At 39.4% G+C, this 133,205-nt stretch overlaps 3 protein-coding genes across 3 annotated transcripts; 1 reads left to right on the forward strand and 2 right to left on the reverse strand.

Moving 5' to 3' along the window:
• Nucleotides 1-34,339: 34,339 nt before the first annotated feature.
• CUNH1orf141 (chromosome unknown C1orf141 homolog) lies at nt 34,340-76,124 on the reverse strand. Its single transcript, XM_008065023.1, has 6 exons — nt 76,050-76,124; nt 71,733-71,887; nt 62,778-62,887; nt 39,047-39,119; nt 37,325-37,511; nt 34,340-34,912 (listed from the first exon to the last, which is right to left on the reverse strand). The coding sequence occupies exons 1-6, from the start codon at nt 76,122-76,124 to the stop codon at nt 34,340-34,342; spliced, it is 1,173 nt and encodes a 390-aa protein (XP_008063214.1).
• LOC103267427 (dnaJ homolog subfamily C member 9) lies at nt 50,303-51,636 on the reverse strand. Its single transcript, XM_008065021.2, has one exon. The coding sequence runs from the start codon at nt 51,634-51,636 to the stop codon at nt 50,854-50,856; it is 783 nt and encodes a 260-aa protein (XP_008063212.1). The 3' UTR covers nt 50,303-50,853.
• Nucleotides 76,125-78,296: 2,172 nt separating the features above from the next.
• On the forward strand, nt 78,297-103,840 carry ANXA10 (annexin A10). Its single transcript, XM_008065024.1, has 10 exons — nt 78,297-78,335; nt 80,737-80,850; nt 82,362-82,452; nt 83,551-83,630; nt 92,708-92,761; nt 92,857-92,950; nt 95,392-95,487; nt 98,361-98,419; nt 100,900-101,022; nt 103,551-103,840. Exons 1-10 carry the CDS (start codon nt 78,297-78,299, stop codon nt 103,617-103,619), a joined length of 819 nt encoding a protein of 272 aa, XP_008063215.1. The 3' UTR covers nt 103,620-103,840.
• Nucleotides 103,841-133,205: the final 29,365 nt, after the last annotated feature.

Below are 133,205 nucleotides of genomic sequence, written 5' to 3' on the forward strand. Positions count from 1 at the left end.
ACGCCGCGTTCTGCGGGGCCGCGGGCCGCTTCCTCCTGCTGGCCCAGCGAGCCCGAAAGCACGTTCCTTGCAGACCAAGAAGGGATCTTTCCGTTTGGGGAACACGTGGACGCGTCCAGAAAAGTAGCGAGATAGCGAAGCAGCTTGCGGGTGGGTGGACGTGCGTCTGGAGCCCCGAGGACGAGTTCCGTTCCTAGGATTCCTTGAAGTGCCCCCTCCCCCCCGGCCCCTCCAGCTGTGTGCTTGGGGCCAAGGGATGACCTGTCTGAACCTGGATCCCTCCATCTCTGTGAATGTGCAGCGGACGCAGAGCCAGTTTTCTTAAATGGGAGCCATGCTCCAACAGAAGCAAATCATTATTATTAGTTTAAGCAAAGAAGTTATGTATCTGATTTTAATAGATTTGAATTGTTTGTCTGAGAACTTGGTCTGTATCTTTTTAATTTGTTTCCTTTTAAATTGTGGTGAAATGGGCGTAGCATCCATTTTATCGTGTTAACCTTCTTTGGGTGGGCAGTTGAGCGGCATTAAGCACACGCACATCGCCGTGCAACCGTCACCACTGACCCATCTTCGGAAAATGTTCACCATCCCGAACTACAACTCTTTGCCCAGTAAGCGGTCACTCCCCATTTCGGTCTGTTCTGTCGTGTCTCGCTTTTTTCACATGGCATCATGTCTTCTTTTCTCTCTCTCTCCCCCCGTCTACCATGCTGTCCCTGGTTTGGGGTGATGTGCCGCATCATATTTTCAAAGTTCACTTGTGTTGTAGCGCGTGTCCGCATTTCCTTCCTTTTAAAGGCTAAATAATATTCCATTGCATATATGTGATTGTTACCTTTGAAGCTTCTTTGAGAACCCCTGTGCTCTTCAAATGTTCCTTAGGAGAAGCTGGCACGCGGGATGAGGGTCTTACCAAACAAGGCCTGCAAGGTCCCAGGTGCTGTGTCTCCAGACACACTGTTGGCATTTTCCTCCCTAAGCTGCAGATTAGCCAACAACGTGGGCTCATAGTTCTGTGTATTTACTCTCGTGACTGCGTTCCCTCCCCTGTCTCCTGAAGAGCTCTTGGTTGCCCTTCGGTGTTGAGGCAGATGTCCCCTGCTTTCTGGGCAGCCCCTCCTTCGCACTGCCCTTCCCCGCCCTCCGCAGAAATGACACCTCTCCTCTGTGCCCCTCCCACCCCATCTTTGTATGGACCTCCTTTATAGAGCTTCTTAGTCTGTTCGGGCTACTCTAACAAAATACCTGAGACTGGCTGATTTATAATTTATTTTCTCACAGTTCTGGAGGCAAGGTCCAAGATCAGGGCATCAGCAGGTTCAGTGTCTGTCGAGGGCTGATCTCTCTGCCTCCAAGGTGGCGCCTTGACCACTGTGTCCTCTGAAGAAGAACCCTATGTCCTCACACGGCAGAAAGTCAAAAAGGGAAAATGCTGTGTGAAGCCTCTTTTATAAGGCACTAAAGCCATTCATAAGGGCAGAGCCTTTATGACTTGATCGCCTCCCAAAAACCCTACCTCTTAATGTCACATTGGCAATTACGTGTCAACATACAGCTTTTGGGGGACACAGACAGACCGTAGCATAGAGGCTCTGGATTGTGGGTGTACATGTCATTCTCTTCCAACAGACAGTGGTCTTCTTGAGGGTGAGGACAGGCAGGGATGCCTAGCACAGTCTAGATGTTTTAGTTGAGTGAATCAACAAATCATATAACCAGTAACAAGAAGAATGACCAAGTTGCTTCCTTAACGGCTAGGAGCAGAAGGGAAAATAACTAGAACTTTGTATTTTGAGATCTATCCTTACGGAAAAAATTACTGTTATAAAAGTAACAATACCCCTCATAACAAAAACAAAAACACATGTACACATATACACATATGGTTTTATGCATTTAAAAAATACATCTGGGATAGAACTAGAAAAGAACACCGATCCTCAAGCCAGACCCTATCTCTGACACCAGTTGTGTGATGTTGGCAAATTACTGGATGTCACTGTGTTTCAGTTTCCTCATCTGTAAAATGGAGATAATAATAATACGCCCACCTTGTAGGATCGTGGTGAGAGTGAATGAGTTAATAAATGAAAAGTGCTTAAAAATAGTAGACACTTCATCAGTGTTCATTATCATAATCGCTGTTGTCATTGTTGTCACGCAGCCTTTGTCTTTTCACTTACAATTCCTTGAAGGTCTTTCTGTGGCAGCACATGAAGCCCACCTCCTTCTTTCCAAAGGCTGCGGGATAGCCCATTAGCTGGGTGCGTCCTAATTCACGTAATGTTTCCTGCAGACATTTAGGTTAGTGCCAGTTTTTCCACTTATAAACAATCCTTGGCCATTCAACTTTGTACAGTTGTAACTTTCTAAAAGTGGATTTGCTTAAAGGCTACTTTCTTGAACTAATAGAATTAAAAAATTGATCTCGAAAGAGGGTGTACCCATTCTGTATTCCCACTAACACAGTATGAAAATGAAACCTTCTTGGCTGGGCTCGGTGTTTCAGCCTGTAATCTCAGCACTCTGGGAGGCCTAGGCGAATGGATTGCCTGAGCCCGCGGGTTTGAGACCAGCATGGGCAACTTGGCGAGACCTCGTCTCCACAATAACTCAAAAATTAGCCGGGTGTGGTAGCATGCGCCTGTAGTTCTGGCTTCTTGGAAGGTTGGGGCAGCATTGCTGGAGCCCAGCAGGTCGACGCTGGGGTGGTCATGAGCATGCCACTGCACTCCAGCATGGGCGACAAGAGTGAGACACCAACTCAAAAAAAAAAAAAAAAAAAAAGAAAATGAAATGAAATGAAACCTTTTTTTATAAAGTCAAAGGGCAGGCTGAGTGCAGTGACTGATGCCTGTAATCCCAGAACTTTGGGAGGCCGAGGCAGAAGGATAGCTTGAACCCAGGAGTTCAAGATCAGCTTGGGCAACATAGTGAAACCTGGACTCTACAAAAAAAATTTTTGAGAAAATTAGCTGGGCATGTTGGTGTGTGCCTGTAGTCCCAGCTACTTGGCATGCTGAGGTGGGAGGATCACCTGAGCCCAGGAGGTCGAGGCCATGGTGAGCTGTGATTGTGCCACTGCACAACAGCCTGGGCAAGTAAGATCCTGACTCAAAAAAAAAAAAAAAAAAGTCAAAGGGCAGCAATGGAGAATGCTGAAAGAGGTCAGATAGCAGTTCAAGTTCTATCCTGTGGTGGTATGAAATGCCAGGGACAAATTTCTGCAATAAGTCAATTGTAATTACACAAAATGAAAATAAATCTAAGATTACCAATCCAGGCAACCACTATTGTTTTTCTCAGCATTATTATGTTATTCATTAACAGGTATTTGAGACCTTGCACCGGGCATGAACTGGGTTGGATTTTCTCAACCCCCGTGATGATTTGTTTGCTATGAGCCTTCAGTAACGTGGTATGGAGTTCAGTGGAGTCAGGCATTCCCATTCGGTGCCCATGAAGATAGAATAGGTGGTCGTATCCTAGTGGGATTTTATCTCTTTCTCATATTATAGGTACTTAGACTTTTAGGTAATTGTTAATACTTTAGGTATTCAGATGTATTTCCTAACTGTGGTAATATTAATCACAAAATTATACATGGGATATTTATGGGGGGGCAAAAAACCCAGAATTTATTTATTAAAAACTGTGTATTTATTCTTACATGTTTAAACTTCAGTCACCTTCAAAGTACTCTCTGTTTGATGTGATACATCTATCGAGATGCTTTTCCCACTGTTCAAAGCAGTTTTTGAACTCCTGCCATTTTTTGTTTCACCTGTGGACTTTTTTCATCTGAGGAAACAAAAAAGTCATGTCTTTTTTGGTCAAAAACTGTTGAACACCCAGGGCAGTGTGACCAGGTGTACTCATAAATCACCCATCATGAAATGGGCAAACATTGAAAGGATCTCCAAAAATAAATTGACTGAAGCTGAACACAACCTCTCACAAGAACACCACCTGACACACTGATGCACGTGGGTTCCTAGGACACACCTAGTGAGAGAAGCCTGTACTACAAAAGGCCTGCCCTCCAAGAGATAATTCTGGGGGTTTTTGGGTCCCCCTTGTATACATTATTTGGGAAAGTTGAATAAATATTGAGTCTTTTATTTTAAAGATGTAGGGTATAATTCAGGATTAGGTATACAAGTGGTCATCCTACAGGTAAAGTGTGGGTCTCCCTTTGGTCCTAACTTTGCCTGGTTTGAGATCAGGCCCCCTTATTGATGTTGTGCCCCCCCCCCACCTCCACCCTGGCAGTATCCCACTCGTGCCAATCCCTTTCTTATAGTATTATGGTAAATGTTTAGGGTCCACCTATGAGTAAGAACATGTGGTACACAGTTCTTTGTTTCTGTGAGAGATCACTAAGTATGATAGACTCTAAATCCATCCAAGTTGCTGTGAAGTCCATATGTTTGTCCTTCTTTGTGGCTGCATAATACTCCATTGTGTATACGTACCACTTTTTTTTTATCCTGTCCAGTTTCCATGGGCAGCACAGTTGGTTCCATGTTTTTGCTATTGTGAATAGAGCTGCAACAAACATGCGTAGGCAGGTATCTTTTTTGTAGAATGATTTGAGTTCCTCCAGGTATATTCCCAGGAGTAGGATTGCTGGGTCATATGGAAGGTCAATGTCCACTTCTTTCAGAAATCATCACACTGTTTTCCAAAGAGGTTGCACTAGTTTGCATTCCCACCAGCCATGTAGAAGCAATCCTTTTTCTCCACATCCTCGCCAGCATCCGTCGTTGTTTGTTTTATTAATGATGGCCGTTCCTACTGGGGTTAGGTGGTACCTCAGTGTGGTTTTGATTTGCATTTCTCTGATGATTAGTGAAGCTGAACACTTTTTCATGTGCCTGTTGGCTGCCCACATGTCTTCTTTTGAGAAGTGTCTATTCATGTCTTTTGCTGGCTTTTCAATGGGGATGATTGTTTTTTTCCTTTTGGCACATTTGAGTTCCTTGTAGATCCTGGATGTTAGGCCTTTGTCAGATATACAGTTGACAAATATTTTTCCTCTTCTGTGGGCTGTTTCCCCTTCTCCTGATGGTTTCTTTGGCTTTGCAGAAGATTTTCAGTTTGATGAGGTCCCACTTGTCTATCTTATCTCTTATGGCATGGGCACTTGGGGTTTTGACTGGGAATTGGTTGCCCAGTTCTAATTTCCATAAGTGCATCTTCTGCATTTTCTATGGTTCTTATAGTTTGAGGTTTTATGTTTAGGTCTTTGATCCATTTAGAGTTGATTTTTTGAGGTAGGGGTCCTGTTTCAATCTTCTGTATGTGGTCAACCAGTTTTCCCAGCACTATTTACTGAATAGGTTCTCCTCTCCTCAGTGATGGTTGGTGGAGGCTTTGTCAAAGATGAGTTGGTTGAGAAATTGATGTTTTGCTTCTGGAATCTCTGTCCTGTTCCATTGTTCTATTTGCCTGTTCTTGTACCAATACCCGGCTGTTTTGATTATTGTAGCTGTATAATAAATTTTAAAGTCTGGGAGTGCGATTCCTCCAGCTTTGTTTCTTTTACTAAGAATTGTTTTGGCTATTCATGGTCATTTATGTTTCTATATGAATTTCTGTATTGTCATTTCCTCGTCTGAGATGAATGATGTTGGTATTTAATGGGTATTGCTTTGAATTTGTAGGTTGCTTTTGGTAGGATAGATATATTGAATCAGTTCTTAAAAAGTTGTTCAAGCCGGGCTCGGTGGCTCAGCCTGTAATCCCGCACTTTGGGAGGTTGAGGTGAGTGAATTGCCTGAGCCTGCGGGTTCGAGACCCACCTGGGCAACTTGACGAAACCTCATCTCTACAATAAATCAAAAAATTAGCTGGTTGTGGTAGCGCACGCCTGTAGTCCCAGCTACTTGGAAGGCTGAGACGGAAGGATCGCCGGAGCCCAGCAGGTCAAGGCTGCAGTGGCCGGGAGCGGCCACTGCACTCCAGTCTGGACAACAGAGTGAAACTCCAACTCAAAAAAAAAAAAAAAAGGTTGTTCAATATTGGAAAGATTGCATTAAATGTTCTAATTGAGGTACAAGTCTACTCTATCTGGAAAAGTCAACTGTGTGGGTTGATAAATTTTATATCTTGTTGAGTAGAATTACTAGCAGAACAATCATCATTGTAATTAAATCATGTCTTTTTTTTTTTTGAGTTGGAATCTCACTCCACTGCTCAGGCTGGAGTACAGTGGCACACTCATAGCCACCACAGCATTGACCTGTTGGGCTCTGGTGATCCCTCTGCCACAGCCTTCCAAGTAGCCAGAACTACAGGCACATGCTACCACACCTGGCTAATTTTTTGATTTATTGTAGAGACATGGTGTCACCAAGTTGCCTGGGCTGGTGTCGAACTCCTGGGCTCAGACAGTCCTCTCGCCTTGGCCTCCCAGAGTGCTGGGATTACAGGTTTGAGCCACCACACCCAGTCAGTTGTGTGTTCTCATCAAAGCATTGCCTTTGACGGAAAGCTGATTGTGTACACTATCTTTTAACATAACTCATATTATTCCTTTCCTTACACTTGTCCCTTGTTATCAGTTCACTTGCTTTTCTTTTACTGGAATCTGTGTGGCCTCTTTTGTTCACCACCTCCATTCACCAATTTCTTGTTTCACTGCTAGCCTAGATCACACCCAGTGCCCTGCTGTGTTGCACCATTGGTGACTTTGTTGTCAGGGAGCAAAGGTCATACCTGTTTCCTATTTGAAAAATACTTTTGAAACTCTGAGAACCAGAGCATGGAGCTTCTCTGCAGTGCCTCATGCTTTTCCATGTCGGGCTGGAAGGAATGAACCTGCTGACCACTGATGGTGAGCCTGGCAACACGCTACTGTTAATAATCCATTATCTCATTTTGTCCCTACCAATCTAGGAAGCAGGTACAGCGAAACAGCCTACAAACAGGGAAACAAAGGCTGAAAGGGAGTACTAGGCATTCACTGTGCCCACAGCTCTCAGTGACTGTGGACAGATCTGGCCCTAGGTCTGTTCAGCACTTAATCTGGACTCCTCCACTAGATAATCCCACCTCATTTAGGGCAGGTGGATGTACCTGCTTTTATGCAAAGTTCTGCGCAAACCCTTCGGGTCCCCTCCCATGGTGGGAGCTTTTCTGTCCTCTCAACAAATCCTGCTTTCAAAAAAAAAAGTTTTGGCAATGTCAACACTTCCTTCAATGACCAAGTTTAGTGTATATCAATGTTTTGAAGAATAAGCAGGATAAAGGAATAGCAGTCTATTAAAGTCATAGTCATTTGTGGCCCATTCACAAACACCACACCAGACACCAAGTCAGGCATTGGGAATGCAAAGACATTTCAAACTCAATATGTGTACATCTGAACTGGACACAAATCTCTCCTAAATCAGCTGCTTCTTTGACTCTCCAGTTTTGGTGAATTGGCCTCACTATCCATTTATTGACCGTGGCTCTGCCCTCTCTGCAATCACCCCACAAGCACCCTTCAACTCCCACCAAACCAGTTTTAACCCCCTCACTACACCGAAGGTGCTCACCACTGAATCACCCGTGACCTCCATGAAACTCAACCCAGTGGGCCCTCTCAGTCCTCCCGCTCGGTCGCTCTCCGGCATTTGCACTGCTAACATTCCCCCTGATTCTGCTCCACTTTCTTCCCTTGACTTCCGAACCCCTCCAGCTCATCTAGCTGCTCCTTCTCGTTCTGCTTTGCTGCCTCTTCTTCTTCTACTGATCATCTCTAAAGTTTTACCTTCCTCGGGGGCTCAGTCTTGAGTCTCTTTTTTTCATTCTATATATTTCCACTAAATAATCTCTTTCCATTCTATGGCTTCCATTATGTTTTATCATTTTGGCCAGTGCTTCCCAAATGTACATCATGTGTGTTCTCTCTCTCTCTCTCTCTTTTTTTTTTTTTTTTTGAGTCAGAGTCTCACTCTGTCACCTAGGCTGTAGTGCAGTGGCACGCTCACGGCCACCTCAGCGTCGACTTGCTGGGCTCTGGCGATCCTTCTGCCTTAGCCTTCCAAGTAGCCAGAACTACAGGTGCACACTACGATGCCTGGCTAATTTTTTCATTTATTGTAGAGACGAGGTCTCACCAAGTTGCCCAGGCTGGTCTCGAACCCGCGGGCTCAGGTAATCCACTCGCCTCGCCTCCCAAAGTTCTGGGATTACAGGCTGAGCCCCCAAAGCCCGGTCACATGTGTTCTCTCAAACGCCAAGTTAATATATCCAACTACCTCCTCAATATCTTCGTTGGATAACTCTCTCAGATGCTGCTCAACATGTCTAAAAACAACTTACCATCATCCTCCTACTTCTCCTCCATTGCTCGATCAAGTCATGAGTCCTGACAGTTGCGATCCTGGCTGAGTACTTAGCCACCCAAAATACTTGCTGCTTATCAGACCTACGCAGCATAATTTAATCAATGTATTGAGCCAGTTTATGTTGCATGGTGCATTAAGATGGTCATGATCTCTATGGACTATGCTCTTATGGAAAAGAGTAGAATATTCGTTGTGACCTTGAGGTAAAACTGTGATGCTGGCCTTTACATATAAGAAGTAAATTGCTTTTAGTTAGTCCTTATAAAGATAATATAGGGAAAAACGCGTATGCCACATCAATCACCACACACTAAGTGTTAGGAGATGTCACGTGGATCTGTTTTAGTAAAAATGCTACATCTGGAACATCAACTATACTTGGAGGCATGCCCTTATTCAATTTATTAGCATACTCAGTTATTTGCTAAGACCTGCCTTCTGCATTGGACAAACAGACGACTTAAATGGGGATGTGCTAGGATTCTTGTGTCTTTTGAGTCTTGATGAAGGCACTAATCTCTGCCGTTCCCTTAAGATGTCATATTTCTTTTTGTTTGTTGTCCTGGTGGGGTATAGAAGAGATAACTTAGGGCGGGGCCTCCAGACAGTGTCAAGGTGACCCTACTCACCAGAAAGGCCACATGACTGGATTTGAAGGTTGGAATTTTCAGTTCTACCCACCCCCCATCTCAGGAGAAGGTGGGGGCGGTGGAGAGTAAGCAACATAAAAGCTCTTGAACAAGAGATTGGATGACTTTCCGGGTTGGTGAGTGCATCTGTGTGGTGTACCCAACCCCATGGGCACAGAAGCTCCTGTGCTCTAGATCCTTCCTGGCCTCACCCTGTGCACCTGTTCATCTACCCAACTGTACCTTTATATTAAACCAGTAAACTCTCTTAGAATCTGAAATCTATCACCATTCTTCAAAATGCTATGGAATGTTCCATGGGCTGTATTTCAACTGGCACACAGGACATGCTTGGACCCACATAAAGCTGGTCTCTTTGGACACTCGTCAAAGCATAAAAGGGTCCTTACTTTTGTATAATGCTGGATCCAAAGTGATTTGGGTACCAGGCCCTCAAAAACAACGGTTGCACTTACCTGCTGCCCAGTGTGTTAAAAAGGAAAGGAAACCATCAGATGCTCATCCACATGGCCAGGGTCCTTTGCTATAAGAGACAGAAGAAAGATGTTTTACCCAAAAAGGTTTTTTTCATTTGATGCCACAGCTAGGGAACTCGGTGGGGGGCGGGGAGGGAAAGCCTGATCCTTTACAAGACACATCGATTAGTCTTTACCACAGTTTAAGAAAACATTTAGACAATATGGGAATTTTTTATTCCAGTGCATCTAATAACTTCTGGTGTTTGGTTTGAAACATTTTATTATGCAGCCTTAGGAGGAGTGAATGTTGTTGCTTTTCTAGAACTCATTAGGCTACCTGGTAGCATGGTAAACACCTTGAAAAATTCCCAGAGCAGAAATGCACTAACAGCATATGTCACATTTAAGATTGTATAGGCTAGGCCCAGTGACTCAGTCTGTCATCCCAGCACTTTGGGAGGCCAAGGCGAGTGGATTGCCTGAGCCTGCGGGTTTGAGACCAGCCCAGGCAACTTGGTGAGACCCTATCTCTACCATAAATCAAAAAGAATTAGCTGGACGTGGTAGCATGTGCCTATATTTCTGGCTAAGATAGAGGGATCACCTGGAGCCCAGCAGGGTGACACTGGGGTGGCCGTGAGTGTGCCACTGCACTCCAGCCTGGGCGATGGAGTGAGACTCCAACTCAAAAACAAAATTTAAAAAAAGGATTATATCACCTGCCTGAAGTACTGTGACTCTGGGAAGAATGTCTTTTACTGTGAATCATCTACACGGTCATGCTACATGTGCACACCACCACCTGCCAAGGATGGGATGGACAAGACAAAGGAGCTTACCACAGAGAAAACAGAAGAAACAAGGGATGGACTCACTGAAGAGGTACAAGAAACCAAAGAAAAGTTCATTTTAAGAAAAAAGTGTAATGGGGTGCTTTATGTCGCAAGGTATGGAAAATTCCTGGCCAAGCGCGGTGGCTCAGCGTGTCATCCCAGCACTTTGGGAGGTTGAGACGAGAGAATTGCCTGAGCCCAGGGGTTCGAGACCAGCCTGGGCAACTTGGTGAGAGCTCTTCTCTACAATAAATCAAAAATTAGCCAGGCGTGGTATGTGCGCCTGTAGTTCTGGCTACTTAAAAGTCTGAGGCAGAAGGATCACCTGAACCCAGCAGGTCGACACTGGGGTGGCTGTGAGCGTGCCACTGCACTCCAGACTGGGTGACACAGTGAGACTCCAACTCAAAAAAAGAAAGAAAGGAAAAAAAACCCCAAAATTCCTGCACTTGGAAACCATGGGCAAAAGTATATGTATCTTTTTTTTTTTTTGGTTGGTTGCCTAAACATGCTAGTTCTCTGAGGGTTAAAGAACGAAGATACCTTTTCAAACTTAATTATCGCTAGAAAAATCAATGTTTTTTGAAAGGAAGAAATGAACCCATGTCAGAATTTCACATCAATCACCACATGAAGCAACGTGAATGTCTTGTAAGTTGGACTTCATTTTCAAAGTCTCCAGAATTATATTTGCTTTATGTTTTGTAGCCAACTGTAATTTATGCAGACTAGACAGCTGACTCCTTGAATAACTGATGTGACCCATAGACAGCTGTTATTAATGGATTTTAATCTTTACATTATTCATTAAGGTTTTACTTACATTCAGTTCTTAATGTGGAGACAAACTAGCATCTTCAAAACTGCCTGCAAATAAAAGGGTATTTAGTTTTTCTATAAAAAGTGTGTAACATTTACTTATCAGTTAAAATATGCACCTTATATCAAGAAAGTTGAATAAAATTCAATCATATATGTTTTAAAAAATTTCCAGAAGCTTCCTCTTTCTATCATGATGGTCCATGTCCGTGGGTCAAAGAGCCAATGTGAGGATTTCACCAGTTTCCAAGTACATCTATTATGCCTCAACATATGTCTCTACCAATTGTACATTCAAGAACTTGAGACATAACCATGCAGTGCGTCTGCAGACCTCCTGAATACATTGTGCTTCAAATTTTGGCTAGGACTCCAAAGATCACCTGAATCACTGCTATGGTCTGAATATTTGTGCCCCTCCTTCGAAATTTATATATTGGAACTGCCAACATGAAAAATATAGAGGGATGAATCTGTAAGTAAAAAGGGGTTTCGAGGGAATATTATACAAGAAGTAGGACTGCAATCCAGGGCATACAATACAGACCACGGTGACCTCCAATATATAGGAAAACAAAGTAAAAGGTTAGGGTTTTATTGGGGAAAGAGGAGTTTTATGCAAGTTGTGTTTTTTTTTTGGTTTTTGCTTTTGTTTTTTGAGCTGGAGTCTCATTCTGTCACCCAGGCTGGAGACCAGTGGCACGATCTCTGCCATGGCAGCCTTGACCTGCTGTGCTCAGGTGATCCTTCCACCTCAGCTTTCCAAGTGGCTGGAAGTACAGATAGTTGTGTTCAGTTGATCCTTCCGCCTCAGCTTTCCAAGTAGCTGGCACTACAGACAGTTGTACACCACCACGCCCGGCTAATTTCATTTTATTTTTTATCATAGAGACGAGGGCTGGTCTCGAACTCCTGAGCTCAGGAAATCCTCTCACCTCAGCCTCTCGAAATGCTGGGATTACAGGAGTGAGTCACTATGCCCAGCCTGCAACTTGTTTTAAAATAAAGTTTTTGCAGGTGTGAGTCACTATGCCCAGCCTGCAACTTGTTTTAAAATAAAGTTTATTGGTACTGGCAGTAACGAAAAGAGCTGGCAAGTTCTGATTGGTAAGTGTCAGTAGTTGCTAGGTGGGATTTGTAATCTTGGAATTACACGTAGGCCTTTGCACTTGAGGCTTGGGCTTGGGCGAGAGTGAGTCAAGTAACTGTTCTTGTGTAAGTAGCTAGATGTCCTGCTGCTGCCAACTGTCCTTGTGTGACTCATGTACTAAGCTGCGGTTTGGAAAAATTTCTTGTGACAGTTTGTGTGACCAGGCAAATTGTGGGTTGGAGCGCTTCCTGCATGGCCTGCCCTGGCTCCATTCTGCCAGGGTTTGACAGAAGTGACTCCATTTTGAAACTGACAACTTTCACAAAATCCCAACCCTCAAGGTAATAGTTTTATTTTTTTATTTTTTATTTTTTTTAGAGTTGGAGTCTCATTCTGTCGCCCAGACTAGAGTACAGTGGCTGCTCCTGGCCACCGCAGCCTCGACCTGCTGGGCTCTGGCGATCCTTCCGCCTCAGCCTTCCAAGTAGCCGGAATGACAGGCGTGCGCTACCGTGCCCTGCTAATTTTTTGATTTATTGTAGAGATGAGGTCTCGCCTATCCAGGCGGGTCTCGAACCCACGGGCTCAGGCAATCCACTCACCTTAGCCTCCCAAAGGTGCGGGATTACAGACTGAGCCACCGAGCCTGGCCAAGGTAATAGTTTTAGAAGGTGAGAACTTTGGGAGGGGATTAGGCCATGGGGGTGGAGCCCTGATGAATGAGATTTGTACCCTTATGAAAGAGGCCTAAGAGAGACCCCTCACCTCACCTTTTCTACCTTGTGTCGATACAGCTAGAAGGCACCATCTGTAAACCAGAAAGCAAGCCCTCATCAGATGCCCAATCTACTGACACCGTGATCTTGGATTTCCCAGCCTCCAGAACTGCGAGAAAGAAATGTCTGCTGTTTATAAGCTACCCAGTGAATGGTATTTCATTTTAAGAGCTTGAACAGACAAGACACCTACATAATCCCCCAGTTTCACCAGCAGATTTCGGTGGTGCGGGTGTCCAGGAGTTAGTATCAATTAGCCAGTGACTGTTAATCCCCAAGAGATCTGGGCATTTCCTTTCCCCACTACACAGTCACCCTAGAAAATGGCTGCAGGTCCCTTTGGGAAGACTTAGAGGAAAATATGTAAGTATGTACTTGTGGTTTTGATACAGGGGATTTTTCCTCAAAAAGACCTGACCTTCCCTTTAATCCAAGGGGTTCTGGTCCTGTAAACTGGCTTGGGTCTAGAAACTGGGTGAAAGACTGTGACTCTATTTCAGAGACGCAAATCAGGTTTCTTACTGTCCCACTGGGTTTTTCCTGTTCTGTAGATTAAGCACCCTTTTAGTCTGCATATCTATTCCATTCTTAGGGATCTTATCATCCATTAGCCACTGTCAAAACATTCTGATCACCACTATGTTACCATTTTCCTTTTGTGGTCAATATGCCCCACCTTGTCTTCAGGGGTTCAGTACTGCTACTTGCCTCTGATGCTGCAGAACTTTCATCATCTCTGTTACATTGGAGAGCCCATCTCAAGAAGGACATTTTATTTATTTAGAGACAGGGTCTCACTCTGTTCTTCAGGCTGCAGTTCAGTGGCACAACCACGGCTCACCGCAGGCTCCACTTCCTGGACTCAAGCGATCCACCCACCTCAGCCTCTCGAGTAGCTGGGATTATAGACGTGTGCCACTATGCCCAACCCATTTTTTAATTTTTTGTAGCGATGAGGTCTCACTGTATTGCCCAACCTGGTCTCAAACTCTTGGGCTCAAGCGATTCTCTTGTGTTGGCCTCTCAAAGTGCTGAGATTATAGGCATGAGCCACCAAGCCTGGACTGAAATTTCTTATCATACCAAAGCTTACAGAGGGCAACCATGACAGAACTTCTCAAGGATGTACATAGTCTATATACAAATGTGTTTCTTCACATGTCGGTAATGGGATTTCCTCTGGATCCTATCAAGGTTGTAACTGAGGGATGGGTGTGTAGATTACTTATGATAAATGCACTCCAACATTCCTCTCTTCCTAAGCCTTGGGACTTCTTTCACATTCTAATGGGGAGAGTTCTGGTATCTCGATCTCATTAAACAAAAGCCACTGTTGAGCCCAATTCTCGGTCAACCAACATTAGTTTGTTAGAATACTTCAACCTGCATGAGCTAACACAGTAAACTCAGAGCCTCTAGTAAGTACATCCATGTGGATATATTCAGCCCAACCCAGTGTTATATTTCATCTGTATTAAACTCCATTCCTTTACATATTCTTCAGGTTTATGGTGATATAAATTAGGAAAATCTTGCAGTTATTTTGGTTTATAAACTGCTTCCTTCTGGATCAGACTTTGCACTTGTTCCCTGGAGTACGCTGATATCTGACCCTAGTTATGGGCATAGTGGATAGAATTTTCAAGCAAGGGAAGGTCAGTCTCCCAGATACAGTAGGACAGGCTGCTCCCACTGTCAGAAGAGGCTCAAAGTGGCATGTCATTTCAAAATTCTCCACTCTATCTAAATCCAAACAGATATATCTCCACTCCAAGTCTTAAGGTCCCCCATTTTCCCCTGCAATCATTTTTCTAAATACTACATGAGAGATCTGGAAGGTTGTGAACTCAACTAATGTTATAAATTCTGTAAACTGGTCAATTAAATCTTTGTTTATTTTTAGCAATATTGGTCCTACACCTACAAGAAATGAGAGATTCTTGTAGGGCTCCCATAGAGCCTCTCTGGTTTTCTGATGAGACTTTACAGAGTGTAAGGACCTGAACTTGTTATTTTCTTTCTCTACGTGTTATTGAACTAAAGAATCTATCCTACACCACAGTCTTCATAGTCATTATTACTGCTAATAGTATAATGCAGTAGGTACATGCTCTCAAGGGACTTGGTTCAGTAGGAACTTCATCACAATCGACTATAGGTGATCATTTAGCATGACATGAATCACCGGCATTCACTTTGTGTTAGCAAGGAGCTCAGCACTACATTTAAACTCAAGGACAAAAACCAAAGGAATCCCAAATTCCATCTTCTAAGGTCTGTTTTCTGGGACCAGTTTTCCGTATTAATGAGTCCAGTCAAGAGACAGAAACCACATAGATTACTTGATTACAGATAATTGTACGTAGAGAATTGTTAACCAGGTAAATGAAAGGGCAAAAAGAAACGCCCAGAAAACCCTAAGCTATGATGAAGGCTGCATCTTCAGGAAGGGCAGAGGGAACAAAGGGAAGAGGCTGGAATTATTAAAACGTAGGAACTTAGAGGAGGGACCCCAAGAGCTAAAACTCAGGCTTCTGAGGAAAGGATGCTCAACTGATCCTGGAGTCTTTGGGTTCAGAGAAGAATCTCCACAGGCCTGGGATCCAGACTCTGAAGAGAGAGCATCACCTGGCTGATACTGTCGGCTTGGTGTAGGGGCGGGGAATGGCAGTAGGGGGAGGTGCCGCGATGGGGCTGGTGCTGCAAATGTGGTAAAACCTGCAAACTGCATTCAGCTGCAAGGCCTTGCTGCTGGGGTGAAGAACCCTTGCCGGAATGATGTTACTGGGAAGCAGACAGCCTTGTGGTATCCCTCTACTGCCACCCGTGGCAGAGTTTGCATGGCACCAGGCAGCGAGGCAGAGGTGTGGTTTCCAGAACACAAGTATTGGCTTCACAAAGTAGAGGATGGAAAGTTCGTTTGGAGCTGAGAGACAATAACTTAATACCCGGCACACCCGTTTCAGTAAAAGTACCATCATCTACCAAGTTGCTGTGCTGGAAGTCTAGTAATCATCCTCGTGGGCTCTGCCTTCTCACCTGCCATACGTAGGCTCCTAAACTCTCTCGGGGCTGACCCCACTGCCATCACCACCATCCCTTGTCAAGGCGAATGTAGTGGCATCCTAAGTCTCCAGGCTGGATGACTCGTCTCCTGCAATTCATTCTCAACAGCCACGGTGACTTTGTAAAAATGCAGAGTTGGTCGTTAGATTTAACCGATCTCCTGCGTTGTTTCATAACACTCTCGTTTTGGCTTTCCCTTCTCTACTCATGGTTGTCACTCTTCAGTTCCCCAAACACATCATTTCCTCATTTCCGGGCCTTTGCATCTGCTCATGACTTGACTTATGGATTAATCTTTCATTCTTACAAACCCCATCTTCCTCCTCTGGCCAATTCCTTCCTGTCTCAAGTGAAATAGACACTTTTCAGCGAGGTCTTCTCTGACTCCAGGCACCATTGCTATCTGCTCAAAAGGCATAGTAACCTGAGTTACTAACTGAAATATTCTTTCCTCCCCCTCTGCCTGTCGCTTTACCCTGCCATTCCCGTTCAGGCCGTGATCCACAGGCTATTGTTTGTCCAGAGCAGTTGCTATGAAAATGTACTCAGAAGGTGTGCTGCAGATTCTGATGGGGCATAAAGATTTGAGAAAGAATCCTGTCCCCCTGCCTACTCATTCTAAACCAGATAAACAACTTCCAAACCTCTGTTCTCACAGTCTTGTCCAACTCAACTGATGGAAGCGATATCCATCCAGTTGCTTACCCCATATCTAACCTTCAGCAGTTCTCACCAACTCTATCTATAAAATATACTCATATTCCAACATTTATGACTTCCTCTACTGGTGCCCTAGTCCAAGCCATCACCTGCTCTTGCTAAAATATTGTCATAGACTCTTCACTGGTTTCCCTGCTTCTATCTTGGACCCATCCTTCCCCACCAGTAGTTTCTCCACACAGCACCCAGATCATCTTTTTAAAAATGAGTCAGATTTCATTCCTCTGCTCCAAACCATTCAACCATTTCCTGTCTTACTCTGAATAAAATTCAATGCCTTACAGTGGCCTACAAGGCCTTAAGTGATCTGGTCTCTTGCTAGTGTTGTGACTTCATCCTCTGGCACTCTCCACTTCACTCCACTGTTGGCTGTTCTTAGAATACTCTAAGAACAGCAAACAGTGTTCTTAGAGTACTCTAGCATACAGTACTTTAGGGACCTGGCACTTATATTTTCTACCTGTAACACTGTGCCTTCAGCTATCCCCATGATTCACCTTCTCATTTAATTCGGGTCTTAACTGTTACCTTATCAAAATGATCTTCTCAAAACTGAAGAAAGAAATGAAAGAACTAAACACATGGAGAGCTATACTATGTTCATAGATGGAAAAGCCCAATATTATTAAGTGTTAATTCTTTCCAAATGTATCTGTAGTTTTAATGCAATTCCTATTAAAATTCTAGCAAGAATTGTTTATAGATAATGACAAGTTAATTCTAAAATGTATATGGAAAGGCAAAGCAACTGGAATGGTCAAAAAATTATTAGAAAAACAAACAAACTTGGAGAATCCACAGTACCCAATTTCATGACTTGCTATAAAGCTACAGCAATTAAGACTGTGGTACTGGCATATCAACATACATATAAATCAATGGAATAGAATAGAGAGCCCAGATATAGACACAAAAATATAATCAACTGAATTTTGACAAAGGTGCACAATTTCAACAAAAAATAATAGCCGTTGCCATTTCCACAAATAGTGATGTTCATATGCCAAAAAAGGAACTTTAACACATACTTCATGCCTTATAAAAAATTAACAAAAAGTGAATCATATGTCTAAAGGTAAAACCCAAGCTATAAAACATGGGATAAAACTCTGTGTGAACTTCAGTTTGGTGATGCTTTTTGTGTTGACTTTGCTTAAATTAAAAACACATAAAATCTACCTTCTTAACAAAATATATGCCTGTTGTTGTACAGCAGAGTTTTAAAACTTTTGTATATTGGATGACTGAGACTCTGTATCCATTACATAGCAACTCTCCATTTTTTTCTTCTCCCAGACTCTGGCAACCCCCATTCTACTTTATGCTCCCATAAGTTTGTCTACTTTAGATGCCTTTAAATAAGTGGAATTATGCAGTAATTGCCCTTCTGTGACTGGCTTTTTTCACTTAGCATACTGTCTTCAAGTTTCATCCATGTTGTAGTGTATGATACTCCTCTTTCTCCTCCTCTTCCTTCTTCTCCTTCTTTTTTTTTTAAAGAGACAAGGTCTCCCTCTTTTGCTCAGACTGGAGTACAGTGGTGTGATCATAGCCCACTGCAGCCTCAACCTCCTGAGTTCAAGTGATACTCCTGCCACAGCCTCCCAAGAAGCTAAGACTGCAAGTACATGCCACCACTCCCAGGTAATTTTAAAAATATTTTGCAGAGACCAGGTTTTACTATGTTGCCCAAGCTAGTGTTGCACTCCTGTCCTCAAGCAATCCTTCTGTCTTGGCCTCCCAAAGCGCTGGGATTACAGGCATGAGTCACCACACCCAGCCATGGACTTCCTTCTTTCTTAAGGTTGAATAATATTCCATTGTAAATATATACCTCATTCTCTTCATCCATTCATACACTGATGGGCGTGTGGGTTGTTTCTATCTCTTGACTATTGTGAGTATTCTTCCAGTGAACACTGAAGTGCAAATATCTTTACAAGATCTTATGTTTAATTCTTTTCAATAAATGAGTAGGATTGCTGGATTATATGTAGTTCCATTTTTACCTTTTTGAGGAACTTCTATACTGTTTTCTATAGTGGCTGCAGCATTTTACTTTCCCATCAACAATGCACAAGGATTCCAGTTTTTCCACATCCTTGCCAACAGTTATAATTTTCTGTTTCATTGATAATGGCCATTCTAACAGGTAAGAGGTAATATCGCCAGGAGGTTTCAATTTATATTTACCTGGTGATTTTTGATATTGAGCACCTTGTCATATACTTGTTGACTATTTGTATGTTTTCTTTGGAGGAATGTCTATTCAAGTTCATTGGCTATTTCTGAATTGGATTAGCTGGGGTTTTTTGTTTTTATTTTGCTGTTAAGTTGTAGGATGTTAACCTCTACCAGATATATGGCTTGTAAATGTTTTCTCCCATTCTGTAGTTTGTCTTTTCATTATGTTGATTGTTTTATTAGCTACACAGCTTTTTAGTTTGAATAGTCCCATTGGTCTATTTTATTGTTGTTGCCTATGCTTTTGGTGTCAGATTCAAGAAATCATTGCCAAGATCAATATCATGGAGATTTTCTCCTATGCTTTCTTTTAGGACTTTTGGCTTTTTTTTTTTTTTAGAAATTTATGACTTTAAAACTTTTGAGTTAATTTTTGTGTATGGTGTAAGATAAGAGACCACTTTATTCTTCTTCATGTGAATATCCAGTTTTCTTAGCAGCATTTGTTGAAGAGACTATCCTTTACTCATTTACAGTCTTGAGTCCTTGTCACAGATCATTTGACCATATATGTATGGGCTTATTTCTGGGTTCTTTATTTGTTCCCCTGGTCTGTATGCCTGTATTAATGCCAGTATCATATTGTTTTGATTACTATAGTTTTATGTTTTGGAGTATAGAAGTATGAAGCCTTCAGCTTTGTTCTTCTCTCTCAAGATTGTTCAGCTATTCAGGATCCTTTGTGGCTCCATGTGAATTTTATGATTGTTTTTTCAATTTCTGGGGGAAAATGACATTGACATTTTCATAAGGATTGCATTGAACCTGTAGATTGCATTAAAGGAAAGGACATTTTCATAATATTAAATCTTCTAATCCATGCACACAAGATGTTTTTCATTTATTTGTGTCTTTCATTTCTCTTCAGTCAAGTTTTTTAGTTTTCACTGTACAAGTCTTTTATCTCCTTGGTTAAGTTTTTGATGTTAATATGAGTGGGATTTAAACAAATTTTCTAACAATCTATTTCAATTGTTCATTGTACAGAATGTTGTATACAGAAACATAACTTAATTTTTGTATGTTCACTTTTGTGTCATGAAACTTTGCTAATTTGTTTAATAGTTCTAACAGGCTTTTTTGTGAAATTGTATTTTTTTTTACATATAAGATTATGTCATCTGCAAACAGATAATTTTGCTTCTTTCTTCTTGGTTTTGATGCCTTTTATTTGTTTTTCTTGCCTAGTTGCTCTTGCTAGGACTTGCAGGACTTCATTGTTGAGAGTGGACATCCTCATTTTGTTCCTGATCTTAGAAGAAAAGCTTGGTGCTTTTCACAATTGAATTTGATGTTAGGTCTGGCTTTTCATTTATGGATTTTATTATTTTGAGGTAATTTCCTTCTATTCTTAGTTTGTTGAGTGTTTTTCTCATGAAAGGATATTACATTTTGTTGAGTACTTTTTCTGCATCTATTGAGACAATAATGGAATTCTAGTGTTTTGTTCTGCTAATATGTTGCATGGCATTGGTTGATTCTCATATGTTGAACCATCCCTACATCCTAGGGATAAATCCCACTCACTTATAGGATAAATCCCACTAGTTCATGATGTATGATCCTTTATCACACTGCTGAATTCACTTTCCTATTATTATTATTATCATGATTATCATTATTATTATTATTATTATTATTAGAGTCAAGGCCTCAATCTGTTGACCAGGCTAGAGTGCAGTGGCATGATCATGGCTCACTGCAGCCTTGAATTCCTGGATTCAGGCAATTCTTCTGTCTCAGCCTCCCAAGTAGCTGGGACTACAGGTGCATGCCACTATGTCCAGCTAATTTTTTCATTTTTATTTAATTTAATTCAATTTTTTAGAGACAAGGTCTTGCTATGTTGCCCAGGCTGGTCTTGAACACACAGGCTCAAGCAATCCCTTTACTTCAACCTCACAAAATGCTGGGATTACAGGCATGAACCATCACACCTGGCCCAGTTTGCTAGTATTTTGTTGGGGACTTTTGCATCTATATTTATCAGAGATAGTGATCTGTATTTTTCTTTTCTTGTAATGTCCTTGTCTGACTTTGGTATCTGGGTAATGGTGGCCTCATAAAATGAGTTTGGAAGTTTTAACTCCAATTCAATTTTTTGGAAGAGTTTTAGAAATACATGTGTTAATTCTTCTTTAAATGTTTGGTAGCATTCTCCATTAAAGCCATCTGGCTTTAGATTCAGTACTTGCAGTTTGTACGTTTCTAGAAATTTATACATTTTCTCTAGGTTACCCAATTTGTGGGCATATAATGGCTCATAGTGGTCTTTTATGAGCATTGATATTTCTGTGGCATCAGTTGTAATGTCTCCTCCTTCATTTCTGACTTTATTTATTTGAGTTCTCGCTTTTTTCTTAGTCTAGCTAAAAGGTTGTCAACTTTGTTAATCTTTTTAAAAAAAATTCAGTTTCACTGATATTTTTTCTTTCATTTTCCTATTCTCTATTTCACTTATTTTTGCTCTAACTTTTACTTCCTTCCTTCTGCGAACTTTAGTCTGAGTTTGTTCTTCCTTGAGGTGTAATACTTATTAGAGCTTTCTGTTTTTTAATGTAGGGATTTGGGAGGCTGAAGAGGAGATTACTTGAGCCTAGGAGTTCAACTTTACAGTGAGCTATGATTGCACCTCTGCACTCTAGCCTGGGTGACAGAGCAAGACCTTGTCTCAAAAAAAATTAAAAATAAATAAAAGAATGAATGTAGGTATTTACCATTGCAAACTTCTTCCTACCTATTTCTGCATCTTATGCATTTGGTATGTTGTATTTTTATTTTCATTTGTCTCAAGATATTTTCTAATTTCCCCTTTGAGTTCTTCTTTGATCCATTGGTTGTTCAAAAGTGTATTATCTAATTTTACATATTTGTAGATTTTCTACTTTTCTCTCTTCTGTTGATTTCTGATTTCATTCCATTTTGGTTAGAAAAATACTTGGCATGATTTTAATTTTCTTAAATTTGCCTAGACTTGCTTTTTGATCTAACATGTGATCTATATTGGAGAATGTTCCATATGTACTTGAGAAGAATGTGTATTCTTCTGTTTTTCAGCAAAATGATCTGTACATGTGTATGTTCTGTTAGGTCCATGTGGTGTGTAGTATTGTTTGAGTCCTGTTTCCTTATTGATCTTTCGTCTGGATGTTCCATCTGTTAAAGTAAGGTATTGAAATATTCTACTATTGTTGTGTTGCTATTTCTCCCTTCAGTCTTATCATTGTTTGATTCATATATTTGGATGCTCTGATGTTTGGTGCATATTTGTTTATTTTTATTTTTATTTTTGAGTTGGAGTCTCACTGTGTCACCCAGGTTGCAGTGCAGTAGCATGTTCATGGCTACCCCAGTGTCGACCTACTGGGCTCTGGCGATCCTTCCACCTCAGCCTTCCAAGTCCCCGGAACTACAGGCATGCACTACCATGCCCGGCTAATTTTTTGATTTATTGTAGAGACGAGGTCTCTCCAAGTTGCTCAGGCAGGTCTCGAACCCTCAGGCGCAGGCAATCCTCTCACCTCGGCCTCCCAAAATGCTGGATTTACAGGCTTGAGCCACTGTGCCTGGCCTGTTTGGTACATATTTAATTTTTATATCTTCCTGATGAAATGACCCTTTGTATTATTATATAATATTCTTTATCGCCTGTGATAATTAGAAAATGTAGTGTCTCTTTTCCAAAATAAGTGTGGTCGCCCCTGCTCATTTTTGGCTACCATTTTTATGAAATATCTTTTTTCATCTTTTTACTTTCAGTTTATGTGTGTACTTAAATCTAAAGTGAGTCCCTTGCAGGTAGCACATAGTTGGGTCTTATGTTTTAAATTTATTCAGCACCATTCTATGCCTTTTTACTTACATTAAAAGTTAACTTACAAAGTAATTACTGATATTAAAGAACCTCTAGTATTGCTATTTTGTTAATGATCTTCTGCCTGTCCTGTACCTTTTTTGTCTTGTCCCTCTTTCCTTCTACTGCTGTCTTTCTTTATGTTTCATGAATTTTTGTTGTTGTGACATGCTGTGATTCCTTTCCCATTTTCTTCTGTTTTCTCTAGGTATTTTCTTTGTGACTACAATGGAGTGTACATAAAACATCTTATAGCAATCGGTTTTAGGCTGCTTAAACTTGACTTCAATTGCAAACAAACACTCCTCTTTTACTCCTCCCACTTTTTATTATTAATGTCACAAATTGCAGCTTTTTCTATCACATATCCATGAAATATTTTATAGTCATAGTTACTTTTATACTTTTATCTGTTAACTTCTATACCAAAATCAAGTGTTTTATGTACCGTCATTATAGTATTGCAGTATTCTATATTTGTATATATATTTACCTTTACCAGTGAGTCTTATACTTTCATATATTTTCATGCTGCTGTTTAGGGTCCTTCATTTCAGCTTAAAGTATTCACTTTAACACTTTTTGTAAAGCAGATCTAGTGATTCTGCTTTTTGCAAAGCACGTCTACCTCAGCTCCTGTCTACCTGGGAAATTCCCTATTTCTCCTTAATTTTTTTTTAAGAGACAGAGCTATCACTCAAGCTTGAGTGATAGTTGTGATCGCAGCACACTGCACCCTGGAACTCCTGGGCTCAAGCAATCCTTCCACCTTAGGCTTGGAACTATAGGCACAGGCCAACATACCAAGCTTCCTTTAATTTTCGAAGGCTAGTTTTGTCAGATGTAATATTCTTGGATGAGAGTTTTTTCTTTCAGTACTCTGAATATATCACACGACCTCCTTCTGGCCTTCAAGTTTGTACAGAGAAATTCACTGATAGTCTCAGGTAGGTTCCATTGTACATGACAAGTAGCAGTAGCTTTTCTCATTAGCAGCAAAATTCTAACTTTGTTTTGTGAATAGTACTGTAATAAACACGTGTGTGCAGTTATCTTTTGTGTAAAATGATTTTAGTTCCTCTAGGTATCTTCCCAGTAGAGGGATTGCTGGGTCATTGGAAGGTCAATGTCTAGTTCTTTTAGAAATTGCCACACTGTTTTCCAAAGAGGTTGCACTAGGTGGATAATTTTTGAGATGTGTTGTTGCATCTGATTTGCTAGGATCTTGTGGAGAATGTTTGCAGCTGTGTTCCTTAGTGATATTGGCCTGTAGTTCTCTTTTTTTGTTGAATCTTTACCCAGTTTGGGTCAATGTGATGTTAGCTCCGTAAAAGAATTTGAGGAGAATTCCATCTTTCTCAATTGCCTGGAATACTTTTGATAGGATTGGTATCAGCTCCTCCTTGTACACTGTGTAGAATTCCACGGGAAAGCTGTCTGGTCCAGGGCTTTTTGTGTGTGTGTAGCTTTCTCATGATGGAGTCAGTTTCCTGGGTTGTTATTGGTCTATTTAGTGTCTCAATGTCTTCTTGTTTCAACCTTGGGAGGCGGCATGATGTCAGAAAGTCCTCCGTTTCATTTAGGCTGGTAAGCTTGTTTCCATACAGGTGTGCATAGTAGTCTCTGGTAATCTTTTGTATTTTGGGGGGATCAGTTGTGATTTGACCTTTTGTATTTCTGATGGTGTTTATTTGGACTTTTTCTATCTCTCTCTCTCTCTTTTTTTTGGTCATTCTAGCTAGGGATTCATCAATTTTGCTTATTCTTTCAAAGAATCAGTTTTTTGTTTTGTTGATTTTTTTTTCTATGATATTTTTGTCTTCTATGCCCTGTGTTTGGGCTTTTGCTTTGGTGATCTGAATTCTTCTGCTAAAGCTAGGGTTTTGATGGTGTTATCTTTCCAGCTTCCTTAGGTGATTTTTTAGGCTGTTAACTTGTCATTTTTCCATTTTCTTGATGTGTGTTCATAGAGATATAAATTCCCCTCTTAGAACTGTTTTTGTGGCATCCCAGAGGTTTTGGTAAGATATTTCTTCATTTTCATTTGTTTCCAGAAATCTATTAATTTCTGTTTTGATTTCTGTGTTGATCCAGTAGTTGTTCAGCATCATGCTGTTTAGTGTCCATGTCTTTGTGGATTTTGGGGAATTTTGTTGGTGTTGATATTTATTTTTTCTTCCACTGTGGTCTGAGATGGTGTATGGTAGTATTTTGATCTTATGAAATTTGTTTATGCTTGATTTATGGCCAATAATGTGATCAATCTTGGAGAATGTTCCATGTGGTGATGAGCAGAATGTATATTCTGTGGTTATTTGGTGGAGTGTTGTGTAGGTATCTATAAAGTCCATTTGGTCGAGCGTCAAGTTGAGATTCCAGAACTCTTTGTTGATTTTTTTGCCTTGATGATCTATCTAGGGTTGTTAGTGGGGTATTTAAGTCCCCAGCTATAATAGTGTTAGAGTCAATATCTTTTTTTAGTTTACTTAGTAGTTGCTTTATAAACACTGGGTCTTCTGTGTTGGGTGCATATATATGTATGATGGATATTTCTTGTTGATCGATTGAAGCTTTTATCATTACTTAGTGTCCTTCCATATCTTTTAAATTTTTTGATAGCTTATAGGTTGTTTTGTCTGATATTAAGATCACAACTCCTGCCTTCTTTTGTGATCTATTCACCTGGGAACCCGTTTTCTGTCCTTTAACTTTTAGTCTGTGTGCATCCCTTGTGGTGAGATGGGTTTTCTGGATGCAACAAATTATTGGGTCATTGTTTTTAAATCCATTTTCATTCTGTGTCTTTTCAGTGGTGCATTTAGTCCATTCACATACAGGCTCATTATTGAAATGTGATTGTGTATCCCTGTCATGAGGTTCTTATAAAGCTTTTCTTTGTTTTCTTTTAGCTCTTGGATCGATGTATGTGTGTATTTTCAAGTTTGCGGTTGTGATATATTCTCTGTTGGTTCTGTGTTCTGCTGTTCTCTTGAGAAGTGTGTGGTCATTCTTTTTTTTTCTTCTGTGCTTAATACCTTTTTAAGCATCTCCTGTAGAGCTGGTCTGGAAGCTGCATAATCTCTTAGAAATTGGATGCCTGGCAAGGATTTTAATTCTACAGCACTGATGAAGCTGATCTTGGCTGGGTAGGAAATTCTTGGTTGAAATTGTTTATCTTTGAGGACTTTGAATATTGGACTCCAGTCCCTTCTAGCTTGTAGTGCTTCTATTGATAAATCTGCTGCTATTCTGATTGATTTTCCCTGGTAGGTAGTTTGACCTTTCTCTCTTGTTGCCTTTCAGATTTTTTCTTTTGAATCTACTTTGTATAGGCAAATTACTATGTGTCTAGGGGTTGGTCTTCTCATTTGATGTTTTGTGGGGGTTCCTGTAGCTCTTGTGTTTGGGTTGTCACATCTCTTATGAGATGGCGAAAGTTTTCTTGGATAACCTCTTAGAATACCTGCTCCAAGGTGTTCTCCATTTCCCTTTCTTCTTCTGGAATACCAATCAGATATAGCTTCAACCTCTTGATACAAGTTCACATCTCTTGTAAGTTTTGTTCTTTCTTTATGAGTTTTCTTTCTATTATTTTACAGATTGGGTTAATTCCATGTTTTGGGCTTCAAGTTCTGAGATTCTCTCTTCTGCTTGATTAATTTTGCTTTCCATGCTTGTCATCTAGTTATTTATTTCCTGGATGAAATTTTATAGCCAAAATCTCTGTTACAAGTTCTTCATTGTTTCATCTTGTATTTCTTGAGTCTTATTCACTGTTTCCATTCATTCCTTAATCCCTATTGTATGTGATAGTAACTTTGTAAAGTATTTCTGACAGAGATAACAGAAAAATAATTCAGTCTTCTAATACTTGACCAGTTTGTTATTATTAATAAATGAGATTTTAAAAACATGCATCTTCACACTAGACAAATCTACTGAAGTACTGCTAGAAATCTGTGCCCTACAAATACAGGAATTCTAATGAATTTTCCTTTATACAACTCTCATTATACATTATAATGTATAGTGCATTTATATCTGTATGAATTATTGAGCGAGAACTTGTTTTGATTAAGTATCAATGAAACTCAAATTCTCTGCTAATGATTATGTTTGTCTGATGATTGGAAGAATGTTTCACAGCTAGCTTTTGACTCATATCTTACCCTTCCTCTCGCCACAAACTTTTGGAATCAGGCACTGTGAGATAATTTTGTTTCATGGTATGTCCTCTGAGCCTATACCATGTGTTACACAGTTAATACAGTAACACAATAGGCAGTGGTAGTATTCTTGGAAGTCATTTCTACTTTAGAACAACTAAATAACTCTACACAGAAGTGACTATGTACCACCTATGCACATCTTACTAGACCCAGATTAGGTATATTCCTAACTCAACATCTCCTTAGAAGGATTCCCAAAATATTTCCTGCTGCTCAAATATTGTCTGATATGAAGGGAAGTATAATGGAGGAAAAATCGGAGAGGAAAGAGACAGTATTTTTAATCAATTTCAATTAAAATACCTTCTGCAGATCTTACATAATTTAAAAAAAACTATATAAACCAGGTGAGCATATTGGTAGGGCCCCCTTGAGGCCTAAGACAAAGCTCATGCAAGTAAAGAGTTCTGAACTTAAGCCTCATCAGTTTTTGGTCCATGTCCCTAAGAGTTGAAGGACTTTGCTTTTGCTCATAGCTGTATCCTCGGTACCGAGAACAGTGCCTCACACAAAGCAACGATACAACACGTATATGTTGAATGAATAAATGAACAACTAGCACAAGAGAGGAAGAAGGCAGAAAAGAAGAGAAGGAGGGGGAAGGCAAGTGGAATAATATTTTGTATAGTTTGGATTATAGAAGCATAATATGATTTCACTACCGTTGGCAGAAAATAATTATCATTAGACTTAGTTCCAAGGAAGAACGGTGCATTGGAACAAATGAGGTAATCTAGGACTCTCCGCCACTTTACCTATTAAGATAACATGTCATGTTCTCACTTATAAGTGGACCTTGAACAATTATCTTAATATTGTAAGAAAAGGACTGGCAGTAGTGGGAAACTGCCGGGAGGGGAACGGGGAAGCGGGATTGGCAGTAGTGGGAGTCTGCCTGGGGAAGGGGGGCACACTCATCGACAAGAGTGCTTGCATCATGAAGATTTGTTTACCTAACCCTGAATTGTACCCCACATCTTCAAAACAAAAAAATTAAAAGTTAAAAAAAGGTAACATGTCATTATAAGGAGGCGTTGAGTGAGCCTGCTTTGAACTCAGAAGTAGGAAGAAACATGATATGGCCCAGAAGAGGTAAGTCCTATATAGAAATTTGGATAGTGCCAAAAGAGGAGCCTATAGTTAAGATGAAAGGTTTACACACACATGTAAGAAAGGTTGAAGGCACCGAAGTCTTCTTCTGGTGGCTCTGGAAAGGCAAGTCTTGTTGATAAATCACATGGCTGTGTGTCTATATTGGCTCATCAATTCTACTTAGAGTTGATATTCAACAGCAACATGTCAGTATATGGCTACCCTGTAGTTAGAATATTGAAATAGTTCTATAACTTCCCCAGGTCTTCCAAGACTTGACCTACTGCCATCGTCACCTTCTCGCCTAATCTTGAACTTCCTAGACGCCCTCAGGAACTAAAAGAGTAAGCCGAGAGTCATATCCTGCTTCAGCCATAAGTTTGTTCTGATAGGCTGGTGCCTACCCTGTGCTCATGGTTGAATCACTTGGATATAATCTCTGGTTCTACTAACCAGTCAACATAGCTGTGTGGAAGGAATCATGAGTGGAGGGCAGGCCCCAGTCTCATACTTTAGGTACCCTGTGGGTTAGCCTAGAAATAGAGCAACACAACCTTTTGCTCTTACTGATTGCTCTCTTAGAGTTAAGCTTTCCCAGGATGGAGCACTGGACATGTAGTCACCCTCTCTATGAAGCTACATTAGGGAAAAGGCAAGTCTTTCCAGCCACTGTTATATGTCCAGGAGCTAGCCCAGTGATGGCACCCAGTAAGCACATGACAAACATTTTTGGTTAAAAATTGAGCAGTAATTACAGAAGAAGAATGAGGTAAAGCATTAAAGGTCTAGACCTGGTAGGATCATCTAAACTCACAGAAAAATATCACTGAAAGTCTTCCCTGTTATTCAGATGGGGAATCTGAGCCTGGAGAGGTTGTGGGTCTTGTCCATAAGTCATGAGTTCTAAAGAGAGCTTGTGTGGAACCCGGCCCCTGTACCCCACCATACTGAACTGTACCCCCTTAGATCCAAGGAGGCAGGTAACTCCACCTTGAGTTTCTCACAGCATGGAGAAATTTGGAGTTGACCACTATTCTCTGTCACCCCCATGGGAACTAAAATTTTTAAGAAAACTTCAGAGTTACCAGAAGGAGTAATTTCATACAACAGTGGCAATTGGTTCTGCTTTGGTCTTATTCTTGGAGCTGGTGGGCAGGGCAAGGTCAAGAGTTTGGGCAGAGTAGGAGAGTTTGAAACAGCCATCATGGAATGCTTGAGGGAAGAGAGAAGTTAAGTAAGAAGACTGCTGAGGGCTGGGAGAATGAGGATGAAGCTAAACAGGATGATCCAACAGGAACCTACGCAACATGGTAGATCAGCTTTAGCCACAAACAAGTATCCAACTCATCCAAAATTTCAATAATGCTGAGTTTGAGAAAACCTGCCCGAGAAAAATTTTAAGTGTTTAATAGCCACGTGTGGCTAGCAGCTAAAATATTGAATAACACAGATAACAGAGCATTTCTGTCATCAGAGAACTTTCTATCAGACAATTCTAGTCTAGATTTTCAAGACTGTTTTTACCTCTGAAGTCCTCAGCAAAACAGTGAACGAAAAGATGAAAAGAGTCCAGTAAGGTGGCTCATGCTTGGAATCCCAGCACTTTGGGTGACTGAGGTGGAAAGATCTCTTGAGGCCAGAAGTTAAGACCAGCCTGGGCAACATAGTCTCACTTATCTCTACAAAAGCTAAAAAACTAGCCTGACGTGGTGGCCACCTGTAGTCCAAACTGCTTGGAAGGGTGTTGCAGGAGTGCGTAGCCCAGAGTTGGAGGCTGCAGTGAGCTAGGATTGTGCCACTGCACTCCAGCCTGGGTGATAGAGTGAGACCTTGTCTCTCAAAAACAAAACAAAACAAAACAAAAATGATGAAAAGGACAAGATATTAAGGATCTTACTATTTTTGCTAAGTAGACAAAAAAATATTTTTTAAAACTTAGGCAAAAGAATGAAATGGAATTGTCTCCGGAGGCATTAATTACCAATTACAGCCATTCAAACTGTGTGGTTCACATCTGAAATAGAAAGATCATATTTTGATTCTGGACTTATTGTTCACACAAAAGGATAGTATTTGGATCAAATGAAGTATTGTCTCTTGCAGGCATGTTAACAAATTAAATGCCACTTTGGAATCTACTATTGTACACCTCATATCAAACCAGTTCTTTGCTTCTTGTTATCCTACCCTTTTTCTGGGCAGAGAACATTCACAAGGAGAGTTTTCTTTAGAGTGAAATAGGCGGTAAATAGGATTTATATTTAATATTAGCCCCACAACTTTCATAATGACTGGTTTAATTCTCCCTTTGAGTACTGAAATAAAATATCTTCCTGCTCTTACCACACCTGGATCCAGTCCTGGGCACCTGACTCCTGGAGAAAAATGAGATGCTTCTGGCATCTTAAAATACTTGAATGACTTCCAGGCAGAAGAGAAATGTTCAGAAAAATTATCTAGTACTTAGAAATAAGAGAGGTGATTATTGAATATCCTTTCAATGGAGTGCTGAGAATTGTCTGTAGACTTCGTGGATTATTTAAGTCTATAGGGGTGTGCACCTTTGAGTGGCTTTCTAGCTAGTTGAGGCTGACTTGTAGAAAACAAACAGTAATGCAAAATTATTCGTGTTCATAGCGATGTAAATGAAATGTTATCTGTAGCAATACCATCGATTTTCCTCCCATAGAAAATATAACTGTCAAGTTTTCAATTTAGTATTCTTTTGACTGCCTTGACTATCTAATATCTGTCTACTTTATTTAATTTTTAGTTTATTTATTTTTATTTTTTGAGTCGGGATCTCACTCTGTCACCCAGATTGGAGTACAGTGACCCGATCACGGTTCACTGCACACTCAACCTCCTAGGCTCAGGCAATCCTTCTGCCTCAGCCTTTCAGATAACTGGGACTACAGGTGTATACCACCATGTCAGGCTAATTTTTAAAAAATTTTTCTTCTAGAGGTGAGGTCTCACTATATTGCCCAGGTTGGTCTCGAACTCCTGGGCTCACATAGTCCTGTCTTGGCCTTTCAAAGTGCTGGGATTACAGGCATGAGCCACCATACCTGGCCTCAAAGTAGTTTTCACATCTTATTCTTTATACATTAGCTAATGGGTTGAATAAAATCTTTGACATGTTCATTTTATATTTCTATGAGAGTCGTGCTTTTTAATATTTTGAAAGTTATGCTTAGAAAAAAATCTTAATTTGGTCCGGTATTCCTCCTGGATCAAGTGCAGTGGGTCAAGTGGGCTTAGCAGAAGCCATACATTTTTAATTTACTATAGTGAATGCTGTTCGTGGCAGTCTGGGTTTGGTATGGCCAGAGTCACGGGGGTGAAAGTATTCACCAAGACAGTTATGACTTAAGAAAGGTAGATTTATTAAAGGGAAGATACGTTGTGAAGGGCATAATGGGCGGAACAGCAGAGAGAGTGTCTACTCTCTGCAAAGAGGCAAGCGCCAGAAAGGTGCTTTTTATAAGAGGGGTCCAGTGTGGGCCAGGAAACTGTCTTTGGGGTGGTCTAAAAAGGAAATTTCCAGAGGTTTGTGAAGCAGCTGATTGATGCTATTTTTTTCTTTAAGATAAGGTTACGCTGGACACAGTGGCTCACACCTGTAATCCTAGCACTTTGGGAGACCAAGGCGAGAGGATTGTCTGAGCCCAAGGATTTGAGACCAGCTTAGGCAACATGGCGAGACCTCATCTCTACAGTAAATTCAAAAATTAGCTGGGTGTGATGGTGTGCGCCTGCATTCCCAATTACTTGGAAGGCTGAAGCGGAAGGATCACCTGAGTCCAGTAGGTCGAGGCTGCGGTAGCTGTGAATGTGCCACGGCGCTCCAGTCTGGGTGACAGAGTGAGACTCTGACCCCCCTTGAAAAAGATAAGGTTAGTTAACAGAAATAATTAATAATAGTTAACTGCTCCTTGTTTACTGTGCAGCTAGCAGTGAATGGTTAACTGCTTTTTTTTTTTGAGTTGGAGTCTCACTCTGTCGCCCAGACCACCGCAGCCGGCCACCGCAGCCTCGACCTGCTGGGCTCTGGCGATCCTTCCGGCATGCACTACCACGCCCGGCTAATTTTTGATTTGTTGTAGAGATGAGGTCTTGCCAATTTCCCAGGCGGGTCTCGAACCCGTGGGCTCAGGCAATCCACTCACCTCAGCCTCCCAAAGCCGTGGGATTACAGGCTGAGCCACCGAGCCCGGCTGTTAACTGCTTTTTGTTGACTGGGTGAAATTGGGCCATGGTACTAGAAGCTGAGTTCCAGGAAAAGTGTGGCTTAGCAAGCAAGGGAAGATTGATGACTTGTAATTGGTGAGATTTGCTTTAGTGGTCCTTCCTGCCACCCCATCCATGTTCACTGTGGGCCAGTACCTGTGTCAAGGTACTCGGCATTATTTTATTTAGTCTTGAAACAATAATATTGTAATCAATTATTGTTGTCCCCATCTTAAGGTGGGATCTAATAAACTGAGGCTTAGATAGTTTACAGTATTTGCCCAACTTCACGCCTACCTGCCCTATTCCAAGGCCCACAATTATCACTCCCACACTGAGTATTGGGAAACGACCGTCATACTTGTACTATTATTAGACATATTTTCTAATTGTGGCTATCCTTATTGTTAGTGCTTACGTTTGTGTTTGCTCTTTGGACTTAGCAAGATGGTTAGGGGAACTGGCCTGCTTTGCAATGAGTCTTGACGGAGGGAAAACCGGCAGAATGAATGACAGCAACCAGAAAAGAACGAAGAGAAAAGGAAAAGGTGACTTCACCAGCGGTGCAGCTCTTCCCCTTCCAGCCTGTTCCCAGCAGAAAGGAAACCTCGTAGGCCCCGCCCCTACTTCCTGCACACCTGAGCCCACCCCCTCATCTCGAAGCCTTTTTATCTCTCGTCTCATTCACAGGCTCCCGGTACATATTCCCCCAGCCTTCTCCATTTTCTCTCTGTGTCATTCTTTTGGAGAGTCCAGACCTCTCTCTAGTTGTGAAGAGAGGCCCATGGGGCAGCACTGGTGGTAAAAATGCACAATAAAAAAAACTCAAGTCTGAAGCAGAAAGACAGAAACCTAAACCGGTTTACCTCTACCCCCTTAAAAGTTCTGAAAGACTCCCAAGAAGCTTTTCCGGAATTTAAGTGCTGTTAATTCGACTTGCTTCTTCTCAAGTAAGAAGCAGTCAAGATTGAAAAATTCTTTTCTTACTTAGCTTTCTCTCTTAATTATTAAAATTATGGCTTTTTACTCTTTTCACATAAACTCTAATGGATAAATGTTTAAGTTAAGTAGGTTTGGAATTTATTACCTCCCAAATTACTATTATCTGAAATACATTCTAAATTCCAAGCAAACAGATTACAAATAAACATTTGAAATGCAACTGACTTCTAAGTTGAATTCTGTCTTTATACTGTGTGAGATAATGAGAAGTTAATGAGAAATAGTAAAATAGTAATGTAATAATATACTTCAAAATGTTCAATTCCTTATAGAATTTGCTACTAAAATTTTTTCGCTCATTAAGGAAAAGTTATCCTTTAAAAGTATTTAGCAATTCAGAAAGAAGTTAAAGTTATACTTGGAAAAAAGCGTTATGTAGGTAGTATTGAAGTTCCAACATCTACAAACAAGAAAAGCAGTTCAAAATTTTACAAAGCCTTTTTAATTGCATGCATTGCTAATGTAATACGTTTTCCCATGATTATCTCAAACACTGACACACAATTAACTCCACATTCTTTTAATTAATGGTGCATTTGTATTATTTGATATTCAATCATAGAGTAAGATTACTGATGTCATTGGCTTCCAACAGCATGTTTCCAGAGTCAGTCCATGCTGTTCTTCACTGGGAATCAGACCTGACTGCAGGAATGCTGATTGAGCAATCTGAGATAATAGAAAGTCATACATGAGTTTCTTTGGTTGATAATTGCTTCCCTATTTTGTCCTGTTATTTACTGAAAATGTTAATTGTTCTTGAGCAGACATCTGTTGACCTGTAATTCTAATTTCTATACCTTGCTTTCTTATATATCCAAGAGAACATTACTATTACTATTTGGATAACAATTTCTTCTGTGATTTTGGAAGTTGGTTATTTACTTCTTGCTACCCAAATACTGCTGTATAAGTGACATTGTATGAGGCGTTTAATTTTCACTTGATGTGCTTAACAAATTATCTAGTGGTGTTACATTATTTAATTTATGTATATTTTTAAAAGACTTTGAGTAATATTTGACAGGGGAGGCACTATGTTTGTGTGTGCTCACTGGTTTCACTGTAGAAAACTTTCTTTCAAATTTTTCAGTTTTATCACTCGTTTCTTGAATAACAGTTTTACCAGGGTAATCTATAAATTTTCTTGTTAGGCTGGAAAAATTATAGCGTGTATTCCAAGATTTGTTTTCTAATGTCTGCTTGTTCATTTTTTTCTTTAGATTATCACCTACAATTCTGTGGCCCGCTTCAAAAGATATGGTTTGTATATCTTTTCTCCTTGCTGTAGGCATAGTATTTTTCAGTTTGGAAAAAGTGATAGATTTATCACCAATTAAAGATTTGAAGATTTCGCGATTTCTTTCTAAAACAACATTTGTTCTTTTACATGGGTAATTGTTTTCATTTTCCAAAGAATAGGGAGCAAGCTTGTATTTTCTCAAAAGTAACATCTGTACATATTCTGTGTCATGGAAAATTACGGGGTTTGTGCCTTTTTGTTCCTGTGGATCGAAGAAGAGAGTGTTTAGTCATAAATATATTGAGGCAAGAAACTTACATGTTTCTAAACATGAAAATAAAATTGTAAAATATTCTAAAAATGATGACATAGAAGTATTTAGTATAACTATAGTGTTATTAAAATACACAAAATGATACACTTATGTGTGACATACTTCCTTCTTTTCTTAATATTCTTTTTTATTTTTTATTTTTTTTGAGTTGGAGTCTCGCTCTGTCGCCCAGACAGGAGTGCAGTGGCCGCTCCCGGCCACCCCAGCATCGACCTGCTGGGCTCCGGCAACACCGCCTCGGCCTTCCAAGTAGCAAGAACTACAGGCGTGCTACCACACCTAGCTAAAGTTTTTATTTATTGTAGAGTGGAGGTTCTGCCATGTTGTCCAGGCTGGTCTCAAACCCGCGGACTCAGGCAATGCATTCGCCTCAGCCTCCCAAAGTGCTGGGATTACAGGCTGCGCCATTGAGCCAGGCCTTAAATCCTTTTTGAAATAAAGTGGAATACAAAAACATAAGTATATTTCTTAAAAGTTTGTACTATTGTCACTGGGAAATAAGGTAGTTGGTAGGATGGAATATTGCTCTGGCATTTCTTAGGTTTCCATGTTCTAGAAGTTTAAGAGCATACCGAAAAAGGGATTAAGTTCAAGTTTATGAGAGGCATGACTGATTACAAGCCAAAATTACAAAGTCTGGATACTGCAGTAAATAATTCTAAAAATGTAAAATGATCTCTACAGCTGTTATACTTATTTACCCCAACACCCAGAACAATATCTGACACATAAAAAGTGCTCAGTATATATTCGTGGAATAAAATAGCCAGAGAAATTTTCTTTTTATCTTGTATTTCTATTATAATCAAGCTTGACTTAAACCATTTTAATCACAGTATTAGCAAAATCTGTCCATGTGAGCTACTCTTTAAACTTTTCCTCATGTTTTCATTGTTAGGCCAAAAAAGATTAACTCCAAAAAAACTGGTCAAATATGCATATTATTAGTATTTAGTTCACAAATTTTAAGTCAATATATGTTACTGTTCCTTTAAAAATATAATTAGAAAATCAGGGTCATTTTATATTAGTGTACTCAATGTGAAAGGTACATTAATAACTATGATTACAAAAAGATGACAGAAGGTGTGGTTTTGCAATCCACCGGTGATGCCAGTATCACTTATTTAGCCACAGTAATGGAAGCTTGTCATATTTTTGGTCTGCCCATCACCTTAGAAAACTTTCCACTGGGCACGGTGGCTCATGCCTATAATCCCAGCATTTTGGGAGGCCGAGGTGAGAGGATTGCCTAAACCCACAGGTTCGAGACCAGCCTGGGCAACTTGGCGACACCTCATCTCTACAATAAATCAAAAAATTAGCCAGACGTAGCGGCACATGTCTGTAGTTCCAGCGATTTGGGAGGTTGAGGGGGAAGGATCACCTGAGCCCAGCAGGCGGAGGTTGCAGTGGCCGTGTGCCTCACTGCACTCCAGCCGGGATGACAGAGTGAGACTTCGATTCAAAAAATATATATATTTTTAAAAAAGAAAACTTTCCACTTAAGTCTCTGTACTCTCAGGTAGAAGCAGAAACTACCTTTCTCAGCCTCTCTTAGGATCAGGCGACAGCATGTGACCTTGGCTTTGCCAATCAGATACACCTATGGAAATCTGCTCAAAATAAGCAAGCACTGTGAAACAGTACTGTGGAACTAGCCTAGTGAGGGTGGTGGAAGCTATATTTAGCTTTGAAGGGCAAAAGTCTTATCTTTTTACTGTTCTTTTTGTAGAAACGACCTTAGGAGGAGTATTCCCTGCCCCGCATCAGAGCAGTGCACTGTCATCTGTACAACAGGGCCTCAGTGGGGGCAGTCTGGACTTAATTCCTGATTGGACAGCTTTCCAGCCAGATTGTCTCTCTCGCCCTCCTAGAGACTCTGACCTACTAAATAACCTTTCATAAATGTGTTTTCTGGCTGAGATAGCTAAAATGAACACATGGTCCAATAATCTTTTTTTTTTTTTTTTTAAGAGACAGGGGTCTCACTATGTTGCCCAGGCTGTATTTGAACTCCTAGGCTCAAGGATCCTCCTGCCTCAGCCTCCTGAGTAGCAGGTACTACAGGCAAGTGCCACTACACTTGGGTAGACTGTTCCAGTCATTTACAAAAAAAAAAAAGCCTTTTTTTATCTTGTATTTTTATTATAATCAAGCAAATTTGCTAAATCCTCCTTTGTAAAGAAAAGCACTAAACAAAACCAAAACCAAAAAACAACAGCAACAACAACAACAAAAGATTCTGCTCCTAAAATGAACGGGTGATTCCCATGAGTAGTATTGATATGCAATACTGGACCGTATATTTACTGAACAGTAATAGACATTACTTATTACCAAGTGAGAAGTCACTGTCTTTGTCGGACTAGCGTTGATTATCTTGGTATCTGGATTTTTCAATTCATCCTCAAAGCACAAAGGGAGCAGGCTTTTCTTTCTCACCAAACTATACTCACTTAATTGATCATTTTTGACCGATTCATCTTCTTTTATATTACAATCATTCATCTGTGAAGATTTTTTTCTGTAAAGAAACACAGTTCAGGGAAATGTTGATAGGGCTGATTTCAGTCTGTCAATTCTTTCCTGCCTCCCCTTATTCCTAGAAGTCACCGCCCAAAAGGGCACCGACCTCTCTCCCATAGACTTCCAAACTGACAAGGCCGTCCTTTCCTATCTGCCTGGTTTGTGGGAAAAGATAGCAAAAGCAGGGGTGGACAGAAGATAGCCACCTGTGTGCCTCTTTGGTTTCTGAGTGGTAAGGAGGTGTATTACGTAAGTTGAGGAGAATGCCAAAGGCAGAGAGGTATTTGCTACAACCTTTGTTGAAATTCTGGGAAAAGCTTCCCAGAACAGCTTCATGCCAGCTTAGGGCGGCCACAGCTATGTTAAGCGGATGGCATAATGGAGTCAGGCAGAGAGAAGAGATCGTGTTTATTCCAAATCTTCCTTGGTTCGCATGGAACGTGGACACCAAGTTTAGGCTTGCCAAGGGGCTTGTTATTGCAGGGTGAGGTGGCCTACAGCAAAGACTTGGCATGGGTAAGGTGTGGACAGCCTCATCTGAGGACAGGTGAGGGACATGACAGAGGCTCACAGGGTTCTACCACACCGGTGAGAATTGAGAGTGGGCCCTGTTCAAATCTGAGCATAGACCGTGAGTTCATGAACCACGATGTCCGCAGCCACAGCACATCCGGGATCCCATGGTCACCAGCCCTGGTGACCGTATGAGGGCACTGACCATGATCCTGGGTCAGGCACATTATCCTCCGTGTTACACAGTCCAGTGAGCTCCTCACTCAGATACTCAGATACCATCTTGGGAGAACTGAGTGAAACCTAAAGAGGCTGTTCATTATTGCTCCAAACAGAGTTAATAATTTTGGATTAATAATTTTTTTCATTCCATAGAGGTTGAGGGGTTCATGAGAAAAATCAGAACTTTATCCAGAAAAAGAAGCTGCCTTTTTCACCTCTGTGTTGTAGTGTGATTAAATTTGTGTATTTCCTACAAAAATATTGCTGTTCTTTTTTCCACGTCTTTCTCTCCATTTGACTGGGCTTGGGTCTGGATGTGATGCCTAGTGGCTGAGCAGTCTTGGCCACGCATCAGATTGTGTCATGGAACTACATGTTAATAATAAGGAGGGGGCCGGGCACGGTGGCTCACACCTATAATCCCAGCACTTTGGGAGGCTGAGGTGGGAGAATTGCTTGAGCCCACAGGTTTGAGACCAGCCGGGGCAATTTGGCGAGACCTCATCTCTACAATAAGTCAAAAAATTAGCTGGGCATGGGGGCGCATGCCTGTAGTTCCGGCTACTTGGAAGGCTGAGGTGGACGAACCCAGCAGGTCGAGGCTGCAGTGGCTGTGAGCGTGCCACTGCACTCCAGCCTGGGCGACAGAGTGAGACTCCAACTCAAAATAATAATAAGAAGAAGAAGAAGGAAGAGAGGAAAAAATTCATTCTGATCTAGCATAACACAAATGATAGAACACATCCTACTAGAAACATCATTGAACAATAAAATATCTAAAAATGTAAAGTCAATTACCTTTTATTTACATAATCTTCTAAGTGGTCAGTAGAATCCAATGATTCCCCGAGTTTTTTTTCAATTTCAGCTGAAATTATAAAATATTTTCATAAAAGGCCCATATTTATCATAGCCTTCCGAAATAGATTGTTTAAAATATATTAAAATGCAAAATAACCTATGGAAACACCTAGTATAGTGCCCGATCTGTGATAGCCACTCAGTAAGCATTGCTGGAGTAAACAAGATAGAACTGGAAAAGACAGATCAAGGCACTAATAATGTTTGACTGAGACAGATCAAACATCAAAGTGGCCTCCTGGAAAATTTTTTGTGGAAGAAAGGCATTCTCACGTTTTCAAATCTCTAGTGTGTAGAGTTATGATGAACTGGTAGGTGACCTCAGGTAGCTAAACACTGTTGGTTTGGAGAGAAGTAGGTTGGCAGATGGCAAACAGATCCTGCCACTGTCATGATCCAAGGATAAGCTCTTCCAAAAATGCTTGGTGGCCACTGCAGCATTTCTCTACTTTCCTAAGTGTTCCCAGAAACACATGCTGTTAGTAACAATTTCAGCTTCTTCTTTGTCCTCAAGTAGTTTATATTCCAGTGAGGTACTTCCCAGCGCTTTCCACGTCATGGCAAGCATGCCAATTAATATCATGTGTCTGGTACGCTGGTTTTTCCCAGCGTACCAGACACATGATATTAATTGGCATGTTCCTACTTGTGGCAGGCTACCATAGGGACAGCTGAAAAGCCTCAAAGGCCAAGGAATCCATTTTTCAGCCCACCTGTAACTTCCCCGAGCACAACAGGTGGATACCACAGTATACAGCTTGAGAAGCTCTAATCTATAGGGAGGAAACGGTCAATAAACGAGTAAACCCATCAATAAACACATACATAAAATACTTTCAAACACTTGTAGGTATTATGGAAGGATATAAGCATGGAGTTTCACACAGGGTGGCTATAGGAAGCCTCTCTCAAGTGGGGATATTTTAGCTGAAATCTGAGTAAAGAGAGGAAGGCGGCCAGGCGGAGAGCTGAGGGAACAGCCTGCCAGGCACAGGCTTGGAATGCTGAAAGAACAAAAAGGCGAGGGTGACTGAGCAGCAAGGAATGGCCAGGAGAGTGGAGTAAGAAGAGACAGGTAGCAGGCCAGATCACAGAGGGCCACAGTGGAGAGCTGAGATACTCTTCTGGCTGCAATAGCGACCTTTGGAGGGTTTTCAACCGAAGACTAAAGTAGCTTGATTTCTGCTTTAGAAAGATCAGTCTGCCTCCTCGGGAGTGGACAGTCTGTGGGGGGGAGGAGGATTGCGGGTGGCAAGAACAGTAATGGAGTCACCAGTCAGAAGGCTGTTACTGAGGTCTCGAGGAGAGGGAGTGTGTGTGGATTACATAAGGACTACAGCAATGTGAGTGATGCGGAGTGGCCTCAGTTTATGTTTGGAGGTAGAGCCAGCTGTACCAACTGGTAGATTGGATATGGAATGCACAGAAGGAGGGGAAATCAAGAATGATTTCTAAGTGGATGGCCTCAGCAACTGGGTAGATGCCGTTTGCAGAAATGAGAAAGGTAAGTGGGAGAAAAACAGGCCCACTGATTAAAAAAGGGGCTGGGCTGCGGATCCCTGGCTTGGGAAAGGGGAATAAAATCACTCCCTTCTACTGACAACTGGGTAATCTGGAGCTAAATGAGACCACGCCAGGGCTGGATGACTGGATCTGCATTATCTCCAGTATCACCCTGGCAGAAGAATCCCAGATGCACCTCTAAAACCTCGTTGGCCTGAGGGTCATGAGGCCAGAACAGTGGCAAATGCAAAACTTCTGGAAAGGAACGAATGAGGTACAGTGGGTGAGAGAGAACCTTCTAAAATATGGAAAAATACAAAGCTAAGAAAGACAGCTGACAAAACCAACAAGAAGTTCAGCCATAAAATTAAATAAATCTAAAAATTACTAAGGCTTTGCCATACATCAATCTGAAGATGTATATGAGCATGTATCACAGTGTAATTGACAGTGCCAACTGATGACATCTTAGATTGAATAAAATATATGTTTGGAAACTTCAATGGCATAAATGAAAAAATATTCACATTAGATAACAAAATATTGTGAAATCAAAAGAGGCTGAACTAAAAATAAAGACAAGTCAATACGAAAATCAACAATAACTGGAAACCTTGGAAATAAGAAACATAACTCTAGATTACAGAGACAAAGGGAGAACTAATGAACTGAAAGAAAATGTTGAGGAATTTCCAAGAATGCATAGACAGATAAATAAAAATTATGAAGAAACAGTTAAAACCATGAAAGACAGACTGGAAGCCTTCAACATTTAGCTACTAGTTCTGGAAGAAGAAAATAAAGGAAATAGTAAAGAATTATATTTGAAGAGATGATGTCCAATAATTCTAACTGACAGAAGTGTACTTGAAGTACTGAGGATGACAACTGGAATACATGCATATCCAGACGCTTTGTAGTAAAAAATGTAGATAATAAAGGATAAAGGAGAAAAAAAAAGAATAAAGAGAAAAGTCCTAATACTATCAGAAAGTAAAAAACAGTTTTTCTATAAAGGACTGACAGTTAACCCATGAACAGCATGCTAATCTATAAATGATTCCACAAGGTAATAAAGTTGTAGCTCTAAAGTGCTGAGAGAAAGGAATCGACAGCCTAAAAATTTACGTCAACTAAACTGTCTTTCGGGAGTGACAGCAAAATAAAGGCACTTCAGATATACCAGAAACAAAAGAGCTAACAACCAACAGATCACCATTGAAAGAATTACTAAAGGATGTCCCTCAGGAAAACTGTAATTAAACACAGATGCCAAGATACAGGAAACAATGAGGAGTCCAGCATTTGATAAATTATACTCCATATTTAATTAGCATTGACTTTAAAGATAAATCTCATTTTGTATTTTAAATGAAATACTAACATTTGCTGTACTTGTACAAGTTCTTTTCTCAGTTATTTTAACCTATTATATTTTCAGTGTTTTAGACTTATGCAGTGATAGTCTTGTGTTTTCTTTTTAACTTAGCTTTATTGAGGTATAGTTTATATACAATAGTACACACACATTTTAAATACACAGTTTGATAAATCTTGACAAACATGCACACTCTAAGTAAAATCAAAATATAGACTATTTCCTTTGTTCTAAGACAGTTTCCCTCTGCCCTTTTTCAGTCAGGTCATTCAATTTGTTCTATTCTCTCCTCCAAACACACAAATTATCTCAGTGTTGGATACTTGCTTTCTTCTCTCAATAATACATCTCATCCAAAACACTGGGTTTTGTATGATTTTTCTAAGTCTGCTTTTCAAATCTTCGATTGGTTTACTTCAATGTCTATTCTATTCTTTGCTGCTTCTAATATAGTTTTAAATTCTGTACTAGCATTACCTAGTTCTGTAAAAATACCTTTTAGCTCTAGTGGCCTCACTTTATTCTTGAAGATTATTTTGCACATTTTCAAATCTTGTTTCATAGAATTCTATTTTATTTCATTTCTTCAGCATATAAAACAATCATTGTCTAACTGTTCTCCTGTTTGACAGGGGAACAGATTCTGCCAACATGTGACCGTCAGCTCTCTTTTAAACTATTCACTTTCTTTGCTACAGGATTTGTGCATAGGTCTTTGGCTGTGTTCTTATTTTTCTTTCTGCTCAACTCTGAATCAGGTCGTTTAAATCTGGGCTGCTTGTCCAAAAACAGTAGGAATAAATTTTCTTTGGATGCTCTCCCTGTTTACCTGGGCGCTGTTAAATTCTCCCCTTAGAAACTGACATGTAAATCCAGATGTTGTTGCCTCATGTTCCAGGTTCAGGCATTCGGTTGCCTGAGTAGGCTGGTTAAGGAAGCTGGAGTCCTGAAAAGTCATGGAGAAATTTGTTTCTGTCCATTGTGTATTTTGTGAGACCTTTTCGTGACTCTAAGGGTATGATGGTGGTGGGTACTCTGCTTTCGTGTGAGGTAACACTTGGGTTTATTTTCTTATACTTTTAATTAATTAATTAATTAATTTTTTACCTCTCTCTTGGGGTAAGCAAGTCAGTTTGGAAAGGAAGTTAGTTAAAGAAAAACCCCAGCTGGGTGCAGTGGCTCATGCTTGTAATCCCAGTGCTTTGGGAGGCTGAGGCAAGAGGACTGCCTGAGCCCAGGAGTTTGAAACCAGCCTAAACAATGTAACAAGACCTCGGCTCTGCAAAAAATTAGCTGGTTGTGGTGGCATGCACCTGTAGTCCCAGCAACTCGGGAGGCTGAGGCAGAAGGATCAGTGGAGCCCAGGGGGTCGAGACTGTGGTGGACCATGATCACGCCACTGCACTCTAGCTTGGGTGACAGAGTGAGACCCTGACTCAAAAATAAATGAATGAATACAAATAAAAGGGAAATCAGTCAAACATGGTGGCATGTGTCTGTGGTTCCAGCTACTTGGAAGGCTGAGGCAGAAGAATTGCCTGAGCCCAGGAGGTCGAGGCTGCGGTGGTTGTGAAATGTGCCACTGTGCTCCAGCCTGGGTGATAGAACAAGACTCCAACTCAAAATAAAATAAAATGAAATAAAATATAAATATATATAAAATGGAAAAGTCTCATGGCTCACAGGCTGTTTGGTGTGGTCATTTTTTCTTTCTTTTCTGCAGTTACCCTCATAGCTATGACACTTCCAAAAATGGTTCCTAGGGAATTGTATTTTGTGTCTTCTGTTGTCAGCCTTCCTTTCAAGACCTTGCTCTTCCAAGTTAGGAGGTTTTCACCCTAACTCTAAGCACATTTAAAATAGTACAAGGGCCGGGCTCAGTGGCTCAGCCCGTAATCCCGCGCTTTGGGAGGCTGAGGTGAGTGGATTGCCTGAGCCCGTGGGTTCGAGACCTGCCTGGGCAGCGAGACCTCATCTCTACAATAAATCAAAAAATCAGCCGGGCGTGGTGGCGCATGCCTGTAATTCCGGCTACTCGGAAGGCTGAGGTGGAAGGATCGCCGGAGCCCAACAGGTCGAGGCTGCGGTGGCCGGAAGCGGCCGCTGCACTCCAGTCTGGGCGACAGAGTGAGACTCCATCTCAAAAAAATAAAAGAATAGTACAAGGAAGCCATAGAAATAAGTGACCAGTTATTGCCATTACTTTCTCTTAATACACTGCTAACACAGACTTGGAATGCTGTTGACTTGCAACGGGGAAAGAAATCCCAAGGGGGAGATTTCTTATTTTTACACAACCCACTGTAGATAACACATTTCTAGTCTTTAAGTTGAATGTGTGTGTGTGTGTGTGTGTGTGGTGGGTGGGGTGGGGTGGGTGGTTAACAGAGGGTTTTTCAGAATTTGCTCTAGTGACTCTTTCATTGAAATGGAGTTTTGTGTTGACTTCTGAAATATTCTTTAAAACTGCTTCATGTTATAATATATGGCAGGTTTTCTTTGAATCAAGGATAAATATGCCCTACTTTTAATTTAATACATTTTTCTTCTCCATATTTCTTTCTTTCTTTCTTTCTTTCTTTGGTTATTCATTTTGACCAGAGGAACTTGAATTTATTTTTCCAACTGCCCAGAAGTCTTAAATTGAGACTTTGATCAAAGAAGTATAAAATGCTTCTTCTGTAGGGAGACTCAAGACATCTTATACAGGGAGATTGCTTTTCTGAAAAAGTAGAACATCCCGCACTTGCTCTTGGGGGACGTTTCAGAGAAGATGTGACATCTGAGAGAAATCTTAAAGGCTTAAGGTGGTCAAAGAGGATTGCCTGCTTCACAATTCTTTTTCCCTCTTCTTTACTAACAAAACTCTGATCTTCCTCCAAGCAGCCATATCTTTCAAAGGAGGCTGGAGTTCTTCTCAGCTCAAGGGGATAAATCTTGAATGATCTGAACCCATGTTTTTCAAAGTGTGAGCTACAATTTATTCATGTTTTGTGAAATCAATTTAGCATCTCCTGACCAGCATTTTATAAGATGAAACAGAACAGAGTATGGTAGAGTGTATCACGTGGATCCTTAGTCATAGCTGCACAAAATCTGAAAACACCGCAGTGGCGTTCAACTCACAGAAAGAGAGATCATTAGGACTCTGTAGTGCTAAAAATCATCGTCTCCAAATATATTGGGCTGATGCGTACATTTGTAGCTCTAGTTTTTGGCATGGCAGCACTGCAGGGTTGGGAGTTTATTGTTTGTCATTTGGAATGACAACGCTGTGCTTGTGAATATTCCTTGCATTTTGCAGATTTGAAGAAAGTCAGTGCTATTGTGGGCTAAAGAAGATGGAGTGTCAAGCAGAAAAAAAATGAACACTTCCTTCTGTTTAAAAGAGAAGCAAAGGCAGTGGAGGCTGCTTGAAATGTGGGTGCCGTGTGCAGAGAGAACACCTTTGGGAAAGCAGGACGAGAAGACAGCCTTGTTGTTTCAAAGAGGGCCACTCTGACCTGAGGGATTCTCTACATTCAGGAAGACCCTCGGGCTTCGATGAAGACCATTTAAACACTTTGCTCCCCGAGGATCCATGTCAGTCAACCCAAGAATTGGCGAATGTGAATTGTGACCAGTCAACCGTCACATGACACCTGCATTCCAGGGGCAAGAAAAAAACGCTGCGAACTTACTCATCAACCCAATATTTGGTTGTGATACAAAAAGTATGTCTTGTTGTGGGTTGTGTTAAAAGTTGGAAAAAGTCATCTAAACCAATAATGACTTATTGGATTGGATATGGATACATGATACTATTTGAGGCAACGAGACATAAAGGAAAATTTGCTTTGAGAAAACCTCTTTTCTCGTTCTTACAAGGGGATAAAAAAGCTTTTCTCCTCTTCAGCGGACGTTGGTATCCACACAAATTATCTTGAATAGTAGTCACCATATCATATAGCAGTCCTAGGAGGACAAGCTACCTGCTAAGACAGTTGAGGAAAGATGGAGTAACTGGTTGTTGAATGATACCATGAAATTCCTGAATTAACCACTCCTGTGACCGCCTCACTGATGGACGTCTTGTTATTTGAGGTGATACGTATCTTTACTGTTTAAGCTACAAGCTGTCAGATTTTCTTTTGATCGTGGCTACAGATTCCAACTATCAAAGAGAAACCAAAACTGTCAGGTGGAGGTGTATGTTTGGAGCACAGAGAATAGACTAAATCAAATCACACAGGAACTGAAATAGCCTGTTAAATATGACCAGAATTATCTCTCAAGAGAAATGAGAGGGGGAAAAATATGACTAGAATCAGCAGGGTGTGGATAGGTTAGAGACAGAATAGGAGGCTGGGAAACTCTTATGTGCCATGCTAAGGAATCCGGACCTTACTGTTTATGAAATAGAGAGTCTTCAGATGTCATTACATAGTGAAACGGATTTTCTTAGTGCTTATATCCTAAATTTAGATGCAGTTAGCTTTCTGTTATTTCAATATAAATGTGCAGTTTGCATACCTGTACATAAAGTAGAGCCGCTTTCCTTTCTATAAGCCTTGGACTGAAGGTTGATTAGGGGAGAGAAGACCGTGGAACCCAACAAGCTTCTACGTGCTTGTCCATGCTGTGAGTACAGGACACGAAAGGGAGTTGCACTTTCCACCTCAACATCAGGGAAATGGAAACTCTTTCAGAAACGTGTGTGTAAATAAATAACTTATACTTGATTATGCACATTTGAAAGATCTAATTATGATCACAGGCAGCTGGTTCTTTAGATACTTTCAAATATATTGTTTTATTTATTCCTCCATAAACCCTGATGAGACAGGCGTTATCAGTACCACTTTAAAATAAGAAACAAACCTTTAGAGGTGAAAGGATTTGCCTGTGCTCATACTTTTTACTGATTTTATTTCCTTTGTCTCTAAAATTTAGCCTCTATATTCATATAAAACTTATTTCTCCAAATGCAGGGAAAGTCTAAAGCTCAAATACTGAGGGGAAAAAAGACCCTCTCTGTTTTTGCAGAAACTTGACTCTCCCTAACAGAGGAGGAACAGAAGAGAGTAGTTCTAATTAAAGGGGAGAAGCTGAGAACAAATGACCCAACTTTTCCTAGGCGAGAATCTCAGGTCGGATCCATAGATTTTTAGTAAAATACACATATCTAGACATCTAAATGTGTATCTGAAATATGTAAATAGGTCATGCATAATGCATATGTAAATATGAATTCCATAATTTATGATTCTCCATCAACATGCCAATACTTGTTTAGGGCCCATTTTTTTTCACACTAGGCATCAGATATATTTAGTTCTGGATAAGATGAAATAAAAATGAGGGCCAGGCTCGGTGGCTCAGACTCTCATCCCAGCACTTTGGGAGACCTAGTGAGCGGATTGCCTGAGCCTGCGGGTTCGAGACCCACCTGGGCAACTTGGTGAGACCTCATCTCTACAATAAATCAAAAATTAGCTGGATGTGGTAGCAAGTAGTTCTGGCTACTTGGAAGGCTGAGGAGGAAGGATCACTGGAGCCCAGCAGGTCGACGCTGGGGTGGCTGTGAGCGTGCCACTGTACTCCAACCTGGTGACAGAGTAAGATTCCAACTAAAAAAAAAATGAGGCATGTGACAAAAATTCAGGCCATAAAGAGCTTTGATTTTTATCGGATATATAGGATTAGCATACACAAAACAATAGCAAATGATGTAATAGAGAAATATCACTAAAAACCGAGCCAACCAATAAAATCTATAAATGGGGAAGAGTGTAGAAGAGAGAGATACCAATAAAGGCTAGAATAAACAGGAAAGGTTTCATAGAGGAGGAAGAGCTTCATGCTAAGAGTTAAAGACGAGGGCATTTCAGGAGAGGCCAACAGCATAAGCCTAGAGTGTTCAGGAGACATTCAGGAAAATAGTATGTTTAGAGCGGTAGGCATTAATGATCTATGGGGGGTACAGGACAAACCTGAACAGTAGGAAGGACAGTTGACCCCAAGACTATGGATGTCTTGAAAGACAAACAGAGCAACTTTACTATCAAGAAAAATTACCAAAATTGTCATGAGAAGTAGAAAATGTGAGCATACCAATAATTATTCAAAGAAATATAAACAAATTTCAAATAACCACCTTTAAGACATAATTTAAAATAGTAACTAGGCCCAAATAGGTTTACAAATATGTTCATTAAAACTTTCATGAGACACATAATTCTCAAGCAATATAATATCAATTACATTAAAAAGTAAACAACAACAACTTTTCAGTACTTTTTGGGGGGCGGGGGGAGACAGTGTTTTACTCTGTTGTCCAGACTGGAGTGCAGTGGCATGATCACAGCTCACCAAAGACTTGAACTCCTGGGGTAAATTGATCTTCCTGCCTCACCCTCCCAAACAGCTGGGACTACAGGATTATTTTCTTTTTTTTTTTTTTGGTAGAGGTGAGATCTTGCTGTGTTACCCAGGCTGGTCTCGAACACCTGGTCTTGAGCAATCCTCCTGCCTAAGGCTCCCAAGGTGCTGGGATTACAGGTGTGTGGTGCCACACCTGGCTGTCAGTACTTTTTAAAAGATGGCATAGTCTCAACACCAAAGTCTGAAAAGATAATACACCAGAAGAAGGCTATAAGCTAATGCTACCTATGACTTCAAGGTTTTTCACAAATCCAAAATAAAATACTAATCAGCACTACAGTAATATGATAGTTCAGAGTGGCCAAATAAAGCTTATCAGGAATTAAAGATTCCTAATACATATTATCCAATAAGCCAAAAAGGAGAAAAACAATGTAACTATTTAATAGCTGCAACACTGAAAATACATATGGTAAATTATAAAACTATTATTGATAATAACTGTAATAAAACTATACAGAGACAATATTTTCTTCGATGATAAGGAATATCTTACATAATTTTACAAACGACATCTATGTAAGACTAGTAGCCAACACCATAGTTAATGGTAATGTCTTTGTTTCTGATGTGACAAGAATAACCTATCACAGTTATTCATACATTTTTAGGGAATACTGAGTAATGAAATAGAAAAAGATAACAAGAACAACCCCCTGGGGTCCCCTCCCACTGTGGGAGCTTTTCTGTCCTCTCAATAAATCCTGCTTTCAAAAAAGAAAGGTAACGGAAGCCACTCAAAACTCTGAGGAATTCTGATTCAGTATGGCTAAGTAATCCCTTATCAGACCCATCTCCCTAGACAAAACACACACACACACACACACACACACACACACACACACTGACCTGAAGGTTCTGGAGAGTGAGCAAAAGCAGGTGACGAAGAAACAGTATTGAAACTTGGTTTCTTTTTCTTTTTCTTTTTTTTGGTTCTGCCAGGCTGGAATGCAGTGGCACGTTCCCGGCCACTGCAGCCTCCACCTGCTGGGCTCAGACGATCCTTCCACCTCAACCTTCCAAGTAGCTGAAACTACAGGCAGGCACCACCATACCTGGCTAGTTTTTTGGTTTATGTAGAGACAGACCTCACCAAATTGCCCAGGCTGGTCTCGAATTCCTGGGCTCAGGCCACCCTCTCTACCTCGGCCTCCCAAACTGCTGGGATTACAGATTCGAGCCACCGCGCCTGGCTGCAATTGCTGTTTTTATAACTTTTAGCTTGCAGGCAGGCTGAAACTGGCAGCGAACGAGGGAGGCATCTAAAACTCTGCTAGAAACCAAGCCCAAGTTATTTCTGGCCAGAAGAATTGGAGGACAAAGTTCAGGACACACAAAGCTGCTGGAAAGTGAGAACGGAATGCTAAAAAGAAGACCACCAAAGACGGCGGCCCCATCTTCTGTGTATGAGAAGACTTGCTGCGTGAGAGACTTCAATGCGTGAGACTTCTGTCTCAGCCCTGCACCGTGTGTGCTTAGAAAAAGCTGTAAGTAACCAACTAGGGATCACACAGCTGAACTGAAATCTGAGCTGCTTCTCAAGAGTCATCTTGTACTTCGAGTCCTTAATCAAGTTAATTGGCTGCCAGAACAAAAGCATCGACATTTTTGGAAGGACCACAACAGAGACCAGCATCGTTATAGTGTAACAGTCATAATGCCCAGGATAAATCCAGCATGACATATAAAGGACAAGGAAAGTGAAACCCACTCTTAACATCTTAGGAAAATCAAATAAGACCAACCTTGAAATGACCCAGTTGTTGGAATTAACAGATTTTATAGCAGCTATTATAACTATGCTTGATGAAAAATAGTAAAATATGTTCAAAGTAAAGGAGAAAACATAAGACATCAGAGAAGTAGCAACTATTTTTTTTTTTTTTATGTCTTACTTGTTTATTTAATCATATACAAGTCTTAGAAAAATGCTTGAATTATGAACACCTGAAAAGTACAAAACCTGGCCGAGTAAAACAAAGAGAGGGTGTATTCAAGATCATTAAGACCAGGTATAAACTGGCAAGTATTTGGAAGACAGCTGTTAAGCTAGTGCTTTCAAGGTGCTCTAGCTAGGTAGAATGTCCATTCTAATAGACCTGCACATCACAAAAAGCTGTATGAACAGACCCACTTTCTAGATAAGAGTTCTGCATACAGAAGAACCACAGAAGCAAGTGCTGTCAGGAAGTATACTCCCTCTGCCCTCCTAACTATCCCCACCAAATTCCTTCAAGACCTCCTATGATGTCAGGTGACTTCTAGGAAATACTAATACCACACTGAGAGATTCCACTTGCTTTTTAGTCGATCTGAAAAATTTAGGCTGGAAAGACAGTTTCTCTCAAGGGTTGGGTTGACTTTTGCCTTCAAATCTTGACTGCACCTTGCCACCATGGCATCAATGAACACCTAAGGACCTTTGAAGAGGAAAATTCCATTATTTCTTTCCTTTCTTGAGAGTCGTTTTTTTCCCTCCTCCTTTGGAAGGTTTGCAGTATTTTGCTTCCATCTGAGCCAGAAAATTGTCCATTTCCTTTTGCCGATCCTTTTGTCTGCTCTGAATGACAGCTTTCAAGTTATCCACTCCTTCATCAAGCCCCAACTCTTTCCTGCTTTTTTCTGCTTCTTTAGCTTCTTGCTCAGCCCTCCTTTTCCTTGCATTCATCTTTTGTTTCGACTCTTTGACAAAGGCATTATAGGATGGGACTTCTCTGGCATCAATAGCTTGCTGAATGATATCCCTTATCCTGGGTTCCTCTGTGTACTGCACACAAAGCACAGACTCCATGATCTGATCCATGTCCCCCTTGAAGTCCAGATACGCCTGTTTAATGTCAGTCAGCTCTTCTTCAGAGCCTTTGTACGTCTTTTCAAATGCTTGAATGTCTTCTAGAGAGATCTTTTTGAAGAGTAACCTCCAGTACGCCTCCCAGTCCCGGTCTTGGGCGAGCGCAGCAGAGTCCTCGTCCACAGCGCCCTGCTCATCGTACACCGCTCTCTGCTCTTGGTCACTCAGGACGGAATAGACTCTCCCCAGGATCTGGAAGCGGCGGGTGGCGTCCTCCTTGTCGCCGTCGCTCACCCGGTCCGGGTGCACCCGCAGGGACACCTTGTGGTAGCCGCGTCGGACCTCGCCGTCTGAGGCCTCGCGCCGCACGCCCAGCACCCGGTAAAGGTCGGCGGTGCCGAACACTTCCTCGCACAGCTCCAGCAGCCCCATGCCGGCGAGGGGGCGGCCTCCGTGCACACGGCCGGCTGCGGCGCGACTCCGACTGCGGCTCTTTCCCGCCCCGCAACTATTTTTAAAATGAAGATTACAGAACTAAAACATGTAATACCTGAAATTTTAAAATTCAATGCTTGAGCTTAAAACAAAATGGAAATGTCTGGGGAAAGTGTCAGGGTACTTAAAGATAGATCAAGAGACATTATTTAATATGAAAAAACTAGAGATTCAGGAACTTGCAGGGCAATAATAAAAGGTTTAACATATGTGTATCAAGAGTCTCAGAAGGGGAGGAGAAGTAGAATGGGGGAAAATATTTGAAGAAATGATGTTCTTTAATTTGGTGAAAGACAGACATTTATAAATTCTGGAAGCTTAGTTAACTCCAAGAAAGATAACTACAAAGAAAACCATGGCTAGGCCCAGAGTCAAACTGGTAAAACCCAAAGACCAGGACAATATCTTGAAAGCAGTCAGAGAAAAACAAGTTACATAGAGGGGACCAACAATTCAAAATACCCCCGACTTCTCATCAGAAACCATGAAAGCCAGTAGGCATTGAAGCATCATCAGTATGCTGAAACAAACAAACAAAATAGCCAGAATTTTGTATCAAGGAAAAAACTTCCTTCAAAAATATTCTTAAACTTTTTTTTTTTTTTTTTTTTTTGTACAAATGAGATCTTGCTATGTTGCCCAGGCTGGTCTCAAAATCCTGGGTTCAAATAATCATCTCACCTCGGTCTCCCCAAGTGCTATGATTACAGGCATAAGCCACTGCACCCAGCCCTTAAAACATTTTTAGGTGAAAAGAAACTAAAAAAATTTGTTGACAGCAGACCTCCATTAAAAAATATACTCAGGGAAGTTCTTCAGGCTTAAGGGAAATGATACAGAAATTTGGAACTTCAGGAAGGACTGAAGAACATCAGATCTGGTAAATATTTGGTTATTATTATTTTTTTTACTCCCTGTATGTTCTTTAAAACACAGAGGATTATTGAAAGCAAAAATTATAATACTGTCCCATAGGGTTTATGGTGAGACAATATATATATGTGTATATATACATATATATAATATATACATACATATATATGTATGTATAAATTATGGTGTAAATGATGGGGGTTGGGGGGGCCAATGGACCTATACATTTATAAAGGTTTCTATACCTTTATGAGAAGTAGTAAAAGGACCGATTTTACAATCTACTGTGAAAACTTGGTAATGTATATTGTAATCTGTACAGAAACCACTAAAAAACTCAAACAAAGAGCTATAACTAAAAGCCAATAGATAAGATAAACTAAAATAAAACTTTAATAAATATTCAACTAATCTAAAGAAAGGCAAGAAAGGAGGAACAGAGGAATAAAAAAAAAAGGAAAAAAACAAAAAAGAATAAAATGATGGACTTAACTTCACCCATATCAATAATTATGTTAAATATAAATGGACTAAACTTTTCCATCAAAAGAAATTCTCAGGATAGGTAAAAAAGCAAAAGCAAGACTCAAGTATATGTCATCTATAAGACACGCACTTTAACTATAAGTTGAAAGTAAGTTGACAGAAAAATACTAAACACAATGCATAAGAAGGCTAGAGTATTTCTACTCATATCAGACAAAATGGACTTCAAGAAAAAAGAGTATTGGCATAGATAGAGACAGACATTTCATTATAACAAAAAGATCAATTCATCAGGAAGACATAAAAATCATGAATATGTGCGCCTAATAACAGAATTCCAAAATACATAAAGCAAAAACTGATGGAATCAAAGGGAGAAACAGGCAATTTTATAGTTAGAGGTTTTAATATCTCTTTCTCAGTAATTGATAGAAGAATTAGATGAAAAATTAGTAAAGAGACAGAGGACCTGAATGAAACTAACAACCACCTTGACTTAATTTATATATATACTTACATATTTATGTATCATAATATATAGAAATGCTTATTATTTATGAACATATTTATATACTTATAGACTACTACCCCCATGTAACTGCTAAATACATATTCCTTCAAGTGCACAAAGTACTTTCAGTAAGATAGAACATACTCTGAGCCTTGAAACAAGTCCCAATAAAAGTTTAGAAGGATTGGAATCCTACATAATATGTTCTCTGACCACACTGGAATTCAATTAGAAATCAATAACAGTAAGATTCTTGGAAAACTCCAAATTTTTAAAAATCCTATAACATAATTCTGAGGAATCCATATCTCAAAGAGGAAATCATAGAGGAAGTAAGGACAAATTTTCAAACTAAATGGCAGTGAAAATATAATATAACTAGAATTTCAGTTAATGACAATATGATTTATTCAGTTTTCCAAACAAGACATCTGAGGATTTTCTTCTAAGCACTACAAACAGCCACTTGCAAGTTCTGTCAAGTTGGACTGCTAAATTTCTCCCCCATCAGAGCCTCCACTACCTTTTCATTGCTACTGCTTTGGTTCAGTCCCTCATCGTTTCTTTCCTTGAAGACTTATGGAGAAGATATGGAAACAGATGCTGTATCTGTCTAAGAAATATTTCAGGAAAAGTCAAACAAGAAATTATTGAGGAAGCGAGGTCGTTCAGAAGTCAATATTGAATGTTCCACTAGGGGAACTGGTGGAGGAATTAGCTTTAAAGGTCAGGGTCCTTCTGAATCAATATGGCCAATTTATAGCTGTGCCCTATTGAGGTCTCTTTACGATTTTGACCAATCAATATAAAAAGGAATCGACAGGTAGGTGTGCATGTGTGTTTGTGAGAAAGCAATAGGGAGGGAAGGAGGGAGGGTGGGAGGAAGGGAAGGAGGGAGGGAAGGAGAGAGAAAGGGAGACAGAGAGAGAGATAGAGATAGATCAGTGTATAAGAGAGATTTCAACAGATTTCTGAAACAGAAAGATAACTGAAGATTTACAGTATTGGAGCCACTAAAAAATATGCTATCTTTTTTATGAAACCCAAAGAAACTCCAGGCTTAGAAGAGGCAGGTATTGAGAATGGGAATAGGAGAAAAAGTTGTAGAAAGACAAGTTAATTGAAATACTATCTATGGAATTTCCTAGCCAGTTGCCACTTCCCCCATCTCTGTTACCCTGTGCCACATGCCAGTTACAGGAAATGTCATGTAATTAACCTCAGGCTAAAATAAGGAGTGCTCTCCTTATAATAAACTTCCTGCTGATGTGGGTTTTGGCTCTTTCCATGGTGGCATCTGGAAGGAAGGCTTCCAGGCAAAATGCCTACTCTCTACCTTGTAATCCTAAAGTAAAGCTAGGTGGTTGGAAACTTTGCCCTCTACACAGAACAGTTATCTTTTCGCTCTGGGGAAAGACTTATTTGTAAAATTAATGGCAATTTCCTAGAAAAATGTACCCATATCTTTATCCTTAAATATGAACAAATGAAAACTTAGCAGTGTCTTAGTCCATTCAGAATGCTATAACAAAATATACTAGACTGGGTAACTTATCAATAAGGAAATATGTTGCTTATAGCTCTGGAGTCTGGGAAGTCCAAGATGAAGTCACTGGCAGATTTGGAGTCTAGTAAGGGCTTGCTTTCAGCTCCATGGATGGTGCCTTGTTGCTGCAGCCTCACACGAGGGAAGAGGCAGACAGCTCCATAGGACCCCTTTTACAAGATCACTAATCCCATTCACCAGGACTCTGCCTCCGTGACTTAATCACCTCCTGAAGGCCTACTCTTTAATACTATCATAATGTCAATTAAGTTTCAACATACAAATGCTAGGGGGATACATTCAGACCATAGCAACCAGATGTGATAAAAATCTGCAAATTAAAAAATACGTATCATGATAAACATAAAGAACACCAATACCAGAGGAAACAGATAATATAAGAAACGGAAAGACTTAAGCATACAAATTCTATATCTTCAAAAAATTTGAGAACAAATGTGACAGGACTCAATGGGGAAAAAAAACCCACTGAAAATAAGAAAAAATATTGGAAATTTAATAGGATTGCTGAAAAAATGCAGAAAAGGAACTGGGAGAAAAAGTTGAAGAAATTTCCCATAATAAAGGAAAAAATGTAAAAGAGACAAAAGTAGAGAAAAACTATATAGAGATTCAATCTCAAAAGTCTAATATTTGATCACTAGAAAGCAGAGTGGAGAGGAAATTGATAAAGAGATAATAGAAGGATTTTTTTAGGACCAAAGAAACACATTTGGCTTTAAAGTACAATCCACGGAACCTTGAACAGAATAAACTGAAGCAAAATTACCACATCCAGGCACATCCTCAAGACATTTCCCAGCAACGTTGATAAAGAGAAGTTCCTGAAAGTTTCCAGAAAGAAAAATAATAACACAAAGATCAAGAACTTTTCACAGCAGCATTAAATTACATAAGACAGTGGAACAATGTCTTCAGAGGCTAGAGAAAAAGTGATCTTGAACCTCTAATTCTACTCAGCCAAGTTATCTATCAAGTACATGAGATAAATAAATACACTCTCAGATATCCATGTACCATTCTAGAGATGTTTCTTGACGATGCATTCTAGAAAAATAAAGATGAAATTTAAAAAGAAATAAGCAGACATGGGATACTCGAATCTGGGGGACTGAGCCAAGAGTAGAATGACCCAGGTGACAGCTGCAGGCTTAAATGTAATAGGTCGAATTTAGAGCAAATCGGCACCAGGCTTCATGAGAAACTTCCAGTATGAGTGGAATGGCTTCCACTTAGTAGAGAGAATGAGTAAAAAAAAAACTCTATGGGGCCGGGCTCAGTGGCTCAGGCTGTCATCCCAGCACTTTGGAAGGCCAAGGCAAGTGGATGGCCTGAGCCCGAGGGTTTGGGACCAGCCTGGGCAATTTGGCCAGACCTCATCTCTACAGTAAATCAAAAAAATTAGCCAGGCACGGTGGTGCGTATCTGTAGTTCCGGCACCTTGGAAGGCTGAACCAGAAGGATCGCTGGAAAAACCCGCCAGGTCGATGCTGACCGTGAGCATGCCACTGCACTCCAGCCTGGGTGACCGTGAGCGTGCCACTGCACTCCAGCCTGTAATCCCGCGCTTTGGGAGGCTGAGGTGAGTGGATTGCCTGAGCCCGCGGGTTCGAGACCTTATCTCTACAATAAATCAAAAAAATTAGCCAGGTGTGGTGGCGCATACCTGTAGTTCCAGCTACTTGGAAGGATCGCCGGAGTCCAGCAGATTGAGGCTGCGGTGGCCGGGAGCGGCCACTGCACTCCAGTCTGGGTGACAGAGTGAGACTCCAACTCAAAAAAAAAAACTCGTTTGGGAAGAGAGATACACGGTGCCTTTTTGGAGTCTGCATGTCTTAGTGGTGGCAATGGACATGAATCAGACTGCTAGGCTCCTCCTGGTTCTGTCTCATACTAACCTCAGGCAAGTTGTTTATCTTTGTGCCTCTTTTTTCTCATCTAAGTAGAGATAATAGCAGTGACTTCATTGGGTTGTTTGGGGTATAAACTTTCAGTGCTTGACACACAAGCACTATGTAGATGTTTGCTATTATTATCACAATTCTCCACAAGAAAAAAAAAAGACAACTAGAAATTCCAGGAAAAGACAAAAAGTGCACAAGACCGTTGAGGTCTAAATATGAGGGAAACTAAAACATGGCATTATTTTTGAGTAACTGATAGAAAATAAGAAAAGGAAGCCTATTGTTACATTGTACCTATTCTGGCACACAGCTTTGTTCTATGATGAATTCTTGTTTACAATGTCTTAATAATACAAATGCTGTTAATAGCATTTTGAGTTTTAGAATTGACCTATGAACAAAACATAAAGGCTTAATCAGAGTCGCAAAGCTGAATATAGTCTTTGACCTAAAAAATGTAAAAGTAAGCATATACTTGGCCTATGGAAAAAGGTGTAGAAGAGAGTTGGAAGAAAGAACAAGACTGCTAAGCTCTTCACCTTATATGAAGAAAAATCAGGAGTTGATGACTGAAGATGGTAGAGAAGAAAACATACTTCGATCTCTTATTTCAAGTTACAAAAGTTAACAATAGAAGAAACAAAAACATAACTACTAGAGATTGAGATGAGGAAAGAGGGGAGAGAGGTGAGATGTGGAGTAGTGTAAATAAAATAATGCACAGCCTGGCTGGGTGTGGTGGCTCACACCTGTAAGCCTAGCATTTTGGGAGGCTGAGGCAAGAGGACTGAGAGAATTGCTTGAGTCCAGGAGTTCAAGCCCCGCCTATGCAACATAGAGAGACTTTGTCTCTACAAAAAAATAAAAATAAAAACAAGAGACCAAAACAACTAACCGGGCATGGCTGTAATGTGCCTGTAGTCCCAGCTACTAGGGAGGCTGAGGTAGAAGGATCTCCAGAGTGTAGGAGGTCAAGGCTGCCCTGAGCCATGATCCGTGCCACTGGACTCTGGCCTGGATGACAGAGTGAGACCTCAACTCAAAAAAAAGATAATGCACAATCTTTTTATTGATTATTCCATAGCTAATGTTTACATTTGATAAATTAAAATGAGCAGTATAAACTCATGTTTTAGAAATATGATGTTAATCATTAAAAGAACTGAAACCCAGAAAGGTTGAATATTGTTGTCTCTGAAAACAAGACTTTAGAAGAGGAAGTATGGGGATGAAAGGGTTATGTGTTCTTATTAGCCTTTCTGTACATTTAATTTTTTAAATCACATGGATATTTTCATTTGCTTTTTAAAAATTCACATTACATGTTTTATATAAGATGTTAGTAAATGTATTATGATGAGTAAACTGTGATGTCATGATGTAAATATCTTGGGAAATTTTTATAAAAAATGAACCTAAATAAACCATGTAGATGAGGATAAAATGAATAATCTGGAAAGTGAATCCTGCTAACATTTTAAAAATATGTAAAATGCAGAGCTGGGCGCAGTGTCTCATGCTTGCAATCCCAGGAGGCAGAGGCAAGAGGATTGCCTAAGTCAGGGGTTTGAGACCAGCCTGGGCAACTTGGCAGACCTCATCTCTACAATAAATAAAAAAATTATCCGGATGTGGTGGCACGCACCTATGGTTCCAGCTACTTGGAAGGCTGAGGCAGAAGGATCACCTGAGCCCAGCAAGTCGAGCTGCAGTGGGCAACAGAGTAAGGTTCCAACTCAAAGAAAAAAAAAAAGTAAAATTCAGAAATTATGACAGTTATTATTTATGGTTCTAGGTATGTAGAACCATAATTCTTCATATATCTTTCCTTATATTGGCAGTAATCAGGGTTAATAATAAACAAATACCCAGGAGACTCTTGTAAATGACTTTCCCTTGCTGATTTTCAGGATTAGTTAATCTCTCTAGTTCCCTAGGCAAAATCCACTGAATGATGGCTAATGCACATTCAGTGCCTAAGGCTAGTCAGTCACTTCCTTTTCAGCATGTCCTTGAACCTCTGTTCAAGTGATCATAAAGAGTCAGTAACGGTGGGCGCTAAACCTGTTTGTGGTCGTTGCTATTGTAATTATAAAATCTAATTAACTATAGCATGCAAAAAAAGTGGTCTCGGTTACATATTAAAATATTAGCAATGGATCTATATTTTATATTCTAAATTAAAATAAAATGTTTAAGTTATACACGTATAGTCTTTTTTTTTTTTTTTTGAGTTGGGAGTCCTACTTTGTCACCCAGACTGGAGTGCAGTGGCCGCTCCCGGCCACCGCAGCCTCAACCTGCTGGGCTCCCGTGATCCTTCCGCCTCAGCTTTCCAAGTAGCTGGAACTATAGGCGCGCGCTACCACGCCTGGCTAATTTTTTTATTTATTGTAGAGATGAATCTTGCCAAGTTTCCCAGGCGGGTCTCGAACCCGCAGGCTCAGGCAATCCACTCACCTCGGCCTCTCAAAGCGCGGGATTACAGGCTGAGCCACGAGGTTTTTATGATGTGGCCTTAATTGACTTTATGATAACTGCTAGCCCTTATCATGTTCAATACATAATTTCTTCTGCACTAAAACCTCTGAAACAAAGAATATATTATCTTCTCTACTGTCTCCATATATAAAGTTTTACATAATATCAGTGATGAAATTACTTTCGCATTTTATCATTTTGAATCCTACAATTGGCTTGAATTTGGGATCTGTAGAAGCAGATATAAAATTATGAGTGCTAATTTGAATTTCTATGAAGTAATTGTTAAGTATACAAATTAAACCTACCTCAGTGGTATCCTTAAGATAAAGATAAGATCTAATCGATCTTGATTTTAGACTTTCAGCTCCTGGCTCTAAGAAAACAAATTAAAACATAAATGATCTTTTCATTCTCTTAAACAATTTCTAATTAAACCAATAAACCATTTTCTTCTAGCAGTAAAATTTTTAGAAACATATTTTAATCTTATGTGCTTACATATTCATTACTTTTACATTTTTAGAATAAATTATTCTATTTTATTCTAGAATAATTTTCTGTTATCTATATTAACAGAATATTACTTTCAATCATTTACTATTATACAATAAAACTGTATCTTCTTGGAAAATAATGGATTTCTAAATAAAACAGAATCATATGTGCTATTCAAAAAATTATTCGATTAATTCCCCTGAAAAGAGAAATATTCTTCTCAACCTACATTCTCCTGTCCCCAATATGAGTTTATTTACCAGAATTATTATCTAATGGATTTTCATAAAGTATAATGTAGGGGTCAAGCATACAGACATTTTGAGTTGGGGGTCTTGCTTTATTATCCAGGCTAGAGTGCTATGGCACAATCGTGGCTCTCACTGCAGGCTCCAACTCGTGGGCTCAAGGGATGATCTTCCCACTTCAGCCTCCCAAAGTACTGGGATCAGACTTTGGATTTAGATAGGCTGGGTCCAAATTGCACCTCTTTTTTTGAGAGTTACGTAGTCTTAGGAAAGTTACTTAACCTCTCTGAGTCTTACTTTCCTTATTTGTTAACTGGAAATAACAGCATTCATAAAAAGTGCTGTGAGCATTAAATGAGATAATAGATGTAACAAACTTAATACAGAATCTGGTAATCATTCCGTCATCTGTTGACCACATACTCGTGGACTCTGAAACTGTGACTCTTGCCCAGTGAGGCATACATTTTAGTGGGCAATGTGGAAAATAAACCAAACTCCAAAATAACGAATAACTGTATATTAAAATACATTTTGGTGAGGAAGCTTCATAAAGGGGGTATGATTTTGATAGGTTAGTCAGGGGAGACCTCTCTGAGCAGATGTCACTTCACTGAAACCTGCAGTGAGGAGTAAGCTGTGTGGACGGTGTCAGTGTGTATAGGCAGAGGCAAAAGCATACTTCTCTGAGGCTATCGGGCAGCTGTACTGAAAGGGGACTAGGGAAGATGTAGTTTAATGAAGGGCAAGGAGGTAGGGAGTGAGGCTGAATGTACAGGCAAAAATAACAACACACAGAGTCTTGGTAACGAGTACAAGTTTCATAATGTGGTGAGAAGCCGTGAAGGGGCTTTAATCTGGAGATGACCAACCTCCACTGAAAATATCACTATAAGGCCAGATGCAGTGGCTCACACCTGTAATCCCACAACTTTGGGAGGTCGAGGTGGGAGGATTGCTTGAGTTCAGGAGTTCAAGGCCAGCCTAGGCAACATAGTGAGACCTCACCTCTACAAAAAAATCAAACACTTAGCCAGGCCTGATGGTGTAGTCCGATTACACCTGTAGTCCCAGCTACTTGGGAGACTGAGGCGGAAGGATCTCCTGAGCCCTGGAGGTCGAGGCTGCAGTGAGCCATGATCATGCCACTGCACTCCAGCCTGGGTGACAGAGTGAGACTCCAACTTAAAAAAAAAATCACTATATCATTTAAGGAGAAAAAACAGATTCAAGAGTTCTGCTGCCATTATAGAAGGCCAGGAAATTAGTGTCAGCCCTCCTGCTGAAAGCATCTAAAAAAGCTGGATGAAATATTTTTAAAAGGCGAAAGAGCACCATAGGGCTAAAGATGGCAAGCGACTTCTGGTCCTAAACCTAGAAGAAGGTAAGAACCTAGGTATGTAAGCCCAGCATGCAAAGCCACTGAGAGTATTTGTGAAGGGAAAGGAAGAGCAGGTTTTAGAAGCTTCAAGGGTTGAGAGCCACAAAAGTCAAAAGTCGACCAAATTGCAAAGGTGGGGTATTTGATCTGTTCTCTCCCTCCCCTGCCTGCCAAAAACGTCACACACATGCATTCTACCCAGGATCCCAAAGAGTTACAACCTTAGGGTAAGAGTAAACCAGAACAGACAAACTTGCACCTAGACCTGAGGCCAGTGCTTCTCCCACCTGGGTGTTCCAGGAACACTGAAGCCTTGAATATGATAAGGATGGAAAATTTGACAAGTACTGCCTCCAGATCCCTGGTTTAAATGGTAAAAATAAAAATAAAAAATTCGCTCTGGAATACAGAGTTCTCATCCTAGTTCTAGTTCTCAAATGGTTCCTATAAATAATTTTCCCAATAGTGTCCAGCATAGAGCTAATAAGGAAATATAACACTATAAAAGTGAACTATAAGAAATAACAGTGTGTATAAATAATTGTCTTGAGAAATTAGGTTATGAAGCCTCACAGAGAAATGAGGCGACGTGGGGCAATGAAGAGTGAGGGAACTTCAGTCGAGGCTAATGAGAACGGCAATTCAGCGATTGTTCGCTAATACCAGAGAAAGAAAAAGAAATACAACACTCAAATTCTCTAAGCATCTATAATGCTAGTTCCTAGCTCATAGATTCCTAAAATTTCTAACCCTGAAAGTAAATAAGTTTCCTTTTTTTCTTTCAAAGTAAATAAGTGTCTACTAAGTAAGCTGTTCATACTTGATTTTTAAAAAAACAATAACAAGGAAACTCTTAGCATTGAGCTGAAAGAAACTCAAGAGATTTTCCTTCTAGAAGAAAAACCAAATAATCCTATAAACATTAAATATATTCTTGTTTTGTGAATTGCATAAGTTGTCCATTCTGATATTTAACATCTCTTCTTCTTAGTAAATTATTCATTTTAGTTCATGCAAATACTTTCGACAAATACATTACATTATCAAGAACTTTTAAGGCACACAGTAATAAGTAATAAAATAAATAAAAGCACGCATTAATAAATCAAAGAAGTAAATATGTTAAATATTGACTTACTTTTTTGTTTCTTTATATTTATTTGAACAAAGTGGGGTTTTAAATTTGACTTTTTAAAATCACTCATTCTAGGTTCAGGCTCGCATTTGAAAGAGAGATGCCTGGAAGAAATAGAAATTAATCTTAATTAAAATAATTAGAAAATTTACAAAACTCTCAGAAATAAATTTGGAGAATTGTGGTGAAGTCTCAGTTATATAGATGTAGGTGTTGTGTTAATACTATTATAGTATAAAGTATAAAAGATTGGAACTGATTGAGCAGGTCCTGAAAATATGAATTTTAACTATTTGAAGTGGAGGGAGACAGAAAAGTAGATTAACGACTAAGAGAAAAGATGGTTCCGGTGTCCAGTGAGTAAGAACTGTTGTCTTCTTTCCTCTCCTTTCCCCCTTTCTCCCATTCAGGGAGTGTGTTGGCAAATGTTTAATAACCTTTTCTCTGAGTATAGTTCCAACACAAAATTTCACTCATTCATCAATGACATAAGCAACTTCTTTGCAGAACCAGATAATAATTTCTATGTTCTCACGAATCGGTGCTATTTAAAGTATAATGGCTAAAGGCAAGACATACTTTTAAGTTTAATTTCCATCATTAGCATTTTCTTCCTCACTTTTTTTATAACTCAAGCCCTGGTTTGTAGCATTTGGTAATTTCTGTGGTGTAAATACTCCCATTGCCAATTTTTAGCTACCAATGTGACATTCACTGAACGTGGAATTGGGAAAAGATGTGTAGTAGCATGATGTTATACCGTATTTCCACCATATAGATATAATAGATGCAAATGACTTCAAGTCCATGGATAATGTTAAAATTTGGTAAAATAAGTAGGAATGGATGAGTTTTGAATATTATCTTTATTTTTAGTATGTCACTAAGTTTACAAAATTTAATTTTCAATAATTGGTATTTCATCCCTATCTCACAAAATTACTGAAAATTCAACAAGCAGCTCTAAGGAGCTGGCAGGAGCCAGTTTTAGCATACCTCTGTTTCCGTATGAGAGGAAAAAGAGATTAGAAGAAGAAAGAAGGTATGCTAGAAGAAGACCGTATCAGTCTCCCTCTTTCAGGGAAGGGGACAAGGAAGAATAAAGCTGTTGCCCTTATTTTTCTCCATTTCAGCTCCTCCAGTGTTGCTAGACTGGCTTGCGTGGGCAAGGGAAAGCCTTAACTAGACGTGGGATCAAAATCTTAGTTAGACAGACTTTTAGTAACTAAAGTGATCAGGATGAAACTAGAGAAATATAAAACTGTTTTGGGCTGGGTGCGGTGGCTCAGTCTGTGATCCCAGCACTTTGGGAGGCCAAGGCGAGATGATTACCTGAGCCCAGGGCTTCGAGACCAGCCTGGGCAACTTGGTGAGACCTCATCTCTACAATAAATCACAAAAACTAGCCAGGCGTGGTGGCGTGCGTCTGTACTTCTGGCTACTTAGAAGGTTGAGACAGAAGGATTGAGAGTTCAGCAGGTCGAGGCTGCGGTAGCCGTGAGCATGAGCATGAGCGTGCCACTGCACTCCAGCCTACGTGACAAAAGCGAGACTCCAACTCAAAATTAAAATTAAAATTAAAATTAAACTGTTTTATGTTTCTATGTCCCTGAGTTGAGAATAGTCAATGAAATAGTTAAACCAATATTTTGCTTTAGATTCCTAAAAAAAAAAAAAAATCTATATTTGTTTTATATTCTTGTGCTCAGACTTTAGGATCAAATCCACCTTTGTAAAAAAGAACTATGAACTGTTCTAACTTTGTCTGTGCTCAATAACTATTTAAACAGTTCTTTGAAACTACAAAGAAACTCACCCTTGACATAGCTTCAAAGTGGTGCTTTTGTAAAAGAGTTATTTGACTCCGCAAATTGTTCTACAGTTATTGATCTATTCATATTTTCTTTTTTGTTGAGATTTTTCCCATTCATATTTTCCCCAAAGATTATCCATTATTACAGTCATGTTTCAAAGCAGTGTAGTTATACAAAGTATTCATTATAATTATTTTAATTTCTTTGATATCCATGGTTATAGCTTCTTTCTCATTACCAATATTGTACCTTTCTGTTGCCTTTTTTCCTCTTCAGTATCTCAAACTGTGGTCATGTTAACATTCTCTTGGGAGGTGTTTGACGTGTTAAGTTTCCTGTGTGCTCCTAAAGATTCAGTGTGCTGGTGAAATGAAAGCCAATGTTTGGTGGAAGTACTGAAAGATGACAACTTTTCTTTTCTTAGTCCTTCAACAAATGCATACTTAACATGATATATAAGCAATTTATTGAACTAAGAACAAGTTGCTATACATTTGACTTATAAGATTAATTATACACAAATCCTGTCCTCAATTGATCTTGGCTTTTCTAGTTTATATAATCTCCTCTCATAGTTTTTAAAGCTTTGTGTTACTACATGGATTAATTTTGTGAATTTGGTTGAGGTATAACTAAATCATATGTCCTGCTATCTAGAAACTGATAGACTTGTAGGATAGATTGAACGGGTATAACAGTTTCCTTCTAGGCTGACAGGGACCTGGACAAGGGTGTTTTATAACTTACTGAGGAATAAGCCACAATACGTTTGCCACTCAGTTTTCAAGGAGGGTCCAAGTATCTTGTCTTTATACACCTAAGCTTTTTCTCTGGAAATAGATGTTAGGAATTGTTAAAGGTCTGAGATTTGACCCTACTTAGAAGCTAACAAGTTAGCCTACCACAGTTTTTTGCTGCCGGCCGAAGACATGAGACTCCTGGATCAGAGACGAAGGACTATTTATTACTCAGCAATAGGAGCAGCCAGATTAACAGCCCCTGCTCCAGTTCTCTGAGACCCAATTCCACATGGCAATGGGCAGAGGGCCAGGTGACGTCTGCATGTGCAGTAGGTTATGTTACAGAAATGGAACTCTCAGTCTAAGAGACTCAAATCTTTCACAATATACAGCAAGCATAATGTACACCTGATCCCAGGAGGCTCAGGCTGTGATGAGCCATGATTGTGCCACTGCACTCCAGCATGGGTGACAGAGTGAGACTCCAACTCAAAAAATAAATAAATAAATAAAGCAAATAAATAAATAAAATATATATTTTCTGTAATAGGATATTCAGTTTGGGATTTTTTATTGGGATCTTTATTTTCTTCATATTTAATTTTAATTTAAATAAAATACATTTCCAAGTAACTTCATCAGAAAAAAGACATAGGGAGATGACTTTTTAAAGCCTTTCATGCCCCAAATCTCTTTTGTTCTCACATGTAAATGATAATTCATACAGAGAATTCTTACATTGCTATTCTGTTCAAAAGCTGAAAATAATTTACTAGCCTCAGAGATGCGGATGAGATACATAAAATTGATTTATTTCCTTTCCTCTGTAATTAACCTGTTTTTTCTCCCTTGTAATTAAGTAATTCTACTGAAAATTGAGTATTTGGCAACCATTTTGATCTGAAATTCAAGTCTGTCTTCAAAATTTTTTTCTAACATTTCTCTGATTACTTCCTAATCATCTGTTTCTCTCTTTTCTGACTTACTTAAGTATATGTTTACTTCGGGATACTGTTGAGTATCCTGAAACTATATTATGTGTCTCTTTCCAACATGAATTCAATTTTTTTTTGTATTTTTGCCTCTATTTGATCTTCTAGGTTATCAATCTAGTTTTCATCTGTTTGATTTCTCTATTAGTTTTTTACTCCGAAATGCTTATTGTTTGAATCCCCCTTTCCCCTATTATTTCTGTCCTTAAGAGACACACTTTCTAAAGTTTCCTTGTTCTTCCCATTAAACCAGCCCCACGCAGAAGCCACCTGTTCTGTTTGGTTCAACTCTTCCTTCAAGGAAGAGTCCCCTGAAATGGTCTGTGATTTCTCTTGGACCACTCCTTCCCACAAGTATGGGCTCCTTCCGCACCTCAGATGCTCAAGCTACTTGGTACTCAGCTAATATCAGGCAGTGAGAGATGAGATTGTTTCGCATGAATCAGTGGCAAACAGGCCATCACACCAGAATCTCTTGATCGAGGGTGAGAAATGCCTGCAGTGGTGTCTCTCAAACTCCTAGCTGCTTATTAGACTCACATGGCGTACTTTCAAAGAATTCCTACACCCAGACATTTCCACACCCGTTAAATCATGATCTCTAAGGTTGAGGGACCCACTGTGTTTTTTTTAAAGGCTCTCAAATGATTCTAATGAACAGCCCTGCTGAGAAGCCCTGCTCTGGAGTCTCTGGTTCTCCAGGTATGAACAAGTGGGAGTGCCCTTCCGGCTTCAGAGAAGAGGAATGTGTGCTCCCATGCCTAACCATGTAAGTTCGTTCACAGGCCTGGCATATATTGTTACTTGCGTACATCCTCAACAAGTGGTGGTGCTTTTGTGCACTTTACAATACTGTATAGAGTACAGTACAGTATCTATTTCAAGCCCAGGATGTCCGGAAGCAAGCATAAAAGCAGCGGTGATGCAGCTGGTACAGTACTGTGTTAGTGGGGTACCTAGGTTAACTTTGCTGGACTTACGAACACTCTCTCAGAAAGGAACTTGTTTGCATGCAGGGGACTTACTGTAGAGAAGTACTCACAGGCTTTGGTGGAGGTGAGGCCCTTAACTTCCCAGAATCTGTGTGGGCTTAGAGGAACCTGTGTCCACGTAACTGAGGAATTGTGAGGTTTGTAGCAAACCAGGCATGAAAATGTCTCCATCTTCTCCATCCTTCCTGTTCCTGTCTCACCCCACCACACTTAACCATTTAGTCACATTTTACCCAGAGTTGGAGAAATGCTTGGCTTATGTAAACATGGCTTAGCTGTACCTCATTATATTACTAAGATCTTGTTATCTTCTTTTTAATAATTAGAGTAAATGATTGTATATTACAAAAATAAAGCTTATATTGTTGTTATTGGTCTTTTTTTTAGTTTGTTGTGAGTGCCTTCTACATGTTGGGGAATTATAAACTTTTCAAATATATTAACCCATTTCATTCTCACAAAACCCTATGGAATATACAATGTTATCATCCTCACTGTAAAGACAAGGACACTGGGCACAGAGAAGGGATACAACTTGTTCAGAGTCACAGAAGCCAAGAGGAAGCAAAACCTGGCAACTGATCTATAAGCCCCAGCCTCTTCATCTCTGGGCCAGGCTAACAGTACACAGAGTATATGACAGACGTTGAATTTAAGAAAGAAGGGATTTGACAAATTAAATTTCACTATAGGCTGCAACTCTATTCTCTATGCTTAATTATCTTTTCTGCATGTAAGTGTATCCTTCTGTCCAAAAAATGGATTAAATCCATACAATATAACCAATATAACCAGCCTATCACTGTTGACATGGGGTAGAAGCTTTCTGCCTTATGCTCCTACTAAGCAATCCTTCTGGCATAACCAGAAATCGCACCTGCCAGATGGGTTGCTTCTTGGAAGAGGCAGGCTCTGGCGGTCCTATAAACTCTAGTAGAACGTCAGGCCCGCTGAGGAGCCTTCATGATTCGTAATTACCTTCTTTGCTACTTAATGGAGTTTCTAAAATCTAGTGCTGGGTGTGCACTGCCCTATTTAAACCCTCCGGTGACCCTCGTTGCCTTAGCCGTGGTTCAAAATTCTTGAGCTGGCTTATAAGACCTTTGGTGAGCTGACCTCCACTCATCTCCAGCCTCATTTCGCATCAGTCATTCTCCAGGCTTTACTCCACAGTGAAGTCCAGCCACGCTTTGGTTCCTTAAACGAGCCCGGTTTTCTTTTGCCTCTGGCCAATGCTCTGTCCATATCACTGCCGCGACTTGGAACCTTGTTGCCTTTTCCCTAGCCATTTGGGTCTCACCTGAAGTACCACCTCCTCTGGAAACTTCTGCTGACACCCACACTGGAAATCTCTCTGCAGCAACAAGCATTCGCCTGTTCGCTTTTCTGACTCTCATTGAACTTGAACAGCACGGGTGTGTTTCACGGTTGCTGTTGCCTCCAGGGTACAGAAGCCCCTCAACAAAGACGTGTAGAATAAAATCAATAAGCGAAAATTACAATAGTATGTGATAGTGGGGCTATCGTTAATAAAGATAAGCTGAAGAAATCTGCAAGGATGTTTTACTGAAACCGGGTTAAGGGCCCTGGAAACAATCAAACGTGTGGCAGAAGGAGAATTATTCAAGTATGAGTGGAATCCTAGACAGCCTCATCCCCCAGGATCCGTGAGGGTTGGTTCCAGACCCCCGGGGACACCGGAATCTGGCGCAGACTCAAGTTCTACAGTCAGTCCTTCAGAGCCCGTGCATGTGAGAAGCCTGCCCTCCACACATACGTGGGTTTCAAATCCTGCAAATGCCATATTTTGATCTGTTTGACTGCAGATGCTAAACTGGTTGATACTAAGGCCTGACTGTGTAGATTGAAAAAATTTGCATGTAAGTGAAACTGAGTAGTTCAAACTGTTGTTGTCCAAAGGTGAACTGTATTGCATTAAATGGAAATTTGGGTTCCACTTCTGGAAATAGAATCTGGTGATTTGGACTAGCTATTCCCCAAGAAAGCTAGAAAAGCTGGAAAAAATATTTAAAACATTTGTTTGAATACCCCTTAGAGCTCCCAGAACAGTAAGGCCTCGAGAGGCCAGGAGCTGGACGCAGAGTGAAAGCTCAGGTAGGTCAGGCGTTTGGAGCACCTTTTTGTCTATTCCAAATCAGCAGCAGAGAGGTCAGAAAGCTGTGTGGCATTTTGGACACACTTTCAGGGCTGTGGGGAACAAAATACCAGTTCAGGGCCCACTGAAGAAGGGTTCTGGAACAGCCTTCAGTTTGGGAGAGAATGCCAAAGGTCTGCAGTTCATCTCCTGTAAGTAATGGAGGAAAATACATGGACAAGCCCGCAAAAGAGCTGAAGTCCTGCACTGATCTCTACTCCGACTGAGGGCTGCTGAGGCCCCAAGCCTCACCATCTGCCAAGAGCAAGACACATCCTCTCTGGAGAAGACATCATCTAGAGCTTCAGATTATATCTACACTTTACAAATGCATTTTCGAGGTAGTTCTCAATAAAAAAAAAAAATTGCCAGGCATGTGAGGAGAAAGACAATGTGCTTCTAAACCAATGAAAACACAACAGGTAGCAGAAACAGGCCCAGAGGGGAGTACATAAATCGGCAATGCTTAACACTGTCAGAGAATTAAACAGTCATTTACAACACATGCTACATCGCTTCATTCTTGCATAAATTGATTGAGTTCTTATATTTTTTAAGTATAGCAGGAAATTAACACGTTTTGCTATCTTAAAGTGCCTCTTTGTCTATACATTTTAGACGGTGGCTTTGCCTCTGGCCTCAAACTTGCCAGCCAACCAGGCTAATGCTTAATTCAAAAGGAACATTAGTTAGTTATTGGTGGGTTATACTGTCACCAACAAAGGATAGACAATGCCTCTATAAACTATTTAGGAAACGGTCTTATCAGACAGGAAAGGAGTTGCAATAGTATCATCCTGGAAAGTCCTGCTATAAAAAAACTGCACACTGCGTTGAAATGTGTCATTAGCCATATATCATTACATCATAATGTATACATATAAAATAATATATAATAGATATTACTTTTCCCTTCTCCACATTCTCAACTTCCACTTACGCAATGTTTTCTGTGTATTAAAATATTTCATTTTAATATAGATAGCTCTATAAATGATTTTGAAGTATAGTTATTGGTTGTATCTACATAAAAATAAAGTAGTCATATAAGAGGTGTTTGAGAAAACTAAATTATGTAAACCACTCATAAGTGCTTATTTGTGCAGAAACAAATTCCTTTTTCTCCTTATGGTTCCACAGCAGAAACATGTTCTGGTATCCCAAATCATAAATAACAAAGATCTGAGGAGCTGTATTTTGGGCCACAATCAGAATACTTACAAGCAAAATGATAAGTATCAACTACAATAAACTATGACTGTCCAAATAATGTTTTGCTTTAGATTCAGACATGTTTGTTCAACTCTTCTAGACAAATTAGCGGAATCCCTCACAGTCCATGGCCTGAACGTGCCCAATCTGGTCTGAATGCCTCATGGACAGCTAAAACCAGATATATCCAAAATGAAACTCTAATTCTCGAATGCATCGCCATCTGCTTTTCCTTACATGTTCTCCACCTAATACCAAGCACTGCACTGCACCTCGTCACCAAGTCCGAAAGCCCGCAGTCATTCTGTTAATCCAGGCACAATCATGATAAGGAACACAGTCATGATAAGGAGCCCTGTGACCAGACCACAAGGGTTTGAATCCAGCCTCTGACACTCATTAGCTGTGTGACCCTAGACAAGTTATTTAATCTTCACCAGGCCTGGATTTTTTTTTTTTTTTTTGGTCTGTAAAACTGCACTTAACACACTGGGCTGCCATGCAAAATAAATGAGATAAGGACAGACTGGCAGAATCCACATGGTCTCCAATGTCCAACTGATTTGAAATTCGGTTGGTTCTGCATCTTAGTGCTTCTTTCTTCTGGGGATTCTCCTCTACACTTCTGCTGTCTGGAAAAATGTATAGCATTACACAGCACCCAGTGAAAGACCAAGTGTGACATATTCAGGCTATCCCTTGTAAGTGCATGGAAAAACTGCTCTACTTAGTTTTCTTGGCAGGCTTTTTCTTGAAGTGTATCAGTTCAAGTTTGGAATAAATCTTGATATTAATTTTGGGGGAAAAAAAAACCAAGTTTAAGAACATCCTTTCTTTAAAAATTCAGAATTGCTATTACCATTTACATGAGAGAAATATTATACATAATATTCTATAAACTAGAAATATTCAGAATGCTAACTAGCATATGTTAATAACCACTGATAAAATGTGCTGTATAACAAAGGATTCATCTAATATACATTGCATGATGTAAGACAAATGTTAAGTGATGTATAAAGTTTGAGGTAGCCATGAGATTACTTTTTTGATTTTGTGGTGCCACACGGTTTGTCTTCTGTGATCTTTGATGCTGCCTTAGATGTGGGGGTAACAGCCTCTTCAAATTCCAGTTGAAAATCAAATGTCAGGGGTGTCACCAAAGTCTTTTTTCTTCCTTTACTCTGAAGCCTGTTTTTCTGCAGGAAAACAAAGCAAAAACAAAATAAATGAGTACTTTCCATATAGGGTAAATCTTGTGTGGAAAGAATAAAAATTAATCTCACTGTATACACACAGTAGTGGCTGGCAATTTTATTGCAGTCTGGAATCTGGGGCCTCATTTACCAACTTGTTTCATGCCTCTGCTGTGTGGCCTGAACCATTCTTTCGCGGCTATGAAAGAAGGATGTAGAACTAGAGGATTTGAAGGCTCCCTGCTCACTCTCAAAGGAGCATTTGGGGAAAGACCTGCATTCACAGCAAATGCTGAGCCGCAGGGTCCCTGGACTGCGGCAGTGCATCCGTCCAAGCTGCTCCCCTTCCTCTAGCCCGGGGTTGGCCAATCTTCCTCTAGTCCCATGAGCCAGAAGCAGAGTTAAGAAAGTCGTCAGAAAGGGACAGCATTAAATACTTACACAGAGGGACTGGTGAGGAAAAAGGACACAGCTAAGGGCGAGTCAAGGAGCTGAAAGCTTTCTCTAAAAAAGTGAGGGCGCAGCATGAAGGAGTAGAGATGAGAAACCTGAAAGCGAAGTCAAAGGATCCAGGGAATGCCTGCTTCTGCCAATGAGGGACTCACTGCTATGGGAATGAACTCTGGCTCTCCACAAGCAGAAACCCACACACACTGTACGAGAACACCGGTCTTTAGGAATCGGCAAACAGGCAGAACTGGATCCCCGAAAGGATGGGAACCAAGGAGGTCAGCCCTCAGCCCAGCTCCCTCCAGGCAGCTTACAGGCCGAGGTGCAGGGTTTGGGGGAACTGAGATTAAACCTTGAGGCCTTGACTTTGCCGCGTCTAAGAAAAAGATGCACGAGCAATCGCATTCTCGGGCATTCCTCCCAGAGATATGGAAACTTATGTTCATACGAACACCTGTATGCAAATGTTCATAGCAGCTTTATTTTATTTCTTTGGCAGCTTCGTTTTTCACAGCAAAATCCTGAAAACAACCCAAAATGGATGACTGGTTGAAACTTTGTACATCCATGTATTGGAATACTACTCAGCAACCCAACTTTTATATTAGTTTCAATAGTAAAGCTATTGATTTATGCAAAATTCTGGCTAGACCTCTAGGTCCATTATGCTCTTAGTGAAATAAAAAATCAATCTTAAAGTTTTACATACTGAATATACTTATATAACATTCTCAAAATTATAAAATTGAGACTGAGACGAAGAAGGAATCGAACCCAGGCGGTGGTGGAAAGGCTGCGGGAAACAACCGAGCACGTGGAATCCCAACGCTGGTAGCCGGGGCCAACTCCACCGTGTCCCCCCAACATCGGGTACCCTGGAGGTTCCAGTCCAGCCTTTCCTTGCAGCCCCTTTCCTTGTCCTCCAGGACCTCCTCAGGGGTCCCCTCATCCTGTGCCACAGCCAGGGTATCCAGGACGCCAACCTTCAGGTCGCTATCCTCCTCCATACCCCCCGCCTGCTCCTGGCATGCCTCCTGTGAATCCCATGGCTCCTGGCATGCTAGGACCGGGAATGGTGATGGACAAGAAGATGCGGAAGAAAATGAAGAAAGCTGCCGGCGCGGTGGCTCATGCCTATGATCCCCGCACTTTGGAGGCTGAGGTGAGAGGACTGCCTGAGCCCACAGGTTCAAGACCAGCCTGGGCAACTTGGCAAGACCTCATCTCTACAATAAATAGATTTTTAAAAAAATTAGCTGGGCATGGTGGTGCATGCCTGTAGTTCAGCTACTCAGAAGGCTGAGGCGAAAGGATCGCCTGAACTCAGCAGGTCGAGGCTGCAGTGGTCGAGAGCATGCCACTGCTCTCTAGCCTGGGTGACAGAGTGAGACTCAAACTCAAAAAAAAAAGAAAAAGAAAATGAAGAAAGCTCATAAGAAGATGAACTGCAAGCGTGGCAAGCTTCCTCTTCCTCTTCCAGCGGCGACTCTGACCGAAGAAGGGCCTGGACCCTTCCCTCAAGTCTCACCAGTTCTGCACTCCCATCGGGCTTCAGATGCCATGTTGTGCTGGGGGAGATCAGCCCTTGGCGGGGAGCCACGCCACCCCTACCTGAGCCTCACTCTGCGGTTCAGCCCTGACGGGCTAGGGAAACAGGAAGAGGATCGCCATGGCGAGCCAAGGCCGTCGTGCTGCCTAGACGAAACTTATAGCTGATGAGTTCAGCAGGGAGCTGTTTGCTGAGGACGGTGAGACCTTTTGGGCTAAAAGTGAAGACAAGCTTAGGATCTGTAAAATGTGGTTCTAGAAATTTTCTCTTATGATACTTATGGTTGAGGGTTTTCTGGAAAATTTACTTATGAAGAGAAACCTGTACCTTTTTTGTAAATTGGCACACTTGGGTAATTTAGTGACAAAAGCATTGATTGCCCAGCAGGCCTTTTTCTTGGTTGTGCTAACCGCAAGGTTGTTGGGAAGTAGAATCCATTTGGTGAATGAGCCTTTCATTTTTGTTTTTATTTTGATGAGCTTTGATGCTGTTTTGGAACCTGATCTCTACTCTTTAGCTCAATATATTCGGTCAGGTCCTACTTTCCAACTCTCAATCCAAATAAAGCTATTTCACCTTTATTTATAAATAAAAACAATTATAAAATTATAGAGGCTGGGTGTGGTGGCTCACACCTGTCATCCCAGAACTTTGAGAGGCTGAGGCAGGAGAATTCCTTGAGCCCAGAGGTTTGAGACCAGCCTGTGCAACATAGTGAGACCCTGTCTCTATTTATAAATTTAAAAAAATAAAGAAAAATTTAAAAAATTTTAAAATTATGGAGATGGAGAACAGATTAATGATTGCCATGGATAGTGACGGGGAACGGGGGCAGTGGCCCTGAGTGTGCCACTACACTCAAGCCTGTCCTGGGTAACAGAGTGAGACCCCAAGTGGAAAAAATAAAAATAAAAAGTACATACATACATACATACACATATAAATATACATATACATGTGTGTATATATACCTTGTATTGAATGTGATGAGTCTTGTTTGCCTTTTTTAGATAAATTAACTTCTGTCTTAATTATTACTAATTCTGTAAATATGTCAAATGCTCTCTTTCTTTTCCAAGGCCAACAAAATAACTTGTTACACATTTAACATGTTAGTAAGAACTCTGAGATCAGACCTCACATCCATATGCTGAAACACTAACGACCATATTGTTTATGGTGTACTTATTTTTAAAAAAACAAACAAAAAAACCCCCAAGTCACCATATCTGACTTGGCTGTTAAGAATGTTTTTGGTCTTGAGCAGGTTTGAGGCATACTTCAACCTACCCGGCAGCTAGCCCGATGCCATAGTGTGCAGTCAATGAATTCTTCATAGTGTCAGTTTAGATGGGTGACTTTTCAGTTCACAGAATTACTTGCTGCTTGTAAGGTAGTTTATTTTTATTTTATCATTGATATAAATGAAGTAGTCTGCTAAACCAATTCTTGGAATTATAAGAAGATAATTATTTTATACCTGCCAATATTTCATTGACATATTTTGTTGGTTTTTTTTACCAATTTTAAAAATAATTTATTACTTTTAAATTTAGAAAAACTGATAATTAAAAAAAGGTTTTATTAAAAGACACACTCACATTTCTTTTTTAAAAACCAAAACTTAGCCAAGGTTATTCGTTGGATGAACACTATTAGTAATAACTAAAACTATGACCAGGGTCACGGTTGAATATCATAGAATAAATGTAGCAAAATATTAACCATTTTTAAATCTACAAAATATAATGCATTTACCAAGGTCGTTTCTGCCTCCACATTAACGTACCTTTCTGGGGCCTGTGGGGACCCCATGCACAGCTGCCTCCGGTCAGATCAGGGCACCACCCATCATTTTATTTACCCCTTCCGTCCACGCCTCTCTCTCTTTTTTAATGGTGAGTTGTATAATTATTTCATTATATACTACAGTGTAATAATAATAAAGTGCACACTAAATGTTATGCACTTGAAGCCTGAATCACTGCAAAACCATCCCCTCCATTGCCCTCCCCAGTCCGCAGAAAAACTATCTTCAATGAAACCTGTTCCTGATGCCAGAAAGGTGGGGGGCCACCATACGAGCTAAGAAATTAAGACGACATTCACATTTGAAATGTTGACTTCTGAATGACGAAACTGAACTTCCTCTTGAACTTTACAAACCTTGGCTCTGTTGGCTGTGATTATCTTTGCTTGCTTGTCGAAGGCCTCTAACTTCTCCAAGATTTTTTCTGCCATTGTCAGTAAGTAAATTCCTATTTTAGAAGGAGGAAGAAAAAACCAATTCAATGCTAAACATAGAACTCATTATTGAGGCATAAGTTTTCAAATGACCCACTATTGCGTTACCGTTGTAGGTGAATAGTAGAATTGTATAGGTCATAGGACAAGTCATAGAATGATAAATATACCCAGATTTCTTCAGTGGAAAGTCATATGATCAGGACCCCCAGCTGTCTGTGGACCCCATGGATTTTTAAATTTATATTAAAGGTGACTTGGATACAAGATGACCACATGTGAACCAGATGTGACTCATACTTGAAGCAAGACCACGTGGCTTGATTTACATCTATTTCCTTTTTGCTGTGGTATCATCTTAATAAAAGTAAATGCTCATATCTACATAATTAATTACATTCAAATTAAGGTGGTCGATGATCCAAGACTGTTCATATAGCACTTAGCAGGCAATTAGTCACACAGGAAGAGCAGCCAAATTGTCAAGTCCCATTGCCACAAGAGTTCCTATTTTCTGGTTAATTAATAGAGCTGGAAATCTCATCTGGGATCAAGCGGTCCATTGTAGGCTTGGGAAGCTGGACAAGACATCAGAGCCTGGTCTCATTCATTTTCATTTACAGATGAGAAAACTGAAAACCACAAAGTACCCTATCAGTGCAGGACAAATAGCTGGGGCAGAGAGGAGGCAAGAATCCAGGAACCCTAACCCAAATCTCTTCTATTTTATTTATTTTAGAAATTGGGGTGAATGATCATGATGTCAATATATCTTTGCTCAGTGAATTGAAGCTTCCAGTGACATTTAGGTGTAAAAGTTGTATGCCTCCCAGGAAGTTATTGCAATGTGTTTCGTGAACATCAACGTCAACACGAAGGTTCTTTCTAGCTCAAGAAAATTGCTCCTATATTGTGTGCCATTCAATCAATACCACCCATAGACAATAACACACGAGAAGACAAGGATTCAGGGCCCTATGTGGAAGTGCACACGGTTTCAAGCTTGGTTTCTTCCCGTTTTCTACTTCCCTTCACCATACATTGCCCTTAGTGTGAATTCTCGATGCCCTGAAACTGCCTTCTCATCCCAGCTTGCCTTCTGCCATGTTGCTACATCCAGACGCTCCACCTCCAGCCTAGTGGGGTCCAGAATGATAAAGAAATCTTGCAGAAGTTTGGAGTGTGGTGGCTCACACCTGTAATCTCAGCTACTCTGTAGACTGAGGTGGGAAGATCGCTCGAGGCCAGGATTTTGAGAACAGCCTGGACAGCTTAGCAAGACCTCATCTCAAAAATCAAAATGTGTCAGCTGGGCTTAGTGGTGGATGCGTGTATTCCAGCCACCTGGGAGGCTGAGGCTGAGGACCAGGGGATGCAGCCCAGGAGTTGGAGGCTGCAGTGAGCTGTGCTTGCACCACTGTGCCCCAGCCTGGGTAGCAGAATGAGATCACATCTTGTCGCTTAAAAAAAAATTATGCAGAGGAAATTTTGGGTCATGAGAATGCAGGCAGATAGCATGCCTTGTTACAAACCACATAACCTCAGGTTGCAGGCTGGAAAGGGAAGATCCAAAATTGTGGAAGTTGATCATACAAACTGGGTCATTCTTGTCATATCCAATTAAAACGAAGTTGAGAAGCCGGGGGGAAGAGCACTCAGGGCACAGAACATTGCTTCAAAAGTTAATTTTTTTTTTTTTGAGTCAGAATCTCACTGTGTTGCCCAGGCTAGAGTGGCACAGTCATGGCTCACCGCAACATCGACATTCTGGGCTCAGGTGATCCTTCTGCCTCAGCCTTACAAGTAGCTGGAACTACAGGTGCACACCACCACACCTGGCTGATTTATTTATTGTAGGAACGAAGTCTTGCTGAGTTGTCCAGGCTGGTCTTGAACCCCTGGGCTCAGGCAATCCTCTCGCCTCTGCCACCCAATGTGCTGTGATTACAGCTGTGAGTCACCATGCCTGGCTTCAGAAATGTAATTTGAAGTGAGAAAAAATAACAAGCCAATTATTTTCAAGTATTAACAATAGTTTTATGGATACTAAATTGGACAGTTACTGAAATTGACAGAATATTAGCTTTTGCAGCATCATTTTCATATTTTGAAACCAATACTTTGTTTTTCAGTTTGCAAATGTTTCCATGGGTCTTTGGCGATGTGCCAATGGTGCCTAGTGGATGGATGACCTGGGAGCAAGCAGAGGTGAGGAAACACCGTCAATGAGGTTGTCTGCTCTCACCATTGTACTAAGGGCGCCCAGGGCCTAATTTGTGTCTCTTCCAGCAACTGCTGAGAGCAAGGAACGTCAGGACTAAAGTGATGGACTACTCCACATGGACTCATGACGAAGCTCCTCTGTATGACCCTCTGTGTTTCAGTCCTTTATTCCTTTTCCTTTTAATGTATACTCTGGTGTTCCTACTTCATATTTCTACTTCATTGGGCATATATTATCCTTTGGTGATAAGCATTTGTTTGTTCATTTGGTCACTGGCTACTTACACATATTACACGAAAGACATTGTGTTAGGTATTCCGTCAAGTAACTGAGGAAGTTGCACCTGAGAAGAAGAAGACTTCTTTCTTGGTGACTCCCCATCTTCCTAAGTAAAGAACATACCCTTTTCTTTTTCTTTTTCACTAAAAAAACAGAGACCATCAAGTAAGAGATTCTCCAACTCCTACCTCTCACACCAAAGTCTTATGCAGTCTCATCCCTTCTGCAGTTTATTTTATTTATTTATTTATTCATTCATTCATTCATTCATTCATTCATAGTCAGGTCACTCTGTAGCCCAAGCTGGAGTGCAGGGGCATGATCACGGCTCACTGTAGCTGCAACCTCCTGGGCTAAGGCGATCCTTCTACCTCTGCCTCCCAAGTAGCTGGGACTACTCCCAACACTTTGGGAGGCTTAGGAAAGAGGATTACCTGAGTCCAGGAGTTTGAGACCAGCCTGGGTCACTTGGCGAGATCTTGTCTCTACAGTAAGTCCAAAAAATTAGCCAGGTATGGAGGTGCACACCAGTGCTTCCTGCTACTTGGAAGGCTGTGGCAGAAGGATTGCTTGAACCTGGCAGGTCGAGGCTGTGGTAGCTGTGATCGGGCTACTGCACTCTAGCCTGGGCAACACAGTGAGACTCTAACTCCAAAAAAAAAGTAGACATTTTTCTGCTCTTATTTGAATTTTCGTAACTTTTGCCTTTCTCTGGACACTCTCGTCCCTCTCTTGGTTTCCGGGACGACAGTCACATCTTTTTACTTTCTCTGAAGATTTCTGGTGTCTTCATCTTGCTCCTCTTCCTCAACTCTCTCCCTAAGTGCTGGTGTTTCTAAGGGCTTGGCCATCTTCTCATCAATCCATGGGTTCTTCCAGGTGACCTCTAAAACCATGGCCTCATCTGCTACCATCTGCTTCTAAACAAAATCTCTCTTCTGAGTTTCAAATCTGTATACCCAGCTCAACCGATATTTCTCACAGGTGCCCAAGTAAGTGGGCTTAAGAGTAAACTTGTCCCTAGCCTTCCTGGCTCCCAGCCAGAAGTTTCCTGTCACATTGGTATTTCCCTTTGAGCTCAGTAACGAGGAGCCGGTGGTTCTCAATCCTGGTCACATGCAGAATAAACTCAGAACCTTCCAAGAATACAGATTCCTGGCTGCCACTCCAAACCCTCCAAATCAGAATTTACAGAGGTGAAGGTTGGGAATCTATTTTTTTTTTTTAAAGTTGGAGTTTCACTCTGTCACCCAGACTGGAGTGCAGTGGCCGCTCCCGGCCACCGCAGCGTCGGCCTGCTGGGTTCCAGCGATCCTTCCGCCTCAGCCTTCCGAGTAGCCGGAATTACAGGCATGCGCCACCACACCCGGCTGATTTTTTGATTTATTGTAGAGATGAGGTCTCGCTGCCCAGGCGGGTCTCGAACCCGTGGGTTTAAGCAATTCACTCACCTCAGCCTCCCAAAGGCGCGGGATTACAGGCTGAGCCACCGAGCCCGGCAGGAAATCTTTCTTTTTTAAACAGGTGTAGCAATTTATTTTCTCTATCTTCGTTCCAATGCCACTGTCTCTAAAATTTTGGTTTGATATAATTAACTTTGAAATAAAACAATTCAAATATACTTTATTTTTTAAGAGAAGTTTTAAGTTCACAGGACAATTGAGTGGAAGGGTCAAAAGTTTCCTTACAATCTCTGTCCTCACACATGCCCAGTCTTCTCCATTATCAACATATTCCACTATGGTGGTACATTTGTGACAGTTAATGAACCTACATTGACATCTCATCATCACCATCATCCAAAGTCCATCATCTGCATAGGGTTTAAGCTAAGTGTTGTGTGTTCACGTTCTTGGACAAATGTATGAGATGTAGCTTCCATTATAGATTAATATAGAGTAACTTCACTGCCCTAAAAATCCTCTGTGCGTCACCTGTTCATCCTCCCTCCCCTCCCCTCCAGCCCCAGGAAACTCTGATCTTTTACTGTCTTCATAGTTTTGCCTGGAAAAGGAAATCTTATGAGAAGACCTTCTGCACGTGTCCCCTTGATCTTGTAAGTTTGGCAGCTGAAACAGTAAACATATGTACTTTCCCCCCCCACAGGACCTGGTTGGGGATCTGAAGGAGCAGCTTTCACATCACTTCAAAGAAGTGATGGTTGGCCTCATGTATCCACCACCATCTTATGATGCCCATGAACTCTGGCATGCCATGAAGGTAGTAATCGGATCCAGAAATACACCGACATAGGAACAGGCTGGTATTTCTAGAGGGGATACTGCCCTGTGATGCTCCCACATACACACCTGATTGAGGAGTGAGACGGGAGTAACTAAGCGATGATGTAACAGTGGAAATGTTGTGGTCAAGGGAAGTGACCTTGTTGGGAAGATGGAGCCTCCAGAGACCCGTGACAGGGCCCACCTGCTCTTTTGTTATACAAACTCCGATTTACTGAGCCAGCTCTAGGCTGAGCTACCAAAAGGAATGTGTAAATAAACCCCCAGGGCTATTCAGATTTGTCTCTCCTCAATAGATATATGGAGAAGAATGTGTTAAAAATCATGTGAATCTTTTTTACTTATTTGTAAAAATGTGGCGACATCAGAATAGGATATTGAATTGGAGACAATATATAAATGATACGTTTATTTTTATGACCTTAAGTTATTCCTTTACAAATATTTTTTTTGCTTTAATGCGTCAAATTTTACTTCTGAGAAATTAGACTAATTATTTCTTACAGGAAAATTATTTCCATAAAATAAATTAACTATGGATTTGTTACAGATTTTGTTGGCTAGGGGTGGGGAACAAAGTGGCCCTGTTACTTCTTTCCAAATACTGGTATTAAACACCTGTAGAACTGTTGAAATCACTCCAACATGTTTGCCAATGACCAGATCACTACAGTCTGTGAACACTGTGTGACAGGAAAGAGGCAACCGAAAAAAAATTAAGGGAATGTACATTTTGGCCATCATATTTACTGATCCGAATAGGCATTGTACAAAATTCATGTTTATTTTGATCAATCACTTTCAACACATGGCATATGTCAGTTCTTACCTCTTGCAAAATTATGTGTCTAAAAATTATCAAAATGAAGTCATGTGTTGCTGTTTAGATTAAACAAGTATATCTTATCAATATTTCATAGAATAGTAGGGCTGTCTGAGGCTTTTTAAAAAAAGCTGTGCTGTGTTTAAAATCACTGTCATAGACTAATATATGTACATGTCTGTAAGAGACGACAGAAAGCACCCATCTAAAGGTTCATGAAAACTGTACACAATTTCACATATAAGGAGCGGCGGGGACAGTTTCCAAAACATTCTTGGGAAATGAGAAGACCTATATTATAATTTCAGCTTGCTGTAGAGCTGATATTCCAGCAGCCGTCGGAATATCAAATTCCATTTCAGTAGCAAATGGAAATGCTTGGTGTCATGAGCATTGTTTAAACATGTCTTTTTCAACTCTGTTTAGAAATGTCCATCGTGCTGTATTTTAAACGGAGAAACAGAGTTTCTTTCAGATAATATTATCTCCTCAGGATCCAATAGCTAGTAAATGGCAGAGCCAGAACGGAGACTGCGCCTCCCTCTGTCCGCCCCCTCCCCACCTCTCACAACAGGAGGAATGCTGTATCCCTTTATTTTTCACAAAGGACACTATTTTCCCCAGTAAAAGAACCTTCATATTGCTCTCTTTTTTCCTTTTCCTAGGGAGTAGGCATTGACGAGAACTGCCTCATTGATATATTAGCTTCCAGAACAAATGGAGAAATTTTCCAGATGCGAGAAGCCTACTGCTTGCGTAAGAAAATATACACATGCGAATATATTTTGCACACATATGAACTTCATGTTTTTCAAGTAACACATAAGAATATTCTACATAACACAAAAATCATGTATTTTGAAGAGTTTCCTGAGACACCCCTACATTTGAATTATGACTCACTCAAGACTTATTAACTTATTAGGTAAAATTGATCTTGAGTGCACTCAAAATGAAACAGTTCCCTAGATAAAGTCAAGAAGATTTTTCCAGAGAAATACTTACAAGTCTCCATGAGGTGAATGTTTTTACCAAGACAAGAAAGCGTCCAGCACCTTCGTTCTGGGGCTATTTTATTTCTTACCCAGGAAAGACGCACAACAGGCAAAACAAAGCAAAGTACAATAATTACTCAGTGGATTCTACAAATATAGCTGTGTCACTTTACATTAATTTAATGATCCCTGTAATTTACCTCAAAATCAGATTTTTATACATTTCAAAGCAGAAAGAGTAACTATTTTCACTTTCAAAAAGGTTTAATGCCTAGTTTTATTGTATTATATATTATGTAACACTGACTGTTAAGAAAATGTTTCAGACAGTCACCACTATTGCCTTTGAGCAAAAGTAAGGCTTTTCCAAAGGAATGAAGTAAGAACCTTCACTTAAAATGTTAAAATGAAACAAAGCACTTGGAAAAATGCTGGGCTGGGCAGCAGTCTATGGAAAAAGAAAAATAATTATGAGGCAACCCCCTCGGATCCCCTCCCTCTGTGGGAGCTTCTCTGTCCTCTCAATAAATCCTGCTTTCTAAAAAAAAAAAAAACCAAAAGGAAAGAAAAATTATAATAATTTTAAGAATCAAAAAATGTGAAATGACTCTCAATTCTGCTTCTCAATTTTGGAATACAGATAATTTATTTTTCTTTAAAAAATAGACCTATACCCATGTCAGTCACCATGAGATGACTGATTTCTTTGGTGGTCAGTTTATTAACAAAGAAATGTCAACAAATTGACCCTATTTCCTGGACTTTCCCTTCACAACTTGGAAATGGCATGAACTTATTCAAAGCACATTGATACGCAGTTCTATAATAAATCATACCTTTAACATGGTTTCCTGTGCAGAATACAGCAATAACCTTCAAGAGGATATTTATTCAGAGACCTCCGGACACTTCAGAGATGCTCTCATGAACTTGGTCCAGGTATGGCATTCTAAAATCCGCATCATTTTGCACTGTTAAAAAATAGATGCATGTCATTTCCAAAAAATGGGACAGAAAACTCCAGCATATGACAGCACAACCATAAATTCTGTATAAAAACATTTACTGAATATCAGCCATGTTCAAAGCACTCAACTAGAAACTTGAGTTGGGTGTGAAGACAAGTATTGATAATGCGTCAGCTCTGTTCTAAAAAATTAAAAACCTGCCATACTTAAAATGATTATAAAATATACATATATGTATAAATAATTATATATTTCAGGGGAGTTAAAGGATTAAAAAATTAGTCATGACTTATAATTCTGATTAGAAATTAATTTCACCTTTAAGTTCTTTTCTGAGCTCCCACTGTGTGCCTAGTACTGTGTGAGAGGATAATCGTATTTCTCATTTAGTAACCATAAGCACTGTAATATGAATATTCTTATAAGCACTTCAGAAAAGCAGACACAGAGTCGAAAGCATAAGGTTCTAGCTCTCTGGTTGCCTAAAAAAGTTAATCAATAGAGATTCAGAACTTAATTGAATCTTCCAAACTCGAAGTGCCAGCATGTGATCCTTCGCCTCACCAGTAAAAATTCTGTGGGACTATACCTATTGCTCAAAAGGAACATCACTTCAAATTAAAATTAGATTTTGTCACACCTTATGTTTCTGTATGAACTACATTATATGTAATTATTTTCATTCGATTAATATTTCTTAAAACATCCCACATATTAGCATTGCAATGTGAATAATATTTCCTAAGACCCTCAGAAAGATATGATTATCTTTTGTTCAATGCATATTCTTGAGTATGCCTGTCATTCTATCGAGTAAAGGCATTCAGGAATGCAAGGACAAAGAGATTCAGTGTTCGGTTCTTAATTATTAAAAGAATCTAGAAGCCCACAGCTAGCGAAAATGTCTTAAAAGCCAATATTTTGGTTTGGTTTGACTTGGTTTGGCTGGATGTCATATGCATGTGTGTGTGCGTTTGAAATGAAAGAAGTTTCTAAATCTCCAAACCTTTATACATAAATAAAATTTCAACAAAACCTAGAAGCAGGCAGAATTTGGTACGTGAGAATGTGAAAGTAAGAAAAGGTTTCATTGCCTTTAAAGAAAAAAATAATAAATGAAAAGTTTTTTTAGTGAGAATTAAGTTGGAAGAATGGTGCCTATGACAGAGAAAAGATCCAGAGTCTTGAGAAAAGAGACTAGGGTGAGACTCCTTCCTAAGACCCTCAGAAACTCAGAGAACAAGATAAAAGTACATAACAGACCATTGTCTATTCTTTCTTTTCCCTGAACCACTTTGTGCCAGTTGTTGCCAATGAGTTCCTGAATTTGTTTGTAACCTAAACATTTCTGTGGCTATTGTTGGCAAACAAGAAATTCTTCCTTGTTCTTTATCCATCTTGGCTTTATCTGTGGCATGCAGGCAGTCCTCAGTCCCTGACTTTTCATTGCTTGACTTATGATTTATTGAGTCTACAATGGTGCAAAATTATTGCGGTTTTGACGTAACGGACAATAGTCTACAAATGACGTGAAATATTCAACACTTAACTGTAAAATAGACTTTGTGTTAGATGATTTTGCCCAAGAGGAGGCTAATGTAAGTGTTCTGAATATGTTTAAGGTGGGCTAGGTTAACGTATGATGTTTGATAGGTTGGATGTATTGAAGGCATTTTCGACCTGGGATTTTTCAGCTTACAATGAATTTTATTGGCAGATAATGCCACTGTCATTCGAGAAGCGTCTGCGTGTTCTCCTTGAGGGTTGTATCTCTTTCACAACTCAAATTTGACAAATTTAGAGGCCTAGCAGTTTACAACTTGAGGAGCCCATTTTTCTTTCATCAGGGTGTGTAAATGTCTTTGAAAATGAGAATCCTTAAAAAAATTTAGAAGAATTGTGATCTGCTTGCATTCAATTAGTTCCATATACCACCTAACCACAGGCAAAATTCTTTCCTGATACATTTCTCCAATGTGACTTACTTCTTTGCATCCTTGTAACCCCATTAATGCCTCTCTTTTTTTTCACAACCCAAAAACAATTTCTTGAAGACTGTCTCAGACAACAAAATTGACTGGTTCTTACCGCAGAACTGAGTCATAAAAAGCTCTTGCGTTTCAAACTCTGTTCAAGTCTCAGCTCACATTGCTTGAAATCAGTAAGTGATTTCCCTTTAGAATTCTTAGAGGGGTCAAATTTCTAAACTTTCCCTCTCTTCTCTTTAATTTCTGCTTGAAAACCAGCCAATTATTTACTGAGCTCATCTTTTTCTTATAATGCATGGCTAAAAGCATAAAGTAATAAACACCATTTCTCAAGCTCACAGGAATTCCAGGACAGGTGCTGCCGATCAAAGAGCACTCTACTCCACGAAGTGACTCAGAGACTCAGTCTCTTTCCACCTCCTCCCCTGGCTTTTTAGTTCATCTTGCCTGTCCTCAACCTGCAGAAGCAGAAGGACAATGGAGGATTGTTCTTGGGAGTTTTTAAGGACCTCCTTGCGATGCATGTTATTCTTGCTCAAATTTCATTGGCTAAACCTCCATCAAGTAACCCTACTTAATACCAAGGGTGGCAGCAAAATATAGTCCAGGTGTTTGTTTCAAAAAAGTGGAAACAAGTTTCACAATCAGTAATCAGTATGCATCGAAGCTGAAAAAGAGAACTGAACACTGCCACCAAGAAAAACAAATGGGCAACAGAAGATGGTAAGGTTGAAGATGTCTATGCCCATAAATTAAAACAAAAACTTACGTAGATGATTATATTAAACACAAAAAGAATTTCCAAAAGGGAAGCACATATAAGGAAAGGAAAAAAAATGCCATATATTCTTTCTTAAAGTACTTTAAAAAGGAAAATATCTTTGAGTTTTTAGCTATGCTTTATTTATTTATTTATTTTTGTACTTCAGGAAAAAACACAGTTCTGAAAATGAAACATGAGAGAAAATAAATCTCAAGGGAAAAAAACGATCAATGAACAATGACTTCCCTTGATGTAATAGGGCAATTGACCTTATTCGTAATTACTGTTTTTTTCCTGAAATTAAACAACGATGCTTTATTAGTGATAGGATGTGTATATGCGTGTATTTATATATATAATATTATTATTTGCGAAGACATTCACGTATTTTAAAGCAACACATGATAATTTATTTTCTCACTGATGTCACCTAATTTGGATTATGAATTTACACGATAAAGTATTGCTCCATTTTTTTCCAAGATGACACCAACTTAAGTTTCTCTTCTTATATATTCCATTAAAATTTTCAAAAAAGGTAGCCCATATAAATACAAAATATTGACTCTTTACAAGTTACATAAATATATAGGCCATATTTAACTTTGTTTCCTAGACTTTCTCCGCTTAAACAAAAATACAAAAAAGGCCAAATCGTGCCTACTGCAGACAAGATCACTGTTCTATTGATTGTGCTTTAAATGCAGAATTTTAGGCTTTTGTTTACCATATTAAGAGTAATTATCTTTTTTTAGTTTTATTTATTTAATTTTTTAAATTTTTAATATTAAAGATGTGGGGTACAATTCAGGGTTAGGTATACAAATGTCCATTATGCAAGTACCCTTGTTGATGAGATATGTCCCCATCACCTCCCCTGGTGGTTTCCCTTTTTTATAGTATTATGATAATTGTTCAACGTCCGCTTATGAATGAGAACATGTGATACTCAGTTCTTTGTTTCTGTGATAGATCACTCTGTATTATAGACTTTAAGTTCATCCAAGTGGCTACAAACTCAAGAGTAATGATATTAATAGAGTTTTTAATAGTATAACTCTCTCCTCCAAACCATGATCAAGACTTCTTTCAATCTGTGGTCCATAAGTATTTTTTCTTAAGCTTGATTTCTAGAGTTGGAACATTGAGAAGAGGGGAGGAGAGAGAGAGAGAGAGAGAGAGAGAGAGAGAGAGAGAGAGAGAATTGAACCTTAGAACACCTTTAAGTATAGTAAAATTTCCTTTTCAGTGTCGAATACCAAGAAGTGAGGGTGAAATCAAAACTTAGCTTTCATAAGAAGCCAAGGAAAATTAACAAAGTTTATTGTATTCTTGTGTGTTAAGATTCAGGTTTTGGCTCTGTAAATCAAGGGATGTGAGCTCATTTTTCTTCTTGTATTTCAATTTCTTCCCAATGCAAGTATTTTATAATTCTTCTGTTGCTATAACCAAGTTGTTATATCCAAGATGAAAGTGTGTCTTCACTTTCGGAATCAAAGGAAAGCTTGTCCGTGACTTTCATCTTTTTAACATCATTAAAATCCAGACGCATCCTTTTTTTTTTGAATTAATAGAGAATGGGGAATTGCAGCACAGGAAGTCTAAAGGTCTTTATGAAATGGAAAGTGTTGAAAATCATTGTCATATTTTCCAGGAGAGAAGATTTTTTTTACTTAATCTACAAGTGTTTCCTGACAGGACTGTTTCTTAGAAGGAAAAAACTGAGCTGGAACTTGTTCTTCTCGAAAACTAATGCCCATCATTAAACTGGCTTGCAACACTTCCTGCAGCTTCTATTACACGGATTTATGAAAGATCAAATTATCTGTCATATAATGAAAAATTAGTCACTTGAAGATTAATTAATCAATATGTGCAGATTGTACTAGAGATGATCAATGTTTTCAGAAAGACAAAGCATAAAACCTACCTAATTTGGTGCTTATTCCTTACCTTAGCTTTTAAAATTCCTCTTATGACAGTTTCTTAAACTTGTACAGTAAGGCCTCTGGGGATGCTATTGAAATCAGCTTTCAGTAATCATCTATAGTCAGTTAATCTGCTTCAAATATTTTCAACCAAATTGTTAGCATCCTTAATTACTTTTTTATCTGGTTCCCAGAACAAATTTTGTACTCATTTATTTATTTCTTTGACATTTACGTCAATTAAACTCACCGTGTGACTAATTTTGCTCATTACATTACAAAATCGGATTGACTCTGCTTTCCTGGAAAAAGCCAAATCATCAACTAACTTATTCAATTTCTAAACCCACCAGTCTTCTTAAAGTGCTCTTGAAAATTTACTGCATAGGAAAATAAACAGATGGGCACCAATTTAAGTTAACTGTCCATCTACTTTGGTCTTTGAAATCTGCTATCTAAAAGCTTTTTTTTTTTTTTTTAACTTTTCCAGTATGAATTTCTTGAACACCTACAATATGCCAAGCACAATTTTAGGTAATTGGAAATGACTGGTGAACAAAAGAGACAAAGATCTTAACCTTTAGGATGCTTACATGCCAGCAAGAGGATATGGACAATTAAACATAAATAGAATGCACAGGTATATGATATATAATGTTAGAAGGTGCAAAAAGCTATGGCAGAGGGAGAGGAAATGTAGGTCTGGGCACATTGGTCAGGTTGCAACCTTCTATAGGTTGGTCAGAGTAAGTCTCATTAAGAAGATGAGATTCGAGCAAGGGTTTGAATAAAAGAGTGAGCGAACAAACGGGTATGTATGATTGAATGTTCCAGGCAAAGGGTATAGCTAGAGAGGATGTCTAAGGCAGGAGAGTAGTTGGTTAGTATGAAGAATAACAAAGACTCGGTTGATGGCATCTGAACGAGTGAAGGAAACGTAGAGTAGTAGATGAGTAGATGAGGCTGGAGAAGTAGAAAGTGGTGATGAGATGATGTCAAACCCTGCAGGCATTATGAAGACTTTAGCTTTTACTCTAAGTGAAATGGGGAGAGGTAAGTCATTGCTGGCTTCCGAGTAAAGAAATGATGTGTTCTTATGCTTCAGAATAATCACAATAGATGCAATATTGAGAAAAGACCTCAGAGAAACAAGGGTAGAAACAACCCTGTAAGGAGACCACATCAGTAATAAAGTCAAGATCTATATGAGAGCACTGGTAGTAGTGAAAAGTACCCAGATTCTGGATGTATTTTGAAGGTAGTATCTATATGTGATTTCCTAAGGAACTGGATGTGGAATACAAAAAAAACCCCAAACAAAACAAAAAACAAAACACACACACACACACACACACACACAGAGAGAGAGAGAGAGAGAGAGAGAGAGAGAGAGAGAGAGAGAGAGAGAGAGAGAGAGAGAGAGAGAGAAAAGAATCAATGCTTTTGTCAGTGTTTGGTCTGAGCAATAGAAAGGAGAGAGTGCGATGGGAAACCTGAAATTATAAGAGGGTTTTAATGTGTAGTAAAACCAAGAATTGGATTTTGAGCATGCTGAATCTGTATGTAGACTAGAAAAATCAAACAGAGATGTTGAGTTGGCAATTGGAATACACGCATGTGAAGTGAAGTTCAGATAATAGATCTCAGCTATAGTTGTAAATTTGGGTATCATTACAATTTAGATGGAATTCAAAGCCAGATGAATAAATAAGCTTACCAAGAGAATGAGTATAAATACACATGAAAGATGATAAAAAACTAAGTACTGAGACCTTCCAAAATTAAGAGGTTGAAAAGTAAGGGGAACCAGTTCACAACATGGGGGAAAAACCGATGAAATAAAAGGAAAGAAAAAGAGATACAGGACCCTGCAGCCAAATGATGAAAGTCCAGCAAGAAGAGAATGTCAATTGCATAAAATCCTATTGGTAGATCAACCAAGATGAAGACTAAGAATGACCATGATATGTTACTACATAAATGGCCTACATATTCACAGAAGATATAGATATTGATTGCTTTCAGTTATTTGTTGCTTGGTCAAAGTTAAAACCATACAAGAGAATTTGAAAGGTGGCAGAGGAGATTGTCTGAAAATAAGTGTTTTTAGGAAGAGTATGGTAGATCAGAGAGCCAGATACCACTGAAATCTAACAGCCATTCTTCTCTAACAACCGGACTTTGGATGATTCACTTACTATCTCTAGGCCCATTTATTGTTTCTCCAAAGTAAGGACTGGAACTCCATGACCCCTAAGGTCCCTACATCCCAATACTTTCATGACTTGAAAATAAAATAGCACCCGTAGTCTTACCACTTAATAAAATGCTTTCCCTCTTTAAATGTAATGCACAGAGTTTAAAAATGAGAATTGCATATATGCACTCTTAGTCACTTAATATTTTAAGCCAAGAAAATTGAGAGGGCAGAGATGTATCTGACAGACTCCTGTCTATTCCCTCTCAGTTGTTCATCTTTAGATGACATTCAGTTTTTGATTAAACATATCAAATTTTCCAGGGCTACAAATTTACTCAAAACGTAGCTTATGTATTTCTCTATGAACAATTTGCACTTTCTCAATTGCCTCTAGATTTGGTTAGCAAGGAAAAAGCATTCATATTTAATCTAAAACGGTAAATTTAATCTGTTATACTTCGAACTGTCAGTGTGAGTACACGTTCAATCTTATACTTCCATTGGGTGGAGTACTCAACTCTCAGATTTCTAGCCATCTCTCCATCTCTACAAGAGGGCCCTTAGTGGAATGACGTGTATGTGGTTTCTGAGGTGACTTGGCAACAGGAAGGGTAGAGTGTCTTCAGATCATTAGGATATTTTCTGCATCTTTGCTGATCTTGAATGGAAGGCCCATTCGGAACTGTAACACATGAGATATTGATGCCAGGATGTGGGTGCTTCTCAGCATTGGCTACTCAAACTAACAGCTGGTTTCGCCTATGATCCTTTTTCTGACTCAGTTTGGTCAGAGTCAAGTAACCTTTTATAATGATTTAGACTTACCTTTACTCACAGAGTAGCTGAGGAAACCCCCTAAGGTCTCACACAGTTCTAGTCAATGTGCCCTTGGCTGTTGAAATACTTTGTCCCTGCCATGATCATAAACAACTCCATGTGGCAAGCTCCCCCACTAATTCTTAGCTAGGGTGCAAATCCCTGCATCAGAAGCAGATAGGATTCATGCTACTTAGGGACTGAGGTTAATTCAGGGGTGTTGTATTTAAGAACGTCCTCTGTCCAGTCTTGCTGTCTCACTGAATTTACTGCAATGTGGCCCTTTCTAGAGTCCTAAATGGTGATGGGGCGGAAGTCACTGTACCCTCAGTTCTCTCTCAGCATAGTTGGAGGGGAAAAAATGCCTCCCTGCAGATCTTGACCCAAAAGGAGGGGTTGAATAAACCGTCTGAGTTCCTGACAGAAGGAAGCTTAATGCTTTCCCTACCTCTTTCCTCCCTTCTTGACCTTCTAATCCTCAGGGTGGCCCTGTGTTGGTTAGCCCTCCTCCCCTCCTGTTTGACTGGACCATGTCTGTTCTTCACATGATAAAAGGGTGGGAGTGAAACTAATTTGCAAAGTATTCTCCCTCCACAAAATCTGTATTCCATGAGTATTTTGTTGTTGCATAATCCTACTTTGCAAGTCAGAGACAAACTTTCTCTGTGCAGTTTTCCTCAATGTCAAATCCCATTCCTACCACCCACTGCCAAATAGTGGATGCTCAGCTTGATGGAGGATAGGCTACTGCACAGAGACTTGGAAAAGTGAAAAAAACACCTCCATGGCCTTCAAAGATTACCACTGCTACCATGAAAAAGTAAACCAAAAGAAACACATTTAAAAAGCATAATATTGGCCGGGCACCATGGCTCACGCCTTGTCATCCTAACACTTTGAGAGGCGGAGGTGAGAGGATTGTCTGAGCCCAGGGGTTTGAGATCAGCCTAGGCAACTTGGCGAGCCTTTGTCTCTACAATAAATCACAAAGTTAGCTGGGCATGGTGTTGCACACCTGTAGTTCCAGCTACTTAGAAGACTGAGGTGGTAGGATCACTTGAGCCCAGCAGGTCGAGGTGGCGGTGGCTGTGAGCATGCCACTGCACTCCAGTCTAGGTGATGCAGTGAGACTCTGACTCAAAACAAAAACTAAGACAACAAACAAACAAACAAAAAACCCAAACCAAACCAAACCAAAAGGATTCAATATATGGAAACCGTCTTACTCCAAGGAATGACAGAACGTCTAGGAATGACCAGAGTGTTCAGTGGTTCAAGGATTTTTGTCCCACGAGTTCCATGCAGGTTGTCGAGTAAGAGCACTGACAAAGGAAACCTCTGCTTACTTTTCAGGGAACCAGAGAGGAAGGATACACAGACCCTGTTACTGCTGCTCAGGACGCGATGGTAACTAGAACCTGCTCTCCGCTGGGCCACAAAGACCCTTTGTGAAATGAGCTGGGGTGGTTCTGATGCTCCCTCCTGGCCGTGTGACGTTTCAGGTCCTGTGGGAAGCCTGCCAGCAGAAGACGGGGGAACATAAAACCATGCTGCAGATGATCCTGTGCAACAAGAGTTACCAGCAGCTGTGGCTGGGTAATCGCTGGCGGGGTTTCTTTCCAGTCATTCTATGGTGTTCTCATCCTCACTCGACGACAGGGTGAAAAGCAAGTTGTCACCTAGGAAAAAGGAGGACCCGTCACAAAGATAGACCACAGAGTCAGTTATCTCGCAGCACTTGCTTTGAGTTTTGTTTACACAGAATTGCTTCATTTAGTGACATTACCAAGGACGAACGTTTTCCCTGTTATTTCGTGTTTTCCAATAACTGAATTATGTGGATTTTTACATTTAAAAATTTTTCTGTTTTTGATAAGGAACTTACTCAAATATATTAGATATTTCCTAGCTACCAGCAGCTGTGGCTGGGTAATTGCTAACAGGGTTTCTTTCCAGCTATTCTGTGATGTAATACTCACTCGATTGTATAATAAAAAGCAAGTAGTCACCTAGGAAAAAGGAGGACATGTCACAAAGATAGACGGCAGAGTCAGTCATCTCAAAGCACTTGTTTTGAATTTTTTTTTACACAAAATTGCCTCATTTAGTGACACTACTGAGGAATGACATTTTCCCTATTATCTCATGTTTTCCAGTAACTGAATTATGCGATTTTAAAATAAGGAGCATTTAAAAATGTTTCTGCTTTTAATAAGGAACTTACTCAAATATATTGATTTTTCTATGTTGTCTTGAAAAGTATATAATGGCATTGCAAGGTGGCTCACACTTGTAATCCCAGCACTTTGGGAGGCAGAGGTGAGAGAATTGCCTGAGCCTGGGCACCATGGGAGAGACCTCATCTCTACAATTTTTTTTCCTTTGAGTTGGAGTCTCACTCTGTCGCCCAGACTGGAGTGCAGTGGCCGCTCCCGGCCACTGCAGCCTCAACCTGCTGGGATCCGGCGATCCTTCCGCCTCGGCCTTCCGAGTAGCTGGAATTACAGTCATACGCTACGACGCCCGGTTGCTTATTTATTTTTTTTATTTATTGTAGAGATGAGGTCTCACTGCCCAGGCAGGCCTCGAACCCGCGGGCTCAGGCAATCCACTCTCCTCAGCCTCCCAAAGGCGTGGGATTACAGGCTGAGCCACCGAGCCCATCTCATCTCTACAATTAAAAAAAAAAATTAACCAGGTGTGGTGGTGCACTTGTAGTGCCAGGTACTTGGCGAAAGGATCACCTGAGCCCAGCAGGTTAAGGCTGCAATAGCCATTAGCATGCCACTGCACTCCAGCCTGGGCAACAGAATGAAACGCCGACTCAGGAAAAAAAAGGATATAATGCACTTAATTTAATCAATCTATAATGTGTTAAGGTCATTATTATTGATGTGATGATTTATATGAAATCGAGAGTGCCTTATTGGTTTTAGAGAATGCACTCATATTAGTTTGCACTTTCCCCCAAACTACTGTATGTTTATTTTACCTTTATTAAAAAACCCATCTTTTCTTCTCTTTCTTAGAGACAGAGTCTCACTCTGTCCCCAGGCTGGAGTGCAGAGGTGCAATCATAGCTCACCGCAGCCTCAACTTCCTGGGTCCAAGGGGCCATCTTGCCTACCAGTACCTGGGTCTACAGGCATGTCCCACCATGCTAGGCTGACTCTTTTCTTGAGATAGAGTCTCACGATGTTGACCAGGCTGGTCTCAAACTCCTGGGCTCAAGTGATCTTCCCACCTCAGCTTCCCCAAAGTGTTAGGACTACATGCCGCATCAGACCCAAATAACTTTTTTTCCTATATAAAACACACAAAAGTCTATAAAAATTTTTGAAAGATGATCTACCCTAACCTAGCTTCCACCTCTATTCCTTATATGTCAGCTAGAGGTAATAATAATAATAATAACAAAAACATCTTCTTGTCTTTAATTTTCTGTAAGAATGGATGAGAACTAAAAGCTGCCTGGAATAAAGCCAGATAAGTAAGTTCTTGAAATAAGGAAACTTAATTTAGCACAAATCTAAATTGTCATACTATAGTCACCTGTAGGGAAAGGTGATTTCATATTTCTTAGAGTACCCTTCATAGATTTTACTACCACTATTTTAATTATCACTCAGAGAACTTTTAAACCTAATTCTCATATTTAAGGTCTAGTGGAGAGTTTGCTGTTGACATAAGTCTGGCTGACTATTATATATGTCCTGAACAAATGGTGCATAAAGAATGACTGGATGATTGGTTGTGTGCTTCCCCTGATTTTAAATCTGAATTGAGCTAGTGTGTCCCATTAGATAGACCTGGCAATTGTTTCCTAGGTCTTTGAAGTCCAAGATTTATGTTGAGTCTACTGACTTGGAGTGTTTGTATTTATTTCAAATAATAGTTATATCAAACATAACTGACAGTAGTCTTTTTAATTATTTTAGAGATCATATCTTCCTCAGGTATAGCAATCTAATAAATATTTGTACTTTAAATTTGTCATATTTACAAAATCCCCTTTGAATGATTTCAATTTGTCAAAGTTTTCCAGGAGTTTCAAAATATTTCTGGGCAAGACATTGTAGATGCCATTAATGAATGTTATGACGGATACTTTCAGGAGCTGCTAGTTGCAATTGGTAAGTAAATATTTATCTGGAGTATAGCAGACCTTTTATTCCACAATAAATGCTGCCTGAATCTGACTGAATTAAAGGTGCATGAATAAGCTTTGATCAAGTCACTTTCCCTGAATTGTATTTTTTAAAAGGATGTAAACGCAACAGAGGAAGAATACATCAGTTGCTGATACAGTGTGTTAAACTGTCAGCCTGATGACTTTATTTACTTATTTATTTTTTGAGTTAGAGTCTCACTCTTGTCGCCCAAGCTGGAGTGCAGTGGCACGCTCACAGCCACTACAGCTTCGACCTGCTGGGCTCAGGCGATCTTTCCACCTGATCCTTCCAAGTAGCTGGAACTACAGACACGTGACCAAGCCTGGCTAGTTTTTTGTAATTTATTGTAGGGATGCGGTCTCACCAAGTTGCCCAGGCTGGTCTCCAGCCCCCGGGCTCAGGCAGTCCTCTTGCCTCGGCCTCCCAAAGTGCTGGGATGACAGGCTGAACCACCGCAGGAGGGAACGAGAGGTATGGCACTTTCACAATAGCCTAAAGAAATCACCACTAAGAAACAAGGTAAGTCTCTTTTACGGTAGGATTTACTCCTGCAAACAAATGTATTAGAGATGGAGACAAAAACAAAAACCAAGCCTTTTTCTCTAGGAGAGAAAGAAATCACATGGCTGGCGTGTTTCTGCTCCTGAACAAGGAAGTGGAAGTCAGGAAATATAAAACTGATCAAATAGTTTGAGAACCAAATTCCTGAGAGAGAGAGAGCATCTGGGAATTCTGTTTCTTCACATGAAAGTTGAAGCAGCTGTTAGGAAAGCGTGTCATTTCATTAAAGTCAGACTTTCTCTCAGGATTTAGGTTCTCACACTATTGGATCAGTTTTCTATTTACCGACTTCCATTCCCTTGTTCAGGAGCAGACATCACCAGTCATGTGATTTCTTTCTCTCCTAGAGAAAAAGGCTTGGTTTTTGTTTTGGTCACCATCTCCAATACATTTGTTTTCAGGAGTAAATCCTACCGTAAAAGAGATTTACTTTGTTTCTTAGTGGTGATTTCTTCAGGCTATTGTGAAAGTGCCACACCTCCCATTTCTTCCTATATAAGAAAAGACATCCTTTCACAGAGGGAAAAACAGCAGCAGTTATTCATGAAAACTACAATGGAAACACCTGTGCTTTATCTTGTGTCGTGCTGTGACTTGACAGCATACATTTCGGGGACTACAAAGGAGGAATCATAAAATATCCCCATAGCAAATATGCATCAAGTGGTCACTTAGACACTTGTTAAATAAATGAATATTGTGGCTTGTCGTTCCTGGAATGGCAGAGACATCCATGGGCGTGAGAGCTAAGAAATAAGATAATTTTATAGATTGTCTAGTAAAGGAGTTTTAAGCTAGGGTTCCATGAAAATGGTTTGGTGGAACCCCTAAAATAGTCTATATCTGTGTTTTTCTGAGAATAAGGTGCGTCTATTCCAGTAAATTCTCAGTAAAATTTAATAACGGTACGTCGAAGCCCTCATTTTACAAACAAAGCCTAGGGAGGGTGAGTGCGCCAAAACCTATCAACTTACGATCAAAAGTTAAGACTAGAACTCATGTCATCAGAATCTCAAGAGTTCTCTTTCCACTATCAACCCCTGATACGATGCAATGGGCAAGCGAGAGGAAATAGAAGACGTCAGAAATACCTGAAAACATCTTCACCGCTTCGTTCATTCATTTAATTAACATCTTTTGAGCATCTACTGTGCTGGCCACTGATTTAGGAACTGTGGGTAGAACAGTGAAGCAATGACAAAAACAACAGAAGTCCCTGCTTTCAAGGAGCAGTGACTGAAGAGTGATTATGGGGTTCACTGCGGGCTCCTGGGAAAATTCTACGATGATGATTTAATTTTGGCTAAAAGCTACGGCATCTCATACGTTATTCATTCATGTATTGAGTTGTGTACTTATTCACATAAACACTATGGAATGTCTACTACCGTCAACTGATTTTCATCAAGGACAACTGTCGGCCAGGCTCTAGGTTGTTCTAATGCCACAGTGGTTTTGATTAGATAACTTCTAAAACTGGTCTAGAGTTAGGGTTCATACAGTGTCTCCTTAAGAGACTTCAGATCTACTCACAAATCTATAAGAGACTAAAACTAGCATTTAAGAAGATGAATGAATCACGTGGGGGAAGACGTCACATTGAATCCTACAATAATAAAAATCTAAACAGTAGTGAAACTGACATCTCTTTGAAGCTCTATTTATTTAATTTTCAGATTAAGAGGATAAATTTTTTTCACTAGTATAGATGAAGGAACTAGCAGAAATAGAAAGCGATAGAAATAGACCAAGTGGGCTGGGCACGGTGACTCACGCCTGTAATCCCAGCACTTTGAGAGGTGGAGGTGAGAGGGTTGCCTGAACCCACGGATTCGAGACCAGCCTGGGCGATGTGGCGAGACCTTGTCTCTACAATAAATAAAAAAATTAGTTGGGTGTGATGGCGCACACCTGTAATTCCAGATACTAGGAAGGCTGAGGTGAAAGGGTCACTTGAACCCAGCAGGTTGAAGCTTCGCTGGCCGTGAGCATGCCACTGCACTCCAGCCTGGGCAGCAGAGTGAGACTTCATTTAAAAAAAAAAAAAAAAGAAAGAAAGAAAAAGAAAGAAATAGACCAAGTGAAAAATCTCCATGATTAAAATATTGTTGCTTTGTGATTTTTTCTGTGGGTTATGGTGCTACCATTTTTATCATTGTTGACATTATAATGTGAGGATTGTAATAGAAAGAAAGGTTCTCATTGTTTCTCAGATTCTGAATAAAACAAATATTGTCTCCCTTAATGTTTCTTTTCTCTCTGATTTCTCCTAGTTCTCTGTGTTCGTGACAAACCAGGCTATTTTGCTTATAGATTATATAGTGCAATCCATGTAAGTAAGATCCATATATTTTAAACATTTCTCCTCAAATTGTGTCTGTATTTTCCAAGGACTAATTTAACTTTCTCTATTTAAATATTCATTCCTATTTTTGAACTTGTATGTAAATACATACATTTCAAAGAAAATATGCCCAAGTGAAAAAATGTGTTATACACCAAAAATAAGACCCATCGAATAAAAATTATGCTCTACTTCCTGTACCAAATTTAGGTGGTTAAGAAGTATGGCTCTTTGGGGTCTATCTCCCCCATATGTTGTGTGTGTGTGTGTGTGTATGTGTGTGTGTGTTTTAGCATTTTTTAGCATTTGCAGAAATGGGTACATTCAAATGTTTTTGTATATTTACAAAGATCCTCACATCAGACTTATGCAAATGCAAAACACATGGCATCAAGCAGAAAATGTCAAACATTACAAACTCCCAGTAAGAAATCGCTGTATTCCTGAAGTTTAAAAACACAAAATAATGTCAATGGTTATTTTTAAACATCAAGTGTTATTTTAAAAAATTACTTAAAGAGATAACCAAACAACAGTAAACTCTAAATCTATTTTTTGTAATTAGAAGATAATTTTTTTTTTTTTTTACTTTAGTGTGATTTTCAGTCACACATATTTTGGAGCGTTCTTATTTAAATAAAAACAAACACTTAAGTGCATCCCATAATGCACACCTTATCCATATGTGCATGAAACCTACTTAGAAAAAGATCTCGACTGGTTGCAGTGGCTTACGCCTGTAATCCCAGCACTTTGGGAGACCAGGGTGAGAGGATTGCCTGAGCCCAGGGGTTCAAGACCAGCCTGGGCAACTTGGTGAGACCGCATCTTTGCTATGAATCAAAAATTAGCCAGGCGTGGTAGTGCACGCTTGTAGTTCCAGCTACTTTGAAGGCTGAGGAGAAAGGGTCGCTGGAGCCCAGCAGGTCGAGGCTGTGGTGGCCATGAGCATGCCACTGCTCTCCAGCCTGGGCGATGGAGTGAGACTCCGACTTAAAAAGAAAAAGATCTCATATACATCATTCTATACATGTCATAGCCTTATAAACTCAGAGAAAATTATAAAAACAAATCAAAAGTACAGTAACTTTAAGAATCAGTTTTTTATCTTCAATGTAATTTTCACAGACCAATTTCTTAAAAGGTAGTCAGTATGCTGGGAAAATATGCTAATAGTAAGAATATTTTATTATATGTCTTGTGCAAAGTGTTTTCTAAAGTTTTTGCACAAGAAGAACTGTGTAACTTCAAGAAACAGGAGGAAAATCAATGTTCATAATCTTCTCTTTTATTCTGTTTGCAAGGAGAAAAATTGATTTGGTTACACATTTATTTGAAATAGTATATTGAGCAAAGCTGTTGGATGATTGCAGTAGTTTTTTCCTCCAAAAATCAACCACTGCAACAGCGGAATGCTTGAAGTTTCACTTTAAAATGATGAAAAAAAATCACAATTACCCTGATTCTAATTATGCGCAAATCCAAGGCTACCTATTCTAATAACAAATAAAAATGTTATCCTCACTGTGTGTACAGTAAAAGGCAAAAGGAAGATCTGTGTACTCACAAACAGCTTAGAGGTAAAGAGAAGGATTATATGTACAAGTAATCAAATTTTTGAGGACCTTGAATGTTAAATATTTGTCAAAAAACCGTTGTGACCACCCTTACCAAATAAATCTTCTGTATTTTTCTGAAGTGCACTCTAAGTGAATAATTTACAATTTCAATTTGGATACTTAGTTAGATCATTCATTTTAATAATCTCAAATTAGGAAAAGTTTGTTAGTAGATCTGAGCCCAAACATCGACATCGAAAATTAGACTATGTTTTCTGGCCGCTAGATGTCACCTTTACTCCATTTGAAAAGGTAATTTGAAACTTTTTAAGCAGTAATATTTTGGGGGCCAGTGCATTGGCATTGATTTTGCATTTTTAATTTAAATCAGAAATATTTGAAACACCTAGAATTCTAATTTTTGTAACTTTTCAATAGTGACCAGACTATAAAATGAAAATATTATTGCTGTCTTTCTCAGACATATCAACTTTCATCTGAGTTCAGAATGTCTTCCCCCCAGGACGAATTTTTTACCTAGAAAGACCACATGGCCAGATTTGCACTTTATAAAGCAGCGTGGAGGAGGCAGTGTGAAGGTCAACAAGGCTGAAAAAAGGGAGAAAGCATTGAGAATCAGGGTGACATTATAAGGGCACTGGACTAGAGATGACAAGGCATTTAAGAAGTAAAATAGATGAGAATAATTCATTGTAAGAAGGCAGCGAGGGAAAGGGAGACGTCACAGAGGTGATTCTCGGGATGTGACTTGGATGCTGTGTGGACAGTGATGTCCGTGTTCGAAGACAGGAAGAAGAGCAAGGGCTACAGAAAAGGGATGTGTCCACTTGGGACAGGCTGACTTTAAGGTACTATCTTCTGAGTTCCTCTCTCTTCTGTATCTTTTAGGACTTGGGTTTCCATAATAAAACTATAATCAGGATTTTAATTGCCAGAAGTGAAATAGACCTGCTGACCATAAGGAAACGATACAAAGAGAGATATGGAAAATCCCTATTTCATGATATCAAAGTAAGTCTTCTATACGTTTTATCCTTTTTGAAACGGAGATAAAAGCTTTCGTTGAAATAAACTCATGGTAGAGCTTGAAAGTTAAATGACAGGGATAATCTACTTTAGTCCTTGGCCTTTAGAACATCAGCAGGTGCTAACTTAGAAAAGCCTGTCACCTCTGCAACAGAACCTATTTCCCTTTGATGTGTTTTAAGCAAAAGCATTGATGAAGTCATGCAAAATATTCATTCTCTGTAGTAGCTGGGTTTTAAGCTAAATTCCAAAATATGACCAGACTAAGGAAAACATTTTGCATCAAGACTACTTTCAATTTGAAGAGGTTTCTTAGATAAGTTCAGTTTTCCTTTCATACTGTCATAAAGGGCAGGGCAACTGGTTAAAGACCATAAACCGGTAATTTGAAGGATTTTAACGTTATTAGTTATGTGGGATTCTATGTGTTCCTTATTCTTTTAGTCTTTAAGGGCAAAGAAGCAATGATTTACTATTGAACAAACCCATTTCTTCATTCTAATTCTTTTAAACTTCTAGATTTTGATGAAATTTTGCAGAAAGTTATCAGAACATATAGGACCATCTATGTAATTTTGAGGGCCTAGTAGAAAATAAAAATGCTTGGTCTCTTGATAGATGATTAGTAGATAGATAGATAATAGATATATAGATGATAGCTAGCTAGATGATGATAGATAGATGATGATAGAGAGCTAGAAAGAATTTCAAGATGGTGACAGCAGAGCATTAAACCAAGGACCTGAGAATATATTTTAACTTATACTCTGCGCGTAGCTTAGTGCTGTTACCTTGTTCACATTATTTTCAACCAAAATTCTTAATTGCGAAAAATAGCTTTTAGTTTATTGAAAAATGATCCAGAAGTGACTTAACAACCTAAGGACCAAGAGAACACACAATACAGAAGATCTTGTAGATCCTTGGGGAGTTGAAGTGTTTCCAAGAGGAAGAGTTAGTGGGGTAGTTAAGAGAAGTCTTAGTTCTTGTCTTTGATAAAACTCTCCTGATATCCACCTTCAAAATCCTGAACTCTTTTAGTAATAGTAAGCATTTCCTATTGAGAAATGTGAGTTATAACTCACTTTCCAAATGAATAAATTTGTTCTTATATAATTTATTCATCACTTACTATAATTAATCACAACCACCTCAAAGTGCACTAATACTTATAAATATATAATGCAACTTTACTATGTGCGTTTAAAGCCATGAATTATAATTACATGACATTTTGTAAGAGAGCATGAATACGATAGTTGATTTTTAACACATGTGAATCTTATAAGAACATTTATTTATTAGTATCGTTGTTTTTGAAAAATGTAGAAATTATAGAAAATAAAAATAGCCCTGATTCGTCCACCACAGATAGCCAGTAATGAAATTTTATTCTCCTTTGGTTTGAGTGTTTATGTCCCTACAAAATGTTATGTGCGAAAATCCCCAAGATTATAGTATTAGGAGTTGGGGTCTTTGGGAAGTGATGAGCTCATAAAGCTGGAGCCCATGAACGAGCTTAGTGTCCTTATAAAATAGACCCAAGAAAGCACCTTTGTCTCTTCTGTCATGTGAGGTTAGAGAGAGAAGAAGGCTGTATGAGAAAGCCGTCCCTAGCAGACACCAAGTCTGCTGGTGCCTTGATCTTGACCTTGCTAACCTCAGAGCTGCGAGAAGTAAATTTCTGTTGTTATAAGCCACCCACCTTATAGTATTTTATTATAGCAGCCTGAATGGACTAAGACAGGTGCTTTTCAGTCTTTATCTAAAAATACATAAGTAATAGGTTTTGCTGCCCAAAGAAATATTTTCACTGGATCACGGTATACCATTGCATAAACTGTAAAGTACATAACCTAGCTCAAATTATTTATATGTTGCTTTTCAGTTTTTCACTGTTATACATAATATCACTGTGTACCTATTTTTGCCATAAATCTTTGTGCTCATTAATAATTGATAACTTTCTTAAGATATATTTCTTGAGGCAGAATTAGTGCATTCGTAAGTATAAACATTTAAAAATATTTTGAGACATATTGTCAATTTGCTGTCTGCACTCTACACTGACATAATAAACGTTGCAAATATAATTATTTGTAAATATCATTTAAATATATTACATAAATATAACATTATAAATTATTAGGGCACTTTCTTCTAAAGTTGAGAAGAAGATTTAATCCTAAGGTAAGTTATTGTTCTTATGAATACACATTAAGGCTCAATCAACTTAATCTAAACCACATGCTGCCTGACTAAAATCAGAGTATTATTTTTAATAACTTTCACTGGAAATAGTGGTTAGGAAATATTAAATATTTATTTTTATTTGTTTTCCAATTTCTGTGGCTTTTCTTTTGAAATGTTAAATATTTAGATGAGAAAAGTAAATAATTTTGGAAAGACTAACGGTTACTGTCCCTTTCATAGTGCATTTCAGAGGAATAATGTTTCTTTTTTAGAAATGCCATGCCACTTTATTTTAAATACATTATATTTTCTCTTTTCAGAATTTTGCTTCAGGGCATTATGAAAAAGCACTACTCTCCATCTGTGCTGGTGATGCTGGAGACTACTAAGGATTTGATGGACAATGCACTCTTCTTTATAGACACATCTAATTAGAGATTTTCTGATAAATTGGTGCTGTTAGTAGCACTACAACAAAGCTATAGAATCATATTTTCTCTTCTATCTTTGAAATTATTCCAAGCAAAAAACCTATTCATGAAAGTATATGACACTTGATTTTCCTGCTATCTAATCAGCAATTAAATACATTATGCATAATAGAATAATAAATCAATGCATTGGAATCGATTTTATTTAAATGTGAACCATCAACACCTTATAACAAGAGAGTCTGTTCAAGTCTGTCTTTAGCATGATTTGGGAGACCAAGGAAAATACAGTAGTGCATGACCATCCTCCTTAGAGGAACTTTCAAGACTCTTGTGCAAATACAATAAGGTTAACGTGAACACCTAAAGCAGGTTTTAAACGAAAACAAAGACACAAAACAGCAAAATGCATCTAGGTATATGCTTGCCTGGATTAGATGTGCAAGAGTCTTGAGTGTAAAAAGAGAGAGAGAGAATGGGAGGGAGAGGACTCCCAATCTAAGCCAAGGTACACACACAAACCTCTGTACCACAGAGGGAGAAAGAGAGAGAGAGAGAGAGAGAGAGAGTGCATGCATGCATGTGTGTGTATTTTTTTTTTTTTTGAGTTGGAGTCTCACTCTGTCACCCAGGTTGGAGTGCAGTGGTGCACTCACAGCCACCCCAACATCGACCTGCTGGGCTCCGGTGAAACTTCTGTCTCAGTCTTCCAAGTAGCTGGAAATACAGGCATGCACTACCATGCCTGACTAATTTTTGATTTATTGTAGAGACATCTCGCCAAGTTCCCCGGGCTAGTCTTGAACCTGCGGGCTCAGACAATACACTTACCTTGGCTTCCCAAAGTGCTGGGATGACAGGTTGAGCCACCGAACCTGGCCCTGAGTATATTTGACAGCCACTCTGGTAAAGGCAATTTGTCTCCAGCTAGGTTTTTTTGGTGTCAGTTCCTAACCACCCACTTGCCCAAGCTATGCCTGAAAAGTCATTGCTGTCCATTTTGGTCTTCACTTCTTAACATCAGCATAAGAGACTTTTTGGAAGGTATTATATGCTTTGTGCCATCAATTGAGCATGGTCTTTTCCATCTCCCAAGATTCAGCTAATTAAAAGTGACAAAGAAAAAATACTCACCTGAGATCAGATTTAGGGGAGAACCTATATTGATGCCACCATCTAGCCAGGAATGAAAGCAGAGACAGGATGGGTAAATGTACCACAGAGGACTCCCAATCTAAGCCAAGGTACACACACAAACCAAGATCATAGGAAGCAGTGGCTAGTGAAGTCAGACAAGGCACTCACTCTGGATAAATAAACTGGTGAAGGCAATGGAAATGCTTAATTCTACACAAAAGCTTTTCCAGTAGCATATGGTCAGGACACTTCCTGTGTGTCTATTTCTACCCGTCTACAGCGGAAAATATTTTCTCGGAACATAGTGTCTGACAGGAGGAATGAAACAGGACACTTAGAGCACAGGGAATGGACACAACATAAGACTTTTAAGGATGGTTAGGCTTCTAAAATCACTTTCAAGAGTTCAACTTACTGTGATTGCATACGATGCTATTTTAAACTGGGTTTAATTTCTGCCATAAAAATATCACTGTCCATCTTTCAAGCCAAAAATGTAATTGTTTGAGACATTTAGCACAGGTGTTACTTTTGCCAGCTAAAATTCTTACAGAAAAAAAAAATGTGGTGAGAATCCCTTTTAAGAATTTCGATATTAAAAAAATACTTTCTTCACCGTGATGTCTTTCTACAAGTGTTCGATAATTATGAAATCTATACATGTGCTAGGTAGTACGCTTTATTTCTTTGGCACAGCATCAGGTAAAAATAATCAGACTTAAGAAAGAGGAGAGAGACTTTATTTAAAAGACTGTTGTAATGGGGGAGAGGGGATATTTCAATGGGGCAGTTTTCCAGAGAGCTGGTTAAGGATGTCTGTTCAGCTGAAGCTCACTCTGAAGGTGAACCAAAGTTCAGCTGTAGGAAAAAATAAGGCTGACTAATATCAGGGCAATTCAATGGTTCTTATGTCCAGATGGGTCAGTGGAGGGAAGGAGCTCAGCCAATCACTTAGGAGACAGAGAATGGGAATTTGGAGGGTATGCTTGGCATTGCCATAGAAAAGCAAGAGGATAATCAGAAAGTCTTATCTAAGTCATATGAGAAAGAGTGGTTCTTACAAAGCTATTTGTGAGCCATTTCCTGAAGCAAAAAAAGATGTGTGTGTGTGTGTGTGTGTGTGTGTGTGTGTGTGTGTGTGTGTGTGTGTGTGTGTATGGCGGGGAGGGGGGCTTGCGGGGACAGCAGGGAGGGTGGGGCGAGTATTCTTGACTATCTCTGTTTTCCAGGAGCACAGTACTTGGGTAAAGGTTAACGTTGGTCATTTTTTCCCAAAGGTTTCTGTTGAATGCTTCACTTAGTTGTTTGAATGCCAATACAAAGTTGTCATTTTCATCAGCACACAATTCACTTCGTGAAATCCTGTAAGAAATTAAGTGTTTACATTATCACTGTCACCTGTGCTTATCTGGTGATATAATGTTCAAGTGCAGAAAAGCTTACTGTACCTGATGGACTGAGTGGCAACTGCGAAGTCTCTGATTAGATGAACAGCATCTCCATACTTAACCTACAGAAAAAAAGGCAGTAACATATAAGGTAATACACTTTTTTGGTGTGTGTGTGTGCTCCCAGACTAAAGTAAAATAAGTCATACACAACAACTGAATTGCTGGTCCTTTTGGAGACAGAATAAAACCAGCTATGGAAGTACAGCCAAGAAGTGATCGTGTCCTTTGCATTCAGTATTTTACTCTTGTCAGCTTAGCCCTTGGTTGACCAGACTAGTAAAGACGCTAATCATTTAGCAAAGCAAATTGCAACTTTTAGTGCTCTTGTACATTACCACCTTAATATTTCCAAAACTAAATATTTCACACACATTAAAAATAGTGCCAAATATGGGTGATGCCAGTGAAGATGGCAGAGTAGACAGTTCCAATGGCTTGTCTCTCTGCAGAGACATTTAAAAAAAAAAATCAAGCAAAAACTGTAAGAATCAACTTTGTCAAGCTCTGGAAAATAGCCAAAGGTTAAACTCTGAATCATAAAAAAGTAGGAACATTTTGTGGCATGATTTTATTTTCCCATTCTTTACCCCACCCAGCTCAGGGGCAGTCTTAAAGAGAGCCGTTTGTTTTCAGTGTGGGACCTTGGTCTCTGTTTCCAGAGAGAGCAGAGCTGACGTCATTAACAAGAACGTGTTTGTCTTTCTGTTCTAATGGGTCTGGGGGCTGCCTAGAGAGCTGAAATGAGCTTGTCTTTGTTTTGCCTAAGTCAGAACTCACTCAGCAGTCGTAGGCATTCCTTGAAGACATTGTGAGGCAAAAGAACAACCTGCAGCTGGCTGGTACAAGAGATTACAGTTGAGGCAAATAGTAGGGTACTGGAAACTGGAGAGGAAAAACTGGAAGAGAGTTTGTTTGAGAATAAAGGACATTTAAAGCACCAGTGAGTACTGGGAATTTTAAATACTTGCACACACTTAGGGCAAAGCTCATGCTCAGAAAAGACCTCAGAAGACCCTGAGCTTTCACCTCTAACAGATGTCTAGAAATAGTGCAAGCAGGAAGTGAAGGGTAAGGCAATTGTAAATGACCTGAAGAAATGTTGAAAGGTGTGCTCCAGCCCAGAACCAATTGACAAAGAGTGGGAGAATTTTTTCTTCACTTTTATTTCTCCTCCTCCCGCTGTCTCAATCTCCCCCCGACTCTCTCTCTGACTCTCTCTCTCTCTCTCTCTTTGTCCCTCTCTGTCTCTCTCTCTCTCCCTTTATATTCAAAGAAATCTCTGTAAAAATGCTGCAGTGGTTGTGAGTGTGCCACTGCACTCCAGGCTAGGCAACAGAGTGAGACTCCTCCTCAAAAAACAAAAACAAAAACAAAAAAAATAAAAAAACACTAGGTCAACATAAACTTAAAAAAAACTTCAGAGACTACTATGACAAAGAATACAAACTTTATGAAAATAGTTTAGTAAAGTCACTAAACAAACAGCCAACAGTAGACAATTAGGAAATAAAACCAAACCTGAAAAGGAAGAAAAATATTGTTTCCATAATTACCACATTGTGATACTAAAAATGAACAGTTTTCAAATAAAAATTTATAAAGCATAAAAAGAAACAAGAAAGTATGCCCATTGACAGAAACTACCTCTGAGAAAACACAGATATTGGGCTATTAGACAAAAATTTTAATTGTCTTAACTTTGCCTAATGAGTTCAAATAAATCATGGGCAAAAAGCAAAATAAATCAGGAGAATTACGTATGAACAAATAGAGCATATCAACAAAGAGATAGAAATTATGAAAGGAATCAAGCAGAAATTCTGGAGCTGAAAAATACAAAACAGAAACGAAAAAACCAGAAGAGTTTCAACAGCAAACTTAAGCGGGCTGGAGAAAGAATCTGCAAACTTGTAGATAGTCCATTGAAATTAACTACTTTAAAGAGTAGAAATTTTAAAAAATAAAAACAGAAAAATTAATAGAGCCCAAGAGACCTATGGAGTACTGTCAAGCCTACCAACATATGCATGATAAGAATATCAGGTGAATCTGAGATGAATCTGAAGGTGAATTAAAGTTCAGTTGTAGGAAAAAATAAGCCCGACTAATGTCTGGGCAATTCAATTGGTAATGTGACCAGACTGGTCAGTGGAGGAAAAGAACTCAACTAATCACTTATGAGACAATGGATGGAACAATAATCACTCTTTCTCATGACTTGGCTAAGACTTTCAGATTACCCTCTTGCTTTCTATAGCAATGCCTCACACACCCTCCAAATTCCCATTCATTTGTCAAAATAATGTTTGAAGAAATAATAGTCAAAATTTCCCCAAAGTTGAAAAAAGACACAAATCTACACATTCAAGAAACTCAGTGAACTCCAAGAAGGATAAATGCAAAGGCATCCACAGCAAGACACAGTATATAGAATGATTGAAAACTATAGAAAAATAGAGTCTTTAAAGCAGCAGGCAAGATGTAAGATTTCAATAAAATAAAGAACAGATATCTCATCAGAAACTATGGAGGCCAGAAGGGAGTGAGGTGACATTTTAAAAATAATTAAAGAAAAAAACTATCAATCAATACTTATATATCTGGCAAGACTATCCTTCAAAAACAGAGAAGTTAGGACATTTTCAGGAAAACAAAATCGGAAGTGTACTGTTGCCAGTACACTTGTCCAACAAGAAATGCTAATAGAAGTACTTAAACAAAAAGATACTAGACACAAAACCATATAAAGAAATAACTCAGTAAAGGTAACTACATAGGTTAATATAAAAGCCAGTATTAGTGTACTTTTGGTTCGTAACTCCCTTTTTAATTTCCTTCATTATTTAAAAGACATACAACATAATAATTATAAATCCGTTAATGAGCACACAATGCATAAAGATTTAATTTTTGACAATAAAAATAAAGGAAGAAATGAAGATCTATAAGAACAGAATTTAGTATGCAATTAAAATAATTTGCTGCTAATTAAGACGAGACTGCTATATATTTAGGAAGATGTGATGGTTAGTTTCATGTGTCAACTTGAATGGATTACGGGGTGACCAGTTATTTGGCCAAACACTATTTCTGGGTATATCTGTGAGGATGTTTTTGGATGAGATCAACATTTGAATTGGTAGATGGAGTAAGCAGATGACCTTCCCCAGTATGGGTGGGTATCATTCAATTCAATCTATTGAGGACCTAAAGAGAACAGAAAAGCAGAGGAAGGGAAATTTTGCTTTCTCTGCTTGACTGCTTGAGTTGAAGTAAGGGTCTTCTCTTGATCTTGGAATGGGACTTCACCATCACTACTCTTGAATCTCAAGGCCTTCAGACTCAGACTGAAATTTACAGCCTCAGTTTTCCTCGGTCTCCAGTTTGCAAATGGGAGATCATGTGGCTGCTCTGCCTCCATAATCGCCTGGGCCAATTCATTACAATAAATCCCATTCTAGATATGTATGGGTATGTATTGGTACTGTTTCTCTGGAGAGCTCTGGCTGAAACAGGGGATAGTTATAATACTGTCATAGCCATTCAGGCGATACCTTAGAGGATTCATTGACAAGAATTTTGACTGAAGACATCAAACACTTGTCTTCCCCAGAAAGAAGAATCAAAACTGTGAAGTTCAACAGAGAGGTCATGGGAAACACATGAGGCACAGGAGAAGGTGGTGAGTGTTCAGCTGGCCGGGATTGGCTAGGAGCCTGAAGAGGCTCCCCATTGCAGGGAAAGGTAAATAAGAGACCCTCAGTGGTCCACAACCCCACCACAAACTGTCACAAACCTAACCACAGGAGAGCTCCTTTACCCACAAAAATCCTGAGGCTAGCCCGGGTGGAGATCTGTGGACCCCATGGGAGCATGGTATCAGATAGGGAACTTGCATTGGGTCACACACTCCCTGGACTGCTTTGTCAACTAGGCGACTGCTTTGTCAACTAACAGCATGAGTCTAAGAACCAAGACTAGGGTGAGAGGAAATTGACCCTTCAGTTTGAGCTCATTAGACCTTAGGAGCCTTTCTATCTCGGGTAACGGAATGTCATAGAAGAACACATTTCCTATTAAGATCCTCTCTGCGTCATCCTGCACGGCTGGACATCTAAAGAGACAATCACATAACTTTTAAATGATTTTAAATCTTGGCACTGTGAATAGTTAATGTCTAACTTACTTATACCATGTGGAACATTAAACATTGAAGATTAAACCATAAAGGAGTTCTTTGTTTCTTTGTATATTAATTTTAGCAACATTTAAAAATTATCTTATTTTACAAAGCATTTAAAAAATGCATTTGCTTTTTATGTAAATGGTATCAAAAGTCCTGTGTTTAAAGATCATGACCTTTAAAGCAGAAACAATTTTTGTCTTGTTTACCAATGTATTTCCAGAAACCAGTCTGGACTCAGAACACTGTATATACTCAATTTGTAATCATTGGTGCTTGGCATCAGTTGGGTGAGACGTAGTTACCTTTTCCTGATATTATTTTTGTTTAAGTTCATTAATATTTACCAATAGGGAATATTCTCAAGAAAACTAACCAATTTAGCTGGTCAAGGATTGTTGTAAAAATCTTTAAATATAATCATATTCATAAGAATCCACTTTCAGACAAGATCAGGAACATTCAGGGTAGTATGGCCATAGACAGAACCCATTTTAAAATATTTTTTATAGTCATCAAGTTTTTCAGAATAAACACGAATTATTTTGGCATACTAAATGGATGTTCCAGATCACTGTGTATACAAATGTGACAAAAAGGCATCATATAAATACCTGTCAAAAGCAGGACTGGCAGTAGTGGGAAACTGCGGCGGGGGGAGGGGCACACCTCATCAACAAGGGTACCTGCATAATGAACATTTGTATACCTAACCCTGGATTGTACCCCACGTATTTAAAATTTAAAAATAAATAAATAAAAATAAAACCGCAAAGCATTCAAATAAACAGTTCTATGAAAACAAGTTTTACATGGCATATTAATTCCCAAAGCAAGAGATGAAGTAGCTGTTACCACCTATGGATAAAGGGTATAAAAAAATCAGAAAAACAAGTTTAATATAGAATTTAGAGATGTACACATAGGCAACAAATATTAACTAGATTAAACTCTCTTAAATCATTTTTCGTGAGTGAAATTCCAATGGTAAGCCAAAGTTACCAAAAATAAACACTACATTTTATTTTGGAAAAAAATAACTGCAAGTCTCAAGTGATTTGCATTCACTTTAAGGTCTTTCTGTTTTTTTTTTGAGTTGGAGTCTCACTCTGTCACCCAGACTGGAGTGCAGTGGCTGCTCCCGGCCACCACAGCCTCGACCCGCTGGGCTCCAGGGATCCTTCCGCCTCAGCCTTCCGAGTAGCTGGAATTACAGGCATGCGCTACCACGCCCGGCTGATTTTTTGATTATTGTAGAGATGAGGTCTCACTGCCCAGGCGGGTCTCGAACCCGCGGGCTCAGGCAATCCACTCACCTCAGCCTCCCAAAGATGCGGGATTACAGACTGAGCCACCGAGCCTGGCTAAGGCCTTTCTTTAATATTATAATTAGCATTTTCAGATTACAAAATGATGTGAAATCAAAATCATTGTGCTCAATGTTTTTAAAAAATAAATAAAAGCAATAGGTTATAAAAGGAGGTTACTTTTACATTAAAAGATTTCTAAGTAGAGAAAACGTTAGGGAATAAAATCAGAGAAAGCAGGAATCAGGTCATTATCAAGCATTAAAAACCTACTCTAAGGACTTTATGTGATAGGGGAGTAACAATCTAATTAATAAGATTGATTTGGCTACTCTGTGAAGCACTAATTTTAGTAGGTGATGAAAGAAACCTGAATTATCTGCTAGGAGGCTTTAGACTATTCTAGACAGAATTTGATGATGTCACGGAGTAGGAAATAGTATTCTCAGTAGAGAGAAGATGTGTCAGTTGAGTGTGTGTTTGCACTGATAACACTTGCTGAAGAATTCTGATTGCTTAGATGTGGAAGGTAAAGGAAAGGGAGAATTAAAGAATATTTCCTGGGATTTCTGTTTATCTCACTTTGACTTAAAAGTATCGTGTTGGGTCACAGTTCTTAGAGAAAACTGAAGTCATAAGCTGAAAACTGCCTTATATCTGTCTTATTCCAAGCCTACATGAGATTGTTTATACCCTTTCTTGCTTTCTTATTATTTTCTTTTCAAAATAGACACAATTATGGTTATACATTTTCCTATAAGTACTAGTTTAGCTGCACCACATAAGCTTGGCTATATAGTAATTTATTTATTTATTGACAGTATATTTTCTTATTACTATTATGAGTTCTTTAACCCATTAATTAATTAATTCTTAATTTTCAGACACAAAGCTTTTGGAGTTATCTTGGTGGATTCTAATTTAATTGCATACTGTAATGGCTTCAGATTTTACTTCTTTGAAATTTGTTGAGATTTGTCTCAGACCCAGTATATTACCATTTAAAATAATGTCCAATACATAGAACATAAGAAATGTTCTGTAGATACGGGCTGCAGTATTCTGTCAAGTTCATAATTGTTTTGGTCTGATCTATATCTTTACTGACTTTCTGTTTTTTTTTTTTTTTTCTTTTATCAATTACTGAGAATAGAATTTCTGGGAGTAAACTGAAATGTCTGTAAAACCTACATATCTGTATAATTTTAATAACCTGTGAAAGTTTGTTTGACATAAGTAATGCTGTCTTGTTAAAAGTTTCCATTTTAGCTGCATGCATGCTGCCCAGACATAGCACCCAGACACAGCGCCCAGATGTAGCTTCTCCCCCCAGCATGTGACCACGACTGTTCTTGAACCCTGAACTGTAACTGATAGCTTCTTCTTTGAAATCCCCAACCCCTCTCGCATCCTGTTTCAAAAATATTAATTTTGCAAGAAAGTCCTGGCCAACAGCCAACTAAATAAACAGCAAAACTGCCAAATTAGTAACAGTACCTCCTTCCCTGTTTTTTGTTCCTGATATGTAACCTTCAATTACCTTAGTCACAGAAACTGCATTTTTTTTTTTTTTTTTAGCTGTGTTACATATATATACCCTCTGATTGCTTTGCTTGGGGCCGAGAGTTTTCCATGGATATTGCCCTCTCTCAGTTGCTGGATGATTAAAAACTCAGGATCTAATCTCCTATGTGTTAACATTTTATTTCTTGCACTCTGGTCATAACAAAACAATATGTTGAAAATCTCCCACTCATATTGTAGATTTGTCTATTTCTCTTTGCAATTCTGCCATTTTCACTTCAGGTATTTTGAACTTGTGATATCATATAAAAATATTAAACTAGAATACCTTCTTAATGGTGGGATCATCTCTATTTTGAGGAATGATTTGATCTGAAATATATTTTGCTTTAATATACACATAGCTATATCAACTTTCTTTTGGTCATTATTTGCTTTCTTTTCTGTCTTAATCCTTTTCTGCTCCGTACCTTTTAAATGTGTCCCATTATCACTCATAAGTGGGCCCTGCGCATTGACCATAATATTATAAGAAAAGGATTGGGGCTGGGCTCGGTGGCTCAGCCTGTAATCCCAGCACTTTGGGAGGCAGAGGCAAGGGGACTGAGTGAGCCTGTGGGTTCAAGACCAGCCTGGGCAACTTGGCGAGACCTCGTCTCTACAATAAAATAAAAAAAAAATAGCCAGTCATGGTAGCGCATGTCTGTAGTTCCGGCTACTTGGAAGGCTGAGGCAAAAGGATCGCTGGAGCCCAGCAGGTTGATGCTGGGGTGGCCGTGATCATGCCATTGCACTCCATCCTGGGTGACAGAGTGAGACTCCAACTTAATAAAAAAGAAAAGAAAAGAAAAGAAAGGGATTGGCAGTAGCGGGATACTGCCAGGGGAGGTGGTGGGGACGTGGGAGACACAACACCAGTAAGGGTACCTGACCTCAAACCAGGAGAAGTACCAAAGGGAGGCCCAGACTTTACCTGTATGATATCTACTTGTATACATAATCCTGAATTGTACCCCACATCTTTAAAATAATAACTGAACTTCCTCCAAGGGTGAGCTTCATGTAGTGACTTCCTTCCAAAGTATACATATAGAAAGTGGGAATAAAAGAGTAATTTTATAGTGCAGGAACTAAACAAATATTATCTCAGCTAGTTAAGACTAAAATCAATAGCAGTAAGTCATTTTGATAATATAGACTTTTGATAATGAGAATGGCACTTTACCTCTGTGATCTTCCTCCTAGAAACACATAATCCCAGTCTAATCTGAGAAAACATCAGAGCAATCCCAATGAGGGATGGTCTGTAAAACATTAGACCAATAATCCTCATAACTGTCAACATGATAAAAAACAAGGAAAACTAGAGATTGTCATAGCAAAGAGGGCCTAGGGAGACCTGACAGTAAAATTTAATGTGCTATCCTGGATGGGATCCTGGAATAGGAAAAGAATATTAGAAAATAACTGAGGAAATCTAAATAAAGAATGAGTTTGGTTAATAGTAAATTTGTCAACATTGGTTCATTAATTATAACAAATGTATCATACTAATGTAAGATATTAATATGGAAAATTGGGTCTGTGGTAGGGGTACTTTCTATACTATCTTCACACCTCATAACACTCAGAGTTTGTCAAGGTAGAGTAAAAAACTAGTATCATTCTGGACAAAAGTTTGACAATATATTTTCAGAGCCATAAAATTACTTTTGCTCTTTGAAACAGTTCTTTCACTTTGCTGAATCAATCCGTCTTAAGTCAACAATCATAAATTATGATATATGTTCATAAACAAAAATTTCAGCATTAGCACAACATTTAAGTAAATTATATACATGTAGATTATGCTGCACTCTTAAAATATTTTATTTTTAAAATGTGGGGTACAGTGAAAGGTCATTATGCTGGTACCCTTGTTGATGAGATGTGCCCACCCTCCCCTGGCAGTTTCCCACTACTGCCAATCCCTTTCTTATAGTATCATGATAATTGTTCAAGGTCTGCTTATGAGTGAGAACATGTGATACTCGTTCTTTGTTTCTGTGATAGATTACTCAGTATTACAGACAATAAGTCCATCAAAGTTGCTGTGAAGTTCATAATTTTGTCCTTTAGGGCTGTGTAATATTCTATCATGTATATGTATCCCATTTTAAAAAATCTAGTTGTCTTTTAATGGGCAGCATGGTTGGTTTCATGTTTCTGTTATTGTGAATAATGCTGCAATAAACATGTGTGTGCAGGAGTCTTTTTGATAGAGTGATTTGAGTTATTCTGGGTATATTCCCAGAAGGAGGGTTGCTGGATTGTGTGGAAGGTTGATTTTTAGGTTTTTTAGGAATTGCCAAACTGCTTTCCACCCAGGTTGTACTAGCTTACAATCCCACCAACAGTGTAGAAGTATTGCCTTTTCCCCTTATTCTCTCTAGCATCTGTTGTTTTTTGAGTTAATGATGATGACCATCCAGACTGGATCTAGGTGGTATCTCAGTGTGGTTTTAATTGCATTTCTTTGATGACTAGTGAGGCTGAGCATTTTTTCATGTATCTTGCTTGTATGTCTTCTTTTGAGAAGTGTCTGTTCATATCTGTGCCCACTTTGCAGTAGGGCTGTCAGTTTTTTTCTTTTCAGCATATTTGAGTTCCTTGTAGGTCCTAGATGTTAGGCCTTTGTCAGATATACAGTTGGCAAATATTTTTTCCCATTCTGTGGGTTGTCTCCCCACTCTCTCGATGGTTTCTTTTGCTTTGCAGAGGCTTTGCAGTTTGATGAGGTCCCACTTTTTTATCTTATCACTTATGGCATGGGCATTTGGGGTTTTGATCAGGAATTGGTTGCCAGTTCCAATTTCCATAAGGGTGTCTTCTGCATTTTCTAAGGTTTTTATAGTTTGAGGTTTTTTTGTTTAGGCCTTTGACCCATTTATAGTTACTTTTTGTGTATGGTGATAGAAAAGGGTCTTGTTTTAATCTTCTGATTGTGGTCAGCCAGTTTTCCCAGTACCATTTCCTGAACAGGTTTTCTTCTCCCCAGTTGTTGATGGTGGAGGCTGTGTCAAAGATGAGTTGGTTGAAAAACTGATGTATTGTTTCTGGAATCTATTCTTGATCCATTGATCCATATGCTTATTCTTGCACCAATACCAGGCTGTTTTGATTATTGTAGCCTCATAATAAAATTTAAATTTTGGAGGTGTGATACCTCTCACTTTGTTTCTTTTGCTAAGGATTGTTTTGGTTATTTGTGTTCATTTATGGTACCATATGAATTTCTGTATTGTTGTTTCCAGGTGTGAGAAGAATGATGCTGGAAATTTAATGGATATTATGTTAAATTTGTAGGTTGCCTTGGATAGGATGGACATTTTAACAATGTTGATTCTTCCAATACATGAGCATGGAATATATTTTCATTTGCTTGTGTCATCTTTTATTTCTTTGAGCAGTGTTTTGTAGATTTTATTGTAAAGGTCTTTCACTTCTCTGGTTGGGAAGATGTCAAGGTATTTAATTTTTTTGTAGTTATTGTGAATGGGATTGTGCTTTTTATTTGGTTTTGTTTGTTTATTGTTGATGTACAGGAATGTCACTAGCTTTTGCACATATGTTTTATCTCCTGAGACTTTGCAAAGTCCATTTTGGTGCAAGGAGGTTTTGACAGGTTCTCCTGTGTTTTCAAGGTACAGGATCATGTTGTCTGAAAAGAGGGATAACTAAACTACCTTTTTCTATTTGGATACGCCTGATTTCCTTCTCTTGTCTGATTGCTCTTGCTAGGACTTCCAACACTATGTTGAAGAGGAAGGGTGAGAGTGAGCAGCCTTGTCTTGTTCCAGTTTTCAGGGGAAATGGTTCCAATTTCTGTCTGTTTAGCAGTATATTGGCTGTGGGTTTCTTGTAGATAGCTCTTACTATTTTGAAGTACATTCCATCTACACTTAGGTATTTGAGGGTTTTTATCAAGAAGGGATGCTAGATTTTATTGAAAGCTTTTTCCACGTCTAATGATGTAATCATGTGATTCTTGTTTTTACATCTGTTGATGTATTTCATTACATTTATGTTCTTGAGATGTTGAGGCAGCCCTGCATCTCGAGGATGAAGCCTACTTGTTCATGGTAGCTGATTTTTGAGATGTGTTGTTAGATCTGGCTTACTAGAATCTTGCTGGAATTTTAGTTCTATGTTCATTGAGAATATTAGCCTGTAGTTTTCTTTTTTTGTCGGATCTTTACCTGGTTTGAGTATCAATGTGATATTAGCTTCCTAAAATGACTTGGGGAGAATTTTGTCTTTCTCAGTTGCCTGGAATGTTTTCTTTCTTTTTTTTTTTTTTTTTGAGTTGGAGTCTCACTCTCTCACCCAGACTGGAGTGCAGTGGCCACTCCTGGCCACTGCAGCCTCTGCCTGCTGGGCTCCGGTGATCCTTCTGCCTCAGCCTTCCAAGTAGCTGGAACTACAGGCGCGCACTACCACACCCGGTTAATTTTTTTGATTTATTGTAGAGATGAGGTCTCGCCGAGTTGCCCGGGAGGGTCTCGAACCCACGGGCTCAGGCAATCCACCCACCTCAGCCTCCCAAAGTGCAGGATTACAGGCTGAGCTGCCGAGCCTGTCTCCCTGGAATATTTTCAATAGGTTTGGTATCAGCTTCTCCTTGTATGTTTGTAGAGTTTTGCTGGAAAGCTGTTTGGTCCAGGGTTTTTTTTGTAGGTAGTTTTCTTATGACAAAGTCAATTTCCTGGGTTGTTATTTTCTATTTAGGGTCTCAGTTTATTCTAGTTTCAACCTGGGAGGTTGTGTGATGTCAGAAAGTCCTCTGTTTCCTTTAGGTTTTCAAGTTTGTTTCCATACAAGTGTACATAATAATCTTTGATAATCTTTTTTATTTCTTTGGGATCAGTTGTGACTTGAACTTTTTCATTTCTGATTGTGTTTATTTGGGCTTTTTCTCTCTTTTTCTTGGTTAATCTGGCTGGGGGTCCATCAATCTTGTTTATCTTTTCAAAGAGTCAGCTTTCTGTTTCATTGATTTTCTCTGTATATTTTTGTCTTCTACATCCTGTATTTGGGCCTTTATTTTGGTGAGCTGGATTCTTTTGCTGAAGTTAGGGTTTTGGTGGACTTGCTTTCCCACCTTTTTTAGGTGATTTGTTAGGATATTAACTTGTGATCTTTTCATTTTCTTCATGTGTGTTCATAGAGATATGAAGTTCCCTTTTAGTAAGACTTTCATGACATCTCAGAGATTTTGGTTAAATGTTTCTTCATTTTCATTTGTTTCCAGGAATCTTTTAATTTCTGTGTGACCCAGGAATTGTTCAGCATTATGCTGTTTAGTGTCCATGTCTTTGTGGGTTTTGGGGGAACATTTTCAGTGTTGATATTTATTTTTATTCCACAGTGGTCTGAGAAGGTGCATGGCGGTATTTCAATCTCATGAAATTTGTTTATACTTAATTTATGACTGAGGATATGGTTGATCTTAGAGTGTGTTCCTAGTGGTGAGGAGAAGAATGTGTATTCTATGGCTGTTGGGTGGAGTGTTCTGTAGATAACTATTAAGGCCATTTGGTTTAGAGTCAAGTTGAGGTTCTGGATCTCCTTGTTGATCTTTGTTTTGAAGATCTGTCTAGGGTTGCTAGTTGGGTATTTAAGTCCCCAGCTTTCAGTAGTGTTAGAGTCAATATCTTTTTTTAAATTTTCCTAAAAGCTGCTTTATGAAAGTTGGTTTTCCTATGTTGGGTGCATGTATGTTTAGTATGGATATTTCTTGTTGATGGATTGAACCTTTTATCATTATGTAGTGATCTTCTGTATCTTTTAAAATTTTTGATAGCTTAAAGGGTATTTTGTCTGATATTAAGATCATAACTCCTGCTTTCTTTTGTGTCCCACTTGCCTTAAAACTTGTCCATTCTCTTACTTTGAGTCTGTGAGTATACTTTCTGGTGAGATGAGTCTCCTGGAGACAATATATTGTTGTATCATAATATTTTAATCCAATTTTACATTCTATGTTTTTTCAGTGGTGCATTTAGTTTATTTACCTTCAAGCTAATTATTGAGATGTGAGAGTTTATCCCTGTCATGAGGCTCTTGTGGAGTTTGTTGCTTGTTTATTTGTTTGTTGGCTTTCTTTTGATTTTTTGGATTGATTCATGTGTGTTTTCAATCTTTTTCCTGCATTCTTGGAAAGGGCATGTTTGTTCTTTTTTTTCTTTCTTCTATGTATAATACTTTCTTAAGTGTTTCTTGTAGATCTGGTCTGGAGGCAGTTTAAACTCTTAGGGATTGAATGTATGGAAAGGATTTTAATTCTCCATCGCCAATGAAACTTAGCTTAACTGGGTAGGAAATTCTTGGTTGAAATTGTTTATCTTTGATAACTTTGAAAATTGGACTCCAGCTGTTCTAGCCTGTAGTGTTTCTGTAAATAAGTCTGCTGCTATTCTAATTGGTCTTCCCTGGTAGGTGGTCCCACCTTTCTCTCTTGTTTCCTTTAGGGTTTTTTCTTTTATACCTACTTAGTGTAAATTAATTACTATGTGTTTAGGCATTGTTCTCATTTGATGTCTTGCAGGGGTTCTCTGACTCTTTTGTGTTTGAATGGACATGTCTCTGATGAGATGAAGGAAGTTTTCTTGGATAATTTCATGGAATGTTTGTTTCAGAGTGGTCTCTGTCTCTCTATCTGCCTCAGTGATTCCAAGTAATCTTAGGTTTGACCTCTTGATATAACCACTTATCTCTTGGAGGCTTTGTTCCATCTTTTAAAGTTTCTTTTCTATGTTTTTATAGTTTGGATTAGGTCCATATTTTGGTCCTCAAGTCCTGAGATTCTGCTTTCTGAAGCTCTTTCTTCTGCTTGGTTAATTCTGCTTTCCATGCTTCTCAGTTTGTTATTTATTTCATTCACTGTTTTCTTTATTGCTGTCATCTCTGTTAACAGCTCCTTCATTTCTTCTTCTTGTCTCTTCTCATTTCTATTTATTCTCTCTATTAAATCTTGACATCTGGGTTTATGATTTGAGACCAGTCGTTCTGTGGGCTCTTCATTGTTTGAGTTCCAAAGACTGTATTCTCAGCTGCTGTCTTCCCAGGGGTCTGTATGAGACCTGCATTCTTCCATTGGTTCTTCTTCATTTGTGAAACTTTTCCTCCTCCCTTTCCTCCCTTTTTATTTCTGTTGTTCAGTGATGGGGAAATAGCTTTTAATTATGTTTGCTCAATCCCCTATTCTTCCTTATGTAGATCCTCTGGATTTGGTCAATTTTGAAACTGGACTGGGGTTGAGGGGTGGTGCTTTTTGCAGTTTTGAGATTTGATTAAGAGAGGAGCTATAGTTCAGGAGCTGTCTGCAGATCCTAGAAGCCACTGACAGGTGTGTGGGCCCCCTGGAACCCACTTCCCACGACCTTACAATCTGCCCATGCAGCAGGGGAGGGAGGTTTATGTTTGCTCATTGAAAGTAAAATGAGATAAGAAAGGAAAAGAATGGAAAAAGGAAGGAGGGAGATTTAAGGAAAGTGAAGAGAGAGAATAAGAAGAGGGAAAACAGGCAGGTGCCCCAAGTAACTCATCTGCTGCTGCTGTCACGTCTCCCACTCAGATGAGTTGTGTCTGTGTCTGGTCTGGCATGTGTCTCTCTGAGTCCAATGGTCTATCCAGAGGGGTGTGGAGAGATCTTTTGGGTCTCAGGCTGGAGAGAGCTGGGTGGGGTAATGCAGGTCTCTGCCTGGTCCCAGGACAGAGAAAGTGGCAGTGGTCACCGACTCCTCACTGGTGGCCAGGCTCAGTTCTATATTTTCTCATTGAGACTTCTCCATGGTTCCTGCTGCTAGTGCCTGGCCTGCTTCCACAGGTGATGGTGTGGGCCAGGTGCCAGGTGCTGAGGAGCAATTGTTCTCTGCTGCCTTCTCTCAGGAGACCCCCGAGAATGACAAATGATCCTGCGTGCCAGGGGCTCCAATCTCAGGGCAATTGTGGGTTTCAGTCACCTCTGGAGGAGAGCCCCAGGTGTTTGAACTGAGTCTCCCCTCAGCTGGACTTTCACTCACCCACTGGCACACACCCACTCACCCAGACAGTCTTTATGAACAGACACTTGCTTTTGCAGAGACTCTCACAATCTGACCAGTTCTGTAGCCATCCTGGGTGCTGAGGAGATTTACAATGTCTATTATGCAATGCTATATAGTAACACACTTAATTACATACTATTAGGCAAAGTAGACAGGATCCTGAATTGTGTGTACATTATTATATTATCTAAAATGTTTTTGAAATAATGGAATAAAATATGCTAAAATGTGAGCAAAGCATCCCTCTAAGGGGAGGGATTATGGGGAAATTAGATAGAACGTTTTCCCTATCAGCTATCAGGATACATTTCTTTTCCCTACGCAGTCTAAAGGAAGAAACAAAGGGCATGCTTTTGGGAAAGTTATCCTCAAATTTCCCAACTTCCACATGCTTCAGTCCTAAAAGCAACTCTGTGTATAACTTCTCTTTGTTTATAGTCCATTGGACCATGATGATATCCAATGTCCCACTGTAACAGACTGTGCAGTTTGTCCATGATGATATCCAATGTCCCACTGTAACAGACTGTGCAGTTTGTACTGTTGTTTTGTTCCTCTCATTCTGGAAAAGATCTTCATTAATGTCTAAAATAGCCAAACAAAGATGTTGGAATGCCAAATTAAAGCATTTATTTTTCAACTTAACAATGATTTTATGTGTTAAAAGACAGTTTAGAGATCAATACAGAGTTAGACACACTTCTAAAAAGAGCATTTGTGTTTTAGGTCAGAACCTGAAGCCCATTTGACCAACAAAATGCCTGATATATGGTATTTAAATAGAACAGCTCATAGTGTCTGGTACCCAGGCTTGATATCTGATACAGTAGGCTGCAATCCAACCTCAAACAGTGGTGATCCTTTCTTCATCCATTTTCCTTATTGGGAACATGCACCCTATTTCCTCCCTTATGCCCACTGATTAGTGAAGTGTCACTTCACTCCCAAAGTGTTTAATTGCTGGTGATTACTTTAATAAACTGAACTAAAAGTTCCATCTCATCCCGGGGGAATGGGGAAACGTTAAAGGGAAATAACAGAATTCTAAGAGGTGGAGAGCTACACAAGGGGCCAGATATCCTGATGCTTATACCAAAATCCATCCTGGCCCCTGACACAATTCTCAGCTTAATTATATACCACCTTCTTTTTTGCTTTATTTTTGCTGTTGATTTTTTTCTCCATCATTACCGCCAATCATATCTGACCAGCATTGATCTCTCGCTCCCTCTCCTTGTTGTCTGTGTCTTCTTGTCTTTATATGTCTGTACCTCTGTATCTGTCACTTCTGTGTGCCGTCTCTCTTTCCCTCTTACCCTGTTTTCTCCTCTCTCTTACTCTGAAAAATTCCTGTGTCTGTTTCTGAACATTTCTTTAAGTTTGAAATTATTTCTATAAGTGCCAGGTGAAAAGAATGGCAGGTAATCACACCCAAAACACAATTCCCTGTATTAGAGGATATTCAGCAACTCTTAATTATCTCAATTCTCTACTTATCAGCTTATAATTTAGGTATATTTTAAACATATTCACTGATAAGTACTTAACAGAAAATAGAAAAACATCCTGGGATCTTGGCATCAAGTTGTCTATGGACCCCAGCCACAGGCTTGTCCCTAGATCTAATGAGCCAGCCTATTTGTGAACTCCACTAGCTGGCCCATCCAGAAAAGATGGAATTACATAGTTCTCATAAACAGACATAAAATGGCCAAAACACATATAAAAGCATTCAACATGATTAATCATTGGAGAAATGTAAAGTAAACCCACAGTGAGGTGTTATCTTACACCAATCAGAATGGTTGTTAGTAATAAGAAACTCACTTTAGATTTAAGGATACACATAGATTGAAAGTAAAGGGATGGTAAAAGATACTTAATACAAATTATTAAGAAAATAAAAGTGGCTATACTTATACAGACAAAATAGACTTTAAGTCAAAAACGGTCACAAGAGACAAATAAGGTTATTACATAATGATAAAAAGGATCACTCAACAGGAAGATATAACAATTATAATTTTATATAATTTATATGCACTAAACATCAGTGCATATAAATATATAAAGAAAACACTGACAGATCAGAGTGGATAATTAGACAATAATAAAATAATAGTAGAGGACTTCATCCCTGGAGTGCAAGGATGGTTCAACATATGCAAATTAATTAACATAACATACCACATTAACAGAATGAAGGATAAAAATTACGTGATCATCTCAATAGATACAGAAAAAGCATGTGACAAAATCAACACCCTTTTATAATGAAAAACCTCTAAAAAAATTAGGTATAGAATAATACAATAAATGCCATATACACAACACTCACAACTAATGTACATGCAGTGGTAAAAATCTAAAAGCTTTTCTTCTAAGATCTGGAACAAGGCAAGGATGCCCATTCTCACCACTTCTATTCAACATAGTACTTGAAGTTCCAGCCAGAGAAATTTGGCACGTAAAATAAAAAAATTCAACTTGCTAAGGAAGTAAAATGATATCTGTTTGCAGATAACATGATCTTATAAGTGGAAAACCCTAGAGACTTTACACACAAACAAACTATTAGAGCTAATAAACAAATTTAGTGAAGTCCCAGGATACAAAATCAACATACAACGTTAATTGTGTTTCTCTATATTACCAATGAACTATTTGAAAATGAAATTAAGAGAAGAGTAAAACATTAAATAATGAACTTAATGAAGGAGGTGAAATGCACTGAAAACAATAGAGCACATATCAAAGAAATAAAGACAGACACAAGTAAATGAAAAAATTCCCTACTCATGAATTGCAAGAATTAATATTTTTTAAATGTCCATACTTCCTCCTACAAAAAAATCTACAGATTCAAATGAATCCTGACTAGAATCTCAATGGAATTCTTGACAGAAACAGAAAAAAATTTTAAAAATTTATATGAAAGCACATAAGATCCCAAATAGTCAAAGAAATTTTGCACAGGGAGAACAAAGCTGGAGGCATCACACTCTCTGATTTAAAATATATTACAAAGCTATAGTAATCAAAAGAGGAAGATACAGTCATAAATACAGATAAATAGACGAATGGAACAAAAGAGAGAGTCCAAAAATATACTCACAAATATGCAATCGAGAAAATACAATAAAGAAATGATATTCTCTTCAATAAATGGTGCTGGAAAGACTGCCTATTCACATGCAAAAGAATTAAATTGGACTCTTATCTTATACCAAATTCTAAAATCAACTTAAAAGTAGATTAAAGATTTAAAAGTCAAACCTAAAACCAAAACACTCCAAGGAGAAAACTCAGAGGAAAAATTTCTTAATATTGGTTTTAGCAATGGTTTCTTGAATATTATGCCAAAAGTACAAGCCACAATAGTAAAAATAGACAAGAGTGATTACATAAATCTAAAAATCTTCTACACAGCAAAAGAAACAACCAACAGAGTGAAGTGACAACCTAAAGTTGAGAGAAAATATTTGCAAACAATATATCTAATAACAGGTTAATATCAAAAAAGGGAAATCTAAACATCTCAATAGTAAAAAACAAAAACAAACAACCGGATCAAAAAATGGCCTAAGGACCTAAAGCGACATTTCATCCATATTGTCACAAATGGCCAGTAGGCATATGAAAATGGGCTTGACAAGGAAATACAAATCAAAGCTACAAAGAGATATTACCTCACATCTGTGAGAATTATTAAAAAACAACCCAAAATATTACCAGTACTGGAGACGTGGAGAAAAGGGAACCCTTAAATGTAATTTGGTACAGTGATTGAAAATAGTATGGAAATTCCTAAAAAAATGAACAAATAGCACTACCGTAGGATCCAGCAATACCGTTTCTGAATACATGTCCAGAGAAATTAAAATCAGATTTCCAAAGAGATACCTGCATTCCCACATTCATTGCAGCATTATTTATGGTAGCCAGGAAACAGATCCAAGCTTAATGTTCATTGAAAGATGAATAGTGAAATGTGGTGTATACCTACCCTGGAATAGCACTGAGCTTTAAACAAGAGGGAAACCCTACCACTTGTGACGATATGGATGACACTGAAGGACATTATAGTAAGTGAAATAACCTGGACACGGAAGGACAGATACTGCCTGATACCACTTTTATGAGGAGTTTATTTTGGAGAATGAGGCCTGGTTACTCTGGCTGCAGGCTGAGGGTTGCACGTTTTAGTCCTAACAGTTAACAGCCTACAAAGGACATCTCTAGAGCAGAGACTGTGGGTCCAAACAGGCCCTTGCACCTGTCAGCAGCTCCACCTCCCAGGCCTCTCTGGGTACCTCTGTCACAGCCCATGAAGTTTGCTTGGGTAGGCAGCACAGACATGTCATGGGTACAGGCTCAGTCATAGGGTGTTGGGTGAAACTCTTCTACCTGGAATGACTGGAAGTTGGTCCAGCGGCTGGGGCTGGTCTGTCCTCTCCCTTCCTAGGATGTTCCATCTACTCTATGGTTAAGGCCACCAGGACGAAAGCAGGGTTAGGATCGGGGATTGGGAAGCATGAGGTGGAAGAGTGGGAGAGAAATAGAGATCAGGGAGGGACCTGATTAAAATAGAAACTGATTAGTAATGATGAGTAATTGAACTCATAAAAACAGTTGAATGGTGGTTGCAGGGACAGGGGGAATGCGAAAATGGAGAGATATCAGCTAAAACACACAATGTTTCTATTATACATAATAAATAAGTCTTAGAGATCCACTGTACAGCATAGCACTTATAGTTAACAATATTGTATTTTATCTTAAAATTTGCTAAGATGGAAGATCTTAAATGTTCTTTTCACACAAAACAATAATAAATAAAGAGGAGGCGGGGAAACTTTTGAAGGCAATGAATAGGTTTATGGCCTAGATTGTGGTGAGGGTTTCACAAGTATGTACTTACCTACAAACTCATCAAGTTATGGACATCAAGTACGTGCATCTTTCAGAATGCCAAACATGCTTCAGTAAAGTGGTTTTTAGAAAGAAAACAACCTTACGTATATCTCTCAAGTCAACCAAAATTTTATTTTCTGTATCAAGTGGCATTATATTTGTGACAATAAGTTTGAGAAAAAATTCAATTTCCTAACAGTTGCATATAAATTAAAATGCTTTATAGTTGGAGAAATATAGAAAATTTTGCCTGCAAAACTTTTTTGGTGGAATACACTGGAATAAATATTCTGTAGGTGTCAAAATTAGCCTTGAGATATGTTGAAGTATTTCTAAGTCACTAAGTCATTTCTTGGGTGGAGTGACATATGGAGGAAGGGTGACCACTCCTGTGGAGCCATTAGAAGAGACCTTTGTCAGACATTCTATACAAGAACAACTGGCCCCTGGGCCACTGAGGACGGACACCACAATGAAATTGCACTCTTTTGGGAAACAAACCTCTATATGACAATTCCCATCTCAGAAATGACATCTGAAATAATCAGAAAAAATAATTTATTGTGATATGGTTACTTTTTCTCTCAAGAAGAATCACCTGAGCCCAGCAGGTTGAGTCTGCAGTGGCTATGAGTGTGCCACTGCACTCCAGTCTGGACAATGGAGTGAGACACTAACTCAAAAAAAAAAAAAAGAAAGAAAGAAAGAAAGAAAGAAAGAAAGAAGGAAAGAATGGGTAAGGAGAAATACTAGAAAATAATCCTGAGGAAGGATAGGTATTTTATAGCTATTCCCATGATGAATTTTGCTTCCTAGGGTAATTTATACATTAGAATGAGACAAAAACAGCAAAAGCATACTCTTACATATTTGAAGAATTTACATTAAGACGATAAAGAGGGATTTCTGGGAAGATGGCAGCGTAGTCAGTCAAACTTTGTGAGTCCCTGTGTGTGTGAGTGATTGTGTGGACAATTCTGCACGTGCTTCTGTGTGTAAGTGGGAGTGTGAGAGGCTGACTGAGTGGGAACTCCAGAGCAAGTGGCCAGAGCTCTCCTGGTGATACCGCAGGGGCTGCAGCTGCTCTACTTGAACCCTATCCCTTCCCGGAGTGCAGAAGCTGAGTGCCATTTTCTAAAATCAGCAGAGCTTTTCCCAGGAAGAATGGCCGGAGTGATTGCCGACCCCACCACCATGGCACTGGGCTGAATACTGGCGGCAATGGCTGCAGAGGGAATGCAGTGAAGGAGCCTGAGGCAGAGTCCCAGGAAACAGTTGGGAGAAGCCACCCTGAACCTAGACTGGGCTCTAGAGTCTGGCCACTTGTCCAAGATCTGGAGACTGTGGTAACTGCTGGAGAGGGCACTACCTACCCCATTGGTGACAGAAACAGCAGCTGGCAGAGAAACTGACCAGACCCTGTAACACCTGGGCAGAGAAATGCTCCAAGGCAGTCTCTGTGGAACAGCAGAACTGCATCTTGAGATCAGGAGTTTTCTCTGTGTTGTACTGGGGCTGTTCTTTGTGAACTCAGGGAACGTTGCCCCAATGCACAAGCCCTGGTGGGTAATGGCGGTTGTGGAACCCCAGGTGACCCTCCCTCCTCCCTGAAACAGCAGCTGGTGGTAGACTCAGACAGTAGAACTGTCTGAGAAGGAGGCTTGTGAGTGCCTAACTGACTTCCTCCCCCCAGCAATAAGTGAAAGAGATTGGGAGGGCAGAGCAGAGACAAGGAGGCCCCATTCCCCTGCCATGAACTTGGTGCTCTGGGAGCTGTGGCAGACTGGGAGAGGAAGGAAGTGGGTGAGATCCTGAGAGATACTGTGTCAAGGTATTTCAGCTCCATTCCTTCACATGGGAGGGTGATGGCTACCAATTTCAGGCAGCAGGGGGTGAAGATTCTAATGTCTTAAGTTCCAACAGTGAATAGGGAACCTGCAGTACCAGTCCTGTGGTTGCAAAACCCATCACAAGAGGGAGCTCCCACCAGCAAAGAGACATACTAAAGCTGAGAACTCTTTAGCAATTGTGTGTGTGTGTGTGTGTGTGTGTGTGTGTGTGTGTGTGTGTGTGTGTGTAGGAGTATTAGTTGTTTGATTATTTTGTTTGGTTGCTTTGTTCATTAGTTGCTTTTCTCTTTTCTTTCCTTCTTCTAATTTGTCTTTCTTTGTTCTATCTCTGCTTTGTCATGATTTTTTCTTTTTCTATTTTTCAGGAGAATTAAAATCCATCCCGACATCCAACTCCAAAGAGAATATGCTGTTTTGAGACCAGCTCTACAGAAGTTGCTTAAAAAGGTGCTGTGCACAGAAGAAAAAGAAACAAAAGAAAGACCTTATACTTCACAAGATCACAAGCAAACATAAAAGTTGCAGAAACAGCATACCCGCAAAAATGAAAATACACACATATATGAACACAAAAGGTAAGCAAAACAAAACTGCCTTGGGACAAACTCTCACATTTCAATTATCAACCTGAATGTGAATGGACTAAATGCATCACTGAAAAGACAAGAATGGCAGACTGATAAAAACATCTGACCCAGTAATTTGCTGCCTCCAGAGAACTCATCTCACTATAAAGGATGCCCGCAAACTCAAAGTTAGAGGATGGAAAACAAATTTTCAGGTGAATGGACCACAAAAGAAGGCAGGAGTCATGATCTTAATATCAGACAAAACAACTTTTAAGTTATCAAAAATTTAAAAAGATACAAAAGGACACTACATAATGATAAAAGATTTGATCCATCAACAAGAAACATCCATCCTAAACATATATGCACCTAACACAGGAGCACCAGCTTTTATAAAGCCACTACTAAGTAAACTAAAAAAAGATACTGACTCTAACACTATCATAGCTGGCGACTTAAATGCCCCACTAACAACCCTAGATAGGTCATCAAGGCAAAAAATCAACAAGGAGATCTGGAACCTCAACTTGATGCATGACCAAATGGACTTAGTAGATATCTCCAGATCACTCCACCCAACAACTGTAGAATGTACATTCTACTCATCACCACATGGCATGTACTTCAAGATTGAACACATCTTTGACCATAAATCAAGCATAAACACATTTCATAAGATTGAAATACTGCCACATACCTTCTCAGACCACAGTGGAATAAAAATAAATATCACCACAACAAAATTTCCCCCAAACCCCAAAAGACATGGACACTAAACAGTATGATGCTGAACAACTCCTGGGTCAACACAGAAATTAAAACACTCCTGGAAGCAAATAAAAATGAAGAAACATCTTACTAAAACCTCTGGACGCCATGAAATCAGTACTAAGAGGGGAATTTATATCTCTGTGAACACATATCAAGAGAGTAGAAAGAGAACAAGTTGACAGCTTAACAAATCACCTAATGGAGCTGGAAAGGCAAGACTACCAAAACCCTAACTTCAACAGAAGAATCTAGATCACCAAAGTAAAAACCCAAATATGGGACCTAGAAGACAAAAATATCATAGAAAAAAAAAAAAAAAGCTCATTCTTTGAAAGGAGAAGTAAGATTGATGGACCCTAGACAGAATGACCAAGAAAAAGAGAAAAAGCCCAAATAAACACAATCAGACATTCAAAAGACCAAGTCACAAATGACCCCAAAGAAATACAAAAGATTTTCAGAGATTACTATGCACATCTGTATGGAAACACACTTGATAATCTACAGGAGATGGAGGGCTTTCTAACATCACAAACCTCCCAAGGTCGAAACAAGAAGAAATTGAGATTCTAAATAGACCAACAACAACCCAGAAGATTGACTCCATCATAAGAAAAAAGGTACCAAAAAATTCCCCTGGACCAGATGACTTTCCAGGGGACTTCTACAAAATGTACAAGGAGGAGGGGATACAGCTGATACCAATCCTACTGAAAGTATTCCAAGCAATCGAGAAAGATGAACTCTCCCAAAATCATTTTACGAAGCTAACATCACACAGATACTGAAACTGGGTAAAGATCCAACAAAGAAAGAGAATTACAGGTCAATATCCCAGATGGACATAGGTGCAAAAATTCTCAATGACATCGGATTCAACAACACATCTCAAAAATCATCCACATGACCAAGTAGGCTTCATCCCCAGGATGCAAGGCTGGTTCAACATCTGCAAGACCGTAAATGTAATTAAATACATCAACAGATGTAAAAATAGGAATCACACAATTATATCATTAGATGCAGAAAAAACTTTTGATAAAATCCAGCATCACTTCTTGATAAAAACCCTTGAACATGTAAGCATAGAGGGAACATACCTCAAAATCGTAAGAGCTATCTATGATAAACCCACAGTTGACATACTGCTAAATGAACAGAAATTGGAAGCATTTCCCCTGAAAACCAGAACAAGACAAGGCTGCCCACTCCCACCCCTTCTGTTCAACATAGTATTGGATGTCCTAGCTAGAGCAATCAGACAAGAGAAGAAAATCAGGGGTGTCCAAATAGGAAAAGAAGAAGTCAAGTTATCCCTCTTTGCTGATGATATAATCCTATACCTTAAAAACCCAAGAGAATCTGTCAAAACCTCCTTGCACTGATACACTGATAAAGGACTTCGGCAAAGTCTCAGGGTACAAAATCAGTATGCAAAAGACTGTTGTATTCTTATACACCAACAAAAAATAGGCAGAAGACCAAATAAAAAGCACAATCCCATTCACAATAGCCACACACACACAAAAATACCTTGGCATCTTCCTAACCAGAGAAGTGAAACATCTTTACAATGAAAACTACAAAACACAGCTCAGAGAAGTCAAAGATTTCACAAACAAATGGAAAATCATTACATGCTCATGGACTGGAAGAGTCAACATTGTTAAGATGTTCATCCTACCAAAGGCAATCTAGATTCAACGCTATACCTGTTAAATTTCCAACACCATTCTTCTCAGAACTGGAAACAACAATACAGAAATTCACATGGAAACATAAATGATCATGAATAGCCAAAACAATCCTTAGCGAAAGAAACAAAATGTGAGGTATCACACTTCCATACTTTGAACTTTATTATAGGGATACAATAATCAAAACAATCTGGTATTGGCACAAGAACAGGTATATAAACCAATGGAACAGGATAGAGATTCTGGAGGCAAAACCTCAATTTCTCAACCAACTCATCTTTGACAAGGCCTCCACTAACAATTCATGGGGAAAGGAGAACCTATTCATTAAATGGTGCTGGGAAAACTGACTAACCATGTGCAGAAGAATGAAACAGGACCCCTACCTATCACCATACACAAAAATCAACTCCAAATGGATCAAACACCTAAATGTAAAACCCCAGATGTTAAGAACCTTAGAAAATGAAGGAGACACCCTTACAGAAATTGGAATAGGCAACCAATTCCTGATTAAACCCCAAAAGCGCATGCCATAAAAGATAAGATAGACAAGTGGGACTTCATCAAACTGAAAAGTTTTTGTAAAACAAAAGAAACCATTAAGAGAGCGGGAAGACAGTTCATGGAATGGGGACTTTTTTTTTGCCAACTGCATATCTGACAAAGGCCTAACATCCAGGATCTCCAAGGAACTCAAATGTGCTGAAAGGAAAAAAAACAAACAGCCCAATCAAAAAGTGGACAAAAGACATGAATAGAAACTTCTCAAATGAAGACACATGAGCAGCCAACAGACACATGAAGAAATACTCAGCCACACTAATCATCAGAAAAATGCAAATCAAGACCACATTGAGATACTACCTAATTCCAGTAAGAATGGCCATCATTAATAGAACACCACCACCACCAACAAAAAAACAAATGCTGGCGAGGATGCAGAGAAAATGGAACGCTTCTACACTGTTGGTGAGAATGCCAACTAGTTCAACCTCTATGGAAAACAGTGTGGCTATTCCTACAAGAACTAGAAATTGACTTTCCATATGATCCAGCAATCCCCCTTCTGGGAATATACCTGGAGGAACTTAAATCACTCTGCAAAAAAGACACCTGCACTTGAATGTGTATTGCAGTACTATTTAAAATAGCAAAAACATGGAACCAACCATGCTGCCCATTGAAATTGGACTGGATAAAAAAATGTGGTACATATATATTATGGAATATTATCCTGTCATAGAGAAGAACAAAATTATGGATTTTGCAGCAACTTGGATAGATTTAGAATCTATAATACTCAGTGATTTATCACAGAAACAAAGAACTGAGTACCATATGCTCTCGTTCATAAGTGGACACTGAACATTTACCATAATACTGATTGGTAGTGACCAGAAACTGCCGGGGGGAGGGAGTGGTGTACATAACATTAGTAAGGGCACCTGATCTCAAACCAGGCGACCAAAAGTAGAGCCAAACTTTACCTGTTCAATAATCACTTGATACCTAATTGTGAATTGCACCCCAAATCCCTGAAATAAAAAAGACAAAAAAGCTAAAAAAAGACAATAAAGATATTAGAATACTAAAATCTTATTTTAAAGTATTATATTAAAGGAAAATATGTTTGATAACTTGCTCTATATAGTTTTTTGATGTTTTAATGCCTATCTGTTATAAATGGACATAAACATAGCATACTCTATTTTCAGCAAATTTTTAATTTTTAAAGCAATCTTACAATTTGCACCCTTATGAAAAAGGAAGGAAATGCAGAAATTGTTAAACATTGTATTATTACAAAAATACTCAACAGTTCTCTCCTGCATTTGTCCCCAAAAGTGAGGATAATTAAGTTAACTTGATGTATCATAAAAAAGGAGAAAGTCACTTCCACTTTTGAATTATAAATATACCTGAACATTTACAGATTTGATTACACATTTAATTCCACAATTTATGTAGAAATACTCACGTGACCACCATTGTTTTCGTTAAGTACTGGCCAGGCCATGTGTTCATTGAGTTATGGCCACCATGTTTTCTTA

Source organism: Carlito syrichta, unplaced genomic scaffold (genome assembly GCF_000164805.1).
Source record: "Carlito syrichta isolate Samal-C Ts95f unplaced genomic scaffold, Tarsius_syrichta-2.0.1 Scaffold308134, whole genome shotgun sequence".
Classification (NCBI taxonomy): domain Eukaryota; kingdom Metazoa; phylum Chordata; class Mammalia; order Primates; family Tarsiidae; genus Carlito; species Carlito syrichta.

Bases quoted from the DNA above. Each gene is read 5' to 3' on its own strand.
- LOC103267427 (XM_008065021.2), bottom strand. From the start codon at position 51,636: ATGGGGCTGCTGGAGCTGTGCGAGGAAGTGTTCGGCACCGCCGACCTT.
- CUNH1orf141 (XM_008065023.1), bottom strand. From the start codon at position 76,124: ATGGCAGAAAAAATCTTGGAGAAGTTAGAGGCCTTCGACAAGCAAGCA. The intron at 62,888-71,732 runs GTAATCTCATGG...TATTTCTTCCAG, and splicing joins GGCACCACAAAATCAAAAAA to GCATCTCTCTTTCAAATGCG. The intron at 34,913-37,324 runs GTAATAAGTAAT...TTCGATCCACAG, and splicing joins AGACAGTGACTTCTCACTTG to GAACAAAAAGGCACAAACCC.
- ANXA10 (XM_008065024.1), top strand. From the start codon at position 78,297: ATGGTGCCTAGTGGATGGATGACCTGGGAGCAAGCAGAG. The intron at 83,631-92,707 runs GTATGGCATTCT...CTTACTTTTCAG, and splicing joins CTCTCATGAACTTGGTCCAG to GGAACCAGAGAGGAAGGATA. The intron at 101,023-103,550 runs GTAAGTCTTCTA...TTCTCTTTTCAG, and splicing joins CCCTATTTCATGATATCAAA to AATTTTGCTTCAGGGCATTA.